The 143,648-nt window shown below is 47.0% G+C and overlaps 2 protein-coding genes, 1 non-coding gene and 1 pseudogene across 5 annotated transcripts; 1 reads left to right on the forward strand and 3 right to left on the reverse strand.

Annotated features, from left to right (window-relative positions):
- Positions 1-22,130: 22,130 nt before the first annotated feature.
- LOC102963366 (multidrug and toxin extrusion protein 2-like) lies at positions 22,131-80,675 on the reverse strand. 2 transcript variants are annotated; one of them, XM_042965889.1, is made up of 17 exons: positions 80,606-80,675; positions 79,472-79,573; positions 73,051-73,119; positions 69,869-70,017; positions 69,038-69,080; positions 68,432-68,476; positions 66,155-66,252; positions 64,458-64,555; positions 47,449-47,562; positions 46,476-46,543; positions 37,251-37,359; positions 36,614-36,689; positions 32,033-32,102; positions 30,721-30,853; positions 24,187-24,281; positions 23,102-23,156; positions 22,131-22,799 (listed from the first exon to the last, which is right to left on the reverse strand). In XM_042965889.1, exons 1-17 carry the CDS (start codon positions 80,648-80,650, stop codon positions 22,570-22,572), a joined length of 1,599 nt encoding a protein of 532 aa, XP_042821823.1. In that variant the 5' UTR covers positions 80,651-80,675; the 3' UTR covers positions 22,131-22,569. The 2 variants fall into 2 exon arrangements, with proteins under 2 accessions (XP_042821823.1, XP_042821822.1); XM_042965888.1 differs by lacking the exon at positions 80,606-80,675 and adding an exon at positions 79,720-79,884.
- Positions 80,676-81,527: 852 nt separating this feature from the next.
- On the reverse strand, positions 81,528-118,626 carry LOC102963646 (multidrug and toxin extrusion protein 1). Of its 2 annotated transcripts, none has more exons than XM_042965890.1 (17): positions 118,438-118,626; positions 111,252-111,353; positions 109,438-109,506; positions 106,910-107,058; positions 106,016-106,058; positions 104,244-104,288; positions 100,985-101,082; positions 100,629-100,726; positions 100,410-100,523; positions 100,259-100,326; positions 98,868-98,976; positions 98,673-98,748; positions 95,364-95,433; positions 94,718-94,850; positions 85,099-85,193; positions 84,309-84,393; positions 81,528-82,426 (listed from the first exon to the last, which is right to left on the reverse strand). In XM_042965890.1, exons 1-17 carry the CDS (start codon positions 118,564-118,566, stop codon positions 82,224-82,226), a joined length of 1,686 nt encoding a protein of 561 aa, XP_042821824.1. In that variant the 5' UTR covers positions 118,567-118,626; the 3' UTR covers positions 81,528-82,223. The 2 variants fall into 2 exon arrangements, with proteins under 2 accessions (XP_042821824.1, XP_042821825.1); XM_042965891.1 differs by lacking the exon at positions 118,438-118,626 and adding an exon at positions 116,433-116,462.
- Positions 118,627-126,290: 7,664 nt separating this feature from the next.
- On the forward strand, positions 126,291-127,137 carry LOC102963936 (annotated as a pseudogene).
- A 9,308-nt stretch (positions 127,138-136,445) lies between these two features.
- TRNAW-CCA lies at positions 136,446-136,517 on the reverse strand. The gene has a single exon. It is a non-coding gene; the product is annotated as a tRNA-Trp (tRNA).
- Between the last annotated feature and the right edge of the window lie 7,131 nt (positions 136,518-143,648).

The following is a 143,648-nucleotide window of genomic DNA, read 5'->3' on the forward strand; positions in this document are numbered from 1 at the left end:
AAATAGAAGACTTTGAGTTTCAAGTCTGATATGTAAGTAGCTCAGAAGTCATCACCCCTGAAGGGGAGGCGAAATTTTACCCCTACCCTCTTAGGGTAGGTTTTTCAATTGGGCCTGAGAATTAAACTGATAGGAAGACAAACTTACAGGAGAAAAATATACAAATCTGCAGAAATTTCATGGGACTCGGGAGCTCTCATAAGGAAATGAAGATATGAAGAAGCAGCGAAACCTACATGCTGTTACAGAAGGTTGAACAAAGACAGGCAATCGGGTGAAAGTAACTACACCGGGCGCCTGGGTGGCTCAGTCGGTTGAGCGTCTGACCTCTTGGTTTCGGCTCAGGTCATGATCTCACGGTTCGTGGGCTCGAGCCCCACATCAGGCTCTGTGCTGTGAGTGCGGAGACTGCTTGGGATTCACACTCCGTCACTCCCTCGCTCTGCCCTTCCCTTGCTTGCGTGTGCGTATATGTGTGCCCTCTCTCAAAAATTAAAAAAAAAAAAAAGTAAGTAAACCATGTGGAGAGGCTGAAGGAAGATAAGGATTAACAAGGTCTGTATAGAATTCTCTCAGCTTTGACTCCCCATCAAAGAATGTTTCTTTTCCTCTGGTATAGGGAGGGCTTCTTTCACATGTGAGTTTTTTTTTTTTTTTCACATGTGAGTTTTTATGTCCTCTTTTTGGGATGAAAGCCAGAGATTAAAATATTCTTCTAATTTATCTTTCTTTCTTTCTTTCTTTTTCTTTCTTTCTTTCTTCCTTTCTCTTTCTTTCTTTCTTTCTTTCTTTCCTTTCCTTTCCTTCCTTCCTTTCTTTTTTCTTTCTTTCTCTCTTTCTTTTTACGTTTATTTATTTTTTAGACAGAGAGAGGCAAAGGGAGAGAGAGAATCCCACGCAGACTCCGTGCTGTCAGCCTGACATTAGTTTGAGAAGAGGTCAATTCATTAACGCCTGGGTGGCTCAGTCGGTTAAGCGTCCGACTTCAGCTCAGGTCATGATCTCGTGATTCATGAGTTCGGGCACCGCGTCGGGCTCTGTGCTGATAGCTCGGAGCCTGGAGCCTTCTTCGGATTCTGTGTCTCCCTCTCTCTCTGCACCTCCCCCACTTGCACTCTATCTTTCTCAAAAAAATAAACATTAAAAAAATAAAAAGAATCGGGATTATTCCTGAGTATGTAGACCATAAGGACATCACCAGATTGATAGTTCTTTGGCTCTGCAAAGAACCCTGTTGATGAAATGAAAGGAAAAGCCGAGGACTAGGAGAAAACCTTTGTAAGAACATCCTGAAAAAGGACGAAACCCAAACAAAATATACCCAAGCCAAACCAAACACAAACCACGTAAAATTCGACAAGAGCAAAACAATGCAATTAAAAAAATGAGTGAAAGATCTAAAAAAGACCTCAGCACAGAATATATACACATGACAAACAAGCAGGTAAGTCATCACTGAATGGCAGTTCACAACAGTGAGATACCACTCTGCACCTGTTAGAACGGCCAACATTCGGAAGGATGAAAACACCAAATGCAGTCGAGGATATGGAACAACAGGAACGCTCACACATCACTGGGAGGAACCAAAGCGGTGCAGCCACTTTGAAAAGAGTTTGGCGGCTGCCTACAAAGCGAAGCATAGGCTTACCACGTGATCGAATACTCGCGGTGCATGTCTCCACCCAAATGAGTCGAAAACTTACGTCCATGCAAAATAACTTGCGCACGATGTGAACGGCAGCTGTATTCATAATTGCCCAAACTTGGATGCCCAAACCAAGATGTCCTTCAACCAGCGAGTAGATAAGCAAACCGTACCAAATCTATACGATGGAGTCTTATTCGGTGGTAAGACGAAATGAGCTATCAAGCTCTGAAAAGACATGGAGAAACCTTAAGTATGTGTTACTAAGTGAACGAAGCCAGTCTGAAAAAATTACGTATTCTGGGATTGCAGTTATAGGACATTCTGGAGTAGGCAAAACCATAGAGACTTTATAAAGATCGGTGGCTGCCAGGGGTTTGGGTGTGGGAGAGATGAATACATAGAGCAAAGGGCATTTTTAGGCCAGTTAAGCTACTCTGCCTGATAGATAGAGCAGATACAGGACATTGCACATTTGCCAAAACCCATAGAACTGGGTGATACAAAGAGTCAACCCCAAGCTAAACTACAGACTTTCATTAATGATAAGCTATCAGTGTTCATTCATCAATTATAACAAATTTATTACTCGAATGCACAATGTTAATAATGGGAGAAACTGCGCAGGGCTGTGGGTGGGTGGCAGCATTTATGGGAACGCTATACGTTCTGTGAAACTTCTCTGTAAACCTAAAACTGCTCTGGAAAATAAAGTCTATTTTTCAAATGGGCAAAGGATCTATCGGCATCAGCGTTCCTCCAAAGATAATATAAAAGTGGACAATGAGCCCACTAAGGCGCTCAACATCTCAGTCATTAGACTCATGCAAACGAAAACACAGGTGATATGACATGTACTAGGTGGCAATAATGAAACTCACAGACGTAGGTGTAGGTGTGGAGAAATGTGGAGTCCCTCGTGGAACACAATTTTGCAGTTCCTCAGACAGTTGAATATAAAGTTTCATTTGACCCAGCAAATTGTATTCCTGGGTATATACCCAAGAGAACTGAAAATGTATGCCCACACAGAAACTTCTACATGAACATTCCCAGCTTCACTAGCCCAAACCTGTTTAAGGAAATCTCTGTCTAATCACTGGATGACCACCGAGGTAATGGAACTGGGACTCAGTGGCTACACACAATAAAGAATGTTGTTTTGGGGCGCTTGGGTGGCTCAGTCAGTTAAGCAACCGACTTTGGCTCAGGTCATGATCTTGCAGTTCCTGAGTTCGAGCCCCGCGTCGGGCTCCGTGCTGACAGCTCGGAGCCTGCTTCGGATTTTGTGTCTCCCTCTCTCTCTCTGTCCCTCCCCGGCTCACACTCTGTCTCTCTCACTTTCTCTCAAAAATAAATAAACATTAAAAAAAATTTTTTTAAGAATATTTTTTAACAAAAATATTTCAAGAAAGTAACAAGACACACTAAAATCCTTCTCAAGCAGCACGAATGCAAAGAATCTGACTTCCAGAGTTGCCAGATTATAATGATAACACCCCCTAATTTTCAATACAAAATCACTAGGCATGCAAGAATCAAGAATGTAAGTAAGTCCCATTTATGGGAAGAAAAGATTAATAGATACTGTCTCTGTAGAAGCCCAGGTAATGTACCTATCTGGGAAATAATTTAAATTGGTGGTCTTAAATATGCTCGAAGTGCTAAAGAAACCATTGACAAAGAATTAAAGGAGACCAAGAGCACGGCGCCTCAACGAATAAAGAATACCAATAAAGAAATAGAAAGCACAGGAACCAAATAGAAATCCTAGTGCCAAATAATACGATAACAAATGAAAATTTCACTAGCAAGGTTTAGCAGCAGACTGGAGCATGCAGAAGAAAGAGTCAACGAACCTGAAGACAGGACTATTGTGATAACGATCATCTGACAACAGCTGCGTGTTGTACAATTCAATTCAACCTAATTCTGACACCAAGTACCTGGAGTTAGCATCCGATTCCACAGACCAAAGGACAAGGTCCTCAACAGACTGCACTTTCTTCAGGCGCCAGCCACAGGTGGGATCCCCAGGATACCCGTATCCCTGCCCAGCCAACTATAAATTTGGAGTTTTCCACAACTATGTGGAGTTTTTCTTCCATTCTATAATTTACTACAACATGGCCCAGAGCTCACTGAAAATTTTATACTTATCTTACAATTTTTATAAGGGGTACAACTCAGGAATTACCAGATGAAGCAGATACATAAGGCAAAGACGGGGGGGTCAAAAGATGATGCAGGGCTTCCGGGCTCTCTCCTTTTGGAATCTGGACCCATTACCCTCCCAGCACATCAAGTGTTCACCAACCAGGAAGCTCCCCTGAGTTTTATACCCAAGTGTTTTTATATTGGGTTTCATTACATGGGCATGGTTGATCACATCATTTGGCAACATGTTTGAACTCAGTTCTAGCCAGGGCTGAAATTTCCAACCCTCTAAATATGTGGTTGGTTTTCCTGGTGACCAGCCCCCATCTCGAAGCTAACTGGGGCCCTGTCATCTGTCACCCCATGGTTCAGACATTATTATCACTCAGGACATTCCAAAGGTTTTTAAAGCTCTGTGCCAGGAACTGGGGACAAAGTCCAGAGAGCTTCTTTATTATATAAAAATAGGTCAGTTGAGCTTATCCAGTATGAGTAGCAGAAAGGAAAAAAAAGATTGAAGTGGTGCTTGGGTGGCTCAATCAGTTAAGCATCCAACTTCAGCTCAGGTCACGATCTCATGATTTGTGGGGTCAAGCCCCACGTTGGGATCTGCACTGACAGCTTGGAGCCTGAAGGCTGCTTCAGATTCTGTCTCCCTCTCTCTGCCCTTCCCCTGCTTGTGCTCTCTCTCTCTCTCTCTCCCTCAAAAATAAATAAACATTGAAAAAAAAAGATTAAAAAAATAATAAACAGAGCCTAGGACCTATTAGACACCATCAAGCATAGCAATGTATTCAAATGAGAGTGCCAGAAGGAGATGAAAGGGACAGAAGTAATATTTGGAGAAAGGTCAAAAACTTCCCAAACTTGATGAAATACATTTACACATCCAAGAACCTCGGTGAACCCAAAGCAAGTGAAATTCAAAGACAATGAGGCATATTATCATCATACTGTTCAAAGACAAAAAGAATTTTGAAAGTATCAAGAGAGAAATGACTCGTCATGTAGAAGGGAATCCTCAATAAGACTGACAACCGATTTCCTATCAGACACCATGGAGGACAGAAGATAGATGACGTATTTAAAGTGCTGAAAGAAAAGAATTGGCAGCCAAGAATTCCAAATTCAGCAGAACTATCCAGATGGCAGGAATATTCTTGCCTAAAATATTTCCGGATAAAGCTGAAAAAAATGTGTTACCAGTAGACCTGCCCTATAAGAAATGCTAAGAGGAATCTTTAGGTTGAAATGAAAGGACACTAGAGAAAAATTCAAAAACAATACAAAAAAATGAAAAACACTGGTAAAGGTAACTATGTAGCTAATTACAAAAGTCAATATTATTATATCTTTGGTTTGTAATGCCTCTTTTTTTTCTGTATAATTTATAAGACAAATGCATACAACTATCATTTATAAATGTATGTTAATGGGTACACTATGTATAAAGTTGCAATTTGTGGGGCACCAGGGTGGCTCAGTCGGTTAAGTGTCCAACTCTTGATTTTGGCTCAGGTCATGATCTCATGTTTCATGAGATCAAGCCCTGCATTCGGGTTTGGCACTATGTCTGTCTGGGATTCTCTCTCTCTCAAAATAGATAAAGATTTAAAATAATAATACAAAAAAATACAAAAAATAAAAATAAAAAAATAAATAAAATAAAATAAAATAATAATACAGGTGTAATTTGTGACAATATCATAAAGAGGGGCTCAGATCTATTTAGGAGTAGAGTTCTTGTATACTATTAGAGCTAAGTTGTTATTAATTCAAACTATATTGCTGTAAGTTTAAGATGTTAATCATAAGCCCCAATGTAACCATTAAGAAAAAACTAAAAAATCTGCAGAAAAAGGAAATGGATTGGGAATCAAACTTTACTAGAAAAAAAAAATCAATACAAAAGAAGGCAGTAATGGATGAACTGAGAGACAAAAACATATTGGACAGGGAAAACAAATAGCAAAAGTCCTTCATTATCAGTAACTACTTTAAATGTAAATGGATTAAATTCTCCAATTTAAAGCCAATACTGGCAGAATGGATAAAGAAAACACGATCCAATTATATACAGCCTATTAGAAACTCACTTTAGATACAAAGAGATGGAAAGTGAAAGGACGGAATATTTCATACAGATTGTAACCAAGAGAGACTGGAGTGGCTATGCTAATAGCAGTATATTACAATATATACAAAATAGACAAATAGTCAAATTGTTACAAGAGTCAATGAAGGACATTATATATCAAAAAAGGGTCAATCCATCAAGAAGATATAATGATTATGAACACACACTCACCTAACAACAAAAACCCAATATGTAGTAATCAAAACAGATACAACTGGAGACAGAAATAGACAGTTCCACAATACTAGTTGGAGACTGCAGTACTCCACTTCCTGTAATGATTAGAACAACTAAATGAAAGATCAATAAGGAAATAGAGATTCTGAACATTGCTATAAATCTCACATACGTATACTGAACACTCCACCTAAGAGTGGCACAATATACACTCTTTAGGTTTACATAAAATATTCTCCTAGGTAGACCACAAAGCCATTCTTAATAGATGCAAATGAATTTGAAATCATAGAAAGTATATTCTCTGACCACAATGAAATTAACAGAAGGAAATCAATAACAGAAGGAAAATCTGGGGGCGCCTGGTTGGCTCAGTTGATTAAGTGTCCAGCTCTTGATTTCAGCACAGGTCATGATCTCATGGTTTGTGGGACTGAGCCCCGATTCGGGCTCCACGCTGACAGTGCTTGGGATTCTCTCTCTCTCTGCTGCTCCCCCATTCGCTCATGTACATATGCTCTCTTTTCCTCTCTCAAAAATAAATAAATAAACATTTTTTAAAGAAGAAGGGTGGGGCACCTGGGTGGCTCAGTGGGTTAAGCGGCCGACTTCGGCTCAGGTCATGATCTCGCGGTCCGTGAGTTCGAGCCCTGCATCGGGCTCTGTGCTGACAGCTCGGAGCCTGGAGCCTGTTTCGGATTCTGTGTCTCCCTCTCTCTGACCCTCCCCCGTTCATGCTCTGTCTTTCTCTGTCTCAAAAATAAATAAACATTTAAAAAAATAAAAAATAAATAAATAAAGAAGAAGGAAAATGTGAAAATTCACAAAGATGGGGAAATTACACAAAACCATCTTAAACACGTAAATCTCAAGGGAACTCAGAAAACAGTTTGAGACAGATTAAACAACATACCCAAACTTCTGGCATGTAGTGGAAGCAGTTCTGAGGTGGAAGTCTGTAACTTAAATATCTATTTAAGAAAAAAAACCAGACCTCAAATCAACAACCTAACTTTATGCCTTAAGGAATCAGAAAAAGAAAATCAAACTAAACCCAAAGCCAGAAGCAGGAAGGAAATTATAATAAAGACTGGAGCCAAGATAGACAAACAGAGAATAGAAAAAATGGTAGAGAGTCAACAAAACCCAAAGTTGGTTCTTTGAAAAGATCAAGGAAACTGACAAACCTTTAGGTAGACTGACAATGGAAAAAAGAGAAAAGACACAAATTAATAAATCAGATATAAACAAGGAGACATCACTACTGACTTTACAGAAATATAAGAGAATACTATGAACATATGCCAACAAATAATATCACTTAGATGAATTAGAAAAATTTGTAGAAACAGAGCGAGTACCAAAACAGACTCAAGAAGAATAGAAGACCTTAAGAGACCTATCACAATTGAAGAGATGAAATCAGCAAGGAAACAAACCTCGCATCTGGAGGGAAAAAAGCAGGACTAGATGGCTTCACTGGCAAATTCTATCAAACGTTTAAAGAATTGGCATCAATCCTTCTCAACGTCATTCAAAGGAATAGAAGAGGATGGAACCCTTCCTAACTCACTCTCTGAGGCCGGCCTTACCCTAGTATCAAAACCAAAGACATCACAAGAAAACTACAGACCAATATTCCTTATATTGACACAAAAGTTCTCAACAGAATACTAGCAAACCAAATCCAGTAGCATGTGGGACGTATATACACCATTACCAAGTGAGATTTATCCCAGAAATGCAATATTAAAAAATCAATTAAAACAATACACCACACTCTCAAAAATAAATAAACATTAAAGACTTAAAAAAAAAAAAGGGGGGGGTGCCTGGGTAGCTCAGTCAATTAAATGTCCAACTTTGGCTCGAGTCATGATTTCATGGTTTGTGAGTTCGAGCCCCGCGTCGGGCTCTGTGCTGACAGCTCAGAGCCTGCAGCCTGCTTCAGATTCTGTGTCTGCTTCTCTCTCTGCCCTTCCCATACTCACGCTCTGTCTCTCTCGCTCAAAAATAAATAAACATTAAAAAAAAAAACTTTTTTTAAATACACATTAATCGAACAAAGGGAAAAAAAACCACATGACCATCTCAACCGATGCAGAAAATGCATTTGGCAAAACCCAATACTCTGTTATGATAAAAACACTCAACAAACTAGGACTAGAAGGGAGCTTCCTCAACCTGGTAAAGGGCTTCTATTTAACCCTAAAGGTACCATCATTCTCGGTGTTGAAAGACTGAAAGCTCTCACCTGAAGGTCACAAATAAGCCATGGATGCCTGCTTTTGCTACTTCTGTTTGACATCGTGCCAGAAGTTCTAGCCTTTATTAGGGCTTTTCAGGGACACTTTCCTTTGTATTAGCACAATTTTGTCATTTTCTCCTCTTGGACCTTTTTTTTTTTTTTTCCAACGTTTTTTATTTATTTTTGGGACAGAGAGAGACAGAGCATGAACGGGGGAGGGGCAGAGAGAGAGGGAGACACAGAATCGGAAACAGGCTCCAGGCTCCGAGCCATCAGCCCAGAGCCTGACGCGGGGCTCGAACTCACGGACCGCGAGATCGTGACCTGGCTGAAGTCGGACGCTTAACCGACTGCGCCACCCAGGCGCCCCTTTAATTTTTTTTTTTTTTTTTTAACGTTTTTATTTATTTTTGAGACAGAGCATGAACGGGGGAGGGGCAGAGAGAGAGGGAGACACAGAATCGGAAGCAGGCTCCAGGCTCTGAGCCGTCAGCCCAGAGCCTGACACGGGGCTCGAACTCACGGACCGCGAGATCATGACCTGAGCTGAAGTCGGCCGCTTAACCAACTGAGCCACCCAGGCGCCCCTTGGACCTTTTTTTTTTTACAGCTTTATTGAGGTCCTCTTGTCACAGAACTGCACATATATTGAGTAAGGGTACAATTCGGTAAGTTCTGACCTATGTACACATTCATGAAACCATCATCACAATCGTAACGAACATTTACCCCAAATATTTCTTTGTCCTCCTTTAGAATTTTTCCCTCACTGTTCTCACCCAAATGCAACCAGTGAGCTGCTTTCTATGTCTGTCATTGAGTTGACCATTTCTGGAATTTTATATAAATGGAATTATACGATATATAGTCATTTTCACCCAGCTTACTCGGCATTTACTCACGTTGTTGCATGCATCAATAGTCCTTTCCTTTTTTATTGCTGAGTAGTATTGCTTTGTATGGACATACCACAATGTGTTTATCCATTGCTGATGCACATCTGAATTGTTAAGTTTGGGGTTGTTACCAATAAACCTTCCATGAACATTCACACAGAAGCCATTTTGTGGACACATTCTCCCATCTCTCTGGTGTAAACACTTAGGAATGGAAGGCAGGTGGGTATGGGATGGGGTGAGGCCACAGACTACTGACAGGGTTGACAGATGTGTCTCCCATTGTCTGGGAATGTCTTTACTCTTTTGCAAAACTGAAGAGTTCAGGTTACTCATCTGCATAAATACCTGACTGAGCTCTGGGGAGTGTGAATGTGCATTTTGCCCATTCTACCCCAGGATTACCCTGTTTTGCCGTAGATGCTGTGTGTTCCTTCCCAGGATTCATGCTAATCCTATGCTTCAAGCACAGATTAATGCAGATATCAAAAAATTAAATAAACCATATGAAATGTACACCAATAAATATAAGCTACTTAAGCAGAGAGAACATAATTTATCTTTTTATCATCTTTTTACCTTTTTTTTTCTTAAATGTTTATTGTTGAGACAGACAGACAGAACGTGATCGGAGGAGGGGCATAGAGGGAGACACAGAATCCAGAGCAGGCTCCAGGCTCTGATCTGTCAGCACAGAGCCTGACACTGGGCTTGAACTCACGAGCTGTGAGATCATGACCTGAGCCGAAGTTGGACGCTTCATCGACTGAGCCACCCAGGTGCCCCTTAATTAAAATTTCTAATTGATAACTGATGATGTGGAAACCTTTTGGCTTTTGAAAGCTGACCTCGTATCTTACAAGTTTTCTAAGACTAATAATTTTTCAGCTCTTTTGTATTTTCTAGATGGGTCATCTTATCACATACAATTAACTGCACTCTTTGTCTATTTCTTTCCACATTTGCATCTCACCGGTTGTACCTGTCCTATTGCCCCGGTTGGGTTGAAGAGCTTGAGTTCCAGCAGGCTTTCTTGTATTTGCAGTTACCACGAGCTTTGCTCTGCTGCCATTTCCAGTCCCAGCACGTACTCTGTGAGCTCTCCTTGGGTGGACTGTTTATCCAGGAAGTAGTTTTCAGGGCTTTGTCCCAGGGCAAATGTGGCTGCCACCAGCAACTTAGCATATTGAGGGAGAGGGCCTGTTTGTCCCCAGTTCTCCAGAGAGCATAGTGGAATTACCCTGGGGCGCCTGGGTGGCTCAGGTGATTAAGCATCTGACTCTTGATTTTGGCTCAGGTCGTGATCTCACAATCTGTGAGTTCGATCCCCACATCGGGCTCTGGGCTGAAACACGGAGCATGCTTGGGATTCTCTTCGCCCCTCCCCCACTTACTCACACTCTCACTCTCTCTCTCATAAATAATCTTTTTTTAAAAAGTTGTTTGAGGGGCGCCTGGATGGCGCAGTCGGTTAAGCGTCCGACTTCAGCCAGGTCACGATCTCGCGTTCCGTGAGTTCGAGCCCCGCGTCAGGCTCTGGGCTGATGGCTCGGACCCTGGAGTCTGCTTCCGATTCTGTGTCTCCCTCTCTCTCTGCCCCTCCCCCGTTCATGCTCTGTCTCTCTCTGTCCCAAAAATAAATAAAAAACGTTGAAAAAAAAAAACATTTTAAAAAGTTGTTTGAATTACCCTGATGATGCCCAGAGCCCCCCTGCTGTTCTCTGCATTTAACTCGAAGCTTGTTGATTCTCTGACATTTTGTTGTAAACTGCTATTCTAGTACTCTCCTACTTATGATTTGGACCACATTTTCTCTTACTCTAATTCTCTGTCAATCTGATCTCATCAGTTTTTTATCACCTAGGAGTTCCCCCAGATGTCTAGTTTAGAAATGGTATTTTTACCATTTCAGGGGGCGCCTGGGTCGCTCCGTTGGTTAAGCGTCTCTTGATCTCAGCTCAGGTCTTATCTCAGGGTCCCGAGTTCAAACCCTGCATTGGGCTCCCTGCTGGGCATGAAGGCTACTTAAAACACCTACCACTTCAATGGGATTTGGAGCAGGAAGAAGAGTGATATACGTTTCTAGTCTCCATTTTTATTCATTCATTTTTTTTAAGTTTATTTATTCTTGAGAAGGATAAGGAGAGCACAAGCAGGGGAGGGGCAGAGACAGAGGCGGGCAGCGGATCTGAAGCGGGCTCTGTGCTGAAAGCAGAGAGCCCGATGTGGGGCTCGAACCCACGAACCGTGAGATCATGACCTGAGCCGAAGTTGGATGCTTAACCGACTGAGCCACCTAGGTGCCCCTAGTCTACACTTTAACCTACTCTGCCACTGATGTTTTAACCTTTCTTCTTCGATTGTTTCTTGAACACAGCACATGTTATTGGAACCGTATCTGAGACATGAGATGAAGCAAAAGCTCCCGCTCTTCTTCCACGTTTTCATGTAGCTCCTCACCAACAGGAATCATTGTTCATCTGAAGTGGGCTGGATTCCAGGGCCCTGATGAAGCCATATTTATTAGCGGATTAAGAGCTTCTGAAAATTAAGGGGGGGAAAAAAAGACTGCACCCTAATAGAAAAAAAATGGGCGAAGGACATGAACAGTTTCTAGAAAAAAAATTCAAATGGCCCTTGAATGTATAAAATGAGGCTCAATGTCACTCCTAGTAAGACACATGCAACTTAAAAGCACCCCGAGATGTGGCCTCTTCCTACCAAAGTCAGCTAAAATCCAGAAGTTTCTCAACATACTCTGTTGGCAAGGCTATGGGAAGATAGTGATTCTTGTATGCTGCTCATGGAGTGTAAAAGGGCATTTTGGTTATCTTATGAAAATTACCAATTCAATTTGACCCAGCAAATCTTGTTATGAGAATTATATCCCTGAATGTATGGGTGCCCACATGAGAAATACCACACAGGAAATGAAATGTGACACTGTTTATACATAAGAAACAGAGACATTTGTTAGACTTGCCTATTCTTTGCTTCATCGAGGGTGGTGCCATAAATACTTCCAACGTGACTCGAATCACAAGCAGTGGAGAAAACCAGAAAAGTAGGTAACACAGGGATACTGGCTGTGGACTACAGGAGGGTGCCACTCATTCCCTTATGCGTGCACACAGCAAACAGTTATTATGCACTTACTGTATGTCAGGCTGTTCTAGGCTTTAGAGTTGTTAACAGTGACTAAGACCAGTATCTCACCCTGAAGGGTAATTTTAATGAGACAAACGATAAACACATAAGCACATATATAATGTCAGCACTGTCTATAACAGCAAAAGACTAGAAATAATCTAAGGGTTTACCTCTAGGGTGCTGGTTAAATAAACCCTACAGAACAGTCACACAGTGGGATATCATGTGACTCTAAAATTTAAAAAAAAAGGAAAGAAGAAAAGAAGAAAGCTTTCAGAGTAGAAATGGAAATACCTCTAGAATATATCATTAAGCGAAAAAAAAAAAAGCAAGATGATACACGGTGTATGCTACCATTTGTGTAAGAAATGGTGGGGATAAAAATATATTCGTATTTCCTTATTGTTGCATGAAGAAAAAACTGGAAGGCCGCAGAGAAAACTAGTGAAAGTTTCCTATGGGCAAGTGTGGTCGGGGGTAAGGATGCCGTGTGGTGACTTGAGCGGAAGCCTGATTTAGCGATGTTCAGCTATTCATAGAGGCTTGCTTTTCTCAAAACAAAATATAAAACCTTATTTTTTTAAAAAAGTTTTTATTTAAATTGCAGTTAGTTGACATAGAGTGTAATACAGGTTGCAGGTGTACAATATAGTGACTCAACACTTCGGCACATCACCCAGTGCTCATCACCCCAAGGGCCCTCCTTAATCCCCATCACCTCTTTCACCCGTCCTCTCGCCCACCCCCCCTCTGGTAACCATCAGTCTGTTCTCTAGAGTTAAGAGTCTGTTTCTTGGTTTTCCTCTCTTTTTTTACCCATGTGACCGTTTGTTTTGTTTCTGAAATTCCACTCGAGTGAAATCATATGGTGTTTTTCTCTTCTGGTTGGCATAATACACACTAGCTCCCTCCACGTCGCTGCCAATGGCACGATTTCATTCTTTTTGACGGCTCAATGATATTCCATGGTACGTATATACCACATCTTCTTTATCCATTCATCAGTCAATGGACACTTGGGATGTTTCCATAATTTGGCTAGTGTTGATAATGCTGCTATAAACATCAAGGTGCGTGTATCCCTTCAAATTAGGATTTATGTATTCTTTGGGTAAACACTTAGTACTGGAATTGCCCTAAAACCTTATTTTTTTTGTGGCGACTATTTATATGAGTCAGTCTGCATCCAGGAGAAAAACTCTGAATTCATTTAAAATTAAAATGACGAATTCATTTAAAATTCATGACTTCGAACCTCAGATGGCCCTTAATGCCACCTGGTAATCACACTATATTTTCCAATCCATTAACACCCCTACTCCTCTTCTCCACAGTTTCACGCCTTCTCCTCTGACCTCAAACTTCAACCCCCCTTCATCATCTTACCCTCAGTTAGGACCTCACTTCCTACTTCCCTGTGAGAGCTGGCAGTTTCCAGATTCCCACAACCACATTCCCTTGCAAAGTTGAAGATGAATGGATCCCACGTTCCTTTACTTCCTCTCCTTCCCTGAATCAACCCACCTCATGCTTTGTTTTATTTAGTTCCCATGAACTATTCTGTATTTTGGTTTCTCATGTTCTCTAGTCTCTTCTAAATGAAGGCATTCTTACACGTTCTTTTGTTCCTTTCTTTAGCTTAGCTTTACATTAGTAATGAATGTGTATTCCAATTATTTTCTCATCCGCGGAGTAGCTCATTGAATGCATAATATGCACAATTATCTATTCCATAGGCAAGCATTTGGGTTATTTCTATTTGGGGCTATTACAAACAATGCTGCAATGAATTCTTGCAATGCTGCAAGAATACTCTTGTGCAGGTACCACGGCACATATGGGGACTACTTAGAGTTTGTAACTAATAATGGAAATAGTGAATCATAGGTTTTATTTATAATTATTAAAATTTTTAAGTAGGCTTCATGCTCAGCATGGAGCCCAACGCAGGCCTTGAATACATGACGCTGAGATCAAAACGTGAGCGGAGATCGGGAGTTGGATGCTCAACCGACTGAGCCACCCAGGCACCCTGGACTTTTATTTCTTTACTTTCAATTTTACTAGATAACACAAACTGTTTTCCAAAATGGTTGTACAAGTTAACGTTCTCACCAGTAGTGTATGAGTTCCTGTTATTTCAAATCCTTGACAACACTTGCTTTTCCTTTAATTCTTAATTTTTGGGAATCTGCCTCATTGTTCGCTTCTCCTGACTATAAAAGTAATGCAAATTCACTGTAATTTTTTTTCAGCAAATACAGAAAAGTATAGAGAAGTAAAAACTATCTGTAATACCAGCACTTAGAAGCATCCACTGTTAACGTGGTATCTTCTTCCAGACTTTTTTCTCCGTATGTACTCGTGGTTCTTAAATTCCCCAAGTGCCTAGGGAAGTGGCAGTGAATTCATAGGTGTGGTAAGAGACTTTCAATTTTCAAGGGAAACAATGATATTTGACATCTGTCAGACTCCAAGCAAGCGATTAGCTGAAGGCGCTTCACAATTCCAGCATTAGATTGCATGGTATACTTTCTCAACAATGTCACATTCTTGCAAAACTGGGTTTTCAGCAGTTGCAATGTTCCTGGCTGAAAATCAGTGTGAAACAGATAACGAGGGTGACAGTATCTAGCCTGACTTCAATGTTTGGGAAGTTGTGCAGTGCCCAGCAGGTACAAATATCCCATTAGTAAGGAACAGTGCCTTTTTAAATAATGAAACAAAAAAATCCTAATTTTTTTCAATTTGTATTATTTTCTTTAAATAGCTATGAACTTGTTAGGAGGTAAGTGATTATGAAGCTGCTTAGACCTAATTGGTAAGAACTACTAGGTATTTTTTTTGGACCAGCGGTGCCATGAAAAAAAGGATCGAAATACTAAGGGTACCATGAGCCAAAAAAAGCTTGGGAACCCCGGTCGCATACGCTTAAAGAGTAAGACCTAGGACCACACTGTGACACACTAGCTTTCAAAGGGTCAGGGAATCTTCATCAAGCTGTGAATGAAACCTTTGTTGGGGCATCAACAGAAGATAGAGGTCCTTGGTATCATCTTTGTGTTTGCCTAAATTTGTGTTTCTGTTACAATTTCTTTTCTTTTTTTGTCTATTACAATTCCTGCCTTGAAAAGTTCTTCAGTATTTCATGGCCTTCTACTATGTTCTCTTAGTGCAAAGAAGGGGTCAAATTAAAAAAAAAAAATTTTTTTTAATGTTTATTTATTTTTAAGAGAGAGAGAGAGAGAAGGCAGGGGAGGGGCAGAGAGACAGGGAGCCAGAATCTGAAGCAGGCTCCAGGATCTGAGCTGTCAGCACAGAGCCTGAGTCAGGGCTCGAACTCTGAACTGCGAGATCATGACCTGAGCTGAAGTCAGACGCTTAACCAAATGAGCTACCCAGGCGCCCCTCACTGTGGTTTTGATTTGCATTTCCTTGATGATGAGTGATGTTGAGCATCTTTTCATGTGTCTGTCGGCCATCTGTAGGTCTTCTTTGGAAAAATGTCTACTCAGGTCCTCTGCCCATTTTTGGTGCTTTGGTGGTGTTATATTAAGTTCTTCATATATTTTAACCCCTTATTGGATATGTCATTTGCAAATATCTTCTCCCATTCAGTAGGCTCTTTTTCTGTTGTTGATCATTTCCTTTGCTGTGCAAAAGCTTTTTATTTAGGTGCAGTCCCAACAGTTTATTTTCGCTTTTGTTTCCATTGCGCAAAGAGACACATCCATAAATACACTGCTAAGTGTCAAGGAGATTACTGCCTATGTTTTCTTCTAGGCTTTTTATGGTTTCAGGTCTCACATTTGGTCTTTAATCCATTTTGGCTTTATTTTTGTCTATGGTATAAGAAAATGGTCCTTTTCACATATGACTTATTTCCCTTAGAATCGTGTTATCCAGATTCACCCAAGTTATAGCATGTATCCAAATTTCATTCCTTATTGGCTGAATAATATTCCACTGTATGTATATACAATATTTTGTTTATCCATTTACCTGTTGCTCGACCCTTGGGTTGTTGCTCGACCTTTGGGTTGCTTCCACCTTGGCTATTGTGAAAAATGCTGCTGTGAACAGTGCTGCACAAGTATTTGACTCCCCGGCTTTCAATTCCTTTGGGCATATAACTAGAAGTGGAAATGTTGCATCATATGGTAATTTACATTTAATTGATAAACATCATACATACTGTCACAGCGGCTACACCATTTTACTTTCCTATCAGCAACGCACAATTTCCATTCAGTCTACATCCTTGCCAACACCTGTCGTTTTCCATTATCTTGTTATAATGGCCATTGTAATTGGCGTGAAGGGAAGTCTCATGGTGTTATGAATTGGCCTCTTCCTAATGACTAGTGAGTGATGTACGTAAAGAATGTTTTCTTGTGTTGACTGGCCATTTGTTCACTTTTCATGGAGAAATGTCTATTCAAGTCCTTTGACCATTTTTGAATTGTTTTTTTCTTACTGATCTGTAGAAGTTCTTTATATATTCTAGACACTAGACATTAATCCCCTTCATATAAAGGATTTGCAAATATTTCCATCCATTCATTGTGTTGCCTTTTCACACTCTTGAAAAGTATCTTCTGATGCACAGTTTTTAATTTTGATGAAACCCAAACCATCTATCTTTTCTTTTGTTGCTTATTCATTTGGTCTCATATCCAAGAAATCACTGCCAAATCCAGTGTCTTAAAGATTTCCCCGTGTGTGTGTGTGTGTGTGTGTGTGTGTGTGTGTGTTTTACAGTTTTAGCTCTTGTAATTAGGATTTTACTTTTACACGTTTTGAATTAATTTTCTGTATGGTGTTAGGTAAAAGTCCAACTTCATTCTTTTTCATGCAGATTACCGATTTTTCCAGCACCATTTAGTGAAAAGACTGTCCTTTCCCCATTGACTGGTCTTGGCAGTCTTGCTGAAAATCATTTGACCCTATATGCAAAGGTTTATTTGGGGTCTCAATTCTGTCCATTGGTCTATCTGTCCAGTTTGGTTACTGTAGCTGTGTAATACGTTTTGAAATCAGAAGTGTGAGACCTCCAACTCTGTTCCTTTTCCAGAAGCTTTGGCTGTTTGGGTCCCCCGAGATTCCATGTGAATTTCAGGATGGGTTTTTCTATTTCTGCAACATGTCTTTGGGATTTTTGATAGGGACTACCTTGTATCTGTAGATCACTTTGGGCGATATTATTATCTTAATATTAGGTTTTCTAACCCGTGAACACAGGATGTTTCTTCTATTTGTCTTTAATAATCTTTCAGCCATGTTTTATAGTTTTCAGCATAGAATTTTTATTTGTTTTTTTGTCTCCTTGGTCAATTCACTCCTAAATATTTTATTCTTTTCATGCGACCATAAAATGGGATTGTTTTCCAACTTTCCTTTTTGGATTGCTCCTCAGTAGTGTCTAGACAGAGATACAACTGATTTTGTGCGTTTATTTATATCCTGCAACTTTGCTGAACGTGTTTATCAGGCCTAACGGTTTCACGGAATCTCTAAGGTTTACTACATATAATATCATGTCATTTATGAATATAGGTAATTTTACTTCTTTTGCAGTTCGGGTGCCTTTTAATTCCTTCCTTCCTTCCTTCCCTCTCTTTTTTTTTCCTTCCTTCCTTCCTTCCTTCCTTCCTCCCTCCCTTCCTTCCTTCCTTCCTTCCTTCCTTCCTTCCTTCCCTTTCCTCTCTCTCTTTCCTTTGCCTAACACTCTGGGTAGTTGCAGTACTATGCTGAGTAGAATTAGTGCAATTCCTTGTCCTATCCTTGATTTTAAGGGAAAAGCTTTCTCTTTCACTCTTGAGTTTGGTTGCATATTTTTCATATATGGCTTTTATCACATTGAGGGCGTTCCTTTCTACTCCTAGTTTTGTTTTGTTTTTGAGAGAGAGAGAGAGCACACATGCAAGGCCAGGGAGGGGCAGAGAGAGGGAGACAGAGAATCCCAAACAGGCTCTGCACTGTGAGCGCAGAGCCCCACGAGAGGCTCAGTCTTACAAACCATGAGATCATGACCTGAGCTGAAATCAAAGGAGTTGGATGTTTAACAGACTGAGCCACCCAGGCACCCAGTTTTTGTTTTTTTTTAAAGGAGGGTGGAAATACTGATATAGTGGGATTATTTATTGTGTTACTTTCTCTACTTGCTGTTTTTGTTCTTTTTCTCTTTCACTTTCTTTCTGCCTTCCACAGTTTTAATTGATCATTTTAAATTTTTTTTTTTTAACATTTATTTATTTTTGAGACAGAGAGAGACAGAGCATGAACGGGGGAGGGTCACAGAGAGAGGGAGACAGAGAATCTGAAACAGGCTCCAGGCTCTGAGCTGTCGGCACAGAGCCCGACGCGGGGCTCGAACTCACGGACCGCAAGATCGTGACCTGAGCTGAAGTCGGACGCTTAACCGACTGCGCCACCCAGGCGCCCCTTTAATTGATCATTTTAGATGATTCTATTTTCTCTCCTCTCCCAGCATATCAATTATATTCTTTCTTTAAACGTTTTTAGTGGTTACCCTGGAGTTTGCAATATATATTTACAACTAATCTAATTCCTCTTTAAAAAAATTTTTTTAATGTTTATCTTTGAGAGAGAGAGAGAGAGCGTGCGCGTGCGCGAGCACGAGTGGGGGAAGGGCAGAGAGATGGGAGACACAGAATCGGAGTAGTTTCCAGGCTCTGAGCTGTCAGCACAGAGCCCAATGCAAGACTTGAACCCATGAACCATGAGATCATGACCTGAGCCGAAGTCGGACGCTTAACCAACGGAGCCACCCAGGAGCCCCATGGTCTCAGTCTTTTAAAGAGCCTGTCTCTGGACTATTCCCTTCATACCTTTACTGAATGCTTCTCAGTGTCACCCCTTCCCCTGGGATGGTAGACGGAGTGGAGTTGGGTATTTCACTGCCTCCTTGTGGAAGGCTGGTGGAACTGGAGTCTGGGATTTCCTTCGACCACACGTTAGGTTCTGATAAAACCCTTAGGTAGCTGGCCTCTGGTAAAAGTTTCCCTTGAGGGTGCGCTTTGGTTAAACAGCACAGAATGCTCTGGGCATATTTTTCAATGGTTCCATTTCCCTTACCTCCTGTAGAAACATTAATAAAGAATTCTTCTCTGATCTACACCCTGAGAACTGAATGGGGCCCCGAAGATAAAATTCACAGAAGTGCGGGACCCACCGATGACAAAATCCCCCGGAGATTTTTAACTCTTCAGCTTGTCCACACTAAGTCTCCAGCAATTTGTCAATTATAGCTGAAGTTTTCCCATTCCTGGCTCCAGCTGCCTCTGCTGTGGGAAGCTGTATCTTCCTGTCTTTTCAATTTGGGGGGCAGCAGTTATCCTTGTGACCTCAGTCCTTTGACGGATCTGACAAAAATGGTGGACATTCTCTCTGATATTGGGATAGCCACGTCCGTCCGCAGTTTCTGATACAATAGCTTCTAAATTCCTTGGAATTTGCTAAGTGATGGGGGCGGGGGTGAGAGGAGCATCTTTTGTTATTCATGATAAGCCTCTTTCAACCCCACCTGAGCTTATGCTAATAAAGTTACTGCTGGGGGTGGGGGGGCTTGATCGCTTCAGAGCAATGGACAATAGAAAGATCTACAATATGACAGAAAGGGGAGCGGGGCTGGAGAGGAGTCCAATCACCAATGGCCAGTGATTTAATCCATCACACCTGTGTAACGGAACCTTCGTAAGAACCGCTGAACAGGGTTTGTAGAACTTCGGGACTGCTGAACACATCGAGGTGCCGAGAAGGGGACATGCCAAGAGGGCATGAAACCTCTGAGCACCATCGATGACCCCTGCACCTTCCCCTATGCATCTTTGCCATTTATCTGTTCCTGAGTTGTATCCTTTGTAACAAACCAGGAGTCCTACGTAAAGCATTCTCCTGAGTCCTGTGAGCTGTTCTAGCAAATTACCAAATCCAAGAAGTGGGTCATAAAAACCTCCAACTGACGGTTGGTCGGTCGGGAGGAGTCTGGTCGGCCTGGCCTTGCAGTTGGCTTCTGAAGTCTGGGTCAGTCTTGTGGGTCTGAGCCCTTAACCAGGGGGTCTGACACTGACTCTGGGTACTTCGTGTCAGAATTAAATGGAATCACCGGACATCTCAGTTGGTGCTGGGTGGTTTGGAGAATGGGTTGTTGGTACAGAAAAACCCACACATTTGGTGTCAGAGGTGACAAAGCAGAAATAAATTCTAGTGTTCTTCGTTGAGGACAGGGGTGATGACCTCCAAACTCCTTACCTGTCACACTGGAAACAGTCTTCTATTTAGGTTTTGATTTCTGCTAGAATATTTTTAGATTCCAAGAACACTTAAATTTTTTTCCTATCATGTGGCGATGGACTCTTAGATATGACAAAAGCAACCAAAAAAAAAAAAAATGGACACACTGGGCTTCATCAAAATGAAGACTTTTCTGTGAAACAGAGGACACCGTCAAGGAAGTGAAAATACAACCTACTGAATGGGAGAAAAGACTCACGGATCTTACATCTGACAAGCGTCTAGTATCCAGAATGCACATATGTGAAACTCTTAACAACTCAACAATAGAAAGACAACTCAATTCAAAAATGGGCAAAGTCCGTGGAGGTGGGGGCGGGGGCATTGCCTGGGTGGCTCAGTTGGTTAAGCATCTGACTTTTGATTTCCAGCTCACGTCATGATCTCACAGTTGGTGGGATCGAGCCCTGCATTGGGCTCCTCGCCAACAGCACCAGGCCTGCTCGGGATCCTCTCTCTCTCCCTCTCTTTCTGCCCCTCCCCTGCTTGCGCACGCACACACACTCGCTCAGAATAAACAAACTTAAAAAAATAATGGGCAAAGGACTTGAACAAACATTTCTCCAAAGAAGACAGACAGCTAGACAACCCAATGAAAAGATACTCAACACCATTTGTCATCTGCATTTGAAATGGAAACTAAAACCACAATGAGACACTTCACAGCCACTCAGATGGTATCATAGTTAAAAAAAAAAAACAACACAAAATCACAAGAGTATGAAATGTACAAAATGCCACTGAATTATACACCTCAACTGGTTCGTTTCATGTGATGTGAATTTCAGCTCAAAAGTTTTCCTGTCTTATTCTATAGCATCCTGTCCTAGATCACGGTTGCAATATTTGGTATTGGCCCTTTGAGGATGTAAGTTTTCTTTCCCTATAAAAGTCTTGCACTCTGGCTCATCTGGTGGGTTTCGTGGAGGGAATCCCCAATATTAGTAATGTTTTTTAGGATTTCCTATTTGGGCTGCTCAAACTCCCCATAGAGACCCTAAAAATCTGCTTGGACGGGAGCAGCTGTAACTGCCAGCATTTGGGGAGCTGAGCAGCAGAAGAGAACAGATGTTGATTCTTTAATAGGAAAGTTGCCACAAAAAATGTGTTCAAAAGCCGAAAACTAAAAGTTATCATTTAGATAGATTTTATAATATCATTAGCACACACTGAAAAAAAATTTTTTTTATTTATCTTGAGAGAGAGAGAGAGAGACAGATCATAAGTTGGGGAGGGACAGAGAGAGGATGAAACACAGAATCTGAAGCAGGCTCCAGGCTCCAAGCTGTCAGCACAGAGCCCGATGCGGGGCTCGAACTCACGAACCGCGAGATCACCACCTGGGCCAAAGTTGGACGCTTAACCGACTGAGCCACCCAGGCACCCCCACATCAGCACACATTTTCAATTTTAAGGTGTTTATTTTATAAAGGTTATACGGCAATACCTGAGACAGCACTTGAACAGGCACTTAACACTCACTAACAAGATTAAATACGATAACCTAGAAATACAAACAAAACTGGATCAGCAATCAAGTTTAGAGGGCAACGAATTTCCCAAAAGAAAGAAGATATTCAATGTAAGAGTACAGAACACTTAGGGCAGGGAATATCAAATCCACAGACTCATCACCCATGATAGAGTTAATGTTCAGGAGAAACTTAGAACTCCTTTCGTGATCTTCAACAGGATAGTGCAGATTCTCGGGATAACTCAGAAAACATCACTGATATCCTTTCCATCCACAACTGGGAGGTCACCTCCCGGGCTTCAGATATCACAATAATTACCATGTCTAGTGTGTGGGCTGCTGCTAATTCTTCTATTTTAGCCAGGCTCACTGAAAAACTCTTATTAAAATTCCTGCTAACAGGGCAGCAACAGCAACAGCTAGAGCCAGTCCACGATAGAAAATCAGCTGCTTCACTGTCAAAACATCCCCAACGGTGGCCACCGCATACTGATTGTTTTCTTCTATCACCATTAGCTGGAGGGTCTGGCTCTCGGATCTGACGATAGCAGGTAAAATCACTTCATCGGTGACTTCTTTTTCCAACACAGGCAGATCTGATTGCAGAGAACAGTGGAGTATACACTTACGTAGGGGGTTCAGAAATAAAGGGATATTATGGGAAGCTGCACAAGAATGCATCGTAAACGATGCCGTCAGTTACCAGCTGGTATGTGTGAAGTTACATGAAGAACGTTTCACAGGAGAACCCAGAGTGGATCTCCCCATTCTAATAATGGCAGAGACAAGGTTTATTATGTAAGAGAGCAGGCTCTCATAAACTAAACAACTCTGGCCACGCTAACCCGTTTCAGGCTCTCGAGGCAGAGCGAGTGCACTAGACCATGTCCTCTGTTACCTGTTGGTGCAGGCGTGGCCTCTTTGATCCCTTTCACGCCAGCTCGAACCTGTGCCTGAGAACAAGTGGCACGTAAGTGGACAAAGCGTAAGTCAGGTTAGGGTAGTACTCGTGTTAAAACTTCATGCAAGCTATTGCTAAAGGTTTCCACCATCCAGCACGGTCCTTTTTGGGCCTGAAATGCCGGTGACGATACGATGTAACACTCAACAACCACTCTTCTCCCCAGTGCTCTGCTCACAAGAATGTGAAAAGCTACCCGCTGCTCTAGTTGCAAATGTAACATTTTTTGCACCGTGCACGTCAGTGTTCCTAAGCACTGATGTGAGGAAGAAAGTCTAAAGGCAAACGGTGCTATCACATAGAGGGTAGTTTAGGGCCCAACTTAATACCCTGTACACTTTACTTCCTCCACGAATCACACTACGCTACGGAAGACATCACACATCACGATGAGGAAAGCCAAAGCCGGGAGAAACCTGGAGGGGGGACAAGAGGTAAGCAGGGACGCTTGGCGCACCCGAGCTCATCCTCCCGTCTCCTCATCGGTGACACCGCCCCTAAGCCGGCCCCCCGTCCATCCCATCTCAGGCCTCGACAGAATAAACGGGGCTCACAGTTCGACACGGCGATGCCCACTGGGTCAAGAGCCTGTCCTCTCCGTGCAGGGTATGGCTCTGCCCCACCTACTTCCCACCGATCACAGACGCTCAGCATATGGACAACACGGACCAAAAATGTCGGTAGAAAGAGGCCTAAAAACGCGCAACAACTCAGTGTAAGTAGGGGGAAAAGACGACTACTCTTCTAAGGACTGTGATACGAAAACAGCAAAATATTTCCTAAGCTAATTCCTTGCTGTTGTTGTTGAGCCCTCGTCAGCGGATCCTGCACCGGCCCTACACTCAGGGGAAAATGCGTGGAGATGTGATGTTCGTGGCCCCTAACTGTCACCTTAGACCCTCTTCACGGGTCAAAGGGAGTCACGCCGCCCGTGGCATTCTCGGCATTCTGACCCGCGAAGAGTCCTTCCGGTGCCATTGCGACCGGGCAAGAGCCACGCTTCTCCAAGGACACGCTCTTACCTGCTCCGCAACTCTCTCCCAGTCTGTCCTCCAGACGAGCACCAGGTAGAACAGGGCTTGAAAGAAGACACAGACTATCAATCCAGACCAGAGACCTAGGGATGGAGGGTGAGAGTCACGGCCCAGAGGTCCTCCAGTTCCGCTCCCGTCGTCATTAACGTGCTTCCCAAACTTCTGGGTCTGCACGATAAGCTGCGGTGAAAATAACTCCCCCGAAACGGAGATAATTACGGGCCAGGATTAGACTCAAGCTCACCGCGGGTGGATCGGTGGCAAGCAACGGACCCACGAAGAGTGAAAACGGCACGAGCCTGTTCGCCGCTTCATACGTTGACTGTTTAACAAGCATTTACTGGCTTTGTTTGTGCCGGGCGCTGCCTGAAGTGCTGTGTCTAACACAGAACCGAACAGGCTGACGGGATCAGTGCCCTCGTGGAGCTTCTGTGCCGCTGGGGGAGACACAGGGCAAACAAGGGAGCAAACGTGACGGCTGGCAGGGCGGTGAGGGCCGTGGGAGACGCTGGGCAGAGCGCTGGAGGGGTGGCCTGCGGCCCAGAGGCAGGGAGACGGGCAGGTGGCCGCGAGGGCGAGGAGCCCGCTGTGACAGTGACAGGACAGGCCCTGCAGGCGGAGGGAAGAGCAGGCCTGGCCCAGGGGAAACCGGGCCCGCAAGTCCCAGGAGCAGGAAGGCCAGTTGGGAAGGAGCAGGGGAGCGAGGGAGTGGAGGGGAGAAGGGAAGGGAAGCAGGACATGATGATGGGCGTCTGGGCCCGGAAAGATCGGGGTTTGATTCCAACTCTAATGGGAACCACTGAAGGGCTTAAGACTGGTGTGTGCATCTGTGGATGTGAGACCTGAGGTTTTCAGAAGCCCACTTTGGGTTTTTCTGGTTTTTAACGTTTATTTATTTAAAGAGAGAGAGAACCAGTGGGGGAGGGGGAGAGAGGGAGAGGGAGGGAGACAGAGAACCCCACATAGGCTCCCTGCTCAGCACAAAGCCAGATGCGGGGCTCAATCCCACGACGGTGAGATCACCATGGAGCTGATATCCAGAGTTGGACGCTTTACTGACTGAGCCCCCCAGGCAGCTTGCAGAAGCCCATTTCGAAAAAGATCTCTCCAACTGCTGTGTGGAAAAGCTTATTGAGAATATAAAGGGATCCATGAAAAAAAATGATAATGCCAACTATTTATGAGAAGAAACTATTTAAGCCACTTAAATAGCATTGTGTACCAAAGTAGGTATTTCGTATCAATAATTTCACTATGAAGCAAGCTGCGGAGGGAGGAGTTGGAACATGGTATAAACTGGGAGCTGGAATACTAATTCATTCATTCCGTGTCTGGGGCCCCACACTAGGGAAAAGCACAGTGAGGCTGGTCCTCTGTAGACTCATGCTGATTAAAACTTCCCTTCAGTTGAGAATTAGGTGGACGGGCAGTTTACACACTTTGATCAAGTGATTACATTCCTAGGAACCCGTCCTTAAGGAAAGATTCAGAAACGTCAGTAACTCATACGCCTACGATGCTCATCACAATCTTATTTATACAGAGAAGCAGTTTAAGTGTCCACTATCGGGAGCATTAAGGAAATGATGCAAGGAAATATTAGAGGTCCTAAAAACCACGTGTTTAACACAGAATAGGGGAAAATTACACATTCAGTACAACCCTGCATTTGTGAAAAATAGAAAAAATACCGGAATAAAAAACAATTTTAAAATACTGAAATAAAATACACTGAACGCCTCTGCCATTATATCAAGGCAGTGTAATAAAAGGTAATTTAATTGTTTACACTTAATGTATTTTCCCAAAATTTCCATGCCGTTAAAGTATAATTTTAATAATTTAAAAGTATCTTGGGGACACTGGGTGGCTCAGTCAGTTAGGCATCTGACTTGACTTCAGCTCAGGTCATGATCTCATGGTTGTGAGACTGAGCCCCACGTTGGGCTCTGTGCTGAGTGTGGAGCCTGCCAGGGATTCTCTCTTCTCTCTCTCTTTCTCCTCTCTCTCTCCTTTTCCCTCTACACCTCCCCCTTGTGCACTCTAAAATAAATAAACAAAATCTTTAAAAGTTATTTAACAAACCTGACAACCCACTACGTACAATTATAAAAAGCATATTAGTGGACAAAAAAAATGAGGGAAATCTGACATGTTGCTTACTCTAAAGGAGCTTAGAGTCTAATAAGAGCGCTTTTGTGTGTTTTGTTTTTTTAAGTAAAGCTGAATCGTAAAGCCCCAGCAGCTTATTAAGGGCAGCGGCTCTTGCGATTTGGTTGAACAGTATTTTCTCTGATGATTAGGACAGTGCTTGGTAGCACTAGGAGAGAGTAATAAATATTTGGCAGTCGTGTGTCCCAAATAGAGAATGAAGCCCAGCCTAACTAACGTTAATCAAATGCCCCACAGGCCCCCAGCCTGTACCTGTCATTAAAAACACAGATGACATTGAAGACAGTTCCTCATTAAGCCACCAAGTAACATTTCCAACAAGTAAGATAAACTAAGCACCTGTCTGTGTGGACACAGGGAGGCTCTTATGATAGCTAGAAGATGAAAATTTCGCAGAGAATAAAGAGCAGACTCAAAATTTTTACATAGTAAAAATGTACTGGTTGACTACAGAAAAAAAGGAGCTATCTGAATACGTACTAAAGCATTCAGTCAATCCTCTAATTAGACTATTTTTTTTCTTAAGGAAAATAAAATTCAGGCCTGGTGGCTCAGTCGCGTAAGCGTCCGATTCTCGATCTGATTGGGATTCTCTCTCCCTCCCTCTCTGCCCCTCCCTGCTCATGCTCGCTCGTTCACTCTTAAAAAAATACACATTCAAAAATAAAATTCACTGTTACTGAAAGCTACAGAAGATACAGATGTGAATATATATGTAGAAAACACGTATAACAACTTACCCCAAAGCACATGATAGATTATTTTGTACAATCCTATACATTTAGAATCTTGATAAAGGATATAATTGCCAAAAAAAATAATAATAATAATAATAATTTGCTAAAAGAGAGAGAGACAACATGCACCACCAAGGAGGCAAATTATCTGGGTTCAAATCCTTTCTCATCACTTACTATCTGTGGGACAAATTACTTAAACTCTTCAAGTTTTAGCTCCTTCATGTTTAGAATGGAACTTGTGGGAACTATCTTATGTGGTCCATCATCTAAACTTAAGTGACATTATATATACAAAAGGTTAGCATAAAAGCTCTTTATGAATATGGTCTCACACCATATGAATTTCAGTTTTTTCCAGTTTTTAAACTTGAAAATAAAAGTACTGTAGAAGAATATAGAAAAATGTTAAAATTGTATAAGTTCTTGCCACAATAATAAGGCAGGAAAAAGGAAATAAAATCCATTAAAATTAGAAAGGCAGGCAAGAATATACAACAGGGAAAAGAAAAGTCTTTTTTGGGGAGCACCTGGCTGGCTTAGTCAGTAGAGCATGCAACTCTTTATGTCAGGGCTATGAGTTTGAGCCCCACATTTGGTGTAGACATTACTTAAAAATAAAATCTTAAACAGAAAACACATTTTTAATAAATGGTGTTGGGAAAACTAGACAGCTACATGAAAATGAATGAAACTAGACCACTTTCTTATACCGTTCACAAAAATAAACTTAAAATGGCTTAAAGGCCTAAATGTGAGACCCAAACCATAAATCTCCCTATAGAAAACATAAGCAATAATCTCTTAGACATATTTATGGATATCTCTCCTCAGGCAAGGAAAACAAAAGCAAAAACCATTGGGACTCGACCAAAAGAAAAAGCTTTATTAGCACAGCAAAAGAGCCCATCAAAAACCACAAAGGCAATCTACCAAACGGGAAAAAATATTTGCAAATGATGTATCTGGTAAGGGGGTAATACCAAAAAAATATAAAGACCTTCTGTAACTCAACACCAGGAAAAAAAAAATCTGGTTAAAAAATGATCAGAGAACCTGAGTAGACATTTTTCCAAAGAAGGCATACAGATGGCCAACAGACACATGAAAAGGTCACTAATCACCAGGAATATGCAAACCAAAACCATGAGACATCACCAGTCAAAACGGCTAGAAAAAAACAGTAAAAAAAAAAAAAAAAAAAAAAAAAAAAAAGGCAAGAAATAAAGTGTTGGTGAGCCTGTAGAGAAAAGGGAACGTCATGCACTGCTGGTGGGAATGCAAATCTGTGCAGCCACTCAGGGAAACAGTACGAAGGTTCCTCCAAAAAGTAAACACAGAATTATCCTATGATCCAACAATCTCACTTCCGGGTATTTACCCAAAGAAAACGAAAACACTAATTTAAAAAGATATATGCACCCCTATGTTTATTGCAGCATTATTTGTAACAGCGAAGATATGGAGGCAACCCAGTGTCCATCAATAGATGGACGGATAAAGAACATGTGATATATATACACACAATGCAATATTATTCAGCCATTAAAAAGAATGAAATCTTGCCATTTGCAACAGCATAGACAGAGCTAGAGAGCACAATGCTAAGCAAAATAAGTCAGATTAAGACAAATATAGGATCTCACTCACATGTGGAACTTAAGTTATGAAACAAGTGAGCAAAGAAAAAAGAAAAAGAAATAAACTAAGAAATAGATTCTTAATTATAGAGAACAAGTTGATGGTTACCAAGGGGAGGTGAGTTAGAGGGATGGGGGAAATAGGTGATGGTGATTAAAGAGTACACTTACCACAATGAAAAAGGTAAAATTTAAAAATTAGAAAAGGAGTAAAATTATTTAATTATGACTTGATTCAATACATAGAAAATCTTTAAAAATCCACACACAGGGGCACCTGGGTGGCTCAGTCAGTTGTGACTTTGGCTCGGGTCATGATCTCACAGTTTGTGGGTTTGAGCCCCGCATCCAGCTCTGTGCTGACAGCTCAGAGCCTGGAGCCTGCTTCAGATTCTTGTCTCCCTCTCTCTATCTCTCTCTCTGCCCCTCCCTGGCTTGTGTGCTCCCTCTCTCTCTCTCTCTCTCTCTCTCTCTCTCAAAACTAAATAAATAACTTAGAAACATTTTTTTTAATTCACACACACAAAAATACTACAGCTAATAAATTCAGTAAACTTACATCGTCAACACACAAAATTAGTTGTGGTTTAAAATACCATCAATGAACAATCTGAAAAGGAAATTAAGAAAATAGTTCTAGGGGCGCCTGGGTTGCTCAGTCAGCTGAGCGTCTGACTCTTGATTTCAGCTCAGGTCATGATCCCAAGGGTCATGGGATCGAGCCCTGCCTCCGTGCTCCACACAGTGCCTGCTTAAGATTCTCATTCTCTCTCTCTCTCCCTCTGCCCCTATCCCCTACTTGTGCTCTCTCTAAGATATCAATAAAAAAATTATATTCACAATAGCATCCAAAAGAATAAAATATCTAGGAATAAATTTAACCAAGGAAGCAAAAAACATTGAAAACTACAAAACGTTGCTGTAAGAAATTAAAGACCTAAATAAATGGAAATCCTGTGTTCATGGACTGGAGGACTGAAGATTGCAATATTCTTTCCAAAGCAGTCTGTAGATTCAATGCAATCCTGATAAAAATTCTAATGGCCTTTTTGCAAAAAATGGAAAACCTGACCCTCAAATTTATATGGAATATTCCAAGGGTCCCCAAATAGCCAAAACAAAATTAAAAAAAGAACAAGGTTGCAAGGCTTACACTTCCTGATTTCAAAACAGTAAGTTTTGTAGTAAACACAGCTACAGTAGTCCAAAAGAGAGTCGTACTGGTTTAGACAGAGACCAGTGAAGAGGAACAGAGTCCAGAAATAAACTCCTGGGTCCGTGGCCAACTAATTTTCGACAAGTGTGCCAAGATCATTCAGTGGGGAAAGAACAGTTTTTCAGTAAATGGCGTTCACTTCATCTAGGTAATTCATCATGTCTCGGGTCTGAGGCTAACACATTACTACCTTCGGGCAAGCCAGTTCTGGCGAGTCCGTCAAGGCTCAGATGTCCCCTCCAACCAGTGAGGGAACTCACAGGTGCTCACAGGACCCAGTTCTTCTCGCCTGCAGTACTGAATCCAAATGGAATTACCGTGAAATTACTTAATCTTGGTCTCATCCTGAGGACACAGATCATGTCTACTTTTTTTAAGACTACATTTCCAGGGTTTTGGTACAGAGAAGGCAGAGGAGTAACTATTTTGAGAGAAAACAATTCCACAGGGGCTACTTATCAGTCAACTATTTTTTTTTTTTTAAGTTTATTTATTTTCGAGAGAGAGAGAGAGCTAGAAAGCATGAAGGGCAGAGAGAGAGAATCTCAGGCAGGTTCCACACCACCAACGTGGAGCCCGATGTGGGGCTCGAACTCACGAACCGTGAGATCACAACCTGAGCCGAAATCAAGAGTGGGATGTTGAACCGCCTGAGCCACCCAGGGGCCCCTTAGGTCAGCTAATTTATATGTCAAGCAGCTTATCTTAATATGACAAATGAGATTCAAGGTTAATCACTGAGGAATCAAAAACATACCTATTATCCCAAGTTTTGCGGCAAACATCAGAGATACTCCAATGGGAAAACCAAACACGTAATAACCGATGGCGTTCATGATAGCACCGATCTTTTGTTTTCCTGTACCTCGCAGGATTCCACCACAGGTGCCCTGAAGAGAGGAATACCAAGACCACCATTACAGCCGTGTACCTACCCTCGTGTCAGGTTCGTGAGGAATATTACATTAATACATCCCAGGTTTGGATGTGATCACACAGTTCTATCTCAAAACAAGAACTGCACATTACGTAAGAGATAAAAACGTTTTGCTTCTAAAGTTACGTTAATGACAATAAGCTATAGCGGCTTTCATCAGAAACCCACAGGTAATGTTATTCAAATCTTTGCTTAAAAATATTTTGTAAGTGTATGATTAAAAAAAAAAAAAAAAGCTTAAGGTTCACTGATGGAAATCTCAGCAGAAACTAGTCTGATATCATGGCTGAAAAACAGGAATGGGACCATGGGCTTCAAAAATGCCCAGAGTCAGAGTGGTGGCAACCATCGTTCTCTTCCACACTGTTCTTACCACAGCTGGTATTCAATCGGGTATCACACCTTCAGACTGGTAACAATAAAACGGAAGAAACTCCTTGGGGGAAAAAGAAAGATGGCAAACGGACCTAGAAATCAAGTCATGAGGGCTAACTGCTGAAATTGGGAAGACGACTCAAGGCGTGATTCCAGGGTACAGCAGAAGGGTCTTCAAACTCCTACAAACCCACAGAAGATCAGCCTAGAGAAAGACTTTCTCGTGGTCAGGGTCAACTCGAAGGTGGCCTGGCCTGCCATGGACAATACAGTAGATACGGGCCTGCTCATGTGGCTAAGAGCCACACAGGGCATTCAGGCCCCAGATAAAGAGGAGGCTGGATAACTCTGGTCTCTTCTACCTTGAGATGTTATACTCTAGCGTCACCCATCTTTCCCACAAACGGTGAAGAATGCTTGCGGCAAGGGGCGCCTGGGTGGCTCAGTCGGTTAAGCGTCTGACTTGGCTCAGGTCATGATCTCACGGTTCGTTGAGTTCGAGCCCCGCGCGGGGCTCTGTGCTGACGGCTCAGAGCCGGCTTCGGATTCTGTGTCTTCCTCTCTCCCTCTCCCTCCCTGACTAGTGCTCTGTCTCTGTCTCTCAAAAATAATGTTTAAAAAAAAAAAAAAAAAGAACGCTTGTGGCAAGAACTCTCTGTTCTCAAGGATGAAATCGCATATTTAATTCAAAACTAGAAACGCAAAACAAATCTTGCTATGCATATTAGGTGGGGGTAAAATCACTCCAGGTACTCACTGCAAGGGCATCAAATAGATGAAAGGGAGCAAAAATAGGCATCACTTGGCTCACAAGGTAAATAATATCTCTGTGGGAGGAAAAGAAAGTGGTCAGTGACCCCAAAATTACATTTAAGTGGAGTATATTAATTACTACTGATCTGACAAACCCAACTAACGGATCAGTAATTCAGTGAAAACACAACTTTTCTATTTGACAAAACGAGTACCCAATAAAACCTCACTAAATTTTCTTAGTTAGAAAAGGGGCATGGCCTAGGCTGCCACTATAGAGGATAATTCTTTTTTTTTTTTTTTTTTAATGTTTATTTATTTTTCAAGGAAAGAGAGACAGGGTGTGAGCAGGGGAGGGGCAGAGAAAGAGGGAGGCACAGAATCCGAATCAGGCTCCAGGCTCCGAGCCGTCAGCACAGAGTCCGACGTGGGGCTCGAACCCCACGAACCGCGAGATCATGACCTGAACCCAAGTCGGTCGCTTAACCGACTGAGCCACCCCGGCTCCCCTAGAGGATAATTCTTAAAGTTTTGCTTACGAGTATAAAAACATGCAGGTTGGAAAAAAAATGTTTCAGCCTATGGCTGGTAATCTTCCTCTGTGAATGGGACACTTCCTCAAAGATGGAGGTGAAGGCCAGTGTTCACACAGGAAACACTTGCCCCCTCATGGATCCTCTGAACTCTGAATGTGGTAGAAGGTCCGTCTGGGGAGGGATGACAGTGGGGATACTGGGACTCTGGAGAGAGACACAGCAGAGCTGGAGGGGTCTGAAGACCTGCACAACGGGGGCGCCTGGGGGGCTCAGTTGGTTAAGCATCTGATTTTGGCTCAGGTCAGGATCTCAGAGCTTGAGTTCCAGCCCTGCGTCGGGCTCTGTGCTGACAGTTCTGAGCCTGGAGCTCCTGATTTCGTCTCTCTCTCTCTCTCTCTCTCTGCCCCTTCCCTGCTCATGCTCTGTCTCTCAAAAGTAAATACACATTTGAAAAACAAAAACAAAAAAGAGGGAGCCAATGTGGTTGGAATACATGAAACAGGCTATCGTACTCTCCCCAAAGGAAGTTTTCTGCTTCCCTCCCATTCGCCTTAAAGGGGAAGGTTGCTGGTCAACAGGTACCTACAATACAGACAAAGCCTGCAGTCAGCCCTCTCACCAGAGGAGAGACCTCTCTGGAATAGATCCATAGGACTGTGAAGTTGCCTCATGGTACACTATCCCTACTAATCAAAATCGTCTTTCATTCAAACACAGACATTAGCCCAGTGTTCACCGGACTCGGAAGAAAATCAACAGCCCGCACACAAAAAGGACAGACCCAAATGAGCATGCAGAACAGGTGACACAAAAGCCACCACCGAATCCAAGGAACAAGGAGTAAATCGGGGGGAAAAAAATGAAACGAAAAAATATGACCGTTACAGGAAAACATTCTGTTTGAAGACTGAATAATGAGACAGACATGGCAAAATACTAAATCTCAATTTGAAAGGTAAAGTAGAAGAAATGACCCCAAGCACAGAGGAGGAGAGAAGAGACAAGTCAGACTCATCCAGAAGTTCTACCATTTATATAAATATCCCAGAGCTAAAGAAAAATTCAGCGCTTCGGACTGAGTCTACAAAGTGCCACACCAAATAAAAGAAAAAATATTCACCTATGCCTAAGCATGTGCAAAGACACAAATAACATCTGGAAGATTTCCAGGAAAAAAAAAAACTAACCTACAATATGGATTAAAAGTCAGATTAGGGGGCGTCTGGGTGGCTCAGTCAGTTAAGTGTCCGACTTCGGCTCAGCTTGTGATCTTGCGATCTGGGGGTTCGAGCCCCATGTCGGGCTCTGTGCTGACAGCTCGGAGCCCGGAGCCTGCTTCGGATTCTGTGTCTCCCTCTCTCTCTGACCCTTCCCAGCTCATGCTCTGTCTCTCTCTCTCTTTCAAAAATAAAAACATCTAAAAAATTATATAAAAAAAAAAAAGATTAGTATGCAAAGTCTATATCCAGGTGACATGACGGACGCTGATGGAGGAGGAAGCTCCAAGAATCAATCCTTTTACCAAAACAATGATTGAACTGGCCAGAAATGTCAAAATCAACCATTTTCACAACTCTGGAGTCGAGCTGAAAACTTGAAGCACGCAGTGCTTCATGAAGAATGAGCCTAGTAAGTATCCATGAATCCTGGGGTTTCACAGACTAGCTACCGCTTCCTGTCCCCTGGTCCCATGGCAGGCAGGTGTAGGGATGGCTGCCTGCACTCCTGGTGTGGCCAGTTGGTGGCATGTTGGACAATAAGGATCTCGTGCTCCAAAAGTCAGAGCTGTGGGTTTTGATCTCCTTGGCGGTTCACTACGGGCCCAGCACAGAGGCCGCTTCCCACGCGGTGCCTGTCAGATAATTGAGAGAGACAGAACTTTTTAAAAATGTTCTTTTCTTATTGGATCAAGGCATTTGAGGAAATCTGCCGGGCCACTGGCTCACTGGGGAGACAACAGACACCACACACGACAAGCAACGTAGTCTTTGTAAAACAAAAAACAAAACAAAAAAAGAATGGTTTGGAAAAAATCACTAAGCAAACGGGACAAATGCAGAACAGCAATGCCTGAGGAGGGAGGAGAACCTAATCTCCAGAGCTATTGTGTTACAATATTCAGAATGTCATTTCAACATAAAATTACAAAGCACACAAAGAAGGCACGGCCCGTTCGCGGGAAAAAAAGAAAACTGTCAGAAACCGGCAAATATGGTCAGAATCCATTTTTTTCGGATTCTAGACATTAACCAACGGCTTGCAGTGACCTGGGGAGTGCTTCCTCAAGGGAAGCTGCCGAGTCTTGGTAGTAACAGCGACGTCCGTGGTGTTGCCACTGACCTGAGTACCATCCCCGGCTCCCAGCTCAGCAGTAACCTTGATAAGTAACAGTCCCTATTTCCAGGACTGGAGGAGGAAGAAGGAGCGGAAGCTTTTCAAAGCTTCATTCCCAAGGAACAGCCATTATTTTGCACAGAGACCACCTGTCAGGTTGTTCCTCAAAAGACTCCCCTTGAAACGCTGTCTTTATTTCTCTGGACTCAAACCTGGCCAGTGCTCCAGCTGGCCCCTGAGAGATGTCTGCAGGCAAATGTTTTAGGTGCTTCTGCCTGAAGCACTGGATAAGAGTTGGCACAAACAAGACTAACCGACAAGCTCGGCAGGAAAGGCTGGGCAAGGAGACATCCATAGGGGCTTCAAAGCTCTGACACGTCCCTGGGAATCTAAAAGGCCACACGCAGGCATATGACTGGGTATGTGCTCAAGAAAGACCGGAGAGGGCCTAAGCTCTCACCTCTGGCTGAACTTGAGGCTCCGCACAGGCAGGAAATGAGGGCGAAGGCCAAGCTGTAAACTGCCTGGCCGAGTGCTGAAGGCTACCCTGATACACGCACAGAGAGCCCCTCCGCAGAGTGGGAGGTAAGTGGGATGCATTTGGTTAAGGAAATTTGGTCCAGTAATTAGCCGATCAGCAAGCTAATGCAACAGAGACTTTAGTGGCCACACCAGACAAAAAATACAGACTTCACCAAATTAGTTCATAAAAGCCACTAAGCCAGCAAGCGGCAACAAAAAACCTTGGGGGATGGGGGCGGTTCTGATTTCCAGAATTGCCACATTACGATGTAAAAAATGTCCAGTTTTCAACCAAAAATATGAGTCACGTAAAGAAACAAGAATGTATGGCACCTGTACGGAGGGAGCAAAGCAATTAATAAGACTAATCTCTGAGGGTGCCCAGACTTTGGAGCAAGAAAAATCCTTAAATCAGCTACTTAAAAAAATTTTTCTAATGTTTATTTTTGAGAGAGAGAGAAAGAGAGAGAGAGAGAGAGAGCGCAAGTCGGGGAGGGGCAGAGAGAGAGGGAGACACAGAATCGGAAGCAGGCTCCAGGCTCTGAGCTGTCAGCACAGAGCCCGACAAGGGGCTCCAACTCCTGAACCGTGAGATCGTGACCTGAGCTGAAATCAAGAGTCGGACGCTCAACCGACTGAGCCACCCAGGTGCCCCTCAACTGAATTTCTTTATGAAAGTAATCTGAGGCAAACAGTGCAAATCACCGAAACCTTTTCATAAAAAGGATCTGGTTTATTCAAAAGACACTCCATTATATCTAAATAACTATGCAAACATAGAGTTACAGAAAATGCAATAAAATTCAACCTAAGACTGAGTCAGTGCTTTATATAAATTCTGCCCTTTTGACTCAGGCATCGTGCTGTCAGCGTGCTCTGGACTGGGACGTGCCTTTCTGGGGACGAGGACATGCCATGTGCTTTTTCTAGGTATTTCTGAGCAGAACCAGCATTGAGCACGAGAGAAATGCCACTGGGGTTCGATAAATGAACGAATTGGGTACTGGAGGAACGGGGACAGTGCCCATGGGCTTCCTTCGTCCAATTTCATTCCAATGTAGTACCGGGGTTCTCATTGCTGGCTGCCCTACTTCCCGTGAAGCAAGATACTACTCACCTCTTAGAACCAGAAAAGTACAGTGAAAAAAGAAAGCATAAAACGGAAAACATCGTTCTAGAAGATGGGTACATACTTGTCACTGGTAAATACATAGGCAATCACATCCTTCATCGCTGAGAGTACAATGCCCACTACGAGAGCGCAGACACCTGGAAAATAGAGAAGCAGCAGCGGGAAGTGACAGTTCTCCCAAGTAATAAATCCAGTCTCAGGAGAGACTGGCGTCAATGATTTCAGAAATGTCCCAATTACAAGTGTTTATTACTGTCTCTTGAAAACAGCAAGGAAGTCCTGATTCTCACTCCTTCGTCGAAGGCACATTCATAGAAAAAGATGCTCAGTGAGATGTCTATACGGTCAGAATCTTCTCTAACTGCTCAGATTCCAAAACATTAAAACTGCTCGAAGAGGCAGCGGTCCGGGGATGCGGAGACTCAGTCATACAGGCTTTGGTCAGAAAACAAGCCCGCGTGTGATAACAATCTGAAGACTTTTCAGTCTTACCGAGTGTACCATTTCATTGGTGCCCGGTAACGGAAAATCACCATTAGAAGTTTCATTTTGCTGAGTGACCTGAAAAGGGCTTAAAGAATATTCTAGCTGAGGCCATATATATAAATCCATTCCCCAGAGAAACTCCGAAACGTGTACCGTAACCTATCAGACAAAAATCAGTATGGACGCCAGAGAGCGGACCTGCTTCAACTCACCCGCACACAGGAGAACGGTGATGCTGGAGTCCCGAGCCTGCTCGGCATTCCCTGCCCCCAGAGCATTGCCCACTCGGACACTGGCCGCCACACCAAAGCCAAGGGGCACCTGAGAACCAACAATCACAGATCGTAAGAAGTCAGAGGGCCTGCAAGAATGCTAGTGCCCTAGGGTCCAACCACGCGAGAACCCTAGACAGAGACAATCGTCCGTGTTCTCGAACTGGTTCTATTACAGCTGAGCTGTGTGACCACGATCCAATCGCTCAGTCCCGCTCACACCCAACCTCTTCGTTCCTAAACAAGGATAATGGCTGCCCTGACTGCTACCTGTATCACATCCATCAGGGCAGAATCTCTTAACGCAGTGGGATTTCAGGGCAAAGCACCTCCTTCACTGGCCGGACACGTACCATCGAGACTTAATTCAATCTAGCTGCATTCCACGAGGGAAGATTTAATGCATTATAAATACAGAGATAATTTGTAAAAATTAAATGAACCACACGGAAAAGCACTTAGCTCAAAGCCTGGCATAGTGTAAGAACCTGATGAACGCTGATGAAATCTGACTCCATTAACTCCACTGTGTCCAACATTCCATACTTCTAATTATCCAGGACACTGAAATGTGTCCCCAAAATCTCATTTTTCATCATTCATTATGGAAATCCGAAGCTATAAGCTTCCTTGCTCTTACACAGACCATTAGTCAATCTCCGAAGCCGTGCTCTTGACCTCCTGTCATTATCCTGTAATAAATACAGTGCTGCTCTCGGGAGCTGTTCGAATAACATGGGTTGTATAGAAAACTCTGTTTTCGCTGTCATGTCTGCCGACAATTTACACACCAGCTTTAACTTCTCATTCCTACCAGAAACAGCATCCTCCCGACCACCTCTAACTTATTACTGTTTTGAGAACTAGCCTGAGTTGGTAAAATACACACTCGGTTAAGAAATGAGAAACCACGGACAGACTCTGTAAAACATTATAAGACTGGAATGCCCAGAGTATATACCTAATTGTCTTCTGGTTCAAGATGGACAGCTAGCTCACAGGCTTAACTCTCTTCCCTCCCAAACACCATTAAAACATCAGTCAAGATGCTGCACAGAAAAGAAGGTCATTCACACATCACTGAGAAGACGAGAGCACACTGGCTTCTGGAAGAGGGGAAGTGATGTCATCACCCCGGGGAAGAACCACAGAAAACCACAGTCCAGAATACAGACAGGCGGAGGCCACATCCTGCTAGCTGTTCTCAGTGCAGCATCAGGAGGCTGGAGGCTTCAGGTCCATCAGCGAGGCGCTGGTGAGCGGTACTCGGGGAGATCAGATCCACTACGAACAGCACAGCCAGACCCCATCGCCTACCTGGTCCTCCCTCCCAGCCCCACTGAACACAGAAGGACTAGGCTAAAGGTAGAAAAGCAAAGTGGGAGAGCTCCCTGCATGGTGTGAGCACCTCAGAACCAAGCCCTTCTTGTGGTGTCCTGGGGACAGGTGGGACATGGGAGGGGAGGTCAGACTGCCTGCTCCCTGCTCCTTGCCCACAAACCCTAAAATGAAGATGCCACATGACAGAGACACCTCTGGACTCGGCTCCCTACCGGTCCTTCCCATTCAGGGGAGAGGTCTGTTAGAGAAACATCCCCAAATAACAAGATCAGAAAAGCCACGCCAGCCGTTTATTTTACCAATCAACGTATTCGCTCTTTCTTAAACGTAGTCACTCTTTCGTAAGTACAATAAAGATCACCAGATCTTTGAGGAAAACCAAAGAACATACCTGCAAAAGAGACCAAGATAAATAAGAGACCAACTGACTTCAGAGGAAACAAATGAGGTGACTCAGAGAACAGAAGAGAATGTTTGAAGGTTCCACTTCGTATCCAAAGATATTTAAAAGATAACACAGCAGAAAAGAAAAAAAAAAAAAAAAAAAGGAACAGGTTCCCATGAAGAAGGGACTGTAAGAGAAAAAGAAGGGGTTCTTGGAAACTAAAAACCAACCAAAAAATTTAATTACAAAAAGACAAAGAGATTTTCTTTTTGTTTTGGAGAGCGTGCAAGCAGGGGAGAGGGGCAGAGAGAGAATCTTAAGCAGATTCCATGCTCAGCATGGAGCCCAAGACGGGGGTGGGGGGGGGGGCTCAATCCCACAACCCTGGGATCATGACCTGAGCCAAAATCAAGGGTTGGATGCTCAACCGTCTGAGCCCCTCTGGCGCCACGTTTCTTAGTGGATAAAGAAAAACCAAGTTCAATACTGGAGATCAACCTCCACCCAATAGGCAATTGAAAAGAGAGAACAGAAAAAAGGTACAGAAAGGGAGAAAGAGTAATAGTTTTAAAACTTCTCAGAGTTGAGGAAAGCAAAAGCCTTCATTCTGAAAGGGTATGTACCAAGTGCTAATGAGCAGGGTAAGTAAAGAAGTACCTGCAGAGCAACCCACACTTGAAAAATGTCACAACTACACGGACAAAGAAATAAATGCTAAAACTTTCGAAGAGAAAACCCACATTGTCACAAAGGAACAAGAACCAGATTAAGATCAAATTTCACATTAGTAACTCAATGCCAGATGAACATAGAGCAAGGCTTTAAAAATTCTGAGGAGGGGCACCTGGGTGGCGCAGTCGGTTAAGCGTCCGACTTCAGCCAGGTCACGATCTCGCGGTCCGTGAGTTCAAGCCCCGCGTCAGGCTCTGGGCTGATGGCTTGGAGCCTGTTTCCGATTCTGTGTCTCCCTCTCTCTCTGCCCCTCCCCCGTTCATGCTCTCTCTCTGTCCCCCAAAAAAAAAAAAAAAAAAAATTCTGAGGAAAGATTGTTTTGAAGCTAGAATTCTACACTCAGATTACTGAACAGGTGTATGGGAAAAATAAAGGCTCTTTCGTATGTGCATGGCTCACAGCTTACCTTCCATATAGTCTTAGGAAAAAGTTCTTCGACTATTTAACCCAAATAGTTTTTAAAGGAAATGTAATAAAGTGAACAAAAAATGAGATCAAACGAACTGTAGACTTCGTTCACGAAGCCCGTTTAAGACCGCAAACTTAACTGATAAATGCTATGCGTGTTCTGACTGTTCCACCAACCAGCTGTCCCCCCACCTTTCTCCCTCTCCTCAGGCCTCCCCCTTCCCTGAGACACAACAATATTAAAATTAGACCAAGAAATAACCCTACGATGGCCTCTATGTGTTCAAGGGAAAGGACGTCTTACGTCTCTCACTTGACACCAAAAGCCAGAAACGACTGAGCTTAGCGAGGAAGGCATCTCAGAAACGGAGACAGGCTGAAAGCTCGGCCTCTTGCACCAGTTGGCCAAGTTGTGAACGCAAAGGAAAAGTTCTCGAGGGAAAGGAAAAGTGCTAGTCCAGTGAAGCCTTATTGCTGATGTGGAGAAAGGATCAGTGGTCTGGACAGAAGGTCAAACCGGCCCCAACGTTCCCTGGAGTCAAAGCCTAATCCAGAGCAAGGCTGATTCTTCTCAATTCTGTAAAGGTTGAGAGAGGTGAGGAAGTGCGGAAGGAGAGTCTGAAGCTAGCGGGGGTTGGTTTGGGAGGTTTAAGGAAAGAAGCCATCTCCGTAACGTAAACGTGAGAGGTGAAATGTCAAGTGTTGATGCGGACACTGCGGCAGGTTATCCAGAAGATCGAGCTAAGATGACTCATGAAGGTGGCCGCACTCAACAGCAGCTTTTCAACGCACACAAGACAGCCTTATGTTGGAAGATGCCACCCAGGACTTTCATAGCTGGAGAGAAATCAATGTCTGCCTTCAAAGCTTCAAAGGACTGGCTGACTCTCGTTAGGGGCTAATGAAGCTGGTGGCTTTCAGTCAAAGCCAATGCTCACTTAGCATTCTGAAAATCCTGGGACCCTGAAGAATTGTGCTAAATCTACTCGGCCTGTGCTTTACCTATCAATGGAACAAGAAAGCCTAGATGAAAGCCTAGATGACAGCACAATTATTGTTAACATGGTTTACTGAGTATTTAAACCCCACTGTTGAGACCTGTTGCTCAGAAAAAGATTCTTTTCAAAAACACCACTGCTCATTGACAACGCACCTGGTCACCCAAGAGCTCTTACGGGGATGTACAATGAGATTAATGCCGTTTTCGGGCCTGCCAACACAACATCCATTTTGGAGTCTGTGGACCAAACTTTAACTTTCAAGTCTTAACTATTTAAGAGCTACGTGTCGTTAAGACTGTATTTGCCATAGACAGTGATGTGGGTAAAGTAAACTGAAAACCTGGAAAGGATCCATCATTCAGGAGAAGAGATCAAAATATCAACACGAGCAGGAGTTTGGAAGAAGTTGATTCCAACCTTCATGGATGACTTGGAGGGGTTCAAGACCTCAGTGAAGGAAGTAACCACAGATGTGGTGGAAACAGCGAGAGAACTGGAATTAGAAGTGGAGCCTGAACACGTGACTGAATGGTTGCAACCTCATGACAAACCTTGAATGGATAAGAGTTGCTTCTTATGAATGAACAAAGGAAGTGGTTTCTTTTTTTTTTTTTTTTTTAGTTTTTTTATGTTTTATTTTATATTTGAGAGAGAGAAAGAAGAGAGATAGAGCATGAGCAGGGGAGGGGCAAAGAGAGACAGGGAGACACAGAAGCCGAAGCAGGCTCCAGGCTCTGAGCTATCGGCACAGAGCCCGACGCGGGGCTTGAACCCGTGAGCAGTGAGATCATGACCTGAGCCGAAGTCAGACGCTTAACTGACTGAGCCACGCAGGCGCCCCAAGGAGGTGGTTTCTTGTGATGGAAATCTACTCCTGGTGAAGATGCCATGAAGATTGTCGAAATGACAACAAAGCATTTAGAATATTACATGAACGTAGTTGACAAAAACAGCAGCAGGGTTTGAGAGGACTGACTCCCAATTTTGAAAGAAGTTCTGCTGTGGGTCAAATGCTATCAATCAGCATCACAGGCTACAGAGAAACCGTTCACGAAAGGAAGCGCCGGTCAACGCAGCATACTTCATGGTTGTCTTATTTTTAACAATCGCCAGAGCCACCCCAACCTTCAGCAGCCACCACCCTGGTCAGCAGCCGTCAACACTGAGGCAAGACCCTTGTCCCAAGATTGCCACTGGCTGAAAGCTCAGAGGATGGTTAGTTTTCTTGAGCAATGAAGTATTTTTAACTAGGACATGGACATCTTTTAGACAGATGCTGTTGCACGCTTAGACTATAGTGTAACGTAAACAGAACTTTTATATGTACCGTGGAACCAAAAAACTTTATCTTGTTGACTTTATTGCAATATTTGCTTCGCGGTTGTGGTCTGGAACCAAACCTGCAATGCGTCTGAGGTATATGCCTGTACGTGTTTTGGGGACTGGCTTATTTCACTTAGCATATTGTCCCAAGGCTCATCCATTTGGTAGCCTATACCAGAATCTCCTCCCTTTTTAAGGCTGAGTAATATTCCACTGAATGTGTATATCACATTCTGCTTCTTCATTCATTCGTCAGGGGGCATGTGGGCAGCTTCCACCTTTTAGCCATTGTGCGTAACGCTGTCGCGAACACAGGTGTGCAGGTATCTTGGAGATCTTGTTTTCAGTTCTTTTTAGGTCTACCCCAAAGGGACACTGCCTCAGCACATGACACCGTTATTTTTAATTTTTTGAAGGACCACCGCATTTCTTTCCATAGTAGCTGTACCATTTTACATTCCCACCAACACTTGTTATCTTCTGTGTTTGAGTTTTTGGAATAGTAGCCATTCTAACGTGTATAAGGTGGCATCTCAATGTAGTTGTTTTGCCAATTATTTCCTAATGATCAGTGATGCTGAGTATCTTTTCACGTGCTTATTGTCCATCTGTAGATCTTCCTTGGGAAAAAAATCTATTCAAGTCCTCTGCCCATTTTTTAATCCAGTTTGGTTTTTTGCTACTGAGTTTTAGTTCTCTCTAGATTTTGGATACTAATCCCTTATCCCACAGTATTTGCAAGTATTTTCTCCCATTGTGGGCTGCCTTTTTATTCGGTGAATATGGCCTTTGGATGCACAGAATTTTTCATTCATCGAGTCCGGCTTGTCTATTTTTTCTTTCATTGCCTGTGCCTTTGGCGTCACACGCAAGAAATCATTGCCAAATCCAATGTCGTGAAGCTCTGGCCTTCTGTCTTTTTCTAGAAGTTTTATTGCTTAGGGCTTACATTAGGTCTTTGATCCACTTTGAGTTAATTTTTGTATATGGTGTGAGGTAAGAGGGCAACTTCATTCTTTTGCATGTGGATGTCCAGTTTCCCCAGCATCCGTTCCTGAAAAAACTGTCCTGTCCCCGCTGAATGGTCTCTTTCTTAAAAATCATTTGATCATATATGCACAGATTGGTCTATGTATCTAATTCCAACTATTTACATGTCTTTGTTTTATTCTGAGAATTTCCAGATAGGTCTTCAAGTTCATTATTTTCCAGCTTTAACTAATCTGCTGATCCTATCAAGTACTACATCTGAATGGCTATAATTCGTCAATTAAAAAATGTTACTCGGTTCTTCTCCAAATAACGTTCTTTTGGTTTCAGCTCCTTCTTTTAGGTTTCATGACTTTAACCATGATACTTTTCTACTCCTCCATTATTACACCATCATCTCAAGTTCTGAACTCTAACTTTCCTGTTTGTTGTATCTGTTCAAGCTCTTGCCCATGCTAGATTATTTCTTTGTATTTTATAACTTTTACGGTAAGCTCACCCCTGTGGGGACTTGTTTTTTCCACAGGAATAATGAAGAATCATTGCCTTACTGTCTCTAACAGAGGGACGCCTGTGACAAGAAACAGAAAGTGGAATAGTGGTTCCCAACAGCTGAGGGAGGAGTGTTAAATTATAGGAGTTAATCAATTAAAGAGGCAACTGTTTAATAGGTAGCGTTCCCATCTTACAGGGCGAAAAGTTTCTGGAGATCAGCTGCACAATGTTTTTTTAAGTTTATTTATTTTGAGGGAGAAAGCGTGAGTGGGGGAAGGGCAGAGAGAGAGAGAGAGAGAGAGAGAGAGAGAGAGAGGAGAGAATGAGAATCCCACGCAGGCTCTGCACCATCAGCACAGACCCCGATGCAGGGCTCAAACTCAAGAACCACCGTGAGATCACGACCTGAGGCGAAGTCGGCGCTTAACCAACAGAGCCACCCAGGGCGCCGCCCGCACGACAACGTTAACGCTACTAAATCGCACAGTTAAAATTGGTTAAGATGGTAAATTTTACTTTTTGTGGTTTTTACCTCAACTAAAAATAAAAACAAAAGGAAGCCTGTGACAGAGCAGGTAGAAATAGAGAAGACTTGGAAGACGAGAGATTTAGAAGACAGGTACTGTTGACCACAGATCTATAAATAAACTCTAGTGCCCCCATTTCAAAACAGAAGCTAAACCCAAACCCTCCCTTGATGGTATCATTTCCCACCATCAACTACCAAACCTCCAGACGGAACTGTCTCCGTCAGCAGCCTCTGCTCCTTCACCAACCTTGAAAGCCAACGTGTTGGAATACGGCTCTTGGTCCCCACCCAAGGTCTCTAATGACCCAAAACCCAAGGGACACTTTCCAACCTCGCCTTACGCCACCTCCTAGCGGCTCTCCGTACAACTGTGTCACTCCTTCGGTGAACCCTTCATAGCTCGTTTCCTCTACAACGTGTTCTCTTGATTTTCTTCATTCCTCACTGCCTTGTCCTCCCTCTTGGCTGAGCTGTCCTCCTCCTGACTTGTACATCTTGGGGTTTGCTCCTGGACATGCTTCCTTTTTATTCCTAAACGACTTCATCGATCCCCACTGAAAACCTTTTTGTTTTCATTTTTAAGATTAAAAAAAAAAAAAAAAAAAAAAGGAAACAAAAACCCCACAATCCCACTGCCCAGATGGCCTCCCTTGGTCTCAAAAAAAATAAGAATCAGGGGCGCCTGGGTGGCTCAGTTGATTAAGCGTCTGACTCTTGACTTAGGCTCAAGTCATGATCTCATGGTTTGTGGAGTCGAGCCCCGTGTTGGGCTCTGTGCTGACAGCACGGAGCGTGGTTGGGAGTCTCTCTCTCTCTCTCTCTCTTTTTGCCCCTCCCAGCTCATGCTCTTTCTCTCTCAAAATGAACATTTCAAGATAAAAAATAATAAAAAAAAAATAAGAAACAAAACAAAGGGACGATTTGTACGGGTTTGGAATATTCAAGTATCGAGAGGCAGAGGCATCCTCTTCAAGCGGTTCTTCAAGCTGGAGACTCTGGGGTCGTTTGTGATTCTCCCTATTCGTTGCCTTGCGTCCCGCAGCCAAACCCCGGCCAGGTCCTGTCACCTCTGCCCTCCCGCACAACTAACTCACCCACTTTTCTCCTCGCCCACCAGCGGGCTCCTAGGTGCTCACCCAGATGATTCGAACAGCCTCCTTCCAGACCCCCAGACACCTGTCCTCCCCTAAGCCGGCTTCTACACGTCTCTCTTCTTTCCTCACCAACCCCGTCAGCCAGGTTCCTGTCTGGGGCCCCTGAACACGCCACATGCTCTTTTCCATCCCGGAGCCTCTGCTCAGCCTCCGCAGTCAGCTCTCACGCTCGGGCTCCCTGGGCCGGCTCCTCTCCCCTTTCAAGTCTCAGCTTAACCAGCAACTCAGGAGGACTGTTCCTGACGACCCCGCCTGAAAGCACACAGCTCTGGTTTTACGCACCTCAGACTTTTAGTGCTGCTTCTATGGTTACGCGTCATCTGTGTCGGTCATGCTCTCGTTTACCGGTTTACTTGTTTGTCTCTGTCTCCCCACCAGACCACAGGCCACGAGAGGGCAGGGGACATCCCCATCTCGCTCTCCATCATATCCCAGCACCACCGATTCCGTATCTGTGGCGTAAACGTGCCAGGCGTTGCGCCAAGTGCTTTAACACGTTATCATATTCTACCTTCACTCGGTGGAAGCATTTCTTCCCCATTTTGTACATGAGAAAACGGAAGCTCAGAGAGGTTAAGTAATGAGCTCACAGTCGCACAGCTGGGAGCAGCATGGCAAGACTCAAACCCAGTGTCTGGCTCCAAAATCCACGCTCCCTCCCGTGTGCTCTCTCTCCTGCTGTCTGGCTCTCCTCTCTCCCCAGTGCACGGCCTGTGGGGGGGCGGGGGGTGTCGAGTGAACGCAAGGCCAACAGCCTAGCAGGGTTTGTGCAGAGAAGGTGTTGGGTCTCACCTCAAAGGTTCTTACCATGTAGGCTACAGAGGCCAGTTCGTAAATGATGGCCTGGGCCCCGAGCTCTGTCACGCTAATCAGTCCTGAAATGTTGGACAGACACACACACAGAACACATCTCAGAAAGTGGATCAAAGCAAACGTTTTCCTTGTGAAAGCAGAACGTGTCTTAACTTAAAAGAAGCCAGGATCGCCCCCAGGAGCAAAAGCCAATGGCAGAATTCATGATCTGTGCGGAGGAGAACCCCAGGTGTCCACTCCCAGGAAGCTTCCAAGAACTAAGGCGGCTACGACATGGGACAGGTTCACTCTACAAGTCTGTATCCACCAAGGAACAAAACATCAGGTTTAAAGTAGAAAACGAGGCTCCTAGAGTTGCAGGTCATTCCTCGGGCAGACGCGGGGTCACAATGTGGGGGGTGGGAAGGCAGACGGAGGAACTCTGATGTGGTGGGAGCTGGAGTATTCAAGTGTCTCCAGAGCCTTTAACACCAATCAGTGTCATCCTGTCTCTATTATGTTCTCTATTACTTTCCTGGCAGTAAGATGGCTACAGGGAACACCTAGGACCAAAATTATCACAGCTCTGATAGAAACAAAGATCACGTCTAAAACAGAGCCAAATCAGTCCCTCTGTAAATGGATTAAAAATCTGCATGCTGCCCAGCAAAAGTCAGCTGAAGCAGAAGGTCTGAGAGAGTCACGAGACCCAGATTCAGGTTTCAGTTGTCCCTCTCCGTGACCTTGGCACACTTCTTAACCATGACCTCCCTCGCTGAATCTATAAAATGAAGGGCAGTGAGGCAGAGCTAAAGGCCCACTGAACTCGAATATGCTTAGGGTTGGGCAAGGATTTAATTCTACGCTGAAAACTCCCACGAGAGCTCGGCGGAATGGAAAGGGAGGAGCAGTAAGACTTATGTCTCTTGAGGTGTGGAGACAAGATCCGCCAGGCTGTTCTCAGATTTCCGCTGAACCATTGACCAACCTGCAAGGAAGGTTCCGATCTCAAAGGTCCACCACTCAATGCACACCATGAACATACTGGGGACAGCCAGCTGGATGTAGGAGCCCCATTCTTGGAAACAGTCCCAAGTCCACCCTAGAGAACAGGGGAGAGAGAAAACAGCTTTTACTTTTCGTTGAACAGTCTCTGACGCCAACAATTCTACTTCCCATGGCTGCCTCCTGCAAAGGGCCAGAGACTGGGAGGAAGCAGAGGTCTCCAGAAAAAGAATGTATTTTAAAGATGTCAAACAAGACTGGAGTCTGAGATGGTGGGGACAGAGCTGGCAACACTTAGTGAGACTGAGGCACGCGTATGCCCTGCCACCCACACATTTCACTCCTGGGTACCAATGGCAGAGACCCTCCCATAGAGCTCCATAGGAACACACGGAAGATATTCACTGAGGCAGGCTGTGGTTGTGGGATGGTGGGGGCATCACGGAGATCGTCGCTGGGAAACTAGAGAAGTAAATTATGATCGATGCGTATTACTGTTAAAAGCAGAACACCAGGTGTATATAAAGCAACACGGCGATGGGGCGCCTGGGTGGCTCAGTCGGTTAAGCGTCCGACTTCAGCTCAGGTCATGATCTCACGGTCTGTGAGTTCGAGCCCCGCGTCGGGCTCTGTGCTGACAGCTCAGAGCTTGGAGCCTGTTTCCGATTCTGTGTCTCCCTCTCTCTCTGACCCTCCCCTGTTCACGCTCTGTCTCTGTCTCAAAAATAAATAAACGTTAAAAAAAAAAAATTTTAAAGCAACACGGCGAGATCTGACATTATACTGCTCACAGGTAACTAACGTAAAAACAGATCTTTTCAGCTACATCAAAATTGAAAATTTCTGTGCACCAAAGGACACCATCAACAGAGCAGAGTCTGGCAACCCACGGAATGGGAGAAAATATTTCCAAATCATGTATCGGATAAGGATATCTGGATATCATAACCAGAATATCTAAAGAACTACAATAAAACAACCCGGACGTCTGGGTGGCTCTGTCGATTGAACATCTGGATGACGCTTGATGTCGGCTCAGGTGACGATCTCGCAGCCCCACGTTGGGCTCTGTGCTGACGGTACGGAGCCTGCTTAGGATTCCCTCTCTCCCTCTCTCTCTCTGCTCCTCTCCCCCTTGCACACATGTGCATGCAGGCACTCTCTCTCAAGATAAACAGGTAAACGTTACAATTTTTTAATGATTTAAACAAATGAGCAAAGGCCTTGAATAGACATTTCTCCAAAGATCTACAAACAGCCACCAGCACATGAAAAAAAATGCTCAACCTCACTAATCAATAAGGAAATGCAAATCAAAATCACAGTTAGATGGTATCTCACACCCATTAGAATGGCTGCTTTAAAAAAGAAAAGGAAAGGGGCGCCTGGGTGGCGTGGTCGGTTGAGCGTCCGACTTCGGCTCAGGTCACGATCTCACGGTCTGTGAGTTCGAGCCCAGAGCCTGGAGCCTGTTTCAGATTCTGTGTCTCCCTCTCTCTCTGCCCCTCCCCTGTTCATGCTCTGTCTCTCTCTGTCTCAAAAATAAATAAACGTTAAAAAAAATTAAAAAAAAAAAAAAAGAAAAGAAAAGGAAAATAACACATGCTGGTGAGAATGTGGATACATTGCAACCCGCGTGCCGTGCTGCAGGGCACGTAAAATGGTACGGCCGCTATGGAAATAAAGTATGGCGGCTCCTCAAAAAATTAAGAAGTATCACAGGGTCCAGCAATACCACTGCTGAGCATACAGAAAAAGAACTGAAAGCACGTTCTCCAAGAGCTACCTGCACACCCATGTTCAGAGCACCATCATTCCCAACACCCAAGAGGTGGAAGGAGAGTCCACATGCTCATTAAGGGATGAATGGATAAGCGGTATGTGGTCCACACCCACAACGGAGTATTCGTCACTCTTAAAAAGGAAGGAGATTCTGACACAATGCTACAACGTGAATCAAACCCGAAGACACTAAGCGAAGACCCAGAAAGACCAACACTGTATGATTCCACCTAGAGGAGGTATCTAAGGAAGCCGAACTTAGAGACAGAAAACCAGTGATGGAACAGTGGTTGCCAGGGGACGGACAAAAGGGAGAAATGGAGTTGTTACTCTTTACCGAGGACAGAGTTCCAGTTCTGCAGGATGAAAAAGTTCTGGAGATGAATGATGGAGATGGTTTCACGACAACGTGAGTGTTGTTTAATGCTACTTACCTATACATTGAAAAATGGCTATGGTGGTAAATTTCATGTTATGTACATTTCACTACAACTTAAAGCAAAACCACCGTCTACGCTATAAATCAGAGAGGTCAATGAACTTTTTTTCCATAAAGGGCCAAACAGTAAGCATTTTCAACTTCGCAGACCAAATGGTCCCTGAGGCCACTACTCGAGTCTGCTGTAGCAGCACGAGAATGGCCACCGGCAACGGGTGATGATTAGGTGTGGCTGTGTTCGAAACTTTATTTACCAAAGCAAGCTGTGGCTGGATTTAGTTTGTGGGGCTGTTTGCCTACCTCTGTGAAGTGGAAAAAAAAAAAATTATGAAAAAAAAAAGGAAATCTGAACTCTTATGCTCTTAGGTGAATATAAACATATATACAGCCAAAAACAATAAAACCACTTTGCAGTTTTCAAAGATACACATCGAAAGACATACATTAAACACAGAGAAGGTGCCTCAAAGGAGGACAATGGGAACTGTGAAATGGGAGGGAGAAACACTCCAAAACGGGAGGGGGGCCCCGTAAGAAATGAGGCTATCAGTGTGTCATGAATTTGAGTATGAGAAATTCCAGGACAAGAGAGGGAGAGAAGGGGAGGGGAAGAAGGCACTGAAAAACACTGAGGAATTTCTTTTTTTTTTTTTCATGTTTATTTATTTTTGAGAGAGAGACAGAGTGTGAGTGGGGGAGGAGCAGAGAGAGAGGGAAACACAGAATCTGAAGTAGGCTCCAGGCTCTGAACTGTCAGCACAGAGCCCGATGCGGGGCTCGAACTCACGGACCGTGAGATCATGACCTGAGCTGAAGTCGGACGCTTACTGACTGAGCCACCCAGGCGCCCCAACACTGAGGAATTTCTATAACGTAAGAACAAAGAAAGGCCCCAACAGTCATCTTGCCATTCACCTTACTGGGTCCCAGCAGGAGAAGAGAGGGGCTGGGACCCCACCCTCTACCCCCAAATTTGGAGGTGAAGGCTGGAGGGGAGAACAACATCAAGAACCAATAGAAAATGATCCACATGAATTATAAGGTGGCTATGGCTGGTGAGAAGGGTCAGAGATCAAGGCACAAGCTCCACTGAGCAGGAAGTGTTAGGAGTTAGGAAAGCACTGTCCGTCCCCCACTTTGTCCCCCATCAGGAGACCAGAAAATCTACCTGCCAGCCTAGACCCATGGGTACAAATGAGCCAGGAGCAGAAAGGGCTGCCGTGTACCAGAGAGGGTATGAACCTGATCCAGTCATGGTGAGGAAAGCCTGGGACTAGAACAGGTAGATTTCATTTGATCTGATCAGACATAAAACCTTTAAAAAACTGACAGGCCATGGGGTGCCTGGGTGGCTCAGTCGGTCAAGAATCTGACTCTTAGTTTTAACTCAGGTCATGATCTCACAGTTTGTAAGTTCAAGCCCCGCATTGGGCTCTGTGCTGACAGTGCGAAGCCTGCTTGGGATTCTCTCTCCCTCTCTCTCTGCCCCTCTCCTACTCACTCTCCATCTCTCTCTCAAAATAAATAAATAACATTAAAAAAAAAATAGGGCAAATATGTGACTCACAAGGAAGACAACCCCCTTGGGAAATAAGCTCACAGACAAAAATCATAAAGAAACCGATCAAAACCACAGTCTGAGGTAGCAGGCATCGGTCAGACGATGCTTGGTGAAATTAAGTGTGGCTTTCAACGCATCTAAGGTATCATTATGTGCCACAAAGAATCGGCCAATTAAATTATGACATGGTATTTTATATTTTAGTACATCAACCGCAAGAGAAATTCCAATTATACAGACGTTAATATGCAAAAAAAAAAAAAAAAAATGAGTCTTAAAATTAACAAAATATGGATACAGGTATGTTCCATGACCCAGGATATAAACAGATAAGAAATCTAATGCCAGGAAAGAAACTCCACGAAACCAACACATGAAAGATTTCACACCGGATAAAGTAGAAATAATAGGACCATCCGAAAAAAAAAATTTTAAGTAAGCATTCCTAAAATGTTTAGGGCAGGAGGTTTTGAAATAAGGATAGACAGAAAAAGAACCAAGTAACATCTTAGGAATAAAAGACATAACTGTTGCAAATTGAAAACAAAAAATGGATCAGAAACTAGACAAGTCACAGCTTAAAAGGTGATTAGCAAACAGAGACAGGAAAGAGAAGATGTCTCAAGGCGCAGGACAAAGTTGAGAGAGAACATACGGAAGAGAAATAAAGCCATCTGGAAGGTGTCTGAGTGCAGAGGACAGAACAGTCAGCAATGGAGAATAAACAGTAGAGGAAAAGGCTAAAACTTTTCCAGAGTTTAACTGAGGCCCTCAGATTAAGAAAGTTTACTGAATGTCTAAGATAATTTTCTTTAAATCCTCATGCGGCCATGTTATGGTACAAAAAGGAAAAGAAAATCTTTAAAACTACAAAAGATGGGAATGCAAGCTGGTGCAGCCACTCTGGAAGACAGTATGGAGGTTCCTCAAAAAACTAAAAATAGAACTACCCTATGACCCAGCAATTGCACTACTAGGCATTTATCCACGGGATACAGGTGTGCTGTTTTGAAGGGACACATGCACCCCCATGTTTCTAGGAGCACTATCGACAATAGGCAAAGTATGGAAAGAGCCCACATGTCCATCGATGGATGAGTGGATAAAGAAAATGCTGTACAGATACACAATGGAGTATCACTTGGGAATCAAAAAGAATGAAATCTTGCCATTTGTTACTACGTGGATGGAACTGGAGGGTATAATGCAAAATGAAATTAGTCAGAGAAAGACAAAAAGCATATGACTTCACCCATGAGGACTTTAAGAGACAAAACAGATGAACATAAGGGAAGGGAAACAAAAAGAATATAAATTCAGGGAAGGGGACAAAACAGAAGAGACTCTTAAATATGGAGAACAAACTGAGGGTGCAGGAGGGGGGATGGGCTCAATGGGGAAGGGGCACTAAGGAATCTACTCCTGAAATCATTGTTGCACTATATGCTAATTTGGATGTAAATTAAAAAAAAATATATATATATATATATAAAAAAACTACAAAAGAAAATACTTGATTGTCTACAAAGCCAAGACAGGTTGATGCCAGACCCGTCACCAAGAACAAGAAGGAAAGAGTGTAACATCAACCGTGCAGGCAGAGTTGCTACCAACTTGGATTTTCACACCCAGTAATATTCAAGAATGAGAAAAAGATAAAGGCGTTTTTTTAATGTTTATTTTTGAGAGAGACAGAGTGCAAGAGGCAGAGGGGCAGTGAGAGGGGGAGAAAAATCTGAAGCAGGCTCCAGGGTCTGAGCCGTCAGCACAGAGCCCAACACAGGGCTCAAAGCCACGAACCCATGAGATCATGACCTGAGCCGAAGTTGGATGCTCAACCGACCGAGCCACCCAGGGGCCCCTATAAAGGCATTTTTTAAGACATCAACAGACTGAGGGTTTACTCTTTCCAGGCCCTTCCTGAAAGAACTTCTGAAAGACACGTATCAGCAAGAATAAAAATAATCCAGGAAGGAGGAATGAGATTCAAGAGGCAACAGTGAAAAAAATTAATGTCTAAAAACATTGATAAATTGAAACACGACAAAATAATGTTTTATTAGCATTCTTAAAATATGGAAAAAAAAGAACTTTTAAAAATCCAGAACTAAATTTATGATTAATGACGATACAAAAGATAAGGCTGGGAAAGAAGGAATTAAGGTGCGTTATCTGGGAACAGAACAGAGATGAGAAAAAAGCACGTATCTCAAAATATCACAAATGAGCCTTAAAAGTTGCCTGTACAACCAGCATCCTGACTTCTCTTGGAAACTCTTAATTTTCATTCAGGCATCCACGGCTCCTTTGCATTCAAATTCTGAAACACCTACCCTGGGACTTCCAGTTACAGGAGTCAGTTACTTGAACTTTTAACGGTTAAGCTGATTGAACCAGTTGTTTGGTTTTCGTAACTTACAGCTGAATGCATCCTGACGGAGGCAAGTACGCATACTGAAAACGTAAGAATATTTGAAACCGCCACTGTAGTCATTATTCAAGTGCGAATCAGCAGCGGATGCTAAACCACCGAATGAGAATTTACTGGAGTCCCAGACAGTCAAATCCTCTCTGTCGTGTTACAGATTACTCTCTAATTACAAAGGAGAAAATGTATGTTTCCCACAAAGGAATCTGGCACTCACTACCTCAAGCCAAACGATCAAAGCCAGGGCCACCTGCGATTATAGGTCTCGGATTAAGTACACACCACCCTCTTCATAGTATTCCTGCCTAAACGCTTTAATCGGAATCTGCTCATGAGGAAACTAACATGAGGGGAGAAATCCAGAGTCTAAGACATTCACTGAAAAAAATGGCACAGGCTCTTTGAAAAATCAGCGCCAGGAAAACAAAAAAAGATGGGGAGATTGTTCTATTTTTTTTTTTTTTTTAATGTTTACTTATTTTTTGAGAGACAGAGTGTGAGCGGATGAGGGGCAGAGAGAGAGGGAGACACAGACTCCGAAGCAGGCTCCAGGCTCTGAGCTGTCAGCACAGAGCCGGACACGGGGCTTGAACTCATGAACTGCGAGATCACGACCTTAGCCGAAGTTGGATGCTTAATGCACTGAGCCCCCCAGGCACTCTGGGAAGATTGTTTTAGATAAAAAGGGGCTAAAGCAACAACAACCAAAGGTGATACATGGACCCTCACTGGACCCTGGATCATAAAAACAGGTATGGAGGGGCGCCTGGGTGGCTCAGTCGGTTGAGCATCTGACTTCAGCTCAGGTCATGATCTCGCGGTCGAACGAGCCCCACATCCGGCTCTGAGCTGTCAGCACAGAGCTCGGAGCCTGCTTCTCATTCTGTGTCCCCCTATCTCTCTCTCTCTCTCTCTCTCTGTCTCTCAAAAATAAATAAACATTAAAAAAATTTACAAAAAAACAGGTATGGAAATTTGAACACAGAAGGCACATCTTAGGACATTAATGAATATCACATTGAATAACGTGTTCTTTTTTGTTTTCCTCCACGACCATATGGTGGTTATTTGGGAGAATGTCATTTAGGAGAGACACATGCTGAACTAGCTGGTGGCGAAGTGTCATGTCTGCGATTCACTACATGGCAAGACACATACACATAAAGGGAAAAACAAAAACAAACAAGGCAACATGTTAACAATCAGGAAATTAAGGGAAAGAAGAGTCGAATGACCGTTAAACCATTCTACTTTCCAGTGGGCTTGAACATCTTGAAAATAAAAAGTTGAAGGGAAACATGATAAAGCGCTTGGGACTGTAAAACAATTAAAAACAGTTTAGTATACTAAAAAAAAAAAAATGGCAGCTAACATTTGTTGAGTGCACTTTGTCACAGTCTTTGTTCTAAACCCTTCACAGGGATAACTCAGTTAAATCCTCACGATAATTAAAGGATGTAGGCCCTATGATTTTTGTAAAGCTTATTTATTTCGAGAGCACGAACACGAGTAAGGGAGGGGCAGAAAGAGAGGGAGAGAAAGAGAGAATCCCAAGCAGGCTCCTATGGTCAGCGCAGGGTCCGATGCAGGGCTCAAACTCACAAACCATGAGATCACGACCTGAGTCAAAGTCAGACGCCCAACCAACTGAGCTACCCAGGTGCCCCCGTAGGCCCTATTTTTCATTATCATCATTTCACAAATAGGGAAATGGAGACACGGAAGTTAGGTAGTGCTCCCCAGATCCCACTTCAAGATGGGACCTAATGGCGGCGATCTGGATCCAGAGTCACCACGCTGAACAACATGCGGAACAACGTGCCCCCACCTCCCAAATCAAGAGTTACAGTTAAAAAAAAAAAAAAAAAAAAAAAAAGAGTTACAGTAAGAGTACAGTAAAGACAGAAAACCGATTACAAGTAAAGAAGTAAGGGGGGAAAAAAAGCAAGGTAAAACCATGAAATAATAGAAAACACAGAGTAATTCCTAGTAAGTAGGTCCTAATACGTTTTAATGACAATAAATGCAAACGGGTAAAGGCACTGATTAGAAACTGTAGATTCTTAGAAGGAATAATGCCATATGCTATTTAGAAAAGACACAACTAAAACAGAGTGACTCCTTGGGAGCATAGATAACGCCCGCGAAGTGTGTGGGACGAATTGTACTGTCATATATTACTGATGCAAGTTGCCGGGGTGCTGGTTCACGGCAATCAGTTTCAGGGGGCCAGACAGACCAAAGGCCCTGGACCTTATGAAACCAGACCCACACAGGCCCCACGGACAGCAAGCAGTTGCAATAGAAGCTTTGGGCTGGACTATGGGGACCACACACGCAGAACAAGGTCTTGAAAGCTAAGTAAACAACAGGCTGGATTGTGAAGAGAAAACAATTAGGGCAAGTATTTACGGGACAAGAGGGACACCGGGCTGAGAAAAGGGCATCTGAATGGGCACAAACAGTACTTTGGAAATACCTGATGTAACCCTGAGAGTCGGACGCTTAACCTACTGAGCCACCCAGGCGCCCCTAAATTGTTAACTCTTGAGTTTGGGGGTCTTAGTTACGTAAGTACTGAGAGAATATTTAGAAAAATGTTGGTCAATATTTAAAGAACGCTAAACAGTTAATAATTTCACAGCAGATAAATCAATCCACACCCAAATCCTACCCACCTCCTAACATTAAAGGATCTACCAACCTGGTATAATGACCTAGATTTGCAGAGGGTCCCAAATAGGCATTTGTGTCTATAAAAAAGTGTTTGGATGTGGCCCTTTTTCCTCCACTGTTAAAACTAAGGGGTGAAGGGAGATAAAAACAAAGACAAAAATTGAGCAAAGAGCTAAGAATTACTTTACATGGTATGTATAAGATCACCTTCCTTATTAGCCACCTCTGCAGAGGCCATTAGCCTGCCTCATAACCGATGGTTTAGGTACAACGTAAAACATTTATGATGGTCCAGAAAAGGGGACTCCACGGAGGCTGAGAGCACATTAGTGACTGCCTGAGGCTCAGGATGAAGACAGGGCAAGGCAGGGAGGGACTGCAGTGACAAGAAGAAATGTCCTCAGACTGGATTTTACAGCGTCTGTATCATATGCCTCAACGAAGCTGTTACAAGATACGTGAGTTTTCCTCATTTTGACTTTATTTAAAAAAAAAAATTTTTTTTTTAACGTTTATTTATTTTTGAGACAGAGAGAGAGAGACAGAGCATGAACGGGGGAGGGGCAGAGAGAGAGGGACACAGAATCGGAAGCAGGCTCCAGGCTCTGAGCCATCAGCCCAGAGCCCGACGCGGGGCTCGAACTCACGGACTGCGAGATCGTGACCTGAGCTGAAGTCGGACGCTTAACCGACTGAGCCACCCAGGCGCCCCTCCTCATTTTGACTTTAAAACAAAAAGAATCAGAAATGATTAAGAACTGTGATCTGACAAGAGAAAACGATTGAACGTTGTCTACGTGTAGATGTGGACGCTGGGCAGAATGAGGCTAACACGTTTTCTAAGATTCCATTCCATTTCATTTTTGAGAGAGAGGGCAAGAGAGCAAAGGAGAGGGACAAAGGACCAGAGAGAACCTTAAACAGGCTCCACGCCCAGTGCAGAGCCCGATGTGGTGCTCAATCCCATAACCCTGGGATCACAACCTGAGCCAAAATCAAGAGTCAGACGCTCGACTGACTGAGCGACCCAGGTGCCCCCGTTTCTGCTTTTAAAAGTGAAGAGAGGGGCACCTGCGTGGCTCAGTCAGCTGAGCGTCTGACTTCGGCTCAGGTCATGATCTCACAGTCCGTAAGTTCGAGCCCCGCACCAGGCTGTGTGCTGACAGTTCAAAGCCTGGAGCCTGCTTCGGACTGTGTCTCCCCCTCTCTCTCTCTCTCTCTCTCTTCCCCTCCCCCACTTGCACTCTGCCCCTCTCTCTCAAAAATAAACACTAAAAAAAAAAAAAAAATTTTTAATTGAAAAGAAACAAATGAAAGGAGGCTGATTACAAGGAAGACTTAAAGCAGAAGGACCTAAACTCGCTTCTCTTTTATCACTAATAACAGATTCGTTTTGTTTTAAAAAGCGCACATGGAGTTTTTCTGACTGTAAGCAAACTCTGATTTCGATCTGCAGCATTTGACTGAAAATTAGCATGCCACAGTTTCAATTCACTTAATTAAGAAGCGTTTATATCGATCAGTAAAATGATCGACTTTTTGGGGAACTTTGTCAAGCAGGAGCATGCACAAAATCTCGCAAGATAAATGAGCATCCAGGGTGAATGCAGGAGAAGAGCCAGAGCTGTTGGCGTTTCCCGAGCACTTCATGGTTCCCAACTGCAGCAGGGACCGCTATTTGCCTAGCAAAACTGACATCCTTATCCTTCACAATCTTTCACAGAAATAAACTTACAAGAAGTTTAGGGGCCATGTATCCATTTCTTGCAGCTTAATATGACCATGGGGCTATGTACTGGCCAACAGGGCAAATCAGAATCGGTGTGGGTACCTGTCAGGAACTTTTAACACACTTAAAGGGGGTGTGTGAATGTCCTGTTTTCCTCCCTCCTCCTTCCTACTAACTGGAACATAGTAGCCTCTTGGTCCATGAAGTGACCTTGGGAGTGGAAACTATATACCGTGGAGAAGTAAGATAAGAAGAGCCTGGAACCAGGACTTCTATTAACCTATATAGTACCCCTTATGGGTAGATATAACACCATGGCATAGAGCTTAGCCAGCAGATCCACCTTTGTGCTAAGAAAAGAATGCTGGGGGGCGCCTGGGTGGCTCAGTCGGTTGAGCGTCCGACTTCGGCTCAGGTCATGATCTCACGGTCTGTGGGTTCGAGCCCCGTGTAGGGCTCTGTGCTGACAGCTCAGAGCCTGGAGCCTGCTTCCGATCTTGTGTCTCCCTCTCTCTCTGCCCCTCCCCCACTCTCACTTTGTCTCACTCTGTCTCTCAGAAATAAATAAATGTAAAAAAAAAAATTCTTTTTTTAAAAAAAAGAAAAGAAAAGAATGCCGGGGGTGCCTGGGTGGCTCAGTCAGTTAAGCATCTGACTTTGGCTCCGGTCATGATCTCACGGTGTGTGAGTTTCGAGCCCCATGTCGGGCTCTGTGCTGATAGCTCGGGGCCCGGAGCCTGCTTCGGATTCTGGGTCTCCCTCTCTCTCTGCGCCTCCCCCACTCGCGATCCGTCTCTCTCTGTCTCAAAAATAAATAAACATTCAAAAATACGTATTCAGTCATTTGTGACTTAGTGCTATAGCCACAGGGCCAAAATCACAAGCTACAGAATCCAATCAGAAGCCATTTAAATTTGTGTTCCAGTTACCAGGAAGGACGTCAAAGGGCTACGGAATCTAATCAGGTGATAAAGGTGGAGGAGGATCTGATAACAGAGCTACGTAATGAGGCGAAGCATGTCATCTAATCGAATGGCGCGACAGGAAGTGTTCTTGCAGGCAGAGGGGCGAAGAAATGTAAAGAAAAAAGGAAATACAAGAGCGGAGCAAGCCAAGAAACCCGAGATACTCAACACCCGCTGCCATCAGGGAAATGAAAGTCAAAATCCCAAGCCACCTCTTCCTACCTAATAGGATAGCTAGAATTAAAAAATAATAATAAAATAAAAAGGAAAACAGAATAAGTGCTGGCGAGGATGTGGTGGGAATGTAAAATCATGTTTTACAGTTTGGGAAACAGTCGGGCAATTCTGCAGATGGTTAATCACAGAATTACCATATGACCTAGTAATCCCACTCCTACTTATTTACCGAAAGGAACTGAAAGATATATCCACACAAAAACGTGTACATGAGTGTGGACGGTAACATTATAGAAAATAGCCAAAAGGTAGAACCCAAATACCCATTAAGTGTTCAATGGATAAGTAAAACATGGTATCTCCATGATACCATGTATGACCGAATATGATTCACCTGGGAAAAGAAATGGAAACACTGATACAAGCTACAACATGGATGAGCCTTGAAAATATCGGGCTAAGTGAAATAAACCAGTCACAGAGGACCACATATTGTGCGGTTTAAGTTCTGTGAAATGTTCAGAACGGGCAAATCCACTGACAGGAAGTAGATTAAAGGCTGCCAGAAAAATAACGATATACACATCTAAGAACTCGACAAACTGCGAATAAGATCAACTCAATGAGATCCACAGCAAGACACATTATAATCATATTGTCAAAGACAAAGAATTTTTTAAGGCAGCAGGAGAGAAGTGACTCATCACGTACAAGGAATCCTCAAGACGATTAACCTACAGTTTCTCATCAGAAACCATGGAGGCCATAAGGCAGTGGAATGACATTTAAATTGCTGAAAGAGGGGCGCCTTGGTGGCTCAGTTTGCTTAAGCATCTGACTCATCGTTTTGGCTCAGATCATGATCCCAGGGTTGTGGGATCGAGCCCTGCATTGGAGCCTGCTTAACTTTCTCTCTTTCCCGCTCTCTCTGCCCCTCCCCTACTCACATGAGAGTGTGCGTGTGCTCTCGATCAATCAATCAATCGCCAAAAGAAAATAACTGTCAACCAAGACTTCTGTATCTGATGAAAGTGTCCTTAAAAAATGAAGTAGAAATTAAAATATACCCAGTTAAACAAAAGCTCAGGAGTTTTGCTACTACCAGACCTACCCTAAAAAACATGTTAAAGGGAGTCCTTCCGGTTGACATGAAAGGAAGCCAGAGAGTAACTCAAAAGTTGTGTGAACAAATAAAGGTCTCCAGTAAAGGTAACTATGTGCACAAATATAAAGACCAGTATGATTACTGTATGTTTGCTTTGTAACTCCATGATTTATCGCCTCGCCTCCATAATTCAAAGGACAAATGCACAGAAAAGAATTACGAACCTCTGTTACTGAGCACATGTGAATAAAGAGGTCGTCAGCGAAACAACAACAGAAAGGGGTGGTGGAGAGAGCTGGATAGGAGTAGCATTTTGGGATGCTACTGAAGTTAAGGTGGTATCCATTCAAACAGGGTTGTTATAAATTTAAGATATTAAATATAATCCCCATGGTAACAATGAAGGAAAAAATCTAAATTATCTACACAAAGGAAATGAGAATGGAATCAAAACAGTTCCCTAACAAAAAAACAAAAAAAAAAAAAAAAAAATCAACTAAACCCCCAAGAAGGCAGTACAGAAGGAAATGAAACACAAAAAACGTCTAAGACAAACAGAAAGCAAATAATAAAATGGCAAAGAAAATCTGCCCTTATCAGCAATTATTTTAAATGTAAACAGATTAAATTCTGCAATAAAAAGGCAGATACTGACCAAATGGACTAAAAAACACGATCTAACTATATGCTGTCTATAGGAGCCTCACTTTGGTGACAGAAAAGTGACTCAGAAAGCAACAAATAGGCTGAAAGAAAGATGATTAAAAAATATATTCTATATCAGTAGTAACCCAAAGAGAACTGGGGTAGGAACCCAAAGAGAGCTGGGGTGACTAGACTAAGATTAGACAAAATAACTTTAAGTCAAAATCTATTATAAAAGACAAAAGGACATTATATACGTGTGTGTGTTTAATATTTATTTTTGAGACACAGAGAGAGAGAGAGGGAGAAAGCATGAGTGGGGGAGAGGCAGAGAGGGAGGGAGCAGGATCTGAAGCAGGGTCTGCAGAGCCCTATGCCGGGCTCAAACTCACGAACCGCGAGATCATGACCCGAGCCGAACTTGGGACGCTTAACCGACTGAGCCAGCCAGGTGCCCCTGAAGGACATTATACGTTGATGAGACAGTCAGTTTATCACGAAGACACAACAATGATAAACGGGCAGGGACCAAACAACACAGCCCCATAAAATACGAAGCAAACATTTACACAACTAGAGAATTAGACAGTTCCACAAAATAGTTGGAGACTCCAGTACTATTTTCAGTAATGAATGGAACATGTAGACAGAGATCACTAAAGAAAGAGAGGACTTAAAACAACACTACACACCAGACTTGTACACAGCTCTCCACCCAACATCAGCAATACTCTTCTCAAGTACACACGGGACATTCTCCAGGTCAGCCCATGTGTTAGGTCACAAAACAAGTTTAGAGTCATTTGGGAAGACTGATCTCATACGAAGTATCTTCTCCAACCACAACAGAATAAGGATAAAACCAGTAATAGAAGGAAATCCAAAAAATTCATATACATGTAAAAATTAAACACTTTTTTAAAAAATGTTTTATTTATTTTTGAGAGAGAGAGAGAGAGAGAAGAATGCAAGCAGGGGAGGGGCAGAGAGAGGGGGAGACACAGAATCTGAAGCAGGCTGCAGGCTCCAGGCTCCGAGCTGTCAGCACAGAGCCCGACGTGGGGCTCGAACCCACGAACCGTGAGATCATGACCTGAGCTGAAGTTGGATGCTCAACCGACTGAGCCACCCAGGTGCCCCAAATTAAACACACTCTTAAACAAAACACAAGGGACAATTTGAAAAACAACTCTGAAGGGGCACCTGCGTGGCTTAGTTTGTTAAGTGTCACATTCTTGGTTTCGGCTCAGATCATGATGTCACACACAGTTCATGAGTTTGAGTCCCACATCAGGCGTCAGGCTCTCCAGTGACAGTGCGGAGCCGCCTTTGAATTCTCTCTCTCTCCTGCTCTCTCTGCCCTTCCTCCTGCTCTCACCCTAAATAAATAAACTTTATTAAAAAGTGTAACAAAAGTTCAACGAAAAAAAAAACACACCACACTGAAACAAAAGAAAACAAATACACAACCCACCACACTAGATGAAGTGAAGGAGTACTCAAAGGGACATTTATAACTGTAAATGCCTACATTGCAAAAGAAAAAAGCTCTCAAATGGATAAAATTAATTTTACACATTGAGGAGACGGAAAAAGAGCAAATTAAACCCAAAGCTAGAACAACATAAATAATGAAGATTAAAGCAGAAATAAATGAAGTAGAGAATGGAAAAATAACAAGAGAGAACCAGAAAACCAAAAACCGATTCTTTGAAAAAATAAAACAGAAACAAACAAACGAAAAGAGATCAACGAAATTGAAAAAACTTTAGCTAAACTGACCAAGAGAAAAAGAAGGCTCAAATAACTAAAATCAAAAATAACAGTGGGGATGTTACTACCAACCTCACTTTAATAAAAAAAATAAGAGAGTTCTAGGAACTGTATGGCAACAAATCAAATAACTAGACAAAATGACAAATTCCTAGAAACACACAAATTACCTCAAGTGACCGAACACAAAGAGAAAATCTCAACAAACCTTTAATAAGAGACTGAACAGGCAATCAGAATTTCCCAACAAAGTCCAAGACCTTACGGCTTCACCAGTGAATTAAAGCAAATATTTGAAGAACTGACACCAATTCTCCTCAAACTTCCAAAACACAGAAGAGAAATAATGGTACCAAACCCACAGCCTCGTTCTGAGGCCAGCATCACCTCGACACCAAAGCCAGATTAAGACAACACAAGAAAAGAAAATCACAGAACAATATCCCTTATGAATATAGATGTAAAAATCCTCAACAAAATACTGGCAAACCACACCCAGCAACACATTTAAACGATCGCACACAGTGACCAAATGGGATTTATCCCAAGAACACACGAGATGATTAACATCAGTCAATGCAGTACACCACGTTAATAAAATGGAAGAAAAAACAAAGAGTGATCATCTCAGTTAATGCAGGAAAAAAAAAAAAAGTCCAATACCCTTTTATGAACAAAAACACTCGACAAACTAGGAATAGGGGAAACTTTCTCAACCTGACGAAGGGCTTCTATGAAAAACTCACATATGTCGTATCAATGGCTAAAGTCTGAAAACTTTACCCCTAAAATCAGAAACAAGACAAAGATGTTCACTTTTGCTACTTCTATTCAACACTGCACTAGAGGTTGTAGTCAGAGCGATTAATCAAGAAAAGAAATGAAAAGGCATCAAAACCGGGAGGGAAGAAGTAAAATTATCTCTATTCGCACATGGTATGATCTTATATACAGAATCACCCAAAGAGTCAACCAGAAAGCCTTCAGAGCTAATGAATGACTTCAGCAAAGTTTCAAGGTACCAGATCAACAGAAAGTAGATTGGAAGTTACTGGGGGTCTAGAGGGAGAAAAAATGGGCAGTGACTGCTTAACTGGTACAGAATTTTTGTTTGGGGTGATAAAAATGTTTTAGAACTAGATTGTGGTCACGGTTACCAAACACTGTGAATGTATTTAAGGGCACTTAAAATGGCTAAAATAGCAAGTTTTATGTTACATACATTTTACCACAATTTAAAAAATTAGAAAACAAAACAAATCTATTTTACTAAACTTACAAATGCATGTTACACTATTTAAGGGAATTTGGCGAAACTTTAAGTGGTACTATTATTTAAGAACTCAATCTGTTCACCTGAGTCGATAAGATATCAATCAAACTGTGTTTTAACACAGCAGGATGATTTGCAAAGAAAAATTTAGATTTTGTATCTGCAATTTTAATTCCTTAAATATCAATTCTTAAACCCAACAGCTGCCAACCGTCTTCTATGACCAAAAGCTGCCTTTATGGACATTAAAAAAAAAAAAACAAAACTCATAGTGACTTATAATTTTTATATTTTCAGTTATATAAATATTTTCCATAATTTTTCTAACTTTCCAAAAGATTTTAAAAAAAAAACTCTCGGGGGGGGGGGGAATATCCAAACACCCGAATTACATCCTTCTGAATAACAAATATCATAATGTAAATCAAAGTTCTCATACCTCCCCAGGTATCGACGTGGATTTTTTTCCACCACATGTACAGGAGAAGGAGAGCAGACAGGAGGAACTGGGAAGTGGTGTTTGCCCAGGCAGATCCTCTGAAGGAGAGAAAGTGATCATTACCTGGGAGTATATTCTGTCCAAATATAAATAAACAGACTACCCCTGACAAGCTTTTGCTCTGTTTTAAGAATTACAGTTATTAGAAAAGCCTAGCACTTGTGGACTATCTTTTAAGGATTTAAATACACTGTCCACTTACAACTGACTTGTTTTCTTTCCACCAACAATTTTGTGGAAGAGCCAAATGTTACTGTTCATCACCAGAAAAATAAAAGGACATACACACTTGTCACCGTCCTTTGTCCTAACAGCCCGAAATAACCTAGCAGATAAATTCTTAAATGTAGTCAGCTACGTACAATATCAAAAACAACTACTGTGCTCAAAATACTGGTCTAAGGTTCACAGTTATTTCCCAGGATTATAATATATTTGTTTTCAATTACAAGACAACCTTAGAGCATCTTAGATGACATTTTATCACCACAAATTAAATGATGCCCCGTCCTGGCACAGGGAGCCCAAACCCCTGCTTGCTTCCTATTTTTTCATTTTAATCTTCCGACCAATCCTCACACTGTATCACTTATTAACCCATTCCTATGTGTTCTTCTCCTCTTTTCCAACTATCCAAACTGTCTTCCGTACACCTGTTCAAGAAACTTCTATGAGATGGTCCGTGAGGTGCACCTGCAGAGGAAAGCCGGACAAACCGGGTGCCAATCAGGTGTTTATGTGGGTTGATGTCACCAGCTCTCAGACCTGCCTGCCCACTCGTGCTCCCGCCCCCCATGGTCAAAGCCTCTGGCTTTTCTGGCAGAAGATGTTACAAACCTTTTTCCATTGATTATTCTTATAGTCCACCTCTCTACTACCCATCACTTAATGACTTATATACGAACGTACAAATGTACAAATACGTGTGTGTGTGTGTGTGTGTGTGTATACACACACGTGTATTACTGCAACTAACAGAACTAAATTTCCATCACTACCTGGTACCCACATTAATATGTGTACACACGAAGTCTCATGAAAAGACCTCCATACGCTATTTTCTATTCTATCTCACTTTACTACATTTCATTCATAATATATCTCGAGTGCTCGTGTGACCAGGTCGGCCCACGTGAAGGGGGCTGGACCTGGGCCAGCGCACCGGACGGTTCAAGTCAGGGATGGATCGACAGCATGGTGCCTACTGGCGGGAGGTCCAAACTGACGCTGCCTTCCTCGTGGGACCCTCCAACTCTCCAGCTTCACAGAGACGGAACTGGCTTGATTTCTTACAACTGAGAGCTAGTGGGAGATCCCGACAGTCCTCTGCCCCCTCCTGCCTTTGCTCAGGTCTGGCATCTCAGTCTTCACGGGCCGCAGTGACGCCCTCTCACACTAACTCCACCGGACAGGCAGGTGTCAGCTCACAACGTCACCTCTTCCACAACATTCTCCCCCAGCTGACGCCCGCACTCCTCCCCACAGCCTGGGCTGACTGCCCCCCCAGGTGCTCCAGGACACCAGCCCCCACCCCATGGGGATTCCCTCCCAGGCCGCTTCACCCCCCCACATCCCAGCCCCCAGGGCCGCGGCCAGCAGACGCTCGGCACTTGGGGAACGAACGGGTCACAACTTACACCACTCCGAGGTCCAGGGCGTAGAGCAGGAGGGCGTTCATGCCCACATTGATCACGTTTGCTGCAACCCCAGTGATCACTTGAGGCATGATGATGCCCTAAAATCCCCAAACAGGAAAACAGCATTTTCAAAAGCTGATCGGTTACGTGGGGTGACGTAATGGGAAGCATATATACTGGTCTCTGCCTCCACCCCGCCCCCGCTTCCCGGCACGGAGCTCCTAAGCCCCCTAGAACTTCTCAGTGGCAGGGGCACGAGGCGGATCCTGTGTTCTAATATTTGGTCTTCAACCCGGGTTCTTGACCCAGAGTTCCTAAATCCTTTGGAATTTCTTGGGTGACAAGGGCGCCTTTTGTCCTAATGACTCTGGGTGGGCTCCTGGATGGGAGCTGCTCACCAGAACAACCAAGCCATGGTTGTTAGGAGCTTGACATTTTCAGCCCTTCGCTCATTTTTGGGAGAGGGGAGGGGGGCTGGGAATAGAGGAAGTGATCAATCCCGCCTACGTGAGGGAGCCTCCCCTGAAACCGCAGAATCACGGGGTTCAGACAGCCTCCAGGCTGTGTACACGAGGATGTGCCGTGAAAATTCCGGACCCTGTCCCACACACCTTGCCATCTGGGTGTTTGGCCTGCGTTCTTTGCCACACCCTTTTGTAATAAACCGGCAAATCGTAAGCAAACTCTTCGTGAGTCCTGGGAGTCGCTCTAAAAAATTAACGGAACCAGGCTGGCGGTCGTGGAAACCTCCAACCTGCAGCCGATCAGTCAGAAGCACAGGGGGCAACGTGGGCACCGGAAGGTGGGGGAGGGGAGTCTCGAGGGACCGAGCCCTTTAACCCGTGGGAGGTCCCTGAAACTCTGGGCAGAGCGCGTTAGGGTCGAGTTAAAAGGCAGGACATACAACTGCTTTAGCCGGGCCGCGTGGGGATGTTTCCACTCCTCTGGTGAGCGGAGAATGTGGTCTCGTGAGAACAGTTAAGACTCTTGCAGCAGGAAGAGTGAGTTTTCCTAAAGAGGTGGTCAGCCGAACACTCAGAGGTACACAGGCAAGGGTTCTGTATGACAGCATGGTCACAGAGGACGTCGACGGCCAGGGTCAGAGCCGCTGGCCACGTCTCCCCCACTGGTACAGCTGCGAGCCCGGCCAACTAGAAGCTTCTAAAAGCTTTTGAATGACCCGCTGGGCCATCGTTTCTATCACAGTAACACAGAGATAGAAGAGAAGGGATGACTGCATGGACAGCAAATCGGTGCACGGCACGAGGTGTCCCAGGAAGACCCCATGGGAGACACTCAGGCCGAGTTACCTAACTTCTGTCCAGGGCCAAGGTGAAGGTTCATGAGGTCACCTCACACGAAGCACCCAGCAGGGCCTGGTCCCCAGCAGGTATGCGGTGGACATTCACCCCCATTATTTACGGGGCCTCATTCCTCACTTCTCGTGTGTCTCTTGCCTACTCTACGTTAGTCCTCAGGTAAACATTTTCTTGAAGACTCTACATTTGGGGCGCCCGGGTGGTTCAGTCTGTTGAGCGTCTGACTCTCGGTTTTGGCTCAGGGCATGATCCCGGGGTCATGAGATTGAGCCCCATGTTGGGTTCTGGGCGCTGACAGCGTGGAGCCTACTTGGGATTCTCTCTCTCCCTCTCCCTCTGCCCCTCTCCTGCTCGCACTCTCTCTTAAGACAGATAAACTTACACAAAAAAAAAAAAAAGAGTCTACATTTTTTTTTAAAAAACAGTTGGCCACCATCAAAGTAGAGCGGCTTCTGTGGATAAAAGTTACATGAAGGCAAGCGGGCGGCTCACGTAAGAGGGACCTGGGGACACAGAGAGGCAGAGCTCCCCCTCAGCTCTGCCCTTAGCCTTCCCCTCCATGCCCCTTGTCCCTCTGGTTCCTGGGGGCGCCGTAAACCCCACAGAACTCTGCAGCCTCTTCCTCTAAAGCACAGGCACCAGAGCCGGGCCTGAGGTCAGACCCAAAGCCAGCAGGCAGCCCACAGAGGAGGGAAGGGGTGCAGTGTGGTGGGTGTTGTGGGAGGCAGGGGCTGCAGAGTAAAACAAGAGGTAGGCGCAGGAATCTGACAGGTTGAGATGAGCATCTCTCCTGAGCTGGACAAAATCCATTTACAAGACCTCAGGTCTCCCAAACAAGGAGCTCTGGGTAAAATTCCAGGGAAATAAAACTGTGAATGACTTTCACGGAGAACTCCCTAAGAATATCTACTACACGTTTCTAGGCACCACGGAGTCAAAAGATCCAAAGGCTCTATACCTGACTTTGTAAATATCTTGTCTGCAGCTGGAACAGGAACGCTGCCTAGGAGGTAAAACAGAAAAACACCTCTTGTTAACATGAAGGCATAATTCCAACAGTTTCTGACAGTTCTGTTTCTCAAGAAGGTATTTCCTCCTGATGCGACCTCAAAATCAGAGACCCAGACCCACGCGGATCAAATGCTAGGATGCTGTTTGGAATTTTCCGGAGAGGACCCTCAGACCTCGAACTGGCCGAATCTGCGAACGGCTCACTACCTTGACGTCTGAATGGCTCTGAGAGTGCCAGCTGGCAGTACTTTCCCCAATCCCAGAGGGGCCCCAGAAACACCCTAATTAATCTGCAGTCAAAAGCACCCACAGAATAAGGACAGAAAGCTCTTCCCCCTCATCGGTGTGGGTATTACGTTCAAGCTGTTGGATATCAAAGTGGTACAAGCTCCGAGAAGCAGTAAGGATGGGATGACAGGTCCAAGAACTACACACTGAACTTACACGGGAACAGGACTATGATAAAATAAACAGAAAGAGGGGAGGCACAGGCATGACACTATTCATGAGCTGCTTGGGGCGTCCCAGGACACAAAATATCCTCGACACTTACAGGAAGAGCAGGAATGAAAATCATCACATAAATCTGGGCTATCCTGAAATAAACAACAAACAGCCTTCAGTTAATATTCAAACAATTGCTGCCGTACTTCTTCAAATTGAATCCACGTGGTTCCTAAAAATTAAACATAATTTACACGGGAGAAATTTAATACCACTCTGAAAAGGCTTTTTCCACAAGCCAGATTAACACTATGTTAGGCTTGCTACACGTCTGCTTTTACAGGGAAGTCTGACTTTACGTCTTTCAGCTCATTCTTAGCAGAAAAGATGGGATGAACAGAGCAAAATGAACTAAAAGTCGGGCAAAGTTCAGAAAGGTTTTGGGTCAGGACTGTAGCTGTACCTCACACTGAAGCAAGACGAACAGTGTTCTAGAAAAGAGAGATGCCTCCTTGCATCCCGTGATCCCGTGTATCCTGAAGACAAATTCCAGAGTTTGCTGGAATTGTAGGTTAAAAAAAAACCCAACTCTAAGAACTCTAAGCAACTATATTGCTCCTTTGCTTCTGGGAGGGAAAAAATCCTCTGCGTATTTGCAAAACACCGGGAAAGTAGACTGGGGCCAAGGGTATTAACATTCTCATCCTGTATCTTCACTCTGGGCAGGACGTCAGGTTACTGTGTCACGCTGTGTCACTCTGTGTCACTCTGTGCCAGCTGGTCCCTGCCAGCCTTAATACCCTGTGATCCACAAGTCACAGCTTCCATTCTCCACGGGGGTTCAAGTCCAGGTAACTGACCAAAATGTCAATGAAGGTTAAGACGACCAGACGGTCACTTACACTGAACCTGGGGTTCTGACATTAGAGACGCTGCTGACCTGGAGACTTCGGGGTCTTGTTTTAAGAGCAGGAGGATACGCTCCGTATTGATGAAGACGGCCCAGCAAGGAAAGCAACACAGCATCAAGATGAGGATTCCTCTTTGGAGTATGATCCCCACGCGTTTTAGGTTCTTGCCTCCGAAGGACTGGAGAAAACAAACGCAGTGATAAAGAGGGCCACCGTGTACCGGGCCGAGGCCTGGACCGCCGGCATCGCAAACGGCTCCCCAAGGGAGAGCACCCTGCTGGCCACCCATGCAGCCGGACGGCTGTTGTTTCCCGCCCCCAACACCTGAGCCAAGGGCACCAAGGGCATTTTAAACATGCCCCGGGACGAGGAGTCTCCTGTCTCTGGGAACAGGGACAGTTAGACATGGAGGGCACTGACAGTAGAGAGCAGGGCTTCAAAGGTGCAAGAAGCAGGCGGCGGGTTAGAGCCTCCCGGATTCGCTCAGCAAGTATTTCTTGAACTCTTACTATGTGCCACACACATTTGCGACCCGGGAACTAACTCAGCAGTGAACAAAGCAGGCAGAAGTCCCTGCCATCATGGAGCTGACTTTCTAGAAGGAAAGGGAGACAGACGATAAACAGAAATAACTAAGATCTAGAGTGCATTCTCTAGAATGGCAGTAATGCTTGGAGAAAAAGACATCAGGGAAGGGGGACAGACCCTTGGGGGAGGAGCACGATGTTTACAGGGCGGATGGCAGGCCTCCCGGAGAAGGGGATTTCTGGCAAACACATGCGGGGGCTGAGAGAATGAGCCAGGCAGACGTCTGGGAGAGGCCCAGCAGGGCAGCCTGTGGGGCTGGAACCCCGGTGGGGACAGCAGAGGGCTCAGTGGCCTCCACAGTCAGACGGGGTCACAGGAGAGTTGCGCGCAGAGAAACGACATCACCTGACGTTTAAGTGTGACGAGAGCACAAAAGGCAGAAATGAGGGGCAGCCAGGTGGCCAGAGCACAGAGCGGAGAGCAGACCACGGGAGGGCAGGGAAGGCCCGGTCCCCCCAGCGGCCTTGGCCGAGTCAAGGTTTCTCAGAGCTTTTCTTTTTTTTTTTTTTTTTTTTCTCAGAGCTTTTCTCACTCTCCCTTTCCTTCAAGTACCCTGAATGACTGTCTCTTTCTCAAAAGCAAAAAGGAGTCTAACTTAAAGTGCCTTGAAAGAGTCAGTGGAAACAAATTAAAAACAATGGCCGTACAAAGGACATAGAATATTGTGCAAATATTAAAAAGGAATGTGTCCACCTACTTCATTCAATGTGTTCTCCAAAACACATGGTTTAATGGCAGGAAAAGGTAATAAGACCATGTAGATGTTAGAATGGTGTAAGTGTCCATATTTGGAAATATTTGGAGGATATTCACCAAACAGTTAATAAAGATAACTCAGAAGGGTTAACCTTTAGTGATTTTTCCTCCATCTTTTTCAAATACGTTTCTAGATAACCTAAAGTTTCTAGACGGTGCTTGACCTTTACAATCTTTTTAAAAGGCCATTTAAAATCCAAGAAACAATGTGCTATTATAGAAATACGTTTACTAATACGGAAAGACGTCCACTGTATATGGGTGGGTGGGGGAAACAAAGATCTAGTCTTTTTCTTTTTTTAACTATATGGATAAAAATAACTGAAATGGTAACAAAAAAGGGACAAAATAACTATTTTAAAATAAAATTTCAGGGGCTCCTGGGTGGCTCAGTCACTTAAGCGTCTGACTTCAACTCAGGTCATGATCTCGCAGTTCGTGAGTTCGAGCCCCGCATCGGACTCTGTGCTGACAGCTCAGAGCCTGGAGCCCGCTTCAGATTCTGTGTCTCCCTCGCTCTCTGCCCCTCCCCCGCTCATGCTGTCTCTCTCCCTCTCTCTCTCTCTCTGTTGAAAATAAGCATTAAAAATGTTTTTTTAATGATTAAAAAAATAAAAAAAAATTCACATTCTCTATCATGCCAATCCAGAGCTACATTTAGCCCTTAGAGCCACATTTAGCTGAGCCTATAAAAACTATCCCAGGATACCCTCATGCACCAACAGCTGAGGAGCTGAGTCCAACAGCTCAGGGTATAACACATATGCTCAGGGCCACTCCTTCCTTGGGATATAACCCTGTCCCCACTCTCCCAGGCAGTGGGTGTGAAGGCAGGACTCATCTATGACACATCCACCTACCCATGTAGCCATCATTCATCTGTCCACCTCATCTATTCTACCATCCATCCCTCTCGCCACCTACCCATCCATCTGTCCAACCATCCATCTACCATCCAACCCAACCATCTATCCATCCATCCATCCCTCCACCCACCCACCCGTCTATCCAGCATCCATCTATAAACCCATCCACCCACCACCCAACCGTCTATCCATCCGTCCGTCATCATCTACCCATCCCAGCTTGCTTCTCTGCTTTCCTCTCACTCATTCGACAGATTTCCAGGGTACCCACTACATAGCAAGCACGATGCTGAGCCCCACAGGGATTCAAAGACTGAATGGGATTATAGCCTTTCTCCCCAGGCAGTTCAGATTCTACCAGGGAAACCACTATGGTTGTAAACCAGGTGGGTGAGATGGAAGACAGAGCCAGGAGAGAAAGGCCGGGACCAGAATCTGACTCTCCTCTGACTGCGTTAGCACACCAACCCAGAGTTCCCAGTCCTGTGACAGGCAACGAGGACGGAGGGGTGTGAGCGGACTCCACTAACGTAAGGAGACAGAAGATAAAGAAGGACTCTGGCTTCAGTGGAGGGTCGTGTGTTCTTGAGAGAGACAACCCGAGAGGAGAAACAGTTCAGGGAGGAAAGCCGGATGGGCTTAGCTCTGGTTGAGCTGAGTGTGATGTCCGGGACATGACCGACATTCAAGTGTGGCCCTCAGGACAGAGATGTGGGCGGGAGACGGAGCTGAGCGTCTTCAACAGCAGGTGAGGGAGTACAGTGTTAGGGTGGGAGAGATCAGACCAGAGATAGAAAGGAAAACACAGCCCCTGAGCACAATTGTAAAGCCCACTTGGCTTACATCTACAGCCATCAGCAGCACAGTGTTTGACAAATAAAAGGCAACAAAAGCCAAAGAGGGGAGAGTCGCCTACCTGGCCTCCAACAGGAAAGGTAACTGCCTAAATACATACATAAATAAAAAAAAAAAAATCGTGTGTGGGGGAGGGTGGTCCTCACCTGAGACATCAGCGTGTCACAAGCCGAGGCCAAGCCAGTTCCGACTGAAATCCCAATAACGTTCACCACCTGCAAGGAATGACAGGCAGCTGCAGCTGGAGGACCGGCCGGGCAGTCGCTGCCTAACAGCTCCCGCTAAGCCAAGGAGCCGTGACGGTTTATCTGCAAGGAGCAACCTGCAATCGTACACTTAAGACTTTGCATCTCACGGCAGATGGGCGTCCACGTCCATCCCTGGCGACTGTAAACAAAAACACAGCCTCTGACCAGAGGATCACAATCACTTCCACAATCACTGTCAACCGGGGTGGCTGACAACGTAGTTCTTCTTAACAACACGGCGTGTGTTACAATTTCCACATCAGAAAGTTAAGTTGCGGTTGATATCTAAAGGCCACGCCCCTGGTCTGCGATGTGCCTTTAAGAACGAGGACAGCAAACGTGTACTGAGCATATGCCACGTGCAGGCCCTGTCCCCAAACCCTCCCATACAGGGTTGTCGTGGGCACTGTGCCCGTTTTACGGGTCTCGGGAGCACGTCACAGAAAGCTTAGGTCACTCAGATGGCGACCTGAAGCTGGGAAGTCTGGCCACAGGCTTGAACCCTGTGATGAGAAACAGGACTGGTTTTGTGTCGCCCTCGTGTCTGCACCTTACCCAGGGCCCCTGGCAATGAACCTGCAGGTTAAGGTCAGGGCCCAAGGAGCCATTTTGCAATTGCGGAAGCTGGGGAGAGCTGGAGACCCTCATTTTCATCCCGGGTCTCACGTTTAGCGGTGATGTCAATCCCAAGGTGGGTTCACTTCTTGGCTGACCAAGATCATAAACTCTAGCCACCAGGAGTCGGTGACAGGCCACACACAGAGGGAGCAGCGGGAGGCAGGCGCCTTGTGTTCTCAATTCCAGCCCGGGACAGTGTCAGGGCCAAAGCTCCAAAACCCCTCAGCCTTCCAGGCAAAGAAAAGGAAGCCCAGCTGTCACTCTTCTTCTGTGGCCTCAAGTCTATCTCCAGGCCAAGTCCGCTGTCTGAGACTGCTTGGATGAAAGTCAACGGCGTTGTGCTTTCCCCACACAATGACCACCTGTATACGGAGACGGTTCGAGACTTGCTGACGTATCTCTCGTAGCAAGTTGTCCGGGACACCATCTTCCACCTCAGGGTGTCCACGCCACTCCTCTGACTCAGTATCAGGAAAGGCTGTCCTTCCCCGAACAGATGGCTCAGGGACATCTTGGACACACTGTGAATTTCTGCAAACTACAAGAGCTCAGGATGCCGGTAATTCTACCAGCTAATTATTTATCCTTCTGTACTGAAAGTATTTTTACAAACCAACTCAAATTCTTCATGAAACAAAACAAGGTGGGGTATAAATAAATGTTTGTGGCCGGGGGGGGGGGGGGGGGGGGGAGGGCAGGGGGCAGCTGGCTGGCTCAGTTGGTGGAGCACGCGACTCTTGGTCTCAGGGTCGCGTGTTCAAGCCCCATATTGGGAGTAAGAGATTCCTTCAAAAAAATAAAATAAAATAAAACCTAGGGGCGCCTGGGTGGCTCAGTCGGTTAAGCATCCAACTTCGGCTCAGGTCATGATCTCACAGTTCCGTGAGTTTGAGCCCCGAATCAGGTTCTCTGCGGCCAATGTGGAGCCTGCTTCAGATCCTCTGTCCCCCCACGGCCCCCTCTGCCCTTCTCCCACTCACATGGGTGCACGCACTCTCTCTAAAAAATAAACGTTAAAAAAATAGTAAAATAAACCTTAAAAAACGTTCTTTTACTTAAAAAACAAACACTTTTGTAAATTCTCTCATTCCGCATACAGAATTTTTCATAAAGTAAAACATTTTTAACTGTATCTGGCTTTCATAAATAGTTTTCTTGAGGGGCGCCTGGGTGGCTCAGTCGGTTAAGCCGCCGACTTCAGCTCAGGTCACGATCTCGCGGTCCGTGGGTTCGAGCCCCGCGTCGGGCTCTGTGCTGACCGCTCAGAGCCCGGAGCCTGTTTCACATTCTGTGTCTCCCTCTCTCTGACCCTCCCCCGTTCATGCTCTGTCTCTCTCTGTCTCAAATATAAATAAATGTTAAAAAAAAAAAATTAAAAAAAAAAATAGTTTTCTTGAAATTGGGCCTACTCTCCTCCTACCAATTCGTTACAATTTAACGGCTGGTTATAAAAGCACCGTCTTACCACGCACTGCCCAAGGAAAGACAGACATAGACTCCCTTACCTAAAACCTTAGCTACAGAAATTCCTCTCTTTGCAACATACCAACCTTCCCGCGTACCCTTTTCAGGCCTATCTACGGAATTTTGGGCTTGTATTTGCTCTGTACCTATTTTTACTTCAAAAAGTAGGAACTCTTTTTTATGCTCTCATCGGTGCGTGATTTGCGGGAAAAACAGAAAGAAGGAGAGAAATTACTACAAACCTTCCATAAAATCTTAATTTTGTTTTCTCCCCCCAGGATACAGTTAAGATAGTTTTATTTAATTCCTTTTTTTTTTTTTTAATATTTATTGATTTTTTAGAGCGAGCAAGCACAGCAGGGGAGGGGCAAAGAGAGAGAGACACACACACACACACAGAATCCAAAGCAGGCTCCAGGCTCTGAACCGTCAGCACAGAGGCAGACCTGGGCTCGAACTCCCGAACCGTGAGATCATGACCTGAGCCGAAGTGGGACGTTCAACCGACTGAGCCACCCAGGAGCCCCTAATTCTTTCTTTTTTTTTTTCTAATGTTTATTTATTTTTGAGGGGACAGAGGATCTGAAGCAGGCTCTGCGCTGACAGCAGAGAGCCTGATGTGGGGCTCAAACTCATGACTCGGGAGATTATGACCTGAGCGGAAGTCGCACGCTCAACAGACTGAGCCACCCAGCCGCCCCTGGTTAAGACAGTTTTGCCGAAATGGTGAAAGGAGACGTGGGGCCTGTACGCGTATCATCACAGAGCCTTCAACCCTCACCATGTTACAGCAGGGCCGCGTAGGAGACAAATTCAGGAGGCGCCTAGATGAGGACCCGCTCACAGCTCCCCTGAGCTCTGCATTTCCTGGAAATATCCACTCGGGGCAGATCTGTGCCAGGAACCAGGCGTGGCAAAAATTAATATGAGCTGGCCGGCCAAGGTGAGAGTATTCAGAGACAGAGACTGTAGCACAGCACGGAAAGGTGGGGCTGGGAGGGGGGGGGGGAGGTGGTCTGGGAAAGTGCTCTGCAAGTGCATGCCCCTAAGCTGCATCTAGAAGGATCCTCCCGAGCCTCACATGCAAGTCACAGAATGCAGGATCGAGAACGATCGATCGGGGCAGTCAGGGCTGCAGAGTGAGAGAAGAGGGAGGGACCACAGCAAGGGAAGACCCATGAGGTCAAAGGGCAGGTGGGGACTTGAGAGGGCTCCAGGGATAAAAGGCTGCCAGCAGGAAAGTAAAGTTTAACACTGTTACAGTGAAAAACAACAACAACAACAACAACAAAACTGCTACCGTGGGCCCATGCTGAGAGATGACAATGTGCAGAGTGTGAGTCCTGAAGTGGATTTAGGGGGTTCCTGAAAGCCAGAGGGATGGAGGGAGGTGGGGTCCCCACACCCAAGAAGCTGAGCACTCAGGCCCTGGGGTGTTTGACGAACACAGAAGAAGCCATGCACCGGCCATCAGATACCATGGACATGGACCGTACAGGATGGTAAACCCGAAGGGACAGTCCGGAAACGGGCACTGCGAAAAGACAGGCTATTCAATCCAGGGGTGTCGGGAGCACTGGACAGCCACAGGCCAAAGCGTGACACTGGACCCCTATCTTACACCATACACACACAAAAAATAACTCAAAATGGATTCGAGACCTGAACGCAAGACCTGAAGCCATAAAACCCCTAGAAGAAAACACAGGCAGGGCAGTGAGCTCTCTTGGTCTTGGCGAGGACTCTGGTTTTGACACCAACAACAAAGGCAACAAAACCAAAAATAAACGAGTGGGACCACACCAAACTAAAAAGCGCCCGCACCCTGAAGGAACCCACCGACAAAGTGGAAAGCCAACCTACAGAATGGGAGAAGGTATTTGCAAATCGTACACCCGATAAGGGGTTCACCTCCACAATATGTAAAGAACGCATACAACTCACTAGCAAAAGAACCCCAAACAATCTAATTAAAAACTGGGCCGAGGATCTGAATAGGCATTTTTCCAAAGAAGACACACAAAGGGCCAAAGGATACCGGAAAAAGTGCTTGACATCACGAATCGTCAGGGAAATGCAAATTAAAACCACCATGAACTGACCCCTGCGAGAGTATGTGACAGGAAATAACAAGTGTTGGAGGAGACGTGGAGAAAAGGGAGCCCCTGTGCACTCTTGGAGGGAATGCAAACTGGTCCAGCCCCTCGGGGAAAACGGTATGAAGTCTCAAAAAATTAAAAACAGAACTACCATATGATCCAACAATCGCACTTCTGTGTATTTAACCAAAGAAAACGAAACATGTAAATAAAATGCGGCTTATGCACTGAATCTTAGTTGGTCCTAAAAGAGAAGAACATCTTGCCATTGGTAACAATGCGGATGGACACGGAGGGCATTATACTAAGTCAAAGAAGTCAAACAGAGACAAATGCCCGTATAATCTCACTTACACGTGGAATCCAAACAAAGAAAAACTGAACTCATAGCAGATTGGTGATTGCCAAGGACTGGGGGAGGGGGGGGGGGTGTGTGGAATGCCCGAGGGGCTTGGTGGTAAAGGCCATCTAAAGATACAAAGTCCCGGTTACGAAGTACATAACGTGTGAAAATGCAATGTACCGCATGGTGAATGTAGTTAATAATACCGTATTTCACACTTGAAACTTGCTAAGAGAGTAAATCTTAGAAGATTTCATCACATAGAAAAAAAAAAATCTGTGTGTAGTGATAAGATTTTAACCAGATTTAATGTGATCCCTTCACAATATACCCAAATACTGAATCATTACATTAGACACCTGAAACCGATTAAATGTTGTGTGTCAATTATACCTCAGTAAAAAAATAATAATAATAATAATAAATTTTTTAAGGGGGCGCCTGGGTGGCTCAGGCAGTTGAGCATCTGCCTTTGGCTCGGGTCATGACCATCTCACGATTGGTGAGTTCAAGTCCCACACAGGCTCGCTGCTGTCAGCACGGAGCCCGCTTCGGATCCTCTGTCCCCCTCTCTCTCTCAAACATTTAAGATACATACATAAACACGTAAGTAAATAAAAATTTAAAAAAAATTTAAAGAACACTGCAAAATAAAGGTTTGGAAGCAGCGACAGGAAAAGGGAGATCCCAACTGCGGCCCCGTGGATAAACAGAAAGTGTCCCTTCAGGTTTCCAATAATAACCCACTGTTAATGTCGTTCACAGCAGACAGAATGATCAGGAGTACAACATATGCCAGGGCCACCGTGCCCTATGTGGGGGAGGAATCAAGTTCATCCTTTCTGGAGGGGACACAGTTAACAGCCTGTACGTAAAGCTTCTCTGCTTTCTTCACTCTTTCTAGAGACCCAATCTAAAATCTCAAAGGAAGTAGAAATATCCCTTAGCCTGAATTAGTTCACTCAGTAACAGACCTGTAAATAAAATATCTGAGTCCACATACTAAGGTCACTTCACCCACAAAGCTGAAAAGAGAAACTCCAGCGGTCCCGCCACGATCCTAGAGCAGATACCGACCTCTGGTGGGGACGGAGGGGGAATTTTCTAAGGCTGGGAGAGACCACCTGCCAGCACCACCGGAACTATTTTCCACCTCCTCTGAAAGCCTGGATGGAGGGAGGCAACTTTCCGCTACATCACTAACAAACACTCAGGGACGAAAGCCTTCAAAGGAGGTGTAATTTCAATCCGTGGCCCAAGGGAGACACTTTAGTACAAGCGGGAAATACTGCGCCCATAATGAATTGTGCAATTCAAACCGATGGCAGACAATCTACATGATCTCTAAGTTCTCCGATTTAATTTTACAACAGGAAAAAAAAAAAAATGCCGTTCTGTTCCTGTGACCGTATTATTGCTACAAATTCCTAGCAATCCCTGGCCGCCCTGGAATTGTATCATTGCTACAAATTCCTCGCAAGCCCGACCACCACGGGATGGTTGAAACAACGCTTCCCCGAGCAGTTTACGCGATCTCCTTTCAAATCTAGAGATAAGGCAAAAGGTACCCACGGGCCAAGCTCCGATAGTGTTAAGGGAAGAGATCAGACATAATACAATGCAAATTCCGAGGCTTTACCGCGGGGCCGACCCCAATGGAAGTATTTAAAAAACAAAAGAGAAGAGAAGAGAAGAGAAGAGAAGAGAAGAGAAGAGAAGAGAAGAGAAGAGAAGAGAAGAGAAGAGAAGAGAAGAGAAGAGAAGAGAAGAGAAGAGAAGAGAAGAGAAAACCTACCGATACCGCGAGCGTAACGGCATCCAGCTCGACTTTGCCCAGATGCCCACAGAAGATGGAACTGACGACGCTAATCAGGAAGATCATCAACTGGGCCAGGAACTGCGAGGGAAAAAAGGAGGGAGAGCACGCGCTGACACCCGGCCCGCCCGCCCCGCCCGGGCCCCGCTCGGGCCCCGCCGGGCAGCGCGGGGCGAAGGCGCTGGGGGGCGCCCCGAGCCGGGGCCGCCGTCGGGGCGCGCACTCACCACGGAGCCCGCGAGCGCCGCCAGCGCGGCCGCCTCCCGCCGCGCGTCGGGCGGCAGCGCGCCCCGCAGGCTCCGCAGGCAGCTGCGCCAGCGAGGGGCGTCGGGCGGCTCGGCGCTCTCCCGGGACGCGGCGGCGGCGGCGGCGGCGGCTGCGGGGGGCTCCATGCCGGCGCGGGGACTGGCGCGCGGGAGGCGGCGGGCTGGGGGCGGCCCCCGCACGGCCCCGCCCCGCGCGCCCGCGGACCGCCCCCACCTGCGCACGCGGCCGGGGGTGGGGGAGGGGGAGGGCCGCACCCCCGGACGCCGGACCTACGGGCCAACCGTCACCGCCCGCACATCCCCGGGTGGGGTGTGGGGGGGGGGTGGTGCTGGGGAGGCAGGACGGGGTCGGGGGCGCTGTGCGCTGACAAAGGAGACTGTAGCTTGGGAAGAGCGCAATGTGCTGCGGCGGGGGCGGAGAGGGCGAATTTCTAATTCCACCCACCGCACCCCGAGAGCACTGCGCCGGTTTTGCAGGTGAAGTCCCTCTCCCTCTGCCTCGGGTTACGGATGTGTTAAAGTATTTACTCCCCTGGGGATGCGCTCCTCGCCTGCAACTTGGGCTGATGAGATAAGCCTCCGCATCCCTTCCCAGGGGCTCCTACCTGGTGAAGGGAAGGCCAGGCAGGGTGAGAACTCTTTAGAAGGCGAGGGTATCCAGGAGGGGTATCCACAGGGGAGGGAATGAGGAGGGTGTGTGTGTGGGCTTCCTCACGAAAGAGCTGGGAGAGGGGAGGTTGCCGGCGAAGGGGGGGGGGGGGGGGCGGGATCCTTCAGGGCAGGCCTTTAATCTTGGTCCCAGTAAAGTGACTCTCCTAGAAGAGTAAAGCACCGAGGGTGGAGATACCTTAAGGCGGCCCTGGGTGGTTTTTTTACTCATAGTAGCCAACATTTGTGATCTTGTCCATTATCTGTTCTTTGAGGGCAAAGGCCGTGCATAGCTCTTTGTATCCATCCCAAGTACACAGCGTTCTTAATTCTGAGTTAAAGTGTCCCCCTCCCCCCAGGAAGGTGGAATCCAAGTACAACTTGGTTACTACTTAATCCAAGGCCGCTACTGAAATCCTGACCACTCCCTCCACCCCAGAGGAATTAGCTAGGGTTGTTTGGATTTGCACAGCTCCAAAGACTTCCCCAATTATTCTCCAATGCTGGGGCAGAAGGGAGCATTCACCAAAACCTCATCCTTTTGAGACAAAAGCACGCATGCGCATGCATGCGCGCGCGCGCGCGCACACACACACACACACACACACCCCTTCCTTGGATATGCCGTGTTCACCACCTAAAGCTGGTGCCTTCATAAAGACAAAGACCCAAGCAGAAGATGAATGGGGCCCACCCAGGACCCCTTTCCTAGCCCCCTCTTTCCATTTCTGCTGCCTTCCAATCTTTAATCCCCTCCATCAACATAGGAAAAGGTCTGACTTCTTCCAGTTTGCCCAGAATAGCTCTTCAAGCCCTTTATTTCTCTCTCTGGGATGTCCACCCCTCTAGAAAAATGAGGTGCTGCTTCTCAGTGGGGTCTTGGCCTACAGCTTCCTCTCTCCTGGTCTGCCAATCTTTCTCAGTCCGGACAGATTTTTAGACCATTGCTTAACAGGAAGCATGTTCATCAATGCCATCGGACTCCTCTCTTCTTAAACCGGTCTTCTCCTCTTTTGGTTTCTCAAGCACGTCCGTTGCCCACAGCGCCTGAGAGCTGGACCCCAAATGAATCTTAACAAATGCCATTTTCCCATTGAATAACCATAGAAGACACAAGGAAACAGATGCTGTAAAATATATTTTAAATAATTAGATGCTAACAGTCCTTAAGCACTCAGTACATACGTTTGTATCTAAAGAAACAAAAGCAGAAGAAATATCAAAGTCATAGATGAACACCATCAGTACACAGTGGTCCTGCGTTGAGACAATGATGGATGAGATATTATTAATCTCATCATTCAGACATTGTCTTAGACTAGAACATAGGTTTTTTTTACCTTAGTTCCTTTTCTTCATTAGAAAACATAATTTTGAACTCTCAATCCTTGAAAGCCATGGGCACAGTTGAACTACTTAACTGAAAACAAATTTCCACCGCTTGGCCTGTGCGTTACTTGTAAACTCAAAAAGTAGAACGACTTAACTGAAACATTTCCACCGCTTGGCCTGTGCGTTACTTGTAAACTCAAAAAGTAGAACGACTTAACTGAAACATTTCCACCGCTTGGCCTGTGCGTTACTTGCAAACTCAAAAGGTAGAACGACCTAACTGAAAAATTTCCACCGCTTGGTCTGTGCGTTACTTGTAAACTCAAAAAGTAGAACGACTTAACTGAAAAATTTCCACCGCTTGGCCTGTGCGTTACTTGTAAACTCAAAAAGTAGAACTGCTTAACTGAAAACAAATTTCCACCGCTTGGCCTGTGCGTTACTTGTAAACTCAAAAAGTATCGCTCGACCTGACTCTCTCTTGCCTATCCCTCAACTCTGATATACACTCTCAGTAAAATCCCTAGGAGCAAGATTGAAATGACCCCCAGGAGCAGGAGCCCACGCCACAGCACCAACTGTCTCCCGGTCAACCTAGCGTCTTGGCTCATTTGCAGATCCAATGGAGTCTCGTCTCTTTGTACAACGGCTCTCCTTAACACTCTTCGCGGGTTCCTTGGGACCACCGCTGAGGGGAAAAAAGGAACTTAGTGAGCAGAGTAAAAGGGTATTTTTTTTATTAGTATAAAAGATGTCCTATATGTATGTTACTAGCCAGGGGAAAGTTTATTGAGGAAGCAGTTGCTGCCTTGGATACGCAAAAGAATACTATCTCAGAGTGCCTCTCCATTCACCCATCACAAACTCCGGAGCCTGCTATTGTGAGCTTAGGTCTACCAGGGAGCTCTGCCCCACCACAAGAACTAGAGGAATAAATACAGTGACTCTCTAGTTAAGATGCATAGGGCAAGTTTTCAAGGGGCCAACACTCCTCTAATTAACAGTTCAGAAGGAGAACAAGGCCAACGGAGGAGAAAAATCACCTAAGAGATCATTCAAGGCCATTCGCAGAACTGAAGAGAGATGGGACTCTTCACATCAGGGGGCCTACTAAGCATCCAGCAAGGGTGTGACTCAGATGTAGATTCAGTCTTCCAAAGCTTCAGAGTAGTCAGAATTCAGGAAAATATCCTAAAAGCTTCCCGAGAGAAACGCAAAGGCAGTTGACAGAAAGAACCAAGAATAAGATGGGCATCCGACTTCGTAACAAGCATAGTGGATACTGGGATGTGCTGATGGCCCTTGGGAGTTGTGAGAGAAAAGAATTTCGAATAGAGTAATTCCAGCCCACTCTCACAAAATGCTTCCTCCATGCCAGGCACTGTTCTCAGCGCTTTACAAGTATGAAACTCACGTAACTCTCACGACAGTGGTATGATGTAACTAGTATTATTACCCTTTTACAAATGGGAGATGATAGGAAACTTGGACCAACCATCCGCTGAAGACAATTATGCTGAAGACAATTATGAAAGCCGGATAAAACGAATGAAAAATATCATCTTGAAGGTATCAGAGTACTACCGAAGTAACAAAAAGTCACCAGGGCAAGATCTACGGGAAGCTGGAAACCCAGCAAAGTAAGCCAGCTTTGGGGGCCACTTTTGACCTGAGAGTTCTCCATCTGGACCTGAGCAATGCTTTTGGGGGGGGAGTTTAGTCCTCACCAAGGTAAACCCCTCTGGACTCTAGGCCGGATCTCAGGGGCTGTATCCAAGAATTCAGGAGGAACCAGAAGTAAACCAAGCCTCACCCTGGTTGCCTTCAAGTCAGCTGGGGGCTCCGGGAAGCTCAGTTTCTGAAATTGCCCTAGACTGCTGTTAACGCTAAGTGTTCGACAAAAGCAAAGGAAAATCCTCCCTGAAGACAGACAGACATCACAGGCCTCAAATTACTTCCACCGGCAATTTTCAAATACAAGATCTGGAACACAATCAAAGATAACCAGGCACACAGGGGACCAGACAACATGAACGAAAACTGGCAGGAACAATGGAATTGGCAGCCGTAATTCAGCCAGTCTGTGAACTCGGTAATAAAGAAGCGAGGAACTAGTGTGAGTACATGACTAACTGCCGAAGGATCTGGAAGTCTGGGGAGATTACAGATTTGACAGAGAGAAAGTGATATACACACTTGCATGATGGTCACCGGAAGCAACAGTTAAAACAACGATCTGTTTAAGGCCCATCTTTGCCTGGTGAATGGGGGAACCCTATAGACACAGACCTACTAATGTCAGCTTCCAAGATAAGGTCAACGCACAGGATCACCGAGTATTAGAGATCCCTTTGGAATGCTTACGTGAGTACCGTTAAGTCAGCCAAGGAACTGGCAACCTGCAGTGTACCTAAAATTGAGTGTTGCGTGACTTTATCATTTGTCCCTGAAACTTTATTTCCCGGGTTCGGGGGGCACTCATGGCAGAAAATCTAGTTGTGTCCCACAAATGGCCCCTCCTGGACCACCTGGACAGGCCTGTTTCCAAGAGGTGAGAGTTTATTCCATACCTATGTTCTGATAGACTGCCGTCCGGGCCGCAGACTGGGTCCTAGCCTGGGCCACATTTAGTCTCACATTGGCATGTACCCGAGCCTAGAAGATGAAACTCAAAGTCAATCCACAAAGCATTATTTACCACCGTTATAAATAAAACATTTGACTTGACTACTACCCAGTTTAGGAAAAACCAAGCCATTCTCTGTAACTGACATGTAAGGGGACCTTCTCTGGTTCCCAAGTATGGAATCGTCTTTCAGGATGATTGACATAAGGTCAATGGTGGGGGGGGGGGAAGGGATCGATGGAAAAGCACTAGGGGGAAGGCTGGGCCCAAGTTCAGAGGATTCTCCCCTTTTTCCTTCATTTTTGTTTTATCGACCATCTATTTTCAGACCCCACATTGACCCTAGCAAGCTGGAGACACTCATGTGTGCAGGTATCTTAATGAAATATTTTGGGATCATAAAAAACACTATCAGGATAAATTGGCTGGCATGCCTCCTTTCTTTCCAGTTTCAAATCCTGTCCTCAAATTGATTTTTCAGGCACAAGGGTGGTAGCCTGGCTTGGGATACGAGGAGGAAAGGAACCCCTATTTTTCTGTTTGATAAATAAACAAAAGGGAAATGGATAACTGCAGGGGTATCTGGCCCTTAGCATCTGAAATAAAGGCAATTGAAACAACAACAAAGCATTGGTGATAAAAGGGGAAAGAACCTTACAAATGAGAGGGAGAGAGCCTGAACAGATTGTTTTCTAGGAGAGGAACTTTTATGGGCCAGCAATGAACATAGTTACCTCTTCACAGGCTTTCTTCCAGTTTAGCTGAGAAATAAAGATGAAAAAACACACACACTGCGTGATCACACAGATAAGGATGCCGGACCACAGACCTAGAAGTGGAAATATTTAATAGAGGTTAATTCCATGGAAAACAGGGCACCCCTGGGGAGTATATGCCTCCTGTCTCACTTTGAGAATCTGCTTTCACGGCTGCAGTGGAGCCCACAGTGATCCAGACATCCCCTTCCTGCTCTCCTTTGGTTTCCAGAAGGTTCTGAGAGGCCCAGGGCTCCCTGTGGTCACTGCCCAGTGCTCTGGGTCTCAGAACTGATGTTTAGACGCTCTTTTTGGCCTTTGTGATCCTAATACTTTGCTAGTAAGAGACACGCAGGTTATAAGGAAATGAAATTCCCAAGACAGACTATTTCCTGTTCTCTAAGAGTGCTATGCTTCTGAACAGCTATGGCCTATTTTCCTCAAAAGGGACTAACGTTTTCAAAATGCACAAGTCACCAGCCATGTTAAGTTCCCTCCGTTGGCACTTCCTACAGGCTTACTGGCTTTGGGCACAGACTTCCAGAGCTCCTGGGACAAGGTTGTCCGCAGAGGGATGATCACAGAGAGGCTGAGGGAGAACAGAACACAGGAAAAGCCTCGTGGATCTCAAGGTACCATCGCACTCTACCTAGTAAACCCACACGGGACACGGAGACCCCAAGTTGAGAAGGGTTTCTTTGGTCAACAGTGAAGCAATGGCAGAATCAGAAAAGCCAACAAGCGCGGTGAGGAACTGAATATGCAAACAGCCAACGGGCAGACCATATGTAAAAACAGAACCCTAGGGGCGCCTGGGCAGCTCAGTCGGTTGAGAGGCTGACTCCGGCTCAGGTCATGATCTCATGGTTCATGGGTTCAAGCCCCACGTCAGGCTTTTGCATTGACAGCATGGAGCTACCTGCTTCCAATTCTCTGTCTCCCTCCCTCTCTGCCCCTCCCCGGTTCACACACTGTCTCTCTCTCTCTCTCTCTCAAAAATAAATAAATATTTAAAAAAAAAAAAAATAGAACTCTGATCCACAGCCTACAGCAATCTGTCCAGAAACCAAGCCCTTCCTTACCTACAATAAACCCGAGAAGCCAGCTGGTTACATGTCAAACTCTGGGAATAATCCAGGGTGCTACATAAGAACTTCTGCAACAACTGACCCAAAACGGCCAGGACTTGATCGATAATTGACACGTTCCCTAAGTTTTGTCCCTGCTTCCAACTTAGGGCCAACCAGAGAAAAGCAAACACGCCCTCCCCCCTGCCCCCACCAATCCCACAGGATGCCCCGATTCTCTTGTTAGCCCGCTTCCGGCTTCCCCGGGACATGAGGGCACACCTGAGACCTCTCTTAGTTTCCCTGTAGAGTTCTCCCACCCCTCTGCCTGCCTCTGGGTCTCTGCCCAAACTCCGGTGGTGGTGGCTGACTCCCTTGCTAGAGCAAACTCAGAATAATGGCCTTCGTTTTTCCCATTTCCCATGAGTCCACAGCTCATCATGGAGGCCCCACAAGACCTGGCCTACACTGCCTACCACCACAGGCCCCAGCCTCCAACCCGATGTGGTACCCACAGAGGCCCCTTGTGCCTGTCGGCCTGTGGCGTGTGCAGTCCTTGACGATGTGAGTTCGGGCCAGGCCTGCGCCCCAATCTCTTTACAATGAGCTCCTCGGCTCAGTACCCAGGTTTTGTCCCTGGTTCCCATTCGTTTGGCATCTTGGGTGGAATCAGGCCATTCCTTTTCATCCCTTTTGCTGTGCTTTGTGGTGCTGTGTAAAGTGTTGTCTGTCACAGAGGGACAGTTAGAGGCCAGAACCCAGGCACAGGCCCTAGAAGCCCGCCGCGTGTGCCGATCTCACGGACCCACGAGGAGTTTGTGGTTCTCAACCCAACTGGCATCCACTGGGACAGACTTTTCTGCAGGTCACCACTAAGACCAGATGAGGCTCTCCTGTCACGGTTTTGTGTCCTGAGGCCTTGGCTTTGATCCAGGGAGCTTTCTTTTTGGGTTTCCGCCCGCCCGTGCTAAGCCCCTTCCAACCGCCGTGTGGGCGTCAGAGAAGGTGCTCGATGTCACAACCCTTTCGTCTCCTTTTGTCGATGAGAAAACTAACACTGAAATTGGAAAGCGAAGATGAACACAGAGCTTGGTAGGAAACATAACCCTTTCGCTGACCTACAACACATGGGAGAACCATTTTGAAAAAGGACTTTGGGACAAAAATGAGCCAAGACCCCAAGTCTCTTTGGGACCTGCAAGAGAGACCGCTGGATGGCCGCCCCCCGCCCCCACCCCGGCCAACCTCCAACTACAAGGACACTTGCAGATATTGTAAACAGAAGGGATGCCAGGAAGGGAAAACCCAAGACCAAGAAAACTCTCTCGTCTCAGGTCAGTGAGTGCTTGCGGAAGGCAAAATCACCCACTATCCCGCCAGGCCCTTCAACACTCCAGGTGAATTCACCGTAAATAGAGACGGCCATCCTCATCAATGCCTGGCGGGTGCCCCGCTTTCTACAAGCAGCCCCGGCACCTTACCCAACCTCTGTCTCAGGGTACACATATTGCACACGTGGTTGGTATTTCAAATGACCCGCAGGTTTTCCCAATCTCCCAGTCTTTTTTTTTTCCCCCTAAGTTTATTTATTTATTTTGAGAGAGACAGAGAGCACAAGCCGGGGAGAGGGAGAGAGAAAAAATCCCAAGCAGGCTCTGCACTGTCATCGCAGAGCCCGACGCAGGGCTCAAAACTCACAAACCGCAAGATCATGACCTCAGCCGAAAGCAAGAGTCAGACGCTTCGGATTCCGTGCTGAGAGCTCAGCCTGGAGCCTGCTTCGGATTCTGTGTCTCCCTCTCTCTCTCTCTCTCTCTCTCTCTCTCTCTCTGCCCACCCCACTCCCACTCTCGGCTCTGTCGCTCAAAAATAAATAAGCATTTAAAAACTTTAAAAAAAAAAAAAAAAAAAAAAAAGAGGCACTAATCCGACTGAGCCACCCAGGCACCCCCGCCAATTATCCCAGTCTTTAACCGTAACCCTGGAGCCCTTGACTGAGAGGCGCACCTTCCTGCTCGGTGCTATCACCCCTGCAAATTTCACAGGGGGAGCCTTCCTCTGCAGGCGGAACCGTGAGATCAAATGCATACCAGAGATCTGAGCGGACTCCTCTATTTATGGTCAAATTCGGTCTGCTCGGGGTGCACACCTTGCTTCCTATATTTGACACAGACCCCAGACAAGGACCTTGACACTATGCCTGACACTCCATGGCCTTGGTTACTGTACTGACACAGCCAAAGGATTGGAGCAGGACCCCTAAAAGTTCAGACTGCTCCTACCAAGTGTTACCTAAACTTCCTTCCCCAGCATCCCTTGAAGGCAAATGAAAGGATTCAAACTTAGCGTTGAAAAGTCACACCCAGAGGTCTTTCCATACCCTGGACTGGCCCTTAGAACTGTCACTAAAAAAAAAAAAAAAAAAGTCAAATGCATGAGGATATCTTTACTCAAGACTTTCGGGGCCATCAACAAAATTGTTATCCCTCGCTCACCACAAATACCTGACCCAGAACCATCGTGACATCAATCCCTCCTGAAGCCACTCGCTTTACTGTAGTGACGTGTCTTTGTTCTGCTCTGTTCAGCGAGCCTCTACACGGGGACGGCCGACACCCCTTTCCTTCACCAGCCGAGGACAACAGTGTGTCTGCACAGTCACAGGCTAGGAGGGCCACTGAATCCCCCCCACCCCCCTCAATTTTTCTCAGTTCCTTAATCGAGAATTTTAAAAATCGGGGCACCTGGGTGGCTCAGTCCGCTGACTACCTGACTCGATTTTGGCTCACGTTAGGATCCCGGGGTCGTGGTTGGGAGCCCTGCATCAGGCTCCGTCCTTGCTGGGGATTCTCTTGCTCTCCCTCTGCCCCTCTCCCCACTTGCATCCCCTCGCTCTAAAATAAAAAAAAAAAATTTGTTTTCTAATTTAAAAAAGAATTTTCAAAATGTACATTTCCCTTGTGGTTCTTTTTTTTTTTTTCCTTTTTTTAAATCACAGCAGGATTCATTCATTCATTCATTCATTCATGAGACAGAGGAAGAAAGCACATGAGCGAGGGAGAGGGGCACAGGGAGAGGAAGATCATCTTTTTTTTTTTTTCCCTCTTGAGAGAGAGGGCACAAGTAAGCAAGAGGCAGAGAGATAGGGAGACAGAGAGAGAATCCCACAACAGGCAGAGTGGGAGAGGAGAGAGAGAAGCGGGGCTCGCCTGAAGCAGGGCTCAAACTCACCCAAAGTGGGGTTCAAGCTCGCCCTCTGAGGGACTCGAACTCACAAACCGTGAGATCGTGACCTGAGCCGAAGTCAGATGCTTAACCAACTGAGCCACCCAGGCGCCCTCTTGTGATTCATTTCTGATACATGATGCACCAGCACTCTTACTTTGTGCGGAGAATGAGGAAGTGCACGTAAAACATTCTGTTTTCTTGTTCTCAGCCTTGGCAGAAGAGAGACATCGTTGCAAAAGCACAATCACAATTTTGCCACAACACAGTTCATTTAGGGTATGACCTATCCAGGATTTCTGGGTTTAACTGGATATTGCAGACCACGGGGGCCAAATTTTTCTGAGCTTGCAACACCTCTCTATGAATCGACTGGTCCATAGAGACAGACCCTGTGCTCAGGAGGCCCCAACACGAACAAGTTTCTGAAACCTAGAAGGCTCCTCAGCAGGCCTCCTTCCCACCCAGGCATCCCCAGCTACAAAAAACTACTTTGTCTCTCTGTGCCCATAATCTCAAAGTTCATGAGTTCGAGCCCTGTGTTGGGGTCTGTGCCGACAGCTCGGAGCCTGGAGCCTGCTCTGGATTCTGTGTCTCCCTCTCTCTCTCTTTCTCTCTGCCCCTCCCCTGCTCATGCTGTGTCTCTCTCTCAAAAATAAATAAACTTCGAAGAAAAATAATAGAACAATAAAATATTAGACTGCAGTCCTCTACCTGACATAAAACATCAGCCCAGATAGCAGACCCTACTGTGACTCCCAAAGTATGTCACCAGCAAAGACCACAGAGTAGACATATATGCGAACGGCAAACTGATGCTGTGGGAGAAGCCCCTGCCTGATGTGGGGCTGTTCTGGAAACGGGGGGAGGTTTCTCACCTCTGCTGGAGCCCCTATCACAGATAGAAAGCAAGTGAAGAAACCTTTAAACTCACTTCTGTCTTCCAGAGAGGCAGCCGTTGTAAACATGGAGACCCACAGAGAACAAGAGAACGCAGAAGCCAGAAGGAGACCCTCGCAGATCACTGAGCCAAACAAGCCACTTTAAACCAGGTTCTGATCCTATCCGAGCCCTCCAAAGCTAGATCTCTGGAGGGTTCAAAGAGGCCACTGTAAAAGACCAGTGTTTAGCCTCCGGTTTTGAAAAAGACGAAAGGAAAACACATCTGGCTGCACACCCATCACTCAGGGAATCTCTGGCACCATCAAGATGGCCACTCAAGAGCACAAGATGATTTCAAATGGATGTTAGCGAAGTTTCTCCACGGAACTATTCATCATCACAGAGTAGACGGGTTGCTTAGCATCTGAAATCAACGTCGGTGGGGAAACTTTAAAAAAATAGCTGAGGGGCGCCTGGGTGGCTCGGTCGGTTAAGCCTCCGACTTCAGCTCAGGTCACGATCTCACGGTCCCTGAGTTCGAGCCCCGCGTCAGGCTCTGGGCTGATGGCTCAGAGCCTGGAGCCTGCTTCCGATTCTGTGTCTCCCTCTCTTTCTGCCCCTCCCCCGTTCATGCTCTGTCTCTCTGTGTCTCAAAAACAAATAAACGTTAAAAAAAAATTAAAAAAAAAAAATAGCTGAGATTTTTTTCAGGTCATGTGTCGCTCGTCACCAACATAATCCTGGAGAAACCGTGAAGGTCGACATGGCCGGGAACCAGGCCTCAAGGGACCTTTGAACGCCTACAGATGGATTTTGTCCAGCATGTCTCCTCCATAGGATTTACATACGGTTTAGTTACCGGTTGTCTATTTTCAGGATAGATGACGCATTTCCTTGCTGAAAAGCTACAGCCCTTACCATCACCAAAAAGCTGCCTGACTTTGTATTTCCAACCTGATGTCTCAGGTTTTACAGGTCTCAGATGGCAAGTTTTATACCAAGTGACTGAGGCACATGCTTTATGGGAGCCATATAAAAGAACTCTGTAAACTATCACTCCTTACTCAAAAAACTATGCTGTCCTCATCACCCACAATCTTCTGGAAAAGTAGAAAGGACCAATGTCATCCTTAAACTCATCCTTAAATTCTGAAAGAATTAGGACACTGGAAGGCCTGTGTCTAGGGATTTCACCACCAATACCAGCCTGACCACACTGATGGGCTATACGTGCAAAATATCACCAGGGTCCTACCGCCAACAGCTTAAGGCTGCCTTCCCACAACATCTTCCTAAACAGCTTCTTCACCATCTTTAGCCAGAAGATTTCATCTACCGGAAGAGAGAGCAGGGAAAACTGCTCCTGAACCTTGTTGGCAGGGACCTTTTCAATGGTTGTGACGCTGGCTGGTTGCATTTTTTCCCAAGTCTTGAATGGTTCTGCACAATCGCTCACCATGATGGTCATCATGACGGTACAACATCAAGGAGCTCAAGAAGATCTTGCAATACAGTTGACTATGAAGATGACTGTACAATCCCCAAGTGGTAAGACCTGGCTCCCTAGCTTTCCCTGAATTCCCCTTGTCTCTAATTTTCCCTGAAAAAGAGGAGACTGAGACACTGAATATACGATGGCCACACCATATATCAAAGTAGAACTCTGGGGGCGCCTGGGTGGCTCAGTCGGTTAAGCGTCTGACTTCGGCTCAGGTCACGATCTCGCGGTCCGTGAGTTCGAGCCCCGCGTCAGGCTCTGGGCTGATGGCTCAGAGCCTGGAGCCTGTTTCCGATTCTGTGTCTCCCTCTCTCTCTGCCCCTCCCCAGTTCATGCTCTGTCTCTCTCTGTCCCAAAAATAAATAAACGTTAAAAAAAAAAAGTAGAACTCTGACCCACAACCTGCAGCAACAGAGCCAGGAAACCCCTTATCCACAATAAACAACCGAAAAGCCAGCCTGTTCCACATCAGACTTGCAGATAGCTATCCCTAAGGACACTCCAGGACGCTGAACAGTAACTTCTGCAACAGCTGACCCAAAATGGCCAGGATTTGACTTAAGAACTGACAGCTTCCCTAATTTTGGTCCCTGCTTCCCACTCAGAACCAAGCAGAGAAAAGCAAACACGCACCCCTGACCAATTGCACAGGATGCCCCACGTCTACTTAGCCTGCTTCCAGCTTCCCCAGGCCACCAGCACCCAACACCCGAAGCGTGCCCCTTCCTCCCACCCCCCGCCCCTCCACAAAACCTTCCCAACTCCTCTGCCTGCCTTTGGATCTCTGCCAGAACTCCAGGGATGCTGGCCCCGGCCTTGCCAACCTTCAAGCAAGTAATAACAGTATTATTAACTGTAGCTACCAAATTGCACATTCCCAATCCCCAGGACTTACTTTATAACTGGAAGTTTGCACCACAGCATTTTTTTTTAATGTTTAATGTTTTATTTTTGAGAGAGACAGACAGAGAGAGCATGAGCAGGAGAGGGGCAGAGAGAAAGGGAGACCCAGAATCCAAAGCAGGCTCCGGGCTCCCAAGAGGTCAGCACAGAGCCCGACGCGGAGCTCAAACTCATGAACTGTGAGATCAAGACCTGAGCCGAAGTTGGGACCCTTAATCGACTGAGCGACCCAGGTGCCCCACCACAGCATTTCTTTTAAGTGATTCTTTTTTTTTTTTTTTTTTTAACATTTATTTTTGAGAGACAGAGAGAGACAGGGCATGAGCAGGGGAGGGGCAGAGAGAGAGAGAAAGAGACACACAATCCGAAGCAGGCTGCAGGCTCTGGGCAAGCTGTCAGCATAGAGCCTGATGCGGGGCTTGAACCCACAAACTGAGATCATGACCTGAGCCGAAGTCGGACACTCAACCGACTGAGCTACCCAGGTGCCTCTCTTTTAAGTGATTCTTAACTCCCTCTGCTTTGCACATCCTAGGGATGCTTTTGTCAAATGAGCAGCACTGGGAACACAGATCTGTATTTTTAAGTGGATTTCTCTAATACTTCCCTTAGCTATGCCACTGGCAAATCCAAAATATGAATAATGCCAGAAACTCAGCTAAATAATTTTCTGCACCACGATGAAAGCCAGTGAACTTTGCACTGGCAACTCCATTCTTTGAACATCTCCCGTATTTTTCATTAAAATATTATTCAGCTGGAGAGCAATGTGCAGCGTAACGGGATGGGAAGTTCACTCCAGGTATCGGATGACTTCTCACTGCTCCCCCGCCAGCCAAGTACTGATGGGTAAAAATGAGCCACGCTTAAGTCTGTCACCACTTCACCCAAAGATAAAGTGCTCAGGTTTTAACATCATCATGCGTTAACCACCAGTGTATTCCAAATTATTATCTTAGAAATCAAAGCTGGGCCGTCATTTGTTTCTATACTTCAAAAAATTTTTTAAATGCTTTGAGAGAGAGACAGACAAAGCACGAGCAAGGGAGAGGCAGAGAAAGAGGGAGACACAGAATCCGAGGCAGGCTCCAGGCTCTAAGCTGTCAGCACAGAGCCCGACGTGGGGCTCGAACTCATGAACCGCGAGATCAGGACCTGAGCAGAAGTTGGATGCTTAGCCCACTGAGCCACCCAGGCGCCCCTCTCTCTGTTTTTCAAGGTTAGCATGGATTAAGTCCTTTCCTCCAAGTGTGGCAAGGGGATAAAGAGTCCCCTCACACCCCTGTGCCTGCCTTCTGTGCGGTTCACACACATCACCCCCATGGCCTTCTGGGGAGACCTGCAAGGCACAAGGCTTACAAGGTCGTACCAGGCGGGAGGTGGAGGCAACAGAATGGCAATGAAGGTGACGTTGAGAGCACGGCTCTAAGGGCTGCATGGGCTGACACAGGAGCCATGCTCTAGGATGTATTCGGCTACCATGGCTGCTGCTGGAAGTTCTGTAAGCATCACGCCAAGGCTGACCCATGGCTTCCCCTGCCTCAGCCCAAACACACTCCAGTATGGCCAGTTTACGATGGCCACAACCAGTCCTGCAGACTCACTCTCCGGGTCTCACCATACAAGCGCTTCTACCAAAGGACAGAACCGGGGCCACAAAAGGCACGTTTCTCCAAGCTTCCTCGGCCCTCCTGCTCTCACCAACTCTGAGGACGTGAGAACTTGATGGCACAGGGCAGGGAGAGGAGTAGAAAGGTCACCCTGCTCTACTCAAGCATGTCAGTGTGAAAAGCGGGCCCGGCTGGGCAAGAGGGGCATGAACTTGCAGTCCCGGGTCCCTGGCTACCTGCTGTCCACTCCGTGCTTCTCACTGACAGGGCACGGAACGAGAACGCAAAAGTTTCAAAGTTCCAGGGCCAAGTCTCAAAAAAAAAAAAAAAGAAAAGAAAAAAGCCTCCATGCTCCAACAGTCATTTCCAGGCCCCATAAGTAACAGATCTGCCTGCCCGTGGTTAATGCTTACCAAGCACTTTCAGTCTGGCCAGGAACATCAGCGAGATCCCGACAGGGAGACCAACCACATAATACCCGACGGCATTGACCATGGCCCCAGCCTTCTGGTTGCCACTTCCCCGCAGGATGCCACCACTTGTGCACTGTAGGCAGAAAACATCCATCAGTGAGAACAGTGCTGAGGCTTCTGAAAGACTCCTGTCCCCAAGCACCTCCCATCCCGGGGCGGGGGCGGGGCTCGGACTTAAAATCCGTGATCACGTGCCAGTGTTCTTATCGAGCGAGTATGATAAAAACGTTCGGTATTACCTACCTGCCCCATCCCAGTTGCTCTTTCCTTCTCTTTTTTCCTTTTTAATTTTTTTTTTTTAACGCTTATTCGTTTTTGAGAGACAGGGAGAGGGCAGGGGAGGGGCAGAGAGAGAGAGGGAGACACAGAATCCGAAGCAGGCTCCAGGCTCTGAACTGTCAGCACAGAGCCCGACATGGGGCTCGAACCCACGAGCGGTGAGATCATGACCTGAGCCGAAGTCGGACGCTTGACCCACTGAGCCGCCCAGGCACCCCCAACTGCTCTTTTCGGTTTAAATGTACCACCATCAGAAGAAACGTGTAGATCATAAAGGGGCTTGAAAGGAATACTACGTAACACTTACAGCAAGTCCTTCGAACACATGGGAAACAGCACAGATCGGAATCACCTCAGCAACCAGAGCCACGATTTCTCTGTTAGGAAAAGAAAGCACGTTGTGATCAGGAGGAGACAGATGTGTGGCTCAGGTGACGGCACTTGGCCTCTGCGTAAAACCGGAGGGGCTCATGCGTTCCAGCCAACACCCGATTCGCGGACAATCCTACGGTTTCTTGGCCCGTAGAGGAAACCAACCCTACACTGCATCGAATGACTTCCAGAAGGAATATATAGTCCAACTAGTTGATGGAAACAATTGCATGAGATGAGGTGGTGCTCCACTGCCCACAAAAGAATAAAATTTGGATTATAATGCCACCCTCTTTTCATGTTTATTTTTGAGAGAGAGTGTGCAAGCACATGTGAGCAGTTGAGGGGCAGGGAGAGAGGATCCAAAGCGGGCCCTGCACGGACAGCGCCTCGAGAGCTTGATGTGGGGCTCGAACTCACGAACCGTGAGATCATGGCCTGAACGGAAGTCAGATGCTTAACCGACTGAGCCACCCAGGCGCCCCAATGCCATCCTTCTTTGAACATGATTCCACACGTATCTCAGTGTGTCTGGATGGAGAAGAACAGAGTGGTTACAGTTCTCTCTGTGGAACCCGGTTGGCATGTTACAAAGGCCATAGAGACAGTTTACAGAATTATCCTTGGTTCCTAGAGGTAGTCCCTAACCTCTACAGCTAGAGACTTTGATTTTAACACCTACGCTTCTAGAAAATGCTGCCACTGACCCAGGAAGGCAAAAAAATCCATCATACTCTTGAGCGATGAACAAACAGGCCTAGATCGTTGTCTGGCAATAAATATTTGTTGAATGAATTAAGAAATCAGGAAACCCAGCACTGAACAAGGTGGTCACTCTCCTCCCCCTCTAAACACGGGACAGAAATACAGTTCACTATTCAAATTGGATTTTATTTCTTGAATAGGTAACGTCTGCCAATGGTTAAAAGAAATCAAGCCATGCAAAAAGAGTATCGAGAAAAATCTTACTTCCACTCTGTTCCCAGCCCACCCATTGCCACCTCCCTGCTGACTGGGCAACAATCCTGAATACTGTCTGTACTTTTCCAGTACAAATACAGTCTTCTGTTCCCCTTCTAGAAACTGTTAGTTCATGTTCTAGCATTCTCTACGTGACCTTCTACAACTTGGCTTTTCCAACATACTCACTTTTATATCCCATCAAAATATATTATCTTTTATGTGCTGCTGAATTCTGTCCACTAATATTTTAGTTTTGATTTTAGAACTGATATTAATAAGTGCGATTGGCCTGCAACTTTCTTTTTTACTGTACAAACTCTGTCAGATTTCGGTACCAATGTTATTTTTGCTTCCTAAACAGAATGCGGACATTTCCCTTTTTGTGGTCTCTGGTACAGTTCGACAGCACTGGAATGACATTTTCGAGGTTTTATAAAATTCTCCACGGGAATCCTCAGGGATTAGTGCTTTTTCAAATTTTAAAATAAATTTTTCTTATTTCTTCTAAGGAAATCGGTCCAGTTAGACCTTTTATGTTTTCCAAGGTAAGTTTTGGTAAATTATTTTCCTAGAAAGTTATTTATCCCTTCCAGATTAAAAAAAGTTTTTTTTTAAAATGTTTATTCATTTTCTGAGAGAAAGAGACAGAGTGCAAGTGAAGGAGGGACAGGGAGAGAGGGAGACACAGAATCGGAAACAGGCTCCAGGCCCCGAGCTGTCAGCACTGAGCCCGATACAGGGATCGAACTCACGGACTGTGAGATCATGACCTAAGCTGACGTCAGATACTGAACTGACACCACTCAGACGCCCCTATATTCCTTCCAGATTTTTTAAATTTACTTTCAAAAGTCATGCAAACTCGTCTCTCACAGTTCAAAAAAACTACTGTTTTTTAGTAACTTCCTCCTTTATTACTTTGCATCGAGGGGCTCTCTCTCTTCTCCCTCTCTGCTAACGTTAGGTTCCGTGTCCTTGTTAGAAATCTGTGTCACCAATCCTGCCAGTTTCAGCTGATCCTGGTCAGCTGATAAATAATTTGACGTCGTGAGTTTTCTCGGTCTCCCAATACCACCAAAGATATGGTTCCTGGGCCCTTTTGTTCTTCGTGTTTTCTTCCTGCCCCGCATGGTTTCCGGAAGTGGACAGACTCAGAAGCAAACGTCTGCCACGTGCCTACTGAAACCATCAGCGCAGAATACACATCCGATAACGACCGTTCTGATTCCCTTGCAGCAAAACGAGCATGATTTCCGGCTGCCTTTCGGCTTCCTTGGAAGCGAGGGACACTTAAACATCCTATTTCCCCACAGCAACATGGCGGAGGCTTCAAGGGGACAACCCGACATCAGAAGTCAAAAGGCAACCCCAAAAAGATACCCAAGGAATGAACGGCAGAGGGCAGTCCTGTCCACCACCTGCTTGTTACACCCGTGAAGGAAAAGTCAACGTTGCCTTTTGCAACTGCTGATAGAAGAAACCCAAGTCAGAAGTATCCTTGCGACATGCCCACACCGGCCAGCCTCACTGATGAAAGCAACCAACCCAAACAGGACCCGCAAACCACACAAGAGATCCATCCCTTACACGAATTCGTCTCAGTGATCAATCTGATCACATGATTTTTTGAGACAGCTCTTCAGGGAGATTTTCACTTCGGTTCGAACTGACCGATACATTCCACGACTTGTAGCTACCAGGGACTTGGGGGGCAGATTCTGAGCTACCAAGAGGATTCTTATCACTGGGAACAAAATAACTAACTGAAAATGTAATCAATGGTACCAAAAAGGGGTCTCCTTCTCTAAAATGCACACCTATCCTGACCACCTGCAGCACGTATCACCAATAAATTGGCATTCTGGATGATAAATTAGTTCCTACACCTGATCAGTTCTTCCCAGGAAACATCGGTGAGGTTTTTTTTTCCTTTTTTTATGTTTATTTATTTTTGAGAGTGAGAGAGACATAGCACGAGTGGGAGAGAGGCAGAGAGAACGGGAGACACAGAATCTGAAGCGTCCTTTAGGCACTGAGCTGTCAGCACAGAGCCCAATGTGGAGCTCGAACCCATGGACCGTGAGATCATGAACTGAGCCAAAGTTGGCCACTTAACCGACCGAGCCACCCAGGTGCCCCCGGTGAGTTTCTGATCTTACAAATGGCTCAGGGACCCTCCACGATGCAACACCCCCAGGATGCCTCCCAGTGTGAAGGCATCCATCTACCCAACCATTTCTTTACGGCAAATTTTGCATTTCAAGAAAATGTCCACACTCACCGGTCGCTAGTGAAAATGTACCCCACCAGATCCTTAAAAATTAACAACAGGACGCAGAAGGTTACAGCAAAGACTCCTGGAGGTAAAAACAGCAGAGAAACAACCAGTGAGAAAGGAGATCTGCAGGGCACCGGGAGGCTGGGCTTCCCGGGCACAGATCATTTGGGTGAGTCAATGACTGAAGAGTCTAAGCACCTGTGACCAGCAAGGCGACAGTTGAGGACTTCTTGGCCTGCTCGATGTCTCCAGCGCCCAGCGCATTCCCTACCCGGATACTGGTGGCCACACTGAAGCCTGAAGGTATCTAAAATGAAAAGCAGACATACCATAACGAAAAGGGAAGAGTAAGCAGGGAGCAGAGAAGTCCCTGCCTCTTGGCTCGGTTCTCAGCCCAACCGTGCACCTTCCCCAGGGAACAGGGACCCGGAAGATCATGGCATACACCTCAGTGGTAAAACCTGGTCCTAAAAGTTCTGAGAAAATAAATTTGCAACCTCCCATTTGCCTAGCCGAGTGCCCCCAGGCTGATGTGAATCTCCATCGCATACTGGGCTTTGGGGCAAGGCTTCTAAGGTGTGCAAGGGAGGGTCCCGCACAACCGTGTTCCTCCTCTGCGTGCAGAGGACGGACTGCCAGGAGCCCAGGGGAAGTCTGTTCTGAAAGACCATCAAGGGATCAAGTTTAGAAAACAGAATCCCAAAACGGCGACCTTTCCCCTTCCCCGGAGCGTCGGGTAAAAAGGAACTTTAAGGAAACGCAAAGATGCACCACCCAAGCTCATCCCAGGCAGCGGGGCTCCTCACGCCATGAACCTAGCGCCATCACCCTTTGCGCCCTCGACCTGTCCCCCAGGCATCTATCGTGTGTTGTGACAACCGGAAAAGATTCTTCATGTCTGGGAAGTGTGCAAATCAAATCAAGTCTTTCAGATCCGGGGGGCGCCTGGCTGGTGTCTGACTCTTGATTTCGGCTCGGGTCACGTTCTCACGGTTCATGGGACCGAGCCCCACGTCAGGCTCTGCACTGACAGCAAGAATTCCGCTTGGGATTCTCTCTCTCCCTCTTTTTCTCTGTCCCTCCCTTATTTGCATGCCCTCTCTCTCTACACAAATAAAGAAGCTTAGGCAAAAATCTTTCAGATCCGAACAGTGCTAGGACGTGCAAACTCCCCAGAGCTCACCAGAAAGACCCCACCATTCCAGATGGGCCCTGCCTGGCTCTACGATGAAATTTTACTCTCGTGTATCGTTTCACAGGTTACTAACGGGATGAATGCCTACGCTCGTTCTTTGGATTCTTTTCTTTTTATTTAAAAAAAAAATTTTTTTTTAACGTTTATTTATTTTTGAGACAGAGAGAGACACAGCATGAACAGGGGAGGGGCAGAGACAGAGGGAGACACAGAATCGGAAGCAGGCTCCAGGCTCCTAGCCATCAGCCCAGAGCCCGACACAGGGCTCGAACTCACGGACCGTGACCCGAGCTGAAGTCGGCCGCTTAACCGACTGGGCCACCCAGGCGCCCCTTTGGGCTCTTTTCAAAAGAACCAGCTAGCACCCCCACACGACCGGCTCCCGGACACTCACCATGTACAAAATGACGGTCACTTCGTACAACACGGACTGGGCTCCCAGCTCCACCATGCCGAGGATACCTGGTGGAGAGAGGCAGCTGACACCGTGCTTCCGGACGGGGCCCGTGCCCACGCCAGCCATCGCCACCTGTCCCCACACTGACCGCTCAGCAGGCTCCCGATCTCGAAGGCCCACCACTCAATGCACAGCATGAGCATGCCGGGGAAGGCCAGGTCGAAGAAGCAGGCCCAGTCATACAGACACTCAAAGGACCACCCTGCAGCAGGGACAGAGACACATCGCCAACACACGGGCCACTGGGCTGGAGCTCAGCCCGAGACAAGACCCACGTCCGAGCTGGAAAACGAACAGCAGACTTTACCTTCCCAGATAGTGTGGTGCCGTTTCTTCCAGAGGATGTACAGGAAGAGGAGCAGCACGAGGGTGAACTGGGAAATGGTATTTGCCAGTGCCGACCCCCTGGGAGGAACGGTCCCAGTGAGGGCAGCTGCCTGTCCATCGTACGGGGACTCCCGTGGCAGCCCTAAACGCATCTTCTTTCCGGAGCAGCCTCGTGGTCCGTCCCTGACCGTGCTTTCCAGAGCGGCCCAGGGAGGGGACCCCCACCGGGACACATGACCAAGTAGAGGTGCCCCCCTGCCATCCCGCCCTGGAAATGCCTCAGGCAGGTCCCCCCCCCCGCCCCCGCCTCCCATCCCCAGAATCAGCTGGACTCACATCACCCCGAGATCCAGTTGATAGAGAAACAGATAGTTGATGAGGGCGTTGACAAGATTGGCGACAACTCCGGTGAGGATCTGGGGCAGTAGGATTCCCTGAAACGAGGAGAGACCGCATCGCGTGCTGGAGACCAGGGAGCAGGGTGGTCACTTCTTCCCCAAATGCACACGTGCCACAGGTACAGCACGAGGACCCAACCGGATGCCTGTCCTTGCTGCTCCTGGCCTCCTGCCTCCCCCTCTCCCTCCTCCTCCCCTCCTCCCCCGCCTGGAGGCGTGAAACACAGGGACGTGGGCAGGAGAGGGCCCGGCAACAGACAGGCAGCCAAGTGGTTCGCCTACCAGAGCACAAGGACTGGCCGAGACGGAGTATAAACAAATCACCTTCCACACTGGACAGGGGGTGACCAACTCAGCACTTTTTCAACCAAATGGAAGTTCAGAACACTGATCTAAGATGACCTCACAAAGCTGGGGCGTGGGAAGGACTCCATCCCACCCGGCTCTGCTTACAAGTACAGGGCAGAGAAGTCCGGGCTGTTTGGCATCTTAATCTAAGACTTCAGGCGGGAGAGGAAAACGACACGGGCTGGAGACGTACAAGGCATCAGGGGATCAGAATCGCAGACGCGATGAGGCCAGCTGCTTCTCCCACCTGCCAGGTGTCACCCTGGCCCCTCGTCTGAACGCCTACTGCTTCCTCACCCTCTGACAAACCTGCTTCTCTGAAATCACGGACCCTGTGACATTTTGCCGTGTGAAGTCGTTACCGGTTAAAATAAAAGATCCCTCTCCTGCCTGGGGGATTGAAGTCACTCTCACACCCCAAAGCAGCAGCCTCGATTTTCCAGCTCAGGGGCAGAGCTTCTCGTGGATTTCTGGACACAGCAATCCGCATCTATCTGAGCTCTCTCCGGTCCCCAAGGAGAGAGGACGTGGGTCCACCTTGCAGGGCGGACCTGGCATTGATCCCTCTTCTGCTTTGCTCTGAGCCTACCAAAACGTGGCTTCCCCTGCACTGCACCTAAACTCCATCCATCAGAATCATATGATAACTCTCCCCCGCCCTTGCTGGGGGAGAACCACACTCCTCTGATCCAGCCACACTATGGTCCACCATGCTGCGTATTTGTCTCAAGTGGTCTCCTGGTCAGGGACCAGGACAAGGATCGTGGCCAACCACTTATGTGGGTCACTTATTTGTCAGGCAACCCTGCTTATTAGTTTTTAGCAAAGGAGGCAGGAGACCACACAAGCCTTTCGGGTAGAGAGAGCAGAAGTAGCATGGGGTGAGGTTGGCCCTGGGAAGGACTGGCAGCAGGGAAATTTGGTAAGATGCTACGGAAGTATCCGCCAAAGGATAAGGGAAGAAGAAGAGAGGAACTGAGGCTGGAGGTTGGAGAGAGGCAGGACCACAGGACCATCAGTGACCGGACGTAAGAGTGAAGGAAAAGATGGAGAGCCAGATGAGGGCAGGTTCCCCAGAGATAAGGTGTTCGAGGCCCCTAACTGGGAAGGAAGGCAGGCAAGTGGAGAGGCAGGCCTGGGGGATGAGAAGGTCAAGTGCGCAACATGCATGCGCCTCCTAGAGGCAGCATTCCAGACTGGCGACTAGAGCTCTAAACGGGGGAGCCCTGGGCACACAGATGGCAAGAAAAAACAGGCAAGAGACAGCTTCCCTCAGAGGAAGGTCAGCAGAAGCCAGTGGGGTCGCCTTGTCTACCTCTCTCCCACCTACAAGTCTAAGCAACCCCCCCGTTTTCTCTGGAGCTCCTTCCACCCTCCCCAACTGTATTAACTTTGCCCCCAGACCAGCTGCACACTCCCATATCCTACACTCACAGAAGGGCTGGGCCCGAAGACGGAAACTGGGTTAAATGCAACTCCCTCCCTCTCCAGAGACCCCTGCAGACAAGGAGTCATTTCGTTCTACAGGATCCGCCCCAGTGTTACGATTCCCGTTGCTTCTGTAGGGCATCCTTTCTCATCACAGACCTGCAAGCATCTTTTGTTGGGACCACGTCCACAACTCTCCTCTCTCCCCCTAGCAATCGGTTTCCCACCAGCTGAAATCCACAGCAGAGAACCAAGGCTGAACCTGGGCCAGCCCACCTCTCTGATTCTGTCATCCACTGTGCCCCTCCATCCATGCCTTGGCCTCTGTGCTCCCGCGTCCCGGTGACCAGAACCCCTTGGGAACCCCGGGTAGTCTCCAAACCCGGTTCAAGCCTCTCGGCCCCTCTCAGCTGCAGGCTCCTCTTTGTAGGTCTCTGCGGGTCCCTCAGAGTATCTGAGAGAGGGGTTTTCACTCCCAGTGTCCTCACTGGGCCAAGCTGGAGCCTGTGGCTAGGAGCCCCCATGCTGGCTGGGAGCCTGGCAGTCAGGGAGAAAGCCCCGAGCATCTAACACCTCCGCGTGGCTTCAGACAAGGCCACGGGCTGGCAGTGGACAGACAGGCCAGCGCTCAGTCGTGCAGACTTCTGCCCCTTTCCAGACCCTTCAGTGTTACGCTGACGGGAGACTCGGAAGCTGTTTTTGTCCACAGGGTAACCTTAAATTTAAGAACATTAAATAAACGGAAAACCTCTTCCCTTCTCTCTCCCCTCCCTTGTGCCCTCGGTCGCACGTGCCCTGGAGAGCCTACCTGTGTGGCCACGACCCATTGCCCGGGACCCTCATTCCCCTGGATTCCTCTGGAAGGAAGTCAAGGGTCCCACATACGCTGGCATCGTAAATGCACACCTACCGAACCAGGACAGCCGTCACACAGCTTTGGCCCCTGCTGCTGATCACAGTTCTCCCTGACATATTACGACGTGGGCCTTCACGCCCCACTGAGGAGAGCCGGGCCTTTCAGACAGGCTGAGAGGAGCTGAGAGGTTGGCTCCCTGGAGCCTGCCCGGCACCCTCTGGGGGACACAGGCACACACCCTTCACTTCCAGAGAGCCAGGTAACAGCATGGAGCCAAAGAACGCTAGTGCTACCCCTTATCCTGCCAATGACAATATTTCCAAGGGGGAATCAGAGAAGAATGTTCCAGAGCCAACAAGAACATACCCTTCCCTTGATTTCACTTGGTAAACTTCTCCACACCGAAGTCCTGAGCGCACCACACGGGAAAACGTGTTTCGGTGGCCCCCAGCAGGTGAGGTTCCCCACCCTGTTATCCATGAATGTTTTCAGGGCCCCGATCCCCGAAAGCCATAAACTCCCATGAACCGCCCCCCCCCAAAGAAAAAAGGAGAGTCTACATTACCTGGTTGAGCAAAAATTTAACTTGTAACGTGTAAATAAAGATTGCCTACAAGAGAAGAAGAAACGAATGTTAACATCTTGGCCTTGCCATGTAGCAAGGAGCTGGGAGCCGTGGCTTGGCTGCCCTCTGCTCCCCCGTGGACCCGCAGAGGCATGCCGTCTCAGAAGGGGACAGGGACGGGGGGCGGGAGCCGAGGTGTCTAGGGCCAGGGCGTTCCAAACATCTCTTATGGATGAACAGCATCCAAGGGACCCCAGGGCCTGGGAGAGCAGTTTCCTTGGGAGTATGACAAGGAGCCTTCTGGGGGACAGTGGGGCTGTAAAGGAGGCCCCTGGGCAAACTCTGGGGGGGGGGGCACCCCTTTTATAGACCAAGTAACAGTCCTATTTGGTGGCATAACTAAATAATACGGAACTTTATCTTTTTTTAACGTTTTCAGAAATTTATTTTGAGAGAGCGTGCACACGTGCACATGGGGGAGGGGCAGAGAAAGAACGGGAAAGAGAGACCCCCCCCCCAGGAGGCCCTGCACTGACCTGACTCGGGGCTCAATCCCACAAACCATGAGCTCATGAGCCGAGCAGAAACCAAGGGTTGGGTGCTTAACCAACCGAGCCACCCAGACACCCCGAGAATATTAAACTTTAAAGGCTTCGGGGTAAATTAAAAGCCACAATGCCAACTGTGACGGCAGACGGCTACTTTTAAGGGCTGAATTACAGCCATCCAAATTCGTATGTTGAAGACCTAACCCCCAATGTGGCTGTATTTGGGGAGTTTTTAAAGAGGTGATTACGTTAACATGAGGCCATTAGCGTGAGCTCTAACCCAACAGGACTGAGGTCCTGATAAGAAGACAAGAGACACCGCGGCTGCACCCACACAGGGGGATGGCCGCGAGAAGAGGCAGCCAAGCAGGAGGTGGTCTGCAAGCCAAGGAGAGGCCCCTAAGGGTATCAACCCTGCGACACCTTGATCTCAGACTTTGCAGCTTCCAATAGTGTGAGAAAACGTTTAAGCCATCCAGTCTGCGGCGTGTTGTCAGGGCAGTGCAAGCAAACCCACGCAGCCCCGCCGTCCCAACGGAGTAAAATAGTTTTAATTGTTCACTGACCGCGAGCTTCTGTGTCAGACATGAACATACACTCAGGGTTGTGTGTGATCACACTCAGCAAGGAAAAAAAAAAAATCTAAAGGTTCAGAGTGAGGCCCTAAGGAGTTCTGACACGGGAAAGAATTTACCCTTATCTAAAAGAAGAAAAAAGAAAAAAAAAGGCTGAACTCCTTTCCGAGGAGGATATCCTGGAGACCCCTCCAGCGGCAGAAGTTCAAGACCGTGGTTCACTGAACTTGCCTCGGTCCCGGGGTCTCTCAAGGGACACACGTTTGTGTCTTCTACAGGCATAATTAAAACCCCACTTCTTAAAGGAGCCAACATCACACATGTGAATCACAGAAGACTGACCCAATGCATTGGGCCCACAGGTAGCTCAGGTGCCTTCCACCAGTAAACCCCAAGAAGGGGACCTCATGGGGTGCTTGGGTGGCTCAGTCAGTTAAGCATCCGACTCCTCATTTCGGCTCAGGTCGTGATCTCACGGTTCGTGGGACTGAGCCTTGAGCCGGGCTCCGCGCTGACAGCACGGAACCTGCTTGGGATCCTGTCTCTCCTCTCTGCCCCCTCCCCACTCGTTGTGGCTCGCTCACTCTCTCAAAATAAAATAAACTTAAAAAAAAAAAAGAAGGGGACCTTGTAACCCTTGAAAACTTACAGGCAGGGCAGGAATGAAGATCATGACATAGTCCTGGGTAAGCCTGTACAACGAAAAGCAAAAAAAGGCCACAGAGGTCTCTGTGAGGCAAGGGTGGGTAGGAGAAGCTAACGAAAACCATCTTTCCTGTTCTTGGCTCTTTCTGAATTAATGGGTTTCGACTGCTGGAGCAAATGCGAAAATGAGAGACACCTAGACCTTGTCCTCTTAAAACTGCCTCTCTTGGTCCTTCCAAATCTTTAGGTCTAGGAAAGGGTTTTTCAACCTCGGCACTACGGCCAGATAGAGAATTCCCCACCGTGGAACGAACCTGTGCATCGAAAGATGTTTCGCGATGTCTCCACAGAGCCCCAGTAACCAGTCCTGATCCCCGGAAATGCCTCCCAACATGGCTAAACGCCCCCTAGGTTCACCGCCGCGGGTCTAGCACAAGGACTTTATTTTAAAGGTCTTGATTAACTCGACCAGCAGGTGGCAAAGACATCAGCCCATGAGAATCCTCGAGGGGAACTCTGAAAGACACTGATGCCCTTGCCACACCGCAGGCCAATTCACACGGAACGCCGACGGGGGAGGGGGACCGGGCACGGGCGGGTTTTAAAGGCACCCAGGTGATTTTAGTATCAACCAGGGTCAAGAATCACAAAACTGTGAACAAATGCCCTAAACTCCTATCTTGAGCGGAGGATGTTTGCAAACCTTATTTCAGTATAAACGATGTACCCTGAAGTCACCCAAATAAGGAAGGGTCTAGACCTTGCTTGCCAGGTATGAAAAGCACTACATAATGCCAGCCTTTGTAATTCCCAGAGGCTGAACCTGGATAGGGCCGTTTTTCTGCCAAGATGGACCCAATCCCACCCCCCACCCCCCCATGGCATGGGCCCATCTTACCTGGACACGGCTGGGTCCTGCCTGAAGAGATGCAGGATGTTCTGGGTGTTGACGAAGAGTGCCCAGCAGGGGAAGCAGGAGAGAAGCAGCACCAGGGTGCCCCTCTGCAGGATGACCCCCACGTGCTTCAAGTTCTGGCTCCCATACGTCTAGGTGCACACGGTCCAAACAAACCCATGAGTACAGAAATGGCACCCCTTTTACCCCCCAAAGGCCTTCAGTCATGACTTTGCCACGCTCTTTACGTTAGTGGTTCTCAGACTTGACTACCCATTAGCATCACCTGGAGAACTTTTTTTTTTTCGATTTCCTTAAAAAAAATTTTTTTAGGGGCACCTGGGTGGCTCAGTCGGTTAAGCGGCCGACTTCGGCTCAGGTCATGATTTCGCGGTCCGTGAGTTCGAGCCCCGCGTTGGGCTCTGTGCCGACAGCTCAGAGCCTGGAGCCGGTTTCGGATTCTGTGTCGCCCTCTCTCTGACCCTCCCCCATTCATGCTCTGTCTCTCTCTGTCTCAAAAATAAATAAACGTTAAAAAAAAATTTTTTTATTTTTAATGCTCATTTTTTGAGAGAGAGAGAGAGAGAGACAGAGAGAGAGACAGAGAGAGACAGAGCACGAGCAAGGGAGGGGCAGAAAGAGAGGGAGACACAGAATCTGAAGCAGGTTCCAGGCTCTGAGCTGTCAGCACAGAGCCTGACGCGGAGCTCGAACCCACGAACCATGAGATCATGACTTGAGCCGAAGTCGGACGTTTAACCGACTCAGCCATCTAGGTGCCCAGAGTATGCGACTTTTAATCCCAGAGTGGGGAGTTCAAGCCCCACGTTGGGTATAGTGTTTACTTAATTAAAAAAAAAAAAAAAAAAGGAGCGCCTGGGTGACTCAGTCAGTTAAGTGTCCTACTTTGGCCCAGATCATGATCTCGCGGTTTATGGTTTCGAGCCCCGCGTCAGGCTCTCTGCTGACAACTCAGAGCCTGGAGCCTGCTTTAGATTCTGTGTCTCCCTCTCTCTCTGCCCCTCCCTCGTTCGCACTCTGTCTCTCTCTCAAAAATAAATAAACGTTATTAAAAACAAAGTAGCACACTCCATGGGGCCATCCAGGCACCCCACCTGGAGAACATTTTTAAAACACTGACACCAGGGTTCCACTAAAGATAGTCTACATTTAGGGGCGTCTGGGTGGCTCAGTCGGTTGAATGTCTGACTCTTAGTTTCCGCTCAGGTTGTGGGCTCATGGTTCGTGAGTTTGAGCCCCAGCTGGGGCTCTGTGCTGACTGTGCAGGGACTGTTTGGCATTCTCTCGCTCTCTCTCTCTCTCTCTCTGCCCCTCCTGCTCTATCTCAAATAAATAAATCAACTTTAAAGAAAAAAAGAGTCTGGATTTAACAGGTCCAGGGTAGGACCCAGATATCAGTCATTGCTGTTTATTTATTTTTGAGAGAGCACAGTGGAGAGGGGCAGGGTGAGGGGACAGAGGATCTGAAGTGGGCTATGCACGGACAGTGGCAGGCCGAATGTGGGGTTTGAACTCACGAACCGCGAGATCATGACCTGAGCAGACGTCGGATGCTCAAGACTGAGCCACCCAAGTGCCCCACATCAATCACTTTTAAAAGCTCCCCATGTGATTCTTTTTTTTCCTTTTTTTAATGTTTGTTTATTTTTGAGAGAACAGAGTATGAGCGGGGGAGGGACAGAGAGAGAGGGAGACACAGAATCTGAAGGAAGCTCCAGGCCCTGAGCTGTCAGCACAGAGCCCGACGCGGGGAGACTTGAACTCAGGGACCGTAAGATCATGGCTTGAGCCAAAGATGCTTAACTGACTGAGCCACCCGGGCGCCCCTCTCCGTGTGATTCTAAAGACCAGTCAGGGTTGCATCAGCTGGAAACCAACCTCCTAGACGTGCAGTATCTCGGGCCCTGCCCCCCACCTGCCGAAACAGGGTCAGTGCGCGCAGAAGCCAGCTCCTACGGGCCTACAGAAGCCAAAAACTCTGTGCCATCTCTCCCTGGGACGTGTTCAGTGACATCTGTACGGGAGCCTGAAGCTAGCTATAGAGAGAATAGTTACCACCATGGGACTTGGCAGAGAGCAGGTCAGACGTGGCCCTCTGCCCCTCCCCCACCCCAGACCCGCTCGTTCAGCAGTTACCAGGATGCCACCAGCCTGCTCTGGCAAGCCCCGCTGGTAGCTCAGAGGGACGCTCAAGTCTGAGACCCACGGGGACCGTGCCAGACTCAATGATGCGGGAAGTGATAAAAGGGACTCGTACAAAATGTCCCATGTGGTCAAAAGGCAACATAAGGTGGCCGTGCACAAGCCTGCGAGACACCCAGCCATGCTTCAAAGAAAGCAGGCACCGGAAAGTGGAAATGACGGCTGGCCAGACGTCACAAGGCTGGCCGTCAGCAAGTCCCTCCCCGCCGTGCGCACGGCCCTCCCTTCCTGCCACTGGGGACCTTCCGGCTACGCTCCGGAGAAGATGTTCAGGGTCACTGTGAGAGTCACCTGGGGCTTCCGTTTACCTGGGAGATGAGGGTGTCACAAGCAGAAGATAAGCCAAAGCCCACCGAGATTCCAGTGACGTTGATCATCTGCCAAGAAACGCAAGGAGACGGGAAGGCATATTCTCTGTCTGCTCTGATCAGAGGCAGCCTCGAGCCTCCAACAACCCTCACCAGTGGGCCTACTCAGCCCCATTCTCCGCCCGGAGCCCCTCCACTGGCCCCACTTTAATTAAAGGACGCGTACGAGTCGAGAGAGAGGAAACGTCTCGGCCAGAGGTCACTACAAAGCCTTTTGCTTTCTTAAGTCCCAGGCGTTTGGCTTCCTGACTTCAGAGGAACGTGAATCCTTCTCAACGGCAACGTAATGTGGTGGGGTGGCAGTTCTGGGTGAGTCCCCCTGCTCAAGGCCAAGTACGGCCTGTTACAATATCCCAAAGGGTTCTGAGGGCTCAGAATCAAGCCCCCGGAGCCAAGGCCAGAGGGCTTCCAGGTGTACTTGTCTTGACCAGGGTCGGCAACTAAACCCCAGGGTCCCTGGAGCTTTGGGGAGCCCAGGGCAGCACCCCCAACACCAGGGAGTGGCATCACAGGATGTCTGGAACCTGTTACCTCTACCTGAGTCTGCGGGGAGGTTAGAGACAACAGCCCCAAACTGGACTCAGCCTAGAAGCACCAGCTTGCTTGCTTTCTTTTTCTCAAGTGTTTATTTTTGAGAGAGTGAGCGCAAGCATGAGCAGGGGAGGGACAGAGAGGCAGAGAAACATAGGATCCAAAGCTGTACTGATGGAAGCAAGCCTGAGGCAGGGCTCGAACTCACAAACCGTGAGATCATGACCTGAGCCTGGGTCAGACAATCAACCAACCAGGCCCCTCAGGCGCCCCGAAGGACAGCTTTCTTGTGCTTGCTCGGCTACAGAGATTTTGCCAGAGGCTTGCCAGGTGCGTTTGTCCCTCCCGGATTTCCAAACATTAAAACCACAAAGGAATAATTAAGCCTGGGGGTTTCTCACATTGTTTTCAAAAGCAAGACAACCCCTATATACCCAAGACCCGGTTCAGAGTAGTCTTGCCCAGTTCCGAGGTAGCAAACACCAATGGCTAAGTAAGGTGGACGTGTACCTTAGCAGAGAGCACCAAGGGGGAACTGGGGAGGCTGAACAGGGGCACACAAGCCACCGAATCCACCTTCCTAGAGACACCTCGCTGGCCAAACCAAAGAAGTTGGCAGGGTCGTTTGGCCAGACATAGCCACTGAGCCCCTGGCAGAGGTCAACGACATCTCTCTCTGGTTTCGGGGACGCATATCCAGGATACACGGAGGATTTGGGGTTCCTCCCAATTTTAGGTTTGGACACTAGGATCCAGGATTCCATCTTCCACTTCCGTGTCAGGGAGATGGAAGTCAAGGCGGAGGTGGGGGGTGTCACAGTTTCTCCTGATGAAGTCAGACTTCACCCCCTCCCCCGCTTTATGATTCCCTCCTCCCAGATGTGGGACCAAGAACCGAAGGCCAGAGCGCCACGGATTACAAATTCACGGATGTGGGAGGCGGAGTAAGGGCCCTCCAAAGATGTCCCATCCCAACCCCCGGAACCCCGTAACGTGAGGTTACGTGGCAAAGGAGAATTATAGCTGCAGACAGAAAAATGGTTACCGCCCTCGCCAACACCGTGTTTTCAGCCCAGTGAAACCCCTTGGCAACTTCTGACCTCCAGCAGCATAAGAGGATACGCTGGGTTGTTTTAGGCCATTAAATAGCGACACCTCGTAACAGCAGCAAGAGGAAAGACAGACGGCTTTCAGAAACGTGTGTTATAAAGTCCCCTACGTACCGCAATCGCGAGGGTGACGGCGTCCAGTTCCAGCTTCCCCAGGTGGCCACAGAACACGGAGCTCACGAAACTGATCAGAAACACCATCAACTGGGCCAAGAACTGGGAAGAGACAGAAAAGGAGTTGCGGGTGAGTGTCCCAACTGTCACAGCCGAAGGAGGGTGTGAGGGCCGGGGGACGGGGGTCGGGGCGCCCCCACCCTCTGCAAATCAACGCCAGTAACGGAATCTGGCTGGTATCGGCCTCTGCCAACTTTCACAGGCCAACACGCAACTTCAGGTAGGCTTCCAGAAGGATGGTAAAAGGTTCATCTGCGACCGCTACCAGAATCACATTTTTAAAACATTTTTTAATTATTTTTTAGAGAGAGACAGAGTGAGCGCAGGGGAAGGGCAGAGAGAGAGAGAGAGAGAGACAGAATCCGAAGCAGGCTCCAGGTTCTGAGCTGTCAGCACAGAGTCCCATGCGGGCTCGAACTCACGAACCATGAGATCGTGACCTGAGTGGAAGTCCAACCCTTGGAGCCAGCCAGGCGCCCCCAGAATCACATTTTTGAGAACTTTCTAGCTTTTTAAATTGATTTTTCACTGCAGGGTCTCAGGCCGCACATCACATGTGTACATTCTCTGAAGTTGTCAGAGGCTGCCTCCTGGGATAACCCCCCTGTTCTCCCAAATTCCTAGTGAGGACTAGAGAGAATGCCGCCTTCAATCAATTCCACAGGCAGGAACACCTAAGGCAGACATGAGGTTATCCTGCTGGAAGGTCAACGGGCTCTGGAATCTTGGGGAGAGACATCCCCAATCTGCCAAGCATGTTTAGTTCTTATATCCTATGAAGGCTCAGAAAGGAGGGCAAATTCAGCTTCTGGAACAATGAGCCATCATTCCAGGAACTACCATGACTTGCTCCCCAAGGCTGCAGCCACATGTTTGGACACTTACCTTATCTCCTTAGGTTAATTTTTTTTTTTCTTTCTTTTTTCTCCTTAGGTTAATTTAAAGCCACCTCCCAGGGCACCTGGGTGGCTCAGTTGGTTAAACCTCTGATTTCCACTCAGGTCGTGATCTCGCGGTTCACGAGTTCGAGCCCTATGTCGAGCTCTGTGCTGACAGCTCAGAGCCTGGAGCCTGCTTTGGATTCTGTGTCTCCCCGGTCTCTCCCGCTCCCCCACTCTCTCTCTCTCAAAAATAAAGTAAAAATAAAATTAAAAAACACCTCCCACCCTCACCTGCCAGAGCAGTGGAGTACCTCTCGGGAAAGCCCTTCTTTCCCAGAAGGCTTATGTGCTCTCACCCCGACTCTCTGGGAGACAGAACAGAGGCCTAAGGATTGACAGCTGCTGCTAGGGTCTGCCCCAAGGGCCCCTTCCCAAGCTGATGGGACACAGAGGAGCTTGTGCTGGTCCCATCGGCAAAGGGAAAAGGGACTCCTCCTGCTCAGACCTCAGACAAGGTTCCATCTTTCTTGGGCCCCCAAGTGACACAACTTCTCATCTGACACGACCTTCTGCTATGGAGCAGAAGGGATGCTTTCAAAACATATTGCAGAAGCAAGCCAAAAACCAAAGAGCAGGCAGGAGACAACGAGAAGCTGGGGGCAGGGGTGAAAATAAAAAAGGTTGGCATGGAAACCCAATCCTATAGAACCTAAGCCTAGAGCCAAGGTACCCCCCGTAGGCCTGTGCCAGTGGGACGGGCCAGGATCTGGGCCTCGTCACCATCCTTACAGATGTTCTCTGTGGTTCCGTCCAGGGGACCTTGCTGTCTCTTCGACTGTGAATTTGTATAACTTTAAAGATCATGGGGTCCTTTTTTTTTTTTTTTAGTAAACTCAGTATCACGGTCACTAACTTCTCAGCCTCCGTGCATGTAAACAGTGGCAAATGGCTGTATCACAGAATCTGTTTTCCTCTTTTCCACGGGAACGTTATTTCTACGACACAGTGCCCAGTCCCCCCACAGGCCACATGTGAGCTGTTTTCCATGGCTTCACGTAAAAACGTGCTCAGTCTCATCTATCATCAGGCCTCTGGGCCACTTTCCCAATTCTGCTCTAACTGATCATGCTACACAGAACGCCTTTTGTAGTTGGGCAGGGAATGGGCATTTTTGTAGGGCAAGTGTCCCGTCCACCAGTGGGAATAGTTATGTTTCTTAGATGAAAAGGCCAGGAAGTCTAGCTGAGTTCAGCTAACCCACGTGAGATGCGGTGTTGAGGCCACTGAACACTTGCTGGGGTCATGGCAGTAACATGGGGTTCAGGTCGCCCAACACAGCAGCCATTTGTGACCTTCAGTCCCAGGAGGATCCTGGCTCCAGGGTTGATGTTTGTTAACCGCGTAACGTTTATATCCTGGTTTCAAGCCCTTTGGGTAAGCTCTTGACCGTGGCTGTGGTCCCTACACATAAGGATCACCTGAGGGGGGTGCCTGGGTGGCTCAGTGGGTTAACGGTCCAACTCTTGATTTCGGCTCAGGTCATGATCTCATGGTTGTTAGTTCAAGCCCCGCATTGGGCTCTGTACTGACAAAGTAGAGCCTGCTTGGGATCCTCTCTCTCTCTCTCTCTCTCTCTCTCTCTCGGCCCCTTCCCTGTGCTCACTCTCTCCCCCTCAAAATAAATAAATTCAACAAAAATTTTTAAAAAATTAAAGGATCACCTGGGGATATTGATCAGAAGGCTAACACCTGGTCCCCAGCTTAAGAGACTGATTCCGGACATCAGTGGGGCTGTGAGATCTGCGTTTCGACACCCCAACGCCCACCCATGCACACCCAGTCAGGACGTGTTGGTCAAGGACAAGATCCTCCCAAATTGTCCCATCACACGGCACGTTGCTGTGCCTGGGGAATTAACCAATTCCGGACACAGGTTTGTTCCCCCGGGTGCCTCAGGGGCCGCTGCCTCCACGACAGCATGACTGGCAATGGCTACATGTAGTCAAATGCACAATAGAAATGGCCAAACTGGGGGCGCCTGGGCGGCTCAGTCGGTTACACATCCGACTTCAACTCAGGTTATGATCTCACGGTTCATGAGTTCGAGCCCCTCGTCGGGCTCTGCGCTGACAGCTCAGAGCCTGGAGCCCGCTTCGGATTCTGTGTCTCCCTCTCTCAAAACTAAACAAACAAAAAAAAAAAAAAAAAGGAAATGCCCAAACTAGTGGGTGGGGGGTGGCTAAACAGTGATGGGTACTAAGGAGGGCACTTGTTGGGATGAACGCCGGGTGTTACATGTAAGCGATGAATCACTAAATTTTATTCCTGAAGCCATTATGACGCTATATGTTAACTTGGGTTTAAATAAAAATTAATTTAATTAATTAAAAAAACAACAACAAGTGGCATCTGTTTCTTCCTGCCACGGAGGCCCTGCTCATTTTTCGGCCAGACAGCAACAAACGGAAATCTTGCTATGTGGCCGCTTTGGAAGGGTGCTCTCCAGGGCCAGATGCCGGGGAGGCAATGGGTGTGAGCCTGTCCAGTGTGCCATACGAGACAGTTCTAGAAGGCCCTGGTCTCACCCCCCCCCCCCCATGGATGCCTGAAAGCTTACTCCTGGAGCGAGAGGCCAGCACTGGAAGGAGCCTGCGGGGGTCACTGGCTACACCCGAGGAAATCCAGGCAGGCAGGCTGAGCCGCCAGCCCCAAGTCACACAGCTGGTTAGTAACAGAGGTAGGACGCAAGTCACCGGACTCCCAGATGGTCAACTGGGGTCAACATCTTTGGAGCACCAAGCACTAGGGAGACGGACGGAAGTAACAGGAACACCATTCACTCCATTCCTACACCAATGGAACCCACCGCGGAGCACAGAAAGATGTTCATCGTGGAATAACACTGCCAGTGACACACGTGATGGGTGCTACAAAGGAGGCAGGAGCTCCAAGAGCACAGCCTGGGAGTCCGAGAAGGTTCTGGGAGAAATGAAGTTCAGCTGAAACCTGAATGGTGAAGGTGGGCGGTCTGTCTGGGAAGAACGTTCCGGGCAGAGGAAACACCCGAGTGGCAGGAGGGCGGGGGGTCTGAGGCAAGGCTGGGGCACTGAAAGGAGGCTGGGTGAAGGACCAGTGGGAGACTGAAACGAGAGACTGGAGGGCCTCACGGAGACCAACGAAGGAAGGGGACAAGCTCACACAGTACATCTGAAGAGGAGATTGGTGGCTCCAAGTGGAGCGGTGGGGCCAACCTTTAAGAGGGAGACACACGCTGAAGGCAGTAGTGGCCCAGACCTGGAATGCGGAGGAGGGGAGGTGAGCAGGTGCATCCGGAGGAGAGACAGCTAGGCCTGCGTGAGGGAGGGGACAATGAAGGAGGATCCTGGACCACTCCCTTCCCCTCATGCCCATCACCCTTTGAGTGCCTCCCACTCTTTTATTTTATTTTTTTTTAATCTTTTTTTTAACGTTTATTTATTTTTCAGACAGAGAGAAACACAGCATGAACAGGGGAGGGGCAGAGAGAGAGGGAAACACAGAATCGGAAGCAGGCTCCAGGCTCCGAGCCATCAGCCCAGAGCCCGACGTGGGGCTCGAACCCGCGGACCGCGAGATCGTGACCTGAGCCGAAGTCGGACGTGTAACCGACTGAGCCACCCAGGCGCCCCGCCTCCCCCTCTTTTAGACCTTCATCAGCCAAGCCTAGCTCGTCTTCTGCCTCCTGGAAGCTTGCTCCTGCCGAAATCTCACATGCGTCACTAAGTACTGCCCGCTGATTATTTCCCCACAGCCTATAGGATAAAAATCAAACCATCAGCCTACGGGTCTGGTGTCTCTCCCAACTGCCATCCAGCCTGTCTGTCCAGACGCCCCTCACCGTGCGGGGCTCGCTCTGTCGTTCTGCCCTGCAGCCCTAGAAGGTTCTCCAGCTCCCTTTCAAGTATTCCTCTCTCCACACAGATGGGAACAAGCTCCCTCAGCTTGGGTCCAGGCGATTCCCCCTTCTTTTCCACCCTCGGCAATGCTGCGCACAGCCCGTGCTCCTAGAGAGCAGGCAATCCCTCCTTGGGATTATTTTTCAGGACTCTGACTCAGCCTGGCAGTGAAGATAAAATGCTAATGACAAAGACAAAGTAGAAAAGCCCAAGGCTAGGTAGTTTCAACCACCACCTCCCTCCCTCACAAATACGTTTTCTGCAGAATAAATGGAACATGCACCGACATGTTCTCTGATATGCACCTTGTTCCCTTGCATTAGGCATATTCTCTTACAGGCCTCATCTGAAGTTCATTCGGAGTGGAAGAGAAGTAAGTCCTAATACCTGGGCCTCAATACTACCTTGGATCCATGTTAATATGAGAGGCTGGAGGGGAGGCAGTCAATGGGAGAGACAAAATCACAAAGAGGAGATTCAGACCAGGCATCCTACCTAATTGATGGAGCCTTAGTATGGGACACTGAGTGTGGAAAGAGACTGAATGAGTGACAGCACTGTATGACCTCTTTGGGTAAAGCAGTCACATACAAACCCCCACCCAAAGGACTGGAAGGAAATTCCCAAATTGCCTGGGTGGGGAACTTTCAGAGTGTTTTTGTTACCTTCTTTGTCCTGTTTTCTACTTTTGTCTATAAGTAATATACATTGGGTAAAGCAGTCAGGTACAAACCCCCACCCAATGGGCTGGAAGGAAATTCCCAAATTGCCTGGGTGGGGAACTTTCAGAGTGTTTTTGTTGCCTTCTTTGTCCTGGTTTTCTATTTTTGTCTGTAAGTAATACACATTGTATCGGTAATTAACACAGTCATATACATACAAACACCCAGGGGTTCCAACCAACACAAAGGGCCCAACAGGTCAACAACTCAGGCTAGTGCTGATCCCTGGAAGGTCCCCCTACATCAAGGGAGACCAGGTTACAATGGAGACCAGAGAGACGAAGGACTTGTCCTGGGAGAGGCTAGGTCTCAGCAAGCCGCCTTGCGGTGTTGTATTATTAGAGCAATAACAGCCTTACATTAGACTTTTCTCACAGCAAGTCTGACAGCACATTGGGCCAAAGCCCAGATTTCTATCCTTATTTTAGGGATGAATAAACAAAAGCTAGAAGGGGTTCGGGAACTACTCAAATTCACATAGTCGTTTGCCAACCTGCCTTCTGACATCAAAGCAGGGAATAGCCCCCCAGGTACAGAGACTCCAAACCACGCTTTCTCTCTCTCTCTCCATTCTGCAAGAAGAGGTTCACAAACACCTTCCTGCTAGATAGAATTTCATTTCACGGCTTTATCCCTGGCATTACTCTTGCCCCCAGGCACACCACAGCAGGTATCATGAGATCCCTCAACCAGTGATGCCACCACGCCAGGAAGTGCCACGTGACCGCCTTAGCCGGTGCAGGTGCAGGTGCAGAACGCCTACCAAGTGGCCAAAAGCTTATTCCCGCCTTGAAACCCCACTGGTCCTTCTTGTCCAATGAAATGACTCTTACTCCGTTCACTTGAAAACCACCCAAACTGTCAGGAGAACAGGGCTGGGATTATATTTTTCTGTGGTTCCTGTGGCTTTCAAAACCCACATTACTTTTAAATAGACAACGCAGAAAAAGCCCTAGCCTTAGAATGACAAGAAAAAAACCTCAGCCCCACAGAGAACCACATTGAAAACTTTCTACGTCTTTAACACACACAATAACGGGGGAGGAGAGTGAGAGACACGATGCCTCTGGTTTCCTCGTGCAGAGGGTGACAGAATAATCCCGAAGGGTCCGGAGATCTAAATCCAAGAGAGACGGGCAATTCACCTTCCTCCTCCCTGCCTCGAGACCATTTAGCTACCCTGAAATCCCCACAGCTGGTTTTCAAGCCAACCAGATTCCCCGAATGTTCTGCGGCTCGGGAACCGGCTTGCTTCGCTGGAATCTTCTCCCAGCGAAGGCACCCGTGGAGCGCCTTTAGGCCAGCAGGTCCCGGTTCCTTCGGGGCTCCCCATGCCCGGGCGGGGGCCAGCTGCGCCACCTGTGCCCGGCGGGTCGGCCCCCGGGACGGTGCAGAGCGCGACCCGGGAAGCACGCGGAGGCACCGGGACGCGCGCCCGCGCGGCTCTGGGCACCGAGTCCCCGGGCGCCCGCGCGTCTGCCGCCAGCTCGCTCTGACCCCCTCCCTCCCCCTAGGTCACCCGGGGCGACACGCGTGCCGGGCCCCCGACCCGCCGGGCCCAGCCTCCGACGGAGGCTACCTTACTCACCGCGGGGCCCGCCAGAATCAGGAGCGCCCGCAGCTCCTCTTGGAAGCCGGGCAAAAGCTGGCAGCGCGGCTCACGACGCTCGGGGGTGGCCCCGGGGCCGCTCGGCTCGGACACCTCTATAGCCTGCATGCTCCCGGAGTTCTGCGGCCGGGGAGCGCGGAGATGGCCTCCTGGAGGGCGCAGTGCCGCCCCCACTCCAGTCCCCGCCCCAGACCTCCCGCCGCGCGCCGGGAGCCCGCCCGCAGCCCGGGGCCCCGCCGTGCGCGCCCCCTGCCCGGACGCGACTTTGGGCGCCTCCCTTGCACCTCTGCACCGCTGTGGACGCGACTCCTACCGGGAAGGCAGCGTTTGCAAAAGTTCTGGAAGCACCCAGAAAGTGTTCAGGGGGCTGGGCCCTCGGAGCCGCGGACGCCAGGGCTCGCCCTGGCCCTGCGCCTGCCTGCCCCGGGGGTTTCAGGTTCTGAAACGTGCGGCCAGGAAGGACCTCGAGTCCTCGCTCCGGGACGGGGCCGGCGACCAGCCAGGGGCGCGGGTTGAGCACACGCCCGCCTTGGCGGGCACCTGGGCTTTGGTGGCCCCCGCCCTGCGGAGTGCGCCCAGCACCCGCTTTTGAGGCTGGGTTTGGAATTGGCGTACTCCCTTTCCCCCCAACTGTGTTACAGAACTTAGAATCTACCAGAATAGAGCGACAAGCCCACGTTTCCCAAACAGAACGATTCCCGTTCGGCCAGGCTTCTTGGGTATTTATCCTGAATCAGCCTGAAGTGGGAGAACCAGAACCTTTTCGTCCACAAAGGAGGATTTGAGGGACACCTGCCGCGTGGTCCCCGGGAGAGCAGAGCAACTTGCTTGCCTCCTAGGCCCTCCGTTGCCTCCTCTGTAAACTCGGAATAGTTTCTCCACCGCTGGCTCTGGTGACGATGAAATGAGGTTGTGTCGGTGAACGACGTGCCTTCAGCCTGGTACACGATCCTTGCCCCGCAGACGTTAGTTACCAGAATAGGGTAATTTCTGTAATAGTGGAAATTCCTTCTCTTGCAGAAGCGACCCAACTTAAGCAAAGAAAATGGAAAGCATAAAGTTTGGGGCCCCCCAAGCCAGGAAGTTTGGATGCGGGGATTTTAAAGCAAGGTCTTTACTGTTCTCCCTCTCCCCCATCTCTCCTCCCCTTCCCTCGTCTTCCCACCGGTTTTGATTCTCTCCTTGGTTTCATTTTTTTCTACGTAGGCAGCCTCTCTTTTCCTGTGCTGGGCAGAGCTGCCTCTGGGAGCCCTCACCCCTTTCTTTCCCACCCTGTAAACCAGATAATAAGGCCCTCTCTCTTCTAGCTCCAAACAAATAAACAGACAAAAACCAGAGAGAAAACTTGAGTGGTCCGATGGAGGTTTCTTGCCCACTTTTGGGAAAATCATCCCGGGGAAGGAAAAGAGGGTCTAATGTTTGCCTAGACCTGGACCATGCGCTCAGGCCTGTCTCCAAAGGGTTGGGCTCTGTGACTGGTAATAGTCTCACCAGAATTACATGCAGGAAAGCAGAGGAGGAGGTGAGGGTCCCAATAGACAAAAACCCTAGGATATACGCTGACTCAATCGCGGCCGTTCTTTACTAGTATTCCGGAGTCTTGGCCAATATAACCAGAGGTGGAACGGAAGTGTGATATATGTGTGTGTATATAGATTTGTATATATATATATATATATATAGAGAGAGAGAGAGAGAGAGAGAGGCCAAAGCATTACAATTGCAGTTACAATTACACACGATCCAAATTAAGCAAATGGGAAAGAAAGCTAATAGAATTCATAAGGGGATTTAACAAAGTTGCTATGGACAAGTTCTTCAACAGATAATTCCAGTCCTTTACATTGGTAATACCATATATGAATATATTGGAGGCAGAAGTCGCTTTCACAACAGCAACAAAGCCTCCTTGTGATGGGAAGCATCATGTCTCACTCCCTAAGGGGGCTGTGCACAGTGACTTCCTTCCAAAGGGCACAGCCTGCAACAGTGGGGGCGGGGTGGGGGATTCGTCACTTTAAAGTGGAGAAAACTGGCAACGCTCCCTCAACCAGATGATCAAGGTCACTATCAAAATCATACCCATGGCATGCACCTGTCTGAGTTCCCTATGGCTGCTGTGACAAGTTACCACAACCTTGATGGCTTGAAACCACAGAAGGTCATTCTTTCATAGTTCTGGAGGCAGGGTGTCTCCAATCAAGGACTTAGCAGGATTGGTTCCCTCTTGGGGGCTCAGAGGGGGAATCCGTTCCATGCTTCTCTCCTAGCTCTTGGTGGCTGCCTACAGTCCGTGGTATTCCTTCTTTTGTGGCCACATAATCCCAATCTCTGTCTCCACCACCACTTTGCATTCCCCCTGGGCGTCTACCTCTGCGTCCCCGTTTTCTTATAAGGACACCACTCATTCTTTTTTTTTTTAATTGTTTAATTTTTATTTTTTTTTTATTGTTTAAAAAGAGAGACAGACAGACAGCGTGAGTGGGGGAGGGGCAGAGAGAGAGAGGGAGACACAGAATCCGAAGCAGGCTCCAGGCTCTGGGGCTGTCAGCACAGAGCCCGATGCAGGGCTCGAACCCACGAACCGTGAGATCATAACCAAAGCCGAAGTCAGATGCCTACCCAACTGAGCCACCCAGGCACCCCTATTTTATTTCTTTTTTAATGTTCATTTATTTTGTGTGTGAGAGAGGTGGGGGGAGGGGAAGAGAGAGGGAGAGAGAGAGAATCCCAAGTAGGCTCAGTACTGTCAGCCCAGAGCCCTACGTGGGGCTCTGTCTCACAAACCGTGAGATCGTGACCTGAGCCAAAATCAAGAGTCAGATGCTTAACCGACTGAGCCAACCAGCTGTCCCCCCAAAACAAATACCTTTCTGAAAAAGAAAAGTAATGGGGAAGAAAAGATCTTGTCAATTGATAATTAGTTTGAAACAACACACAGTTACGTTAAGACTAGATAACTTGATCAAGGAAACGGTGGTCAGCCAAAACATGGACCTCATCCATAGGCATTCTCTTACACTAGAAAGTCCTATTTGGCCATTGGAGTCAATACATAAGCAAAGGATTACTTCAAGAATGGTTGTGGGAAAGCATGCTTGACTTGGACGGTGCTGGGATCTTGACTGACATGCCATGATATCCGCGGATTTATTCAGAAAGATTGTATCTCATTAAGATACTGAGACTTCCCGGTCAGTCATATCCCTACTTCAATTCATGTCTGATTCCCCCTAGATGAGTAATGTATTGACTTTGCTGATGATCTTTGAAAAATTGTCATTACTATGTTCCTCTGTGGCTCCCGCTAAGAGATTTTTAAAAGGCACATATTGGAGTTACTTTTGTCTGCTTTTTTCCCCCCAGTGTTCACTGAAGTAATCACATTTTCTTTTCTTTGAGGATGTCAGTGTGAAGTTCATCATCGCTTCCCTGATGTGTAACCATCACTGATTCCTGGAATAAACTCCCCTTGATTATGGTATAGCATCAGTGGCCTATGGTGGTGAATTTATAACTAGTGTTTCATTCAGGATGTTTATATCTGTGCACTCTTTTGTATACGTTTTCCCTGTCTTTGTCCAAGTTAGTTATCACACCATTTATAACCTCGTAGAATCAATTGTGAAGCTTTCTGTTCTTACGCTTTGTAATTATTAGAATATCATCAGAATTACCTGTTCTTTGGGGGCGCCTGAGTGGCTCAGTCAGTTAAGCATCCGACTCTTGGTTTGGGCTCAGGTCATGATTTCACGGTTTGCGAGTTCGAGCCCCGCATCGGGCTCTGCGCTGACAGCATGGAGCCTGCTCGGGATTCTCTGCCTCCCTCTCTCTCTTCCCCTCTCCTCCTCCACACGTGTAAATAAACTTAAAAAAAGAAGAAAGAATTATCTGTTCTTTGAAGGTTTGACGGCATTCATCAAAAGACTGGCTGATGCCTTTTTTTTTTAGGAGCTATATTTAGTTTGAAAATAAAAAGAAAAAAAGGGGAAAGTTTCTGTTTCTTCTGAGGCTGCTGGTCTATTCAGATTTTCTACCTCTTCTTGAATCGATTTTGGCCAATGGTAAACGTTTATAGGTTGTGGTTGTAACACATGACCACAGATTTACTTGGCTTGAAACAAGAAAATGTAGCCAGGGCCCAAGGGCGATGAGCACCTGACTCCAGGGGGGTCACAACCGGACCCCGTTCGGCCACGCACCACTGACAAAATCCAAAGGCAGAGACGAGTGGAGGTGACACGAGGAAGGGATTTACTTCCGTGAAGCCAACACCAGGAAGACAGCGAAGTAGCTTCTCAAAGACATCGCCAAAGTGCCAAAAAAAAAACCTTCCAGGGTTACACAAGGAAAGTGTGGGGCAAGGGTTGGCAGGTACCGGTGGGTGGGCAGTAATGATCGGGTCCATCAGTGTCTTGGAGCCAGCCCCCACCTTCCCCCCAGGGTCTCACTGGCTCAGGGCTGTCACTTAGCACTCGCTCGAGGGGGTAGTTTCGGTTTTCATCACCGGATGCTTTGCCCGAAGGGTCTTTTGCCCGAGCTAAGAGATAAGCCAGAAGAGAAGAACTTAAATCACTCAGAAAGTTTGAGCTCAAAATGGAGGTAGTTGGAGTCTTTGTATGACTCTTGATAACCGAGTAGTTTTACCAATAGAAATAGTCTTTCAAAAACTTTAGTATTTTACCGAGGTCACAAGTCTGAAATGGGTTTTGTGGGGATAAGATCACGATGTGAGCAGGGCTGCGATCCTGCTGGGGGGGGGGGGGGGGGGGGGGGGGGGGGAATCCATTTTCTCGCCTTTTCCAGCATCTAAAGGCTGCCTTGGCTCGTGGCTCCTTCCTCCATCTTCCAAGTCCATGGCTCTAACCTCTGCTTCATCATATCTCCTTGTTCTGACTTTGACCCGCTTGCTCTCCTCTTGTAAGGACCTTGGAGGTTATACTGGGCCTACTTGATAATATTTGCATGCACGATCCTTAAATGAATCACATCTGCAAAGTCCCTTTGCCACGCAAAAGGGAACGCTCAGAGGTTCTGGGGGTTAGAGTATAGACGTTGTTGGGGGGCCATTACTCTGCATACCGCACTCACTGGGTTCTCAGCATGTGCCTGGCTTTCCGGTATTCTTTATTCTGAAGAACTCTTCATTATAGAGTGGGTGATTTCTCAAGTAGCCGCTTTTTTAGAAAAGCTATGCAATATATATTTTGTGGACCCTTGCATGCCACCTTTTTTGTCTTCTGTTCACACATTAGAGATACCCCATTGCTTCTAGCATAGTGTGTTACAGACGAAAAGTCCAAAGCCACTCTGATTCTTCTTATTATGGGGAACACTGCGGTGGTCGTTGTGGCTAATTTTCCAATATTCTTTTCACTCCAAATGATTCATCTTAGCCAGTCCTGCTAATCTCATTTCCCTTGTCAGGGGTCTGTGTCCGAATGGAGACACATGCCACAGAGAGAGACAGAGAATGAGCTACAGAGAGATTATAAATAGACCATTGTGAAAGGTAAGTTACCATCATTCACAAGATAGGGAAAAGCCTTTTTAAAATTGAAATGTTGTGGGGCGTCTGGGTGGCTCAGTCGGTTAAGCATCCGACTTCGGCTCAGGTCGTGATCTCGCGGTCCGTGAGTTCGAGCCCCGCTTCGGGCTCTGTGCTGACAGCTCGGGAGTCTGCTTCGGATTCTGCGTCTCCCTCTCTCTCTGCCCCTCCCCCACTCGCCCTCTGTCTCAAAAATAAATAAACATTAAAAAATTTTTTTTAAATAAATAAGACACAGGGTCAGTGAGAGCCAAGCTTTATTGCTTCATGAGACTCTTGCTGGACTGGGCTGGGCTGGCACCAGCCATTCTTCGTGTAGAAGCAACAGGCTAGAGCAACGGAACCTTGAACAAGGCAGAAGGGCCCGCAGGGACCCCCGAGCTGAACGCAAACAGGCTCATTAAGTGACCCACTTCGAAATAGCCACAGGCCCTCACTGACCAAGCACAACCGGGCAGTGGGTAAGATTAACCGAAAAGGGAAAATTCCATGTTTCCATGCTCCCTCACCCCACCGTGTAACTATAGCCCCTCACTACCGCGTTGTGGCAGGTGGTCTCTCCTTTGCTGTCCTGCCGCTGCTCTCTTGCAGTGTATTCAGTAAACTCCCATCTCTCTTGTTCTGCCTTGGGTGAATTCTTCCACTGCGGGCACCACAGACCCCCACCCAATCGGGACGCCCCACGCTCCAAAGGGCAGTTTTCTTGGGTCTGGTGGTAAGCACTCCCAGTGTGTCAGTGGTGACCAGAAGACCCAGAAACACACGCATTTTCAAGTTCATCTATTTATTTACCGAGAGAGAAAAAAAAAAAAAAACACAAGCGGGGGAGGGGCAGAGAGAGGGAGAGAGAATCCCAAGCCCGATGCGGGGCTCAAACTCACAAACTGCGATACCGTGTCCCGGGGCGAAAGTCTGACGCCTAACCGGCCGAGCCACCCAGGTGGCCCGGAAACCGATGCATTTTAGACAAGAGAAGGAGGTTAAACTGCAGAACTGTTCCCACGTCAGACTTCAGAGATGGATTGTCAAATAAGGAAACACTACAGGTATTCAAAGAGGAAACAGATAAAGTCAAGATCTCCAAGGTTACCAAGTCTGTCCGTGACGCTAAGTAAATGAATGAATAAATAAATACATTTCACATGAAAATCATATCCATAAAGTTGGTGACACGTCTTCAGACGTCAGCATTACAAAAGTCGAGGGGCAGGATTTTAGGTCAGGAAGTATGCAACTTAGAGGACTCAGGTCTCCCTGATCTGGGGAATCCAAGTGTTTGGTTTCTGATTTGCTCCTGCCTGCAAGATGTCCCGGATGCACTTGCCATGTTAGCAAAGTACCAGCCTTGCTTCCCTCAGGAACGTGAATCTGGGAGCCCGGATGGATATGCCTGAGCCCTTCCTCCCTCGGGCTCCTCCCTAGCCATCCCTGGTCCAGTTTGGATGACCCTGCCTCTCGCACTGAGGAAAACAGTCTAACGGATATGATACAGACAGCTTTCTTCTTCTTCTTCTTGCTTATATGGCCGATCTTGCCTTCGTCCTTGGAAGTTAGATGTTTCAGGAGAATCTGTCTGAGAGCAGATCTTCCTTCAAGTTCTCCTGACCCTGCTGGGCCCTTTATTCACATGCGTCCTCAGCTCAGCAAAACTGGCTTCACTTGATGAGGAAACCACCACCCACAGAGTCACCGGCCCCCAGTTCTCACAAACTCTGATGCCCCTGACTCCAAGGTTCCTTGTGTTTTTCACCATATCCCCTTAACGTCTTCTTTTGGGGTTTGTGAAGGTGAACAGGCTCTTTAGCTAACTGGGGTGCTGTTTTTGGAACGTAGGTAAACTGTGTTTTAAGCATCTATGATGCTTCGAGAGGCTTTGAGTGTATTTTACGCCATGGTGGTGGTCCTGTGTCTCAGCACTTACAGAAGAAGGGAAAGTGGATTTTGATCTTAAATCAAGAGTCGGACTCTCAACCAGCTGAGCCATCCAGGCGGCCCCACCCTATCGTCTTAAAAGTAAAATGTCTTCCATTAAGATTAAGTGCGTTTTGGGGGCACCTGGGTGGCTCGGTCGGTGGAGCGTCCGACTTCGGCTCAGGTCACGATCTCACAGTTCGTGGGTTCGAGCCCCGCCTCAGGCTCTGTGCTGACCGCTTGCTGGGAGGCTGGAACCTGCTTCAGATTCTGTGTCTCCTTCTCTCTCTGCCCCTCCCCCTGCTCACGCTTCATCTCACTCTGTTTCTCAAAAATAAATACATGTAAAAAAAATTAAAAAAAAAAAAAAAAGATTAAGTGTGTTTTGCCCGGGTACGGCCGGTACGACCAATCTCCAGGGTGGGAGGAGGCGTCCAACGCTCTGGTCTTTGTAGAGATTTCTGCAAAAGAGTTTTGCTGGTGGGACTCGCTCAGCAAGCAAGCACAGCAAGTGATCGTGGATGTCCTGTCAGCTCTGTGGCCCTTCGCCAGTCGGGGGGCTATATGGCCACAGTCGGAACGAAGTTCTGTGCTTTGAACTGGGAAGATCAGTCAGCAGTTGTCCTGACCACAGTAAAGACAAGAACAGCAAGGTGGATCCTGATGGGAGAGATTTAGCTGGCACCGTGGCTGAGGAAACAGCCCCAGAAGTTCTGGATGGCACCAGGGGCCCCTGTAGCCCCTCCTTCCTGACCGTGGGAAAGTCCTTGGGCCACGTGGACATCTGCAACGGATTGGATGGATCCCTGGACCATAAAAGCTTCTATCACACTGGCAGCCTGTCCTCCGTGGATGCCTTTGACTGTGACCTGCAGACAGGAAAGCTCTCCAACCGCAGAAGTGTTTACGAGCTGGAAGAAGAAGAACAAATTCCAGATGGGATGTGTATGGATGCTGAGGGGGAGCTCTGGGTGGCCTGTTAACATTGGAGGAAGAGTGATCCGCGTAGATCCTGAGACAGGGGAAAGAAAGACTCCAAATCCTGAAGTTGGCCTGTTGATAAAACAACTTGCTGCTCCGGAAGGAGGGACTAGTCTGAAATGTAGGCGACCTGTGCCGGGATGGAATGGACCCCGAGGGTCTATTGCAGCAGCCTGAAGCTGGTGGAATTTTCAAGATAACTGGCCTGGGGGGTCAGAGGAACTCCTCCCTATCCCTAGGCAGGCTTTCTTTCTTACTGGAGGAAATTTTTCTCTCTTTTTTTTTAATGTTTCTTTTTGAGAGAGCAGGGGAGGGGCAGAGAGAAAAGGGGGACAGAAGATCTGAAGCAGGCTCTGTGCTAACAGCAGCGAGCCGGGTACGGGGCTCGAACCCACAAACCATGAGATCGTGACCTGAAACAAAGTCGGAGGCTTAACCAACTGAGCCACCCAGGCACCCTGAACTAGAGGAACTTTTGAAGACATGTAGAAAAGTCTACAGCCGTGGGCGCCTGGGTGGCTCAGTCCGTTGAGGGTCTGACTTCGGCTCAGGTCTGACCTCACCATTTGTGAGTTCGCGCAACAAACCTTTGACACGTGTGCTCAGTGGAAGCCCGTGTTCCTGTCCAAGAGAGCAGGGGACTACTTCCTGCCACCTTGGGCTGGGAGCACTGCCCCCTCAGGTGCAGCCACACATACCTCGACGGGTAATTCCTCCCTGCCCCGCTCACCGTGGCCTGACGCAGCACCCTGAGATTTTAGGCCCAGTTGGCCATCGCACAAACGTGTGGCGACAATCCCTTATGACCACGACCAGCCAACTCCAGGCAAGGCCAGAGGCTGACACCTGGGCCAGCTGCTGCCACGACATGAGCTCAGGGCGTTGGTCACTCATAGAGCCGCACCTTGCTCAGCCACAAAGGAGCTCAAGCCCCCCAACCTGGCCAGGAGCTCCGACTCAGGGCTCCCCCGGGGGTGCAGGGCACAGCGGGTCTGGGGCTGGATTTGCTGGATTTGGAGGCTAAAAGGAGACACCCTAGGTTCTGGTTTGGGACAGCCTAAGCCAAGCTAACTCAGTTCCCCGCGAAAGGAGACCTTTGGACTCTGAAAGAGGCAACATCGCCGAGGGGAAGGGGCCACCAGTCTGTAAATCAGAAGACCTGGGTTCTAGCCTTGCCATTGCCATTTCCTGGCTGCGTGACCACAGACCAGCCACCTCACCTTGAATTTTAATGTTCTTGCACTAAACGATGAGAATTAGTTCTGAGCGGGTCTGTTTCCATAAACTTATTGAGAGGGTCAAAGGAAAAATGTGTGTAAAAGCACAGCGTGAACTCTGTTGAAGGAGGCCACTGTGAGCCATTCTCCTCCTTAGAGATTATCTAGAATGCTCTGCGCACCCTTTATGACTATTAAGGTAAACGGTCCTCACTTTTCTTTCTTGAACATCTTCAGTGATGGGGACCTCATGATTTGTATCGGTTTCCCGGGCTGCTGTAACCAGTTGCCAAATCTTAGTGGTTTAAACAACACAAGTGTTCAGGTGCCTGGGTGGCTCAGTAGGTTAAGCATCAGGCTTTGGCTCAGGTCATGATCTCCCAGTCCATGGGTTTGAGCCCTGCATCTGGCTCTTTTGCTGATAGCCCAGAGCCTGAGTCTGCTTTGGATTCTGTGTCTCCCTCTCTCTGATCCTCTTCTGCTCATGCTCGCTCACTCTCTCTCTCTCTCAAAAATAAGTAAACGTTAAAAAATTATAAACAACACAAATGTACTGGGGCGCCTGGGTGGCTCAGTCGGTTGAGCATCTGGGCTCAGGTCATGATCTCATGGTTTGTGGGTGCGAGCCCCACAGTTGGGCTCTGTGCTGACAGCTCAGAGCCTGCAGCCTGCTTCAGATTCTGTATCTCCCTCTCTCTCTGCCCCTGCGCTGCTCGCACACTGATTTTCTCTCTCTCAAAAATAAAAGTAGACATTAAAAAAAGAAGAAGAAGAAGAAGAGGGAGGTTCTTCACTATACTGAGATATGATATAAAATCACACACCACAGTCCTAATTCTGCTGACTTCTCTGTTTGCCACGTGATAGCTCTGGAATAATCTGAGGTAAGCATATCTTTTCTGTCCCCACCAAAATTCATAGGTTGGAGCTCTGTGACTGTATGTGGAGGTAGGGCCCTTAGGAAGTCATTAAAGTGGGGTGCCTCAGTGGCTCAGTCGTTCAAGCGTCCAAGTCTGGATTTCGGCTCAGGTCAGGTTCGTGAGATCGAGCCCTGTGTTGGGTTCTGTGCTGACAGCATGGAGCCTGCTTGAGATTCTCTCTCTTCCCCTCCCCCACTCTCTCTCTCTCTCTCTCAAAATAATAAATAAATTTTTCTTTAAAGAAAAGGAAGTAATTAAAGTTAAATGAGTTCATAAAGGTGGGATCCTTTATTTTATTTTATTTTATTTTATTTTATTTTTTAATGTTTTTATTTATTTTTGAGACAGAGAGAGACAGAGCATGAGCGGGGAAGGGGCAGAGAGAGAGGGAGACACAGAATCGGAAGCAGGCTCCAGGCTCTGAGCCATCAGCCCAGAGCCCGACACGGGGCTCGAACTCACAGACTGTGAGATCGTGACCTGAGCTGAAGTCGGACGCTTAACCAACTGAGCCACCCAGGCGCCCCTAAAGGTGGGGTCCTAATCTGACTGGGGCCCTTATAAGAAGGTCACATGCATCAGAGGAAAGGCCATGTGAGGACACAGCAAGATGGCCACCATCTAAAAGCCACGAAGAGGGTCCCCACCAGGAGATGAGTCAGCCGACACCAGATCTGGGGCTTCCAGCATCCAGGACTGAGAGAAAATAAATTTCTGGTTTTAAGACTCCCAGTCTATGGTATTTTGTTATGGCAGCCCGAGCTGACTAATACAACCACCGTAAAAATGTCACATCATTACCCATAAGTTGATAGGATGACATTTTCTGTTTTGTAATAACATTAGCCGCTGCCGTATTCCGGAGCGCGGCTAAGTGCTTTCATCCATAGCCTCGTCATCCTCACGGCAATCCTAGAGGGGTTATGAGTTTCCTTAGATGGGCTAATCTAGGTTCGATGGCTAAGTAACTTGTCCAAGGGTAAGCGGCCACTAAGGGGGCAGAAAGGGGACTGCAGATGATTTCTGCCTGACTCCAGGGACAGCAGGGAAAATAAAAGGTCATAATTTAATACCAGATCATTAAGAGACAGGAGTACCCGGCAAATGCATTGTTTGACCCCAGGAACAAAACACGATAAATGCACAAGTTCTGTACCTTTCAGATGTGGGGGCTCAGAAAAGGCGTCTATCGTCTCTAAGTTGTTAGGAGCACCCTCGATCCAAGAGTTTGTGAAATTTCTACATTTATAGTGATTCCGGCACTTTTGTTTTCTAAGATGCCTCAAATCTATTTAATCCAGGATGGTAGGGCCGACGGGCCTGCCAGTCACCTGGAGATCTTCCCGAAATGCAGACCGGGGCGGGTCTGAGGCCGCATTTGGACTTGTCGAAAAGACTGGGCTGCAGAGGACCACGAGGGGGTAACAAGGTCGGAGAGACCTAAGTGCCGAGAGTGCTAATGCCGGGTGGGTTGTAATGAGTAGCCACTGAAATCCTTGCGTTCAACACCCTGGATAACTAGGTCTCAGAGGGTGACGAACTAGCCCAAGATCCTAGGGAATTTAGAGCGAGAGCTGGAAAGTCAGGATCCTTAGACTAATCAGAATATAAAAAGAGCATTGTCCAATATCACCCAAACCAGACCAAACCAAAAAAACAAAAACAAAACAACAAAAAACCACAAACAGAAACAAAAAATCCCACAAAGAACCCCCAGACCTTATTATTCCTTATTATCCTTCACAGGTAAGAAAACTGAGGCCAATGTAAAAGCAATTGGCCAAACTAGGATTTGAGTATAATACGTCGAACTTCAAAGCTTATTCTTTCCACTAAGACACACACATTTTGTCTATTTCAAAGCATCTGAGACCAGACATCATGCATGACCTTCCAAAAGCAAAGGGCTCAAGCCTCAATCAACCAAAAACTATCCCTGTTTTTCAAAATTAAAAAAACAATTAGGTGTGTTTCAAATATTTTCATTTTTCTCACCTTCAAATTCTATTTATAGGACTTGCTAAACATGGAATTTGAAGAGTTACAAAGTATCTCAGTGAGAAAAGTGAGACAATTAAATAGAATATGGAGGCATGTGATGCTTATAATATGTAATATAAACAACTAAAAATAATACAAAGCATATAAAAACAGAAATACTACCTGCTCTCTGTGCTGCTATCCTAGCTGTGTAGTAATGAAGTCATTTGGGAAAATTTCTTTTCATCCCTTTGCATAGATGCCATCTGTGAGTTGGTCTGGAGGCTTCCGTTGGGTTGGCTTGGATCAGTGATTTCTGGCCCAGCTCTCCCAGGGAGGGGAGAGAGAGAGAGAGGGAGACACAGAACCCCAAGCAGGCTCCAGGCTCTGAGCCATCAGCACAGAGCCCGACGTGGGACTTGAACCCACAAACCATGAGATCATGACCTGAGCTGAAGTCAGCAGCTTAACCGACTGAGCCAACCAGTTGGGTGTAACAGCTTCTGAAGCGCCGAATAAAGAAGCAATCTGAGCATTGCAAGCTCTGTTATCAGAACTTGTAATGCAGGGGTGCCTGTGGACTCCTGATTTCAGCTCACAGTTTGTGGGATTGAGCCCCACATCTGGCTCTGCGCGACAGTGTGGAACCTGCTTGGGATCCTCTCTCCCTCTCTCTTTCTTTAAAAAAAAAAATTTTTTTTTTAAACATTTGTTTACTTCTTTGAGAGAGGTGAGACAGAGTGCAAGCAGAGGAGGGGCAGAGAGAGAGGGAGACACAGAATCCGAATCTGAAGCAGGCTCCAGGCTCTGAGCTGTCAGCACAGAGCCCGATGTGGGGCTCGAACTTGTGAACTGTGAGATCATGACCTGAGCCCAAGTACGCTGCTTAACCCACGGAGCCACACAGGCGCCCCGCTCCCTCTCTCCCCTCCCCCTCCCCCCCCCCCCTCCCCGCTCGCATGTGCACAAGCACGCCTGGGTGTCCTCTATCTCAAAATAAATAAACATTAAAACACACACACAACTTGTAACACATTTGTGTTGTTTGCATCAGCGCTGCGCATTAATATGAATCATAGAGATAAATTAATCCCCAAGAGAAATTAACCAGACCCCTAAGGTCTCAGGAATTAAGCCGTTTTCATTTTCAGCGTACATTTGCGTTTTCGTGGAGAGAAGTATGACAGGGTCGTAAATAAAAGACTTTCAGCACGAGAGTAGATCACATTATCATACATCTGTAGGGAGAAGAATGGAAATGCAAAGAGAAAAAGGGAAACGTGCAAAATTTCTAACTGGTGAGCAAGAACCTGTTCTTGTATTTTTAAAATGCACCATAGTACCGAATCATGGCGGTGTTAACACTTCACGGGCTATATTTAAAAATGATGTACCTGCTTAATTTAACACGGTACTATTTATAACATGCCCGCTCTTGCAACGACTTTACATGATAATAAAAGCGTTAGATGCCCAGCTGAAAATGTGCAAGGGGTACCTCGCTTTCCAGAAAAAAAAATGTAAGGGTGCTGAAACAAAAAAAGCTTAGTACTCCCCACGTTAGAGGGAAAAAAAGAAGTTCCAAGGTCACCGCCCAGTTTTTCCTTGGGCTTGCCACTTGCGCCCTCTGCTGGTGAGCTATGTCCCTAAGAAGGCGGCCGGTCTCTGTGGTCTCTGCGTTCCCAGCGATGGTGAAAATCTCCCGCCCTGGGGGCCCAGATCTTTATCTCCTTCTTTGCAGTGTCCCTAACTCCAATTTTTTTCCGATTGCCTAAGTGTCTGGTTTTTGCATTTGCTCGATGACGTAATTTACAAGTGGTTTTCTTTTAAGTTTATTTATGTTGAGAGAGAGACAGAGCTCAAGCAGGGAAGGGGAAGAGAGAGAGGGAGACACAGAATCAGAAGCAGGCTCCAGGCTCCAAGCTGTCAGCACAGAGCCCGACGCGGGGCTCGAACTCACAGACCGCGAGATCGTGACCTGAGCCAAAATCAAGAGTCAGGTGTTAACTGATTGATCCACCCAGACACCCCACAAGTGTTTTTAAATATCCTAATTTAGTGTGCTTTTCCTTGTTGATTTCTAAATTCATCGTAATTCCGTCAGAGAAAGTGACTTGAATGATACCTATGCTTTGGAGTTTGTTGAGATTGACTTCATGGTCGAGAAAGCGATCACGTTTATATGAAATGTTTCATGTGAATTCAAGAACATTGTTCTCCATTTGTTGTATGCAGAGTTCTCTCTCTATCCCTTTGACCAAACTTGCTTATTATTCAGATCTCGATATCTTTAGCTGATTTTTTTGGACTGCATAATCAATCAATTACCTCTACTCTCTTAGTGATTACCCTACACTTTAATATAACATGGTTTCCGGTTAGTAAATATCCTTCCTTTCAAAAAATAGAACCTTTAACGGCTTTACTCCCAGACTAAATTTACTCTGGCTTGCATGTTATTCTTGCCCAGTATTGTACTTCTATTTTGCAAGTCCACACATTTTTTATTTTTATTTTTTTAAAATTTTTTTTAACGTTTATTTATTTTTGAGACAGAGAGAGACAGAGCATGAACGGGGGAGGGGCAGAGAGAGAGAGGGAGGCACAGAATCGGAAGCAGGCTCCAGGCTCTGAGCCATCAGCCCAGAGCCCGACGCGGGGCTCGAACTCACGGACCGCGAGATCATTACCTGAGCTGACGCTTAACCGACTGAGCCACCGAGGCGCCCCTAAGTAATCTCTCTACCCCAAGTGGGGCTTGAGGTTACAACCCCAAGATCAAGAGTTGGCTTCACCAACAGGGCCAGCCAGGTGCCCGAAAATGTCTCTATTGTTGAAAGATAACTTCCCAATCATGTAATTCTAGGCTGGCAATTGTTTTTATTTTAGTGCTTTGGAATTAATAGTGCACTTCTTCTGGCTTTCATGGTCGCTGCTAAGAATTCAGCTTCAGTCCAGCTCTTACTTTTTTTGGTAGGTAATTGGTTTTTTTTTTAATCCCCTGGTTGTTTTTTAAAAAAATCTTTCCTCTCGATATTGGGCAGTTTCCTTACTTTGTATGCAGGCATGGATTTTTTTCCTTATCATGCTTAGGAGGCATAGTGCTTCTTGAGAGTGAGGACTCATGTCTCGTTATCAATTCTGAAAAGTTAGTAGCTACCATTTCTCCAAATACTACCGCTCCCCTACCCTCTCTTTATGTCCCTCAGGGAACTCCATTTAGGCTGAGATTAGACATTTTCATTCTATCCTCAATATCGCTCTATTCCCCCCCCCCCCATCTTTTGTATCTTTTTCTGTTTTCCTTCGGTGTCATTTCTTTAATTCTGCCTTTGTAGTCGTTATCCATTGCTATACGGGAAATTAACCCCAAGACTTGGCATCTTAACATTTATTATCTCACATAGTTTTTTTTTTTAATTTTTTAAAATGTTTTAGTTTATTTCTGAGACAGAGAGAGACAGAGCATGAGCAGGGGAGGGGCAGAGAGAGAGGGAGACACAGAATTCTCAGCAGGCTCCAGGCTCTGAGCCATCAGCACAGAGCCTGACGCAGGGCCCGAACCCACAAGCTGTGAGATCATGACCTGAGCTGAAGTCGGGCCCTCAATCGACTGAGCCACCCAGGCGCCCCTATCTCACATAGTTTTTGAGGGTCAGAAATTCGAGTGTGGCTTAGCTGTTTGGTTCTGATTCAGGGTCTCGTGTAACAGTGGAGTCGAAATGCTGGCTGGGGCGCACTCATCGAGAACTTGACTGGGGATTACTCATGAGGCTATTGGCTGGAGACTTCAACTCTTCATCAAGTGAACCTCTCTGTAGCACATCATGAGGGTTCTTGCAACCTGGCAACTGGCCAACTGGCTTTCCCAGAGCAAGGGATCCAGAGAGAGGCAAGAAACCACAGTTCTTTTATGACCAAGTGCCCAAACTCACACATTGTAACGTCTACTTTTTTCCCACTTGTTAGATGAAGGGCATTAAGTTCAGCCCATACTCAAGGGGAAGAGAATTAGGCATCACCTTTTGAAGGGAATGTCAAGATTTACAAACGTATTTTGAACCGCCAAAATATTTTATTTCATTCTTATTTTTTAGCTCTGTCTAATCTGCTAGATAACACACCCATGTATTTCTAAAATCGAATATTCACTCTTTCATTTCTGGAATTTTCTTTTTTGGTATTTGAAACATATCAAGTCGTTTTTATTGTCTCTTGTTAATTTCTTAGGCCACTCTTTTGCTTTACTTATTTGTTTTTTGTTTATATGTTAGAGAGCATGTTAGTGCGGGAGAGGGGCAGAGCGAGAGAGACTGAACCTCAAGCACCCTCCACACTCAGCACAGAGTCCAACACGGGTCTCAATCCCTCGAACTTGGGATCATAACCTGAACTGAAATCAAGAGTTGGACACTCAACCAACCGAGCCACCCAGGCGCCCTAGTCCTTTCGTTTTTAAAAGATTAAACCCACCCATCGTGCATTCTGTATCTGAGAATCCCCATATCCGAAGTCTGTGGATCTGATTTTGCTGGTTCTTATGCAGAAGGACTTCTCTTTTGATTTATTTAAAATAAAATGCAAGTGTATTTGGACTGGCACTTTACGTGTGCGAAAAGTAGAAGGCCTGGTTTGAGAATGTATTTCTTTCAGAGAGAATATACCCCCGCCAGCTTGCTGTGGGTCCTAATAACCCAGGAAATTATAAACTAATGTTTTGACTTGCACGTTTGGGTCTCTGCAGGCAGAGTGAATTCCGACCGGAACCCAGGTTTCCTATTAGACTCCATGTACTCTCTAACCAGATTTAATTAATGTTAACGTTTGGGTATGCTTGTTAAAAAAGAAAAAAGAAAAGTAAGACTCTGTCCTCCATCCCTGTAGCCAAATCCACCGAGCTTCTGAGCGTCGGGAACATTTGCGGGCGGACAGAGCCGGTCAGGACACGGCTCCAGAAGGCACCAGACCTTGGGACAAGGGCCCCCTTTCTGGACGAGAGGCCCCTGCAGGTGTGAATTCAATCTTCCGGCAGGTGGCGTTCCCAGGGGGCCCAAGTGCGTTGGGGAGGGGGAGGGGGAGGAGACGCGGCTTTGCAGAGGCGAGGGTGGGGTGGGTGGAGGATGGGGGTTGGTAACCCCGGGGGCCCGCGATCAACGGAGGCGGGGGTGGCAGGGCGGCCGCCAGGGCGCGGGGGGGGGGGGGGGGGGTCACTCTGAGCTTGTCGCCGCGCCTCCTGTCGGCCGCCGCAAGGAACCTCTGCCTCTCCCAGTCGCATTTATAAACCCCGTATTCGCGATGCGAGGAAAAAGAGCGGGGTTTTCCGCCCGCTGGCAGTGTGACAGCGCTCGCCGGAGGCCGGATTTCTCCCCTAACGGCCTTTGCGGCGCTTCCTGCGGCCCTCCGTGGTTGGCGAGGGAAAAAAGGCGACCGTGACCCCGACGTGACTTGAACACGCAACCTTCTGATCTGGAGTCAGACGCGCTACCATTGCGCCACGAGGTCACAGCGAGCAGACGACTCTGCGTCGCTAAAGACCTCGCCGCGCCGGCACGGTCCCGCGGCCGGGAACACCTAGGCTCCGAGACGCGGTCCCCCCGGCGCGCGTCCGAGGGGAGGAGCTCGAGCGGCCCGCTCCTCGGCTTCCGGGAAACCGGCGCTCGGCGGCTTCCGAGCCCGGGCCGGGCGCCGCGGCGGCGGGGACGCGGCGGCGGGGCCGGGCGGGTGGCGGCGGGGCGGTGGGGGGTGTGGAGGGGGAGATCGGAGGCGGCCGGGGTGGGGGCGGGAGCGGCTCCCGAATTCCGCGGGGCGGACTCGCCAGGCCCTCCGGCCGCCGCGCGGAAAATGGCGGCGGCCGCCGCGGCGCGGGTTCGAGGACGCTGCTCCCGGTGGCCGCGACCCGGCGGGGCCGGGGCGGGAGAAGGAAGACGGGGCGCCCCCCCCCCCCCCAAGCTGGGACTGTCCTGTGAACTGTAAAAGGAAACATCTTCTTTGAAGGAGGGTCAGCACAGTATCTGGACGAGAGCATCAGAGCCGCTGAAAACGCCGCCATCCAGAGACCGCCACTGCTGACGCTCGTGTGCATTTCTTTTTGCAGAGTTTTACCGGCTGTGTGTGATCCCCAGTATATTTTTGACCTTTGACTCGATGAATGGAACGCAGAGCGAAAAGTAGCCGCACGTTTGCACGCAGTGTAAATCCTTGCTTGTCTGGCGCCCGGATCGAGACAGGGAACATCAGCGTCCCCCTTCCGGTCACTTCAGATTCATTTTTGAGATGGGATTTTATGGCACATAACAGTTTGTCAGTTTCCTCGCTTGTCGTCATCTTGTCCGCGTATTTCAGTTAATGTTTTCTCCTAGCATGATTTTAAGGGGCTCATGGTCCACCTCTTGGGAGTCTTAAGTCCCTGCTTTTGGACAGTACTTTTTCCCCCCTTTGTTAAGAAAAATAAGACTATTAAGTGAGTAAGCTCTTGAAATAAAAAAAAAAAAAAAAGCCATTAGTAATATACACCACTATCCTTGTCTAGGAACATGAAACATCAATCAATTCTAAATACAACACCCACAGGGCCTGGTGTTTTTCAGAGAAGGAACGACCTGGAATGGGCCTCACTATAGGAGGGAAAGAGGAACGGTGTCTGGGGCTCTCAGTGAAGCCAGTGGGGGTGAAGGGCATCTCACCATCCTGGTTATTCTGGCAGCTGAGACCCCCCCCCCCCCCAGAGGTTCTCCATGTCAAACGGGATAGGAGTCTTGGCATGTGCTTGTGGCCAGGTGTGAGCGTAGCAGGCATTTTAACAGTGAGTCCTGAGGCAGCCTGCCAAGGGTGTCAGAGAAGCAGAGACCAGAAGGTTCTGTCGATGTCCCCAGGGTCAGCTAGCCCCAGATTACTGATTACATCTCCAGATATCCAGACTGGAGTCACTTCCTTATTGCTTTTGATGGCCCCGGGGGTGAATTGTAACTGGGAAGGAATGTCAGCTAGGGAGTGGTGGAAACAGCTTGGCCTTGGCCACAAGGCAGAGTCACTGAGAGGAGAAGCCAGTGCCTTTTCCACCGAGGCCAAGAGTCCAGAAGCTACTGGAAGAAATGCTTCACACCCAAGGCAAGACCAGAGACACTCTGGAATCCCCCTGCTCAGATTTTTGGATACACCTGTCAGGTCCCCACCCTCCTGGGGACCAGGATGTGGAACCAACAGCCAGTTTTTCTAAACTACAGTGTGGTAATGCAATCAGATGAAGGGACGAAAGAGATTTGGGCAGATATAATTAAAGGGTCCTTTTAAAAGTTAGACGCCTGCTTGCCAGGGCCAACTAAAGTGACGGGAGTGAGGCAGTTATGCTGATGTGCAGGGCTGAAGGCTCTTGTGTACAATTTTGATACTTTGTGTATCTTGTGTTTTTTGCATTGATATATATATATGTTTAATATATTGCATTATTCTTAAATTTATCTTGACTGCTGAGTTTTTTTGGAGCCACCCACACTTGTATTTTGCACCGGGGGGCAGGAGTGGTGGTGGGGAATGCCTCACTTGCTTCACCGTCATCCCAGCCTGCGGCTCACTGAAATTCTGTGACTGCCCAGAAATCACACACAACTGTTTTTTGTTTTTTTTTAACCTTAGAACCAAACTCTATTAAAACACACACATGTACACACACACACACACACACACACACACACACACACACACAACTTCTGTTTAAAAATACAGAAAATTTCATGGGGCGCCTGGGTGGTGCAGTCGGTTAAGCGTCCGACTTCAGCCAGGTCACGATCTCGCGGTCCGTGAGTTCGAGCCCCGCGTCAGGCTCTGGGCTGATGGCTCAGAGCCTGGAGCCTGGAGCCTGGAGCCTGTTTCCGATTCTGTGTCTCCCTCTCTTCTGCCCCTCCCCCGTTCACGCTCTGTCTCTCTCTGTCCCAAAAATAAATAAAAAACATTGCAAAAATTAAAAAAAAAAAATACAGAAAATTTCAAAATTACGCAACAGTCATTGTCCAGTTAAACACAAAAAGAAAGTAATCGCCAACATGAGCAAGGTGTGGGGAAAACGGTGAATATTTAGAATTCATGAAATACTGGAGCAGAATGTAAACTGATACTAGCTGTTTGGGTTGTAATGTAGCAAATGCTTCTGTCCAGGCATTTCCTCTTCTAGAGAATATGCACTAAAAGAAACAGTAGTCAGTAAAGTGTCTGACTTTTGATTTTGGCTCAAGTCATGATCTCTTGGTTCCTGACGTCGAGCCTCACATCCGGCTCTGTGCTGACAGTGCAGAGCCTGCTTAGGATTCTCTGTCCCTCTCTCTCTGCCCCTCCCCTGCTCTCTCTCAAAAAGTAAATGAGCATTAAAAAAATAAAATAAAGTTAAGGGTGAATGCAATGATGGACCCTCAAGACTGTTCTCATCAGAACTGTGTTTGTAATAATGAAGCACCAGGAGCCATCTTGACTGTTCTCTTGTTCAAGTTCAGCCTGGATTTACAAGGGAGGCAGGGAAGCTGGCCCTGGAGTGAGTGAATACACAGGGACACTTGACTAAAAGGATGTGGCAGCGAGAACTCCAGAAATAACTGCTATGGAGAAGGAAGGCTGCAGAAGTTATAGCAAGGGCTGCCTCACCCCTGAGAAAAACATGTTAACTTTGGCTTCTCCGTCTCTGCTTCGTGTGGCATCATCTCAGACCCAGGCGATTGCTCTCTTAGAAAAACTTTTTACTTGGCTTCTATTTTCCAAGGGGCTGAAAACGTTCCAACTCTCCAAAGCCCGTCAAAGACGTCCTAGATCTTTCTGCTCTACACATTCCTTTTCCAGCAAATGCCAACCGGGACCTGAACACTGAGAGAAGGGTAATACTCTGTGGAGTGGGTGTCCTCTCTGCAACGCAGCTCTGGGGAACAGCCTCATTGCAGGCTGGGTTCTTGGGGGTGACACCTGTGAAAGGAAACGGGAGGAAGCCGACCCGGAGGAGGGTGGGGGGAGCTGTCAGGTGGCGATATAGACCTGCCAACCTGTGGGGTGGCTCAGGACAAAGACTGCCTGGCGGAGGAACCCCGTGTCACAGGCCAGGGCCACTCCGGGAGGAGTGCAAACTGTAGTGGCCAAAAGCTAACAGCTGGAGGCTGTTCGCTTGCTTCTCCACTCTTCCGAAGGAAAAACACCCTGGAAACTGGTAGAACGTTTAAATTTTCACTGGGAGCCAGGGTGGCGTAATCCAGGACCTTAGCCTCCTGATTAACTGACAGTAAAGGCCACTCCTAAATCAGTGACGGGAGATGGAACTTGAGTCCGGTGGCTGCAGAGAGGCAAAAACACTGCAGATTTGGGGCGGGGGGATGGAGGGGGGAACTTTAGGCTTTTTTTTTTACTTTAGGCATTTTTTTAAGGCATTTCGATTTTCGTGGTAATTTTCTTTTATGCCAGATTTTCATTCTCTTTTTTTTTTCTTTTATTTTGAGAGAGAGAAAACGAGCGGGGGAGGAGCAGAGAGGGAGACAGAATCCCAAGCAGGGTCCACAGTATGAGCCCAGAGCTGGACGCAGGGCTCAAACTCGTGAACCCGTGAGATCACGCCCTGAGTCAAAATCGAGTCGGACGAGGAGGTGGTTCAGTCGACACCAGGGAAATTTGGCTCACTAGTCAGGTCTTGATTTTTTTTTTTTTTAAGTAAGCTCTGTGCCCTTCATGGGACTTGAACTCACGACCCTGAGATCAAGCGTCGCATGCTGTACTGTCTGAGCCAGCCAGGCGCCCTTGGGCTTGAATATTTTTCAATGGTTTCTTAAAAGTTTGCCACATTTTTTCATGGCCAGAGGGGACTGGGGCAGCATGGATACCCTTCACATTGGAGAAATGAAATTCCGGAAGCTGGAAGGTTTATGTCTGTTGGCGTATCAGCTGTGGGTGCTGTCTAGCTAGTCCCTATGTGACAATAAACGTGACTTTCTCAGTTTGTCTTTGCCCCATGTGACCATGTGGGCTTCACTTGTCTCTGGAGATGTTTTCCAGCCTCATTTTACTAAACCCAAAGGCCCTGCTTACTGATGCTCACCAGGCGCACCTGAGTGGCTCAGTCGGTTGCGTGTCTGACTTTGGTTCAGGCCATGATCTCACAGTTTATAAGTTCAAGCCCCACACCTGGCTCGCTATTGTCTATGCAGAGCCCGCTCCAGATCCTCTGTCCCCCTCTCTCTGCCCCTCTCAAGCGTGTGCTCTCTCAAAAATGAATAAAATGTTAAAAAAAAAAATGCTGACCAAATGCATCTGATGGAAACTGAGGCTTAGTGAGTAGGGGCTCGCGCAGAGATCGGCCTCACTGGCAGGCACGGCCCTGTCATTCCGTCAACGGCAAGATGAAGACGCTGTGTTTTTCGGACTACGACAGAGCTCTTCTAATATGGGGTATAGTTTGTGACTGTAAAAAGGAGAGACTTGTTCCTATTATCAGAATTTAATGGTGGAGTTGAAAGGTCTTCAGCGACACAGACAAAGACCAGGGTCACTGTGAGGAGATCCACCCGACCAAGGAGTGAGCAAGTATACGAAGGTGGCTGGGGGTCAGGACAGAGGTTCCTGTCCTGCTGTCCTTGCCACCTGCCAACTGTGTGAAGCTATGGTCCGGGCCCCTTTTCCCACTTTACATTCTCAGATTGGTTTTCTCTAATACATATTGTTCTCGTTCTCTGAGTAGGCTCTAACGGACTCCGGTCAAGTCACTTTAATTGCAGGCTCCGAATATCCACAGTGTAAACTTCCTGCGTTATTGGATGGATAGGTCACCACATATTGGGGAATCGTCACCACAAAATGTTTCGTAAACCTACTCTGAATGGTCTGGAAACTCACCTCGTATGTTATCAGTTACTTTTCCTGAGGGCCTACTATGTCTCTGGTGCCATAGGAGCTATTTGATATTTTACTTGGCTTCGCCTTTACAACGAATCTGCTCTTGAATTCTTCTATTGTACAACTTTACCTTCTTTGGTGGTCTTTATTCTAATTTTTTCTTGTTTTGTCGTATATGCAACAACTTCCTTTAAAGAGCCTTCTGCTGGTCCCCTTCTGTTCCCCCTAAGAGGTTTTCTGCTTTGGGCTTCCATTCATATTTTGACAGTATTATAAAGCCTCTTGCATTTAAAAAAATTTTTTTTCAACGTTTATTTATTTTTGAGACAGAGAGAGACAGAGGACGAATGGGGGAGGGTCAGAGAGAGGGAGGCACAGAATCTGGAACAGGCTCCAGACTCTGAGCTGTCAGCACAGAGCCCAACGCGGGGCTCGAACTCACTGACCGCGAGATCATGACCTGAGCCGAAATCGGCCGCTTAACCGACTGAGCCACCCAGGTGACCCAAGCTGCTTGCATTTTTATGGAGACGGTTTTGAACATTTAATCCGTTGTCCGGTCCATTGATATCTTCTCTTTCTGAAGGGACATTTTCCCGAGAATAATATAGTAATAGAGACTCCCAAAACATTTCAAGAAATTCTGGCCCAGGACTTAGGTTCCCCATCTCCCCCAGGATAACAATTAGCCAAGCAATCCACGGGTTTCTTAAGAGACGGACCTGTACTCTCCACACCTTTCTAAGCACTGCTTTGAGGTTCTGATGTTTCTTAGCCAGCACGGGCTCAAAAAGGCAACCTGTCTGCTCTATGAACACTTGGAGCCACTCTCAAGACCTAGTTCCTCGTTCCCTATTTTGATTTTCCTCTACAGGGCATGACCCTTATTTTCGTTCTTATACCCTCAACTCAGTTTCTTCGATAGATGTTTCCAAAGATTAAACGGGTTTCAGACCAAATTTGTTCTAGAGGCTCTAGAGTTGTCCAGCTGGCCAGTGGCCTGCACCGAGGACTTCTGTGCCTTCGCCCGAAGACATCGTGTGGCATGGGGGCACGGCCACGAGGGAGGGAAGCAACAGGTGCTGCACCAGCGAGGCTGGGGGCTTGGAGCGGAGGCAGCGGTGGGCCCGGGAGTCGAGTCCGGATGGGCGACGGCCGAGGATGGGGCAAGGAAATCCGAGGTCTGAGGTTGGGCCCGAGTCCCCGGAGGCGCGACAGACCAACGCTGCCCGCTCAGCAGAGCGGGTGCGGAGGGCCTAGACAGCTTTGTCCTACCGTCGGGAGCTGAGACACTAATCGCCTTTCTGCCCGCCCCCTTAAGCCCAGGGTTGGACCTGCGCCTGGGCTTTTAGCCCCATCCCGCGCCCGCCGAGCCAATCGGCGGCTGAGGTTCCACGCGCGTCACAATGGGCGTCTGTGACGTCGAGGGGGGGGGGGTGTCACCTCGCCACGTGACCCCACCCCGGAAGTCCTTCACGAAATTCCTCCTCCTGACTTCCGGTACTTTTCAGCTGCCGCCTTCCTCTCATCCCATCCCACACGTCCTCCATCCGTTCAGAATCCGAGGTCGGTCCCCGGCCCGTCTTTACGCCACCGCGGGAAGAGGAAAACTCCTCGAACCCGCTGTACCAGCGCCAAGCTGCCTGCCCCGGGGCTGCTTCCCCGACGCCCAGGGCGCGGGTTGAGTCGGAACCCGGACGCCAGCTAGAATTCCCGAATCCCAGGGGACCTCCGCCTCTGCCTCGCTGGGCTCTGACCACGCCCCTTCCTAAGCCCCGC

This window comes from Panthera tigris, chromosome E1 (genome assembly GCF_018350195.1).
Source record: "Panthera tigris isolate Pti1 chromosome E1, P.tigris_Pti1_mat1.1, whole genome shotgun sequence".
Classification (NCBI taxonomy): Eukaryota; Metazoa; Chordata; class Mammalia; order Carnivora; family Felidae; genus Panthera; species Panthera tigris.

Excerpts from the sequence above, each read along its gene's own strand:
- LOC102963366 (XM_042965888.1), bottom strand. The coding sequence starts at position 79,884 with ATGGAGCCCCCCGCAGCCGCCGCCGCCGCCGCCGCCGCGTCCCGGGAG. Across the intron at positions 23,157-24,186 it reads GGGAGAGAGTTGCGGAGCAG|GCACAGGTTCGAGCTGGCGT; the intron begins GTAAGAGCGTGT and ends ACTTGTTCTCAG. Across the intron at positions 22,800-23,101 it reads GGCCACGCCTGCACCAACAG|ATCTGCCTGTGTTGGAAAAA; the intron begins GTAACAGAGGAC and ends CTCTGCAATCAG.
- LOC102963646 (XM_042965890.1), bottom strand. The coding sequence starts at position 118,566 with ATGCAGGCTATAGAGGTGTCCGAGCCGAGCGGCCCCGGGGCCACCCCC. Across the intron at positions 100,327-100,409 it reads GATCGGGAGCCTGCTGAGCG|GTATCCTCGGCATGGTGGAG; the intron begins GTCAGTGTGGGG and ends TCTCTCCACCAG. Across the intron at positions 94,851-95,363 it reads ATGTGTTCGAAGGACTTGCT|TGCACAAGTGGTGGCATCCT; the intron begins GTAAGTGTTACG and ends TTCTGCCTACAG.